Consider the following 144,179-nt stretch of genomic DNA (forward strand, 5'->3'; position numbering starts at 1 on the left):
TTTTCCCAAAATGTTTTATGTAGATTTTTACTGCTGCAAAATAAAGTGTTTTCACCTGGGGATTTCCTCCCCAAAGTAATTATTTTTATTTATCTCCTGCCTTTGTCTACACTGGGGATTCAGAGTGACATGTATCACTCTCCCCTGCATTATTTTATCCTCACAACAACCCAGCGAGGTCGGCTAGGCGAAGAGGACGTGACTGGTCCAAGGGCACAAAGCAAAAGCTGGGGTGGGGATTCAAATAAAGAGCTGATGTATTACATTAGAGAAGGGCAACAAGGATGATTGAGAGACTGGAGCACCTTCCTTATGAGGAGAGGCTGCAGCGTTTGGGACTCTTTAGTTTGGAGAGGAGACATCTGAGGGGGGATATGATTGAAGTCTATACAATTATGCATGGGGTAGAAAATGTTGACAGAGAGAAATTTTTCTCTCTTTCTCACAATACTAGAACCAGGGGGCATCCATTGAAAATGCTGGGGGGAAGAATTAGGACTAATAAAAGGAAACACTTCTTCACGCAGCAACGTGTGATTGGTGTTTGGAATATGCTGCCACAGGAGGTGGTGTTGGCCACTCACCTGGATAGCTTTAAAAGGGGCTTGGACAGATTTATGGAGGAGAAGTCGATTTATGGCTACCAATCTTGATCCTCCTTGAATGCCGATTTGCAAAATGCCTTAACAGACCAGGTGCTTTCGAAGGAACGCTTAGCAGCAGCAGCAGCAGCAGAAGGCCATTGCTTTCACCTCCTGCATGTGAGTTCCCAAAGGCACCTGGTGGGCCACTGCGAGTAACAGAGAGCTGGACTAGATGGACTCTGGTCTGATCCAGCTGGCTTGTTCTTATGTTCTTATGTTCTTATCTTAGATAGTCTTTTTAAAAACCCACAAAGTTTGATTGGACTTGTTATATTAAAAAAACTCCAATTCAGTTTCCATCAGCAGACTGTCCCCATTTCTCCCCTTTGAATGTTTGTGGCTTCTCACTTATTTGCTTTATAATAGCAGGCTGACCAGAGTAATCTCAGACAAGACACAGCGCTGGGCTGTGGAAATCCTATCTTTGCATTCTTTCTACTTATTGAGGTAGAATAGACACATACATGTGATAACAGAAGCTCTTTTCAGTGAACTTTTGTCTTACGCCAGGGGTCATCCAAGAGTCACGTTTGCAAACATCTTCACCGTCCCTCTGGCAAATGTGTTCACAACGTGAACCTTCCCATCTTCGGAAAAGAAGGGAATTTAAGTTGAAGTCATCCTGGTGATGTGAAAAAGGAAGACTCACAAAAATAAGGATCTGAAATCTTCCCCACGCTTCAGGTGCATGTGTACTGGTTAAGAGCAGGTGGACTCTACGCTGGAGAACCGGTTTTGATTCCCCACACCTTCTTGAGCAGTAAACTCTTACCTGGTGAACTGGATTTGTTTCCTCACTCCTCCATGTGAAGCCTGCGGGATGACCTTGGGCCAGTCACAGTTCTCTCAGAACTCTCTCAGCCCCATCTACCTCACAAGGTGTCTGTTGGGGGGAGAGGCAAGGACGTAGGTAAGGGGGGGTTCCCAGGTCCAAAGCTCTGCCCCCCGTTTGTGTTTTTTTGTATTTTTAGTGTTTTTTCAGTTTTTGGCTTTAGGGGAGCGCAGCTTTTAGGCTAGCAGCACCAAAATTTCAGGGATTTTTTGGGACACTCTCCTGATGATACCACCCAGCATTGGTGAGATTTGGTTTAGGGGGTCCAAAGTTATGGACTCCCAAAGGGGGTGCCCCATCCCCCATTGTTTCCAATGGGAGCTAATAGAAGATGAGGGCTACACCTTTGAGGGTCCATAACTTTGGACCCCCTGAACCAAACTTCACCAAACCTGACAGCAGCCCCCCCCCCCCAATTTTCCCAGATTCTCTTTTTAAATCCACCCCCTTTGGCATGGATTTTTAAAAGGGAGAATCTGAGGTCCCCAGTTTAAACATTGAAAGTGATGCTGTTTCAGGGCGTGGGAGAATCCACCCCAAAACAGCATCACTTTCAATGTTGTTTTAAGTGGGGACCCCAGATTCTCCCTTTAAGGTGGTTTTAAAAGGAGAATCTGGGCTTCCTAGTTTAAACACCATTGAAAGTGATGCTGTTTGGGGGTGGATTCCAGCATCACAGCAGCTGCCCGAGGGGGGGTGGGGGGATGAGACGCAAAACTCGGATTTTGCACCAGGCTCCATTTTCCCTCTATGCCTCTGCCCAGAGGGGGGGCAGAAGGGACTGCCGGCTGGAAGCCCAGCCAGTGGGGGGTGGGCAGGGCAGGGGAGTCTGCTGTCCCCGGCCTCAGAGAGCTGCTTTTATAAGCACTGAGGCTGAGGGCGGGGCTTGGGGAGACGTGACCTCATCCCCAGGGGTAGGCAGGGACTTGGCCCCCAACCCCCCCCAAACCCACCCCATAAAAAATCTATACCTACGTCACTGGGAAGAGGAAGGGAAAAGGAGCTTGTAAGCTGTCTTGAATCTCCTTACAGGAAAGAAAGGTGGGGTATAAATGGAAACTCCTCCTCCTCCTCCTCCTTGTCTTCTACCTGCAAAGTACCATATGTAAACGAATATTTAATATTTATGGTTTACAGCCAAAGATATAGCTGCCTTTAAATCCCACAACTAACTAGCTACTATTAAACACTCTCCCCCACCCAAATTCACGAACAGTTTCCAAAAAGTTACCTAGAAAAAGGTCGTTAATAGTGCGACCCTCAACTGAGTTACAGCCTTCCACCTCTATTGACCTCAATGGACTTAGAAAGGTGTAGCTCTCTTTGAGATCACACAATTCATCTGTTGTTCGTTCTCAAGAAACCAAGGATTTGCAAGACTGGGAGTCATGGGCTCTTCCCTTTTCAGATGATTCAAAGCTTTTGTGCAATTGTATGATTTTAGATGATGCAGAGCCATAACAGAGGCCCCTCAATGATGTGGCTGGCCTCCACACGGGCCAGGACCTTTACGGCCCTGGCCCCGGCCTGGTGGAACACTCTTCCTCCAGCTGTCCGGGCCCTGCGGGACCTTGGTGAGTTCCGCAGGGCCTGTAAGACTGAGTTGTTCCGCCGGGCCTTTGGAGTGTCCAGTCGCTGAGTGCCCCCCCCCCCACATGCTTTATGCACTTTACCATCTTAATCCTGGTTCCATCTATGTTACCCTCCTAGAGAGGAGTCTGGCCTCTCTTTCTTCTTCTTTTTGGGGAGATTTTAATGAATTGGGCTATAGGACGCCTGTCACTGTTATAGTAACTGCATGTTTTAATAGATTTTAATGGATTTTAGTACTATATTGATTGTTGTGTGGTCACTATTGTGAACCTCTATTTAATTGTGTATATATCAATGTTGTGCACCGCCCAGAGCTCCTTGGGGATGGGGCAGTTTATAAATCGAAAAAAAATAAAATAAAAATAAATAAACATCCAAATCACAAGATGCCCTAGTCCCACTGTACACAGCATTGTCAGGCCTCACCTGGAGGATTGTGTACAGTTCTGGAGGTTTAAGGTAAAAAAGGAAATGGACAGAATAGAGTGGACGCAGAGGACAGCGAGGAGGATGATCAGAGGCCGGGAGACCAAGCCCTAGGACAGTGATGGCAAACCTTTTAGAGACCGAGTGCTGGGGCGGAGCGAGAGGAAACTGCACCCGAGGCACGTGTGCGCCCTGCACCCCTGCCACGCCCCCCGTCTGCCCCCCCCTGCCCTGGAATGCTCCCTTAACACCCTGAAACACCACCACCACACCTCTGGAATGCCCTTGCCACGCCCCCGCAGGGGCATGCGCCCAGTGTGTTGCACACCCCTCGTCTCCTTGGCATTACACCACTGCCGAGTACCCAAACTGGGGCGACAGTGTGCGTGCCCACAAAGAGGGCTCTGAGTGCCACCTCTGGCATGCATAAGCATTTTATTGTCATTGTGCACGCACAACGAAATTTACAGCAGCATTCCTCGATGCACACAATTTCAGACTCATACCCCATCCTCACTTTCCCCTTCCTCCACCCATCCCTACACAGCCCCAAACACATCAACACGAAGCCGCAGAGTTTAGCATAGCCACAGCTCTAGAGTAGAAGCTGTCTCTAAGCCTCTTTGTCCTAGTTTTGATAGACCTGTATCGTCTGCCGGATGGTAACAGTTCAAAAAGAGAGAGTGCTGGATGAGACGGGTCTCTCAGAATATTTTGGGCTTTCTTTAGGCTTCGGGAATTATAGAGTTCTTCCAAGGAGGGGAGAGGGCAGCCGATAATCCTCTGTGCAGTAGTGATCACCCTTTGGAGCGCTTTCCTATCTGCCACTGTGCAACTGGAGAACCATACACAGATGCAGTAGGTTAAGACACTCTCTATAGCACAGCGGTAAAAGGACACCAGGAGTTTTCCATTCAGTTGTTGTTTCCTTAAAAGTCTCAGATAGTACAGTCTTTGCTGGGCCTTCTTAACCACCGCGGCAGTCTGTACGCCCCAGGTCAGGTCCTCGTTAATCATGACGCCCAGAAATTTAAAACTACCCACCCGCTCTACTTGATCTCCATTTATAGTCAAGGGCTACGCATGCCATAGGTTTGCCACTACTGCCCTAGGAAGGTTGAGAGACTTGGGAATGTTCAGTCTGGAGAAGAGGAGATTGAAGGGGGACATAATTGTTCTTTTCAAGTATTTGAAGGGCTGTCACAGAGGAAGGCAGGGAGATGTTTCTATTGGTGGCAGAGGATAGGACGCACAATAATGGGTTTAAATTATGGGCAGAAAGGTGGCGATTGGTTATTAGGAAAAAAATACAGTAAGAATTGTGCAACAGTGGAATCAGCTACCTACAGAGGTGGAGAGTCCAGGTGCAGAGGTGGTGTTCCCCGTCAGGGGGTATTTGCTGGAGAGTTATATATCACCTTTTAGTCATGCAGAAACAAACAAAAAATCAGTGCAAGGAACCCTTACAGAGAGCAACATGATGGACCACAGTGATAAACGATGATCCACATTACCCTGAAAGGTATTTTACAGCTACGTCAACCTGCATTAAAATTCTAGTTATGACTTTCCATCTCCTCAGAAAGTTGCTGGAGAGACATGGTTGCAGAAACAGTCTGCCTAAATTTAGGATCTGTTTTCAGTCCCCAAAGCAAGCAATTGAAGACAAGAAGTCATGGTACAAAGATTAGAAAGCTGGACTAGGATCTGGAAGGCCCGCGTTCAAATTGCTACTCTTCCATGAAAATTCACAGTGGCCAAACATTCCCACTCTGTTAACGTAACCAACCTCACAGGGTTGAGGCTACCATGGTGGATGGGGAGAATGATGTTGTAAGCCCACTTAGGTCTCCATGGGGAGAAAAAATAAAAAATAAATACATGCCCATCTTGTGTAGCCCATATTCTAATAGTGTGGAATTACATTCAAAAGCATTTTCCCCTGAACATAACACACTTTATAGTGAACATCCTCTTGCTGGGAGAGGATTCTCTTACATAAAGAACAAACAGGCAGCATTTGTTCCTCAGTCTAGTTTCCAGTGATTTGATACCAACTTCATGCGGAATGGCCATTGACATGCAGCTAACATAGCTGATGTCAAGGAAACGGCAGAGACCATGATTGCTCCAAATGTAGCAAGAGATCAAGGGCTTTATATATATCCCCCCCCGCCCCCAACCCTGTATGTCAGGGATACTCATATACGATATATAAGCAAGCAGAAACCTCCCAAAATGGAACAAAAACCTTAAATATACTCTCATTTATCAGATCGGTTGTACTGCCTTACTCCGTGGGGAGACTGTGAAATTTCTCAAAACTAAAAGAAGTATTGAGACATCCATTGTAGAAGAAGAAGAAGAAAAAGAGTTTGGATTTATATCCCCCCTTTCTCTCCTGTAGGAAACTCAAAGGGGCTTACAATCTCCTTGCTTTTCCCCCCTCACAACAAACACCCTGTGAGGTAGGTGGGGCTGAGAGAGCTCTGAGAAGCTGTGGCTAGCCCAAGGTCACCCAGCTGGCGTGTGTGGGAGTGTACAGGCTAATCTTAATTCCCCAGAGAAGCCTCCACAGCTCAGGCGGCAGAGCTGGGAATCAAACCCGGTTCCTCCAGATTAGATACATGAGCTCTTAACCTCCTACGCCACTGCTGTAATCAATACCTAGGGTTTGAAAAACTGGCTGTTGGTGATAGTCATCCTTCACTGACATAGAGAAATGATTTTATTTAGCATTTATGCAGTACTGTCAACAAGATAAATGCAAGTATTTACTAATTTGTCTTCTATATTTCTTTCAAGAAGCTCAGTGTAGCGCAAGGATCTCACAGCCAGCCTGTTGTGTGGCTACAGGCATTGAGGTGAACTCGAGGTAGTGATCAGCTTACAGCGGGGGACGATGACTTCCCTTTGCCCTCAAACACAGCTAAACTTCCTTGACTCCTTCAAAAAGGTAGCCATCTATATTTTCTTTCCAAGAAGAAGAGGAGTTTGGATTTATATCCCCCCTTTCTCTCCTGTAGGAGACTCAAAGGGGCTTACAATCTCCTTGCCTTTCCCCCCTCACAACAAACACCCTGTGAGGCAGGTGGGGCTGAGAGAACTCTGAAAAGCTGTGACTAGCCCAAGGTCACCCAGCTGGCGTGTGTGGGAGTGTACAGGCTAATCTGAATTCCCCAGATAAGCCTCCACAACTCAAGCGGCAGAGCCAGGAATCAAACCCAGTTCCTCCAGATCAGAGTGCACCTGCTCTTAGCCACTATGCCACTGCTGCTCCCCAGCTGCCTTCTGATAGGTGGGGAGCCGTCTGTGGAAGAACTGTGAACGAGTGCTATAAATCCACATGACATACAGGGATTAGAACTTGGGTTTCCTCACATTCAGCCTCAACACTAACTGATATCACTCGTCATGTAGCAGTTGCAAAATGAATACCAACTGAGCCGGGATGTGTCAAATCAAGGAGGTTCCTAAGCAAGGCATCAGAAATCCAATCCAAAATGGCAGCCACAATAATGCTGGAAAAGTTCCAGTACTATAAAACTGTTAAGGTCACCAGAGGCCTAAGATTAAAAGGTAAAGTTTCCCCTTTAGTCGTGTCCGACCCTGGGGTACCACTGCAAGCAGTGATTTCATAGGCAAGCCGTTTTTGTGGGGTAGCTTTCCATTGCTTTCCCTGGCTATTCTTTACCCCCTAGCTATGAGCTTGGACCAGGTACTCATTTACTGACCAAGGAATGGATGGATGGCTGAGTTGACCATGAGCCAGCTGCCAGGATATCTGACCCACAGGGGGCTCGAACTCCTGACCGTGTGAGTGGCAGTGCAAGCACTTAACCACTACGCCACGTGGCTCCTCAGCCTAAGATTAGGAATATGAAAATGGAACAAAGTTGTGGAAGCAGTCAGAAATGCCCATATCGCCAACACAACATGAGTTCTTTCAAATGGCAGGTTCATTTATTCATTCATTCAACTTTTATACCGCCCACCCCCGGAGGGCTCTGATTGTTGTGAAACATGATTGTGAAACATGGGCTCTGATACTGAGACAGGAAACCGTGTCACCTAGTAGTTTTTGTTAACATGGTTCATCAGGGAGCTGTCTATTTCACAAACATGGAGCTACCATATTTTTCTTATTATCACAGCAATACAAATAGAGCTAAGTGTCCGTTCTCGAAGAACAGCCCACCCGCTCACACAAACCTAGCAAAAGCTTTTTAAAACAGCTGTTCATTCCACATCACAGTACAAAACTGTTCATAAGAGTTACCACTATTGTAATCCAATTCTGATTGTAGCCGTGAGAAGACCAGCAATAAAGATTCCTTCATTTAATGACTACAGAATTCAAACACGATTCCAAATTGCACAAAAATGTTTATTTGCATTAATCTAGTACATTTAAAACTTTAGGAACTAGACAGACTTCAAATTGTTTTTGATGAGTCTGATTTTCTTTTCTTTTTTTAAAAAAAGCAAACACTTTTTTCACTCTTAAAAACACGTATGTTAAAAAGACCATGAGAAGTTACCATAAAGGCAGCAGAACTAACCGGAGCGAGTTTAATAGTTTTGACAAAAGCTGAGATCTTTACATACATCTTAGTGGTCATAACAGTACTGCATTTGAACAGCATACATGAACTCACAAAAAGAGAGTATATTAGAGTCAGACACATTAATTTTTTTTTTTTAAAGCTGAGGCATTCAGATGTTCCGGGTCTTTTACAGTCTGTTTTGCGGTTTCATTTTCATGCTACTGAGAAAGTTTAACCCAGGGGTCTGCAACCTGCAGCTCTCCAAATGTTCATGGACTACAATTCCCATCAGCCAGGGGCTGATAGGATTTGTAGTCCATTAACATCTGGAGAGCCGCAGGTTGCAGACCCCTGGGTTAACCAGATGTACCCAGTCCAAAGATTCCAATAACAAGGGAATTTTGCAACTGCACAAGTGGAACCTTTGACAATAATGACAAGAGTGGTATAATTCTACTTCTCCAGAGCCCGACGTGCAAACTGGAACCCAAGTGGGCTTTGGAAGAGACTTTGGTGTTGGGACCGTTTGGTAGACATTAGCTAATATTGTGTGAAAGCAGCGTCCCAATGTCTTGCATTTATCTGAACATTTGTCCCGTCCTGCAAATGTCTTACAAGTTCACCTCATCCTAAAATATGAAACAAACCACTGGCAAGACTAGAAGAAATTATGTACTACCCTCCTCCCCCCAATCCCTATAGTACAGGTCTATTGTTCAGACAGACAAAACATCCAGAGCAAACTCTGAAAAAGGCAACGTTGTTTTAGGTTTTTTTTTAAAATACTGACATGAAAAAGAGCAAGTTAGAAAAAGAATCAATTTCATCTTAATATAAGACATTCACAGTACAGTGGGACACACTACAGTAACTGGACACAAGTCATTACAGTGAGATTTTAAAATCTTGTTATTTAATGTACATGTTCTACAATCAAACCACTATGTCTCATTGTCCCGAATGCTAAAAAGCAGCATGCTTTAAGCTCAGTTTTGCTACTTTGTCCCGGAACTCACGAGAACTATACAGTTGTGGGGTTTTTGGGCTGTATGGTCATGTTCCAGTAGCATTTTCTCCTGAAATTTCACCTGCATCAGCCACAGATGCAGGTGAAACGTCAGGAGAAAATGCTACTGGAACACGGCCATACAGCCCGGAAACCCCACAACGCCCCAGTGATTCCAGCCGGGAAAGTCTTTGACAAACTATACAGTTCTTCAAGCTTCCATCCCTGAAAAGGCCATTTGGGTTGTACAAAGAATTATTAACTATTTAATACTCAAAGCTTTCTTGGCGATGTTGGGAAAGAACGGAAAGAGCAAGGGGCCCACTTTTTTACCAACATCCAATGAGAGTGGTCTGCATGAGCATCTTGAAAAACGTAAGCCTTGACATTTGAGCACCCAAGCGTTAGAAGTGTTTATAAAATCAGCGAGGCTTTCCAAGAGTGATTTCCAAGGGCTCTGGGGGCCTTTGGGATGGTGTTAAGTTCAAGGCCTGCGCCAGGGTTATTCCTGGCTCCAAAGTCTGGTGGAAACTGACTAAAGTTGGCTCCACCTCCGTGAATGCCCCAGCCCGCCACCAGCTTTAGGTCAGCATGGTTCTTCCAGGTCAGTTACCATGGATCTCTGTGGCATCCACCCTCCTCCCAGTTTACCCTCCCCATCGGCGTATGTGCCAATTGTGCCGGCCTGGTGGGAAAATGCACTGGCGCGGCCCCCGCATCAGAATTGGGCTGTCTGGCTATCAATGTTAATTGCTAGTCGCTTGTTGTTTTAGTGCCAGATTTCCAGAGCGCTTTTACCATATCTATTATTGATTTTAGAAGCCGCTTCATGGGTTAGCACTACTTATATTGTTAAAGTGAAACCAAGCCTGTTCGGTTTCTTGTGGAAAGTAACATGTCTTCAGGTTAAAGCTTGGCAGAGCTCATTCTGAAAACCATAATTGGGCCTTTCCCCACTTTTCCTGCTGCTGCCGTCGCTGCGCGCTGCTCTCAGCGCGTGGCATCCCTGGCGGCGTCTGGGCGTCCCCACGACCCCGCGTGAAGTCATCAAAAGGCGCTGTTTTTGCCAGCACCAGGGATGCCGCGCGCTGAGGAGGCGCGAGAGCGGCAGCGTCGAGGCGGCTGCGCTGTTGCCGCCCCTGACGTGGGGAGTGCAGTGGGACCCTGCGCTACTTGCGGAGAGTAGCACGGGGCTTAAGGTAAGTGGGGAAAGGGCCATTGTTTATCTCACAGTTTCAATAAAAACCTTTGCAAGAGGTATATCTGTCAGAACATAGTATGGAATGTAGCCATTTCTTTCAACGTCTCACTGTTGTTTCAACTGAGCAACAGCGGCTATAATTTCATTTACATATGTATTTTTTGCGGCTATAATTTCATTTACATATGTATTTTTTAAAAAAATTCACTTACAAAACAGTTGAGTTGTTTTTAATAAAAGTCACATTACTTACAAGTGGTGGGAAAACGCTACATTTTTCTATCCATGATTTGAATCACCATGTATGAATACTGTTTACGATCATAAACAGTTTATGAAAAAAGTGGTAGAAAGCAACTTGAAAAAAAAAGAATTAAGTATCTGCTACTGCATCAACTTCCACAATTCAAAACTGTCAAAGTTTAAAGTTGCAAAAAAACCCTAAATCCATTAAATACATTTTTAAAAATTTTGTAAACATCAGGCAGTTAGCCATTTTTTTTACACTGTTTTCCCTGTAATGTGCAACGGACTAATAGTAATGCAGTGTATGGGTCTTTAGCCACAAATTCAAAATTGGGCATGCTCAAAAGTCCATCAACTTGAAAGGGCTGAAGTGTTTAATACTTGTGAGTTGTATTGCAACCACTGATCACTGACAGCGGGTGCAATATAAAAGGGATGCCCCACTGAAATGAACCGAAGCTGTGTACCAGACTCCTGTTTGTTTCAGTAGGGACTTCCACAGGAAAAAATGTTGTCATGCATCTAGCACTGGATCTGTGAATAGCAATTCCAGAACTTGTTTTAGTTCACAGTAAAGTGTGTTCATAAAACTATCAGTGCATTTATCCCCTCTGTGCAATGTATTCCCCCATTTCTCTAGAACCTTTTTTTACAGAAATAATACTGAGTTGGAAGCTTAGTGCAGGTTGCAGCTCTATTGTGTATCATAAGTGACGGATGATATCCGCAGGGCTTCGGTAAAGATACTTCCAGATAGCGTAATAATGAATTGCAGCAGCTGTGGCAACAAACAGATGCCAGATGGCATGGGCAAATGGGATGATCCCGTCACTCTTGAAGAAGACGACTCCCATACAATAAATTAAGCCTCCCCACGCGACTTCTTGGAGTCCATCAGTATTGTTCTGCGGATTAATAAAAAGAGAACAAAGGTTACTCTGTGCCCTCCTACATGCAACTATTTTAACAGTCAGAGTACTGGAGACACATTAATTCTGATATGAATGCATGTGCAAATAAGCAGTAGTTAATAGCAGTGATCGGAATTTAGGCCAGCAGGCCATTGCTTTCGCATCCTGCAGGTGAGCGCCCAAAGGCACCTGGTGGGCCACTGCGAGTAGCAGAGTGTTGGACTAGATGGACTCTGGTCTGATCCAGCAGGCTTGTTCTTATGTTCTAATTGATCTACATTAGGAAAACTGGCCATACAATTTAATCTGTTTATGAATGCACAACTTACTCTGCGGCTGTTTCCTTCACAGAAGGATTTTCCCCACGGTTTTTTATATGCATGGAGATTCTCCTCCTACAAAGTTTCCCTAGCTGATCCGATCCACCATTTTGTCTGCCCTCCCTCCTCATTGTTTTCATGCAACCTCCATTCTGGGCGGTTGCCTGCCGCCCTTTCCCTCCCTGCTGTTTGTTGCCTAGAGTTAGTTTCCTAGACCATTTCAATTTCTTGTCAATGTCACTGGATCTACTGCTTCAGGGATAGACCTTCAGAATGAAAAGGGAAAAAAGCTCTTTCGTTCCTTAAAGGAGCAGCAGTGGCGTAGGAGGTTAAGAGCTCGTGTATCTAATCTGGAGGAACCGGGTTTGATTCCCAGCTCTGCCACCTGAGCTGTGGAGGCTTATCTGGGGAATTCAGATTAGCTTGTGCATTCCAACACACGCCAGCTAGGTGACCTTGGGCTAGTCACAGCTTCTTGGAGCTCTCTCAGCCCCACCTACCTCACAGGGTGTTTGTTGTGAGGGGGAAAGGGCAAGGAGATTGTCAGCCCCTTTGAGTCTCCTGCAGGAGAGAAAGGGGGGATATAAATCCAAACTCCTCCTCCTCCTCCTCAATGGTGGCCGGCAGAGTGGGAGGAACTGTTGTGGTCTGGGCAGGAAAAGGGGTGAGAAAACGCCAAGAAAGCAAAGCACATGCTGATCTTCTTCGTTTTTCTTGCAAAGGGAAAGAAAAACTTGTACTTCCACAGTTTTTGAAAACTGTGGGGATCTTAGGGTGGGGTGATCGCCGAAGAGGGGGAAGCATGTGCATAACCAAGAATCAAACCTGAAGGAAATGTACCTTCAATGAAAAGGAGACCATGAGTACACAAATGGCCCTATACTCTTTTGAGCAGTGGTTCTCAACCTTCCTAATGCCGCGACCCTTTAATACAGTTCCTCATGTTGTGGTGACCCCCAACCCTAACATTTATCCATTTTACAGATGGAGAACACTGATGCAGAGAGTCTTAGGCGACCCCTGTGAAAGGGTCATTTGACCCCCAAAGGGGTCGCGACCCACAGGTTGAGAACCACTGCTTTTGAGAATATTACACTTTTGAGGACACTCATGTTTGGTAAGAAAGGTGTGATTATTTTTTAATAATTAATCCCTCCAATTGCAGACTCCCAGTGTATTGTTCATGAGAACCCTCTAATCTCCAGAAACAAAATTTGTGGGGAGGGCTACAGAGGAAGTGTGAAATTGATCCAAGCAGGGTCTTTCATCATCCTGAATAACTTTTCTTAACCATAGGGCTGAATACAAGCCATTTTGGTGCAGGAACATGAGACAAGAGCTGCTGAATGAGATTAACATCTTCTAGTCCAGGGGTCGGCAACCTTTAGCACCCAAAGAGCCATTTGGCCCCGCCTCCCCAAGTCCCGCCCCCGCCCTCCCCAAGCCCTGCCTTCAACCAAGCGGGCAGGATAGACAGCAGTGGCAAGGCCAACGACGGCAAGTTGCACTTGGAATGCGGCGAGTGCGCTTCCTTCCTTCCTTCCTTCCTTCCTTCCTTCCTTCCTTCCTTCCTTCCTTCCTCCCTCCCTCCCTCCCTCCCTCCCTCCCTCCCTCCCTCTGGCATCCTTTCTCTCCTTCGCAGGTACCAGATGAGGGAAGGAGGGGAAAGGTCGCCGGAGGGAGGGAGGGAGGAAGGAGGGGGTGGGGAAGGAGGAACGCTCACCACATTCCAAGTGCAACTTGCCGTTGTTGGCGTCGCTGCTGCGGAGCCGCAGTACGAGGACGAAAGAGCCGCATGCAGCTCCGGAGCTGCAGGTTGCCGACCCCTGTTCTAGTCCATCACGGTGTTTCCAGCGGTGACAGAAATTCTAGGAAGTCCATCGGGGAGGGCATGAACACAAATGCCACCTTGGTTGGCCCTCATCAACTAGTATTCAGTGGTATGTTTCTCCTGAATATGGAGATTCTATTTGATCATTGTGGCTAAACAGTCACAAACACAGATAAAGTTCCCAGGAATTTGTCTGATTCAGGGCGCTGAAGATACCTAGCTCTATATATCCTTCTGCAAATCCCCTAATGATGTAGTAGAGGGCCTAAATAGCCTGGCTGCTATGGTTACTGGCTAAAAGTAAACAAATTAAAACTTAACCCCCAAAAGACACACGTAATGCTGGCTGAGAAGGAGGCGGTCTCCGAGGACATACCGTATATACTCGTGTATAAGTCGACCCACATATAAGTCGAGGCACCTAATTTTACCACAAAAAACTGGGAAAGCTTATTGACTCGCGTATAAGTCGAGGGTGGGAAATGCAGCAGCTACTGGTAAATTTCAAAAATAAACATAGATACCAATAAAATTACATTAATTGAGGCATCAGTAGGTTGACATGGATGTCCAGAAAGCATATGTTTGTATCCACAGGATGTGTTTTTGCAGATCCTACTAAAAACCTTCGCCCAATTGTGTTCCCAAGAAGAATATCTCTTCCCACTGAGAATTTGTCTGCCCTACCATGTGATTTTTTTCTACTCTTTTCTCTACTGCTCTGCATCTTTGGGGCATTTATACTACCTTCAGCTACCATTGTATGTTGTAGTATTGTTGATTTGAGGGATATATACCGTATATGCTCGTGTATAAGTCGACCCACATATAAGTCGAGGCTCCTAATTCTACCACAAAAAACTGGGAAAACTATTGACTCGCGTATAAGTCGAGGGTGGGAAATGCAGCAGCTACTGGTAAATTTCAAAAATAAACATAGATACCAATAAAATTACATTAATTGAGGCATCAGTAGGTTAAATGTTTTTGAATATTTATTTCAAAGAAAAACAGTAAACTAGCTCTGTAAGTGGAAAAGAGGGTCAACAAGAAGAATATGGTATCAACAATAACTTTAAAAGTACAAAAACCTTAGCTTTTTTGTAAGGAAGGGTTTTAAACAATGGATCATACAATAAAAACTGGAATGAACACGCCTGTTCACTGTGACTCAAAACTACCCTGCTTTTTAAAAGAATAGCTCATTATTTTTAGTGTACATATTTTTAAAATTGCACATGACAGGTGTCATTTTAGAAGGGACATTCACACAACCTGTCAGGGGAGGAATGTTTATGTTAGCAGCACCAACATTTCAGAGTATCTTTAGGAGAGCCTCCTGATGATACCACCCAGGTTTGGTGAAGTTTCGTTCAGGGGGTCCAAAGTTATGGACCCTCAAAAGGGTAGCCCCATCTACTATTAGCTTCCATTGGAAACAATGGGGGATGGGAGCACCCATTTTGGGGATCTTTGGACACCCTAACCCAAACATCACCAAACCTGGCTGGTATCAGCAAGAGATTATCCTGATGATACCACCCAGGTTTAGTGAAGTTTGGTTCAAGGGGTCCAAAGTTATGGACCCTCAAAATGTAACCCCATCTACTATTAGCTTCCATTGGAAACAATGGGGGATGGGGGCACCCACTTTGGGGGTCCATAATTTTGGACCCCCTGAACCAAACTTTACCAACCTTGGTTGGTATCATCAAGAATGTCACCTGATGATATCCTGAAATTTTGGTGCTGCTAGCCTAAAAACTGCGCCCCCTGGCGGCTGACAAAGTAAAAACCCTAAAATATTTTTTAAAATACAGCTGACTCCTGTATAAGTCGAGGGGAGCTTTTTCAGCACAAAAAATGTGCTGAAAAACTTGACTTATACACGAGTATATATGGAGTCCAGTTGATCCTTGCTGATGCCGTTAAAAGCCTTGGAATTATATTGGATCCAATTTTATTGCTGGAGAAGCCAGGTGCAAAAACTCTTTTAACTAATTCAGTCTAGCTCGTACAATGGCCTCTTACCTCAATACAGTTAATCTGGACACCTGAATCTACACATTAATCCTGATGTGTAATGAACCTCAGTGCAATGAACAATGATGTGCAAATACACATTAATTAGTGCAATGAACCACACATAGATCTCCCCTCAAAATCAATTTGGAGACTCCAGCTGGTACAAAATGCTGTCTCTCAAGTATTATCACATTCTGAAGACACTTCCTTGACTGTCCATCAGCTGCTTGGCTCATAGATTATTGATTATCACATACAAAACCCTTCATGGCCTTGGTCCCTCTTATCTACGGGACCACGTCTCTCCCTGTAGTTCTGCCACAATAGCTTTGGTCATGTCAACAGGGTTTTCTGCAAGCGCAAAAAACACTTGTCTGTACACATGCTTTCTTTGTTATGTCCCACTTTATGGAATGGCCTGCCTGAGAAAAACAGAAGAGTTTGGATTTATATCCTGTCTTTCTCTCCTGTAAGGAGACCAAAGCCGGCCTACAAACTCCTTTCCCTTCCTCTCCTCTCCCCACAAAAGATCCCTTGTGAGGTAGGTGGGGCTGAGAGTTCTGCAAGAACTGTGATTAGCCCAAGGTCGCCCAGCAGCCTTCATGTGGAGAAGCAGAGAAATAAACTGAGTTCTCCAGATAAGAGTCCACCGATGACGTGGAGAAGAGGGGAATCAAACCCGTTCTCCATTAGAGTCTACCACTCAACCACTACACGGTGCTGACTTCCACATTCCTGGCTTTCTGCAAACTATGCAAAACTGAATTATTCAAGAGGACTTTTCTGTACAGGTAACAGGATTGCATTGTGCAAAATGACTCACAAACTTACTTGGATAAATGATTAGGCACTGCGGTCCGTGCTGCTGTGTATAGATTATTGTAAGGACCCAATTATGTAATTTTTGCATCACTTAATATGGCATGTTAATACTTATGATATGCTTCAGTTCGATCTTTTAGACTTCTGGTGGAAGGTTTATTCCAGCAGCACTGAAGGTGTTTAATGCCAAGGTGGTCCAGTACCTATTGTATGGTATCCCTGTCTGGATCCAAGCTTGGCACAAGAACCTGGAGCGTATCCAATCAAACTTCCTATATAAGATATTTGGCACCCCACATTGTGTCCCTTATGGTGTGCTGTCTGGAATCAGGGCAACATTTATTAGAAACTAGGACATGGGCTGTAACATTTAAGTTTTGGCTGCGTCTATGCTTCTGCACAGATCCAAAAGGTTTATCTTTGCTAGAAATGAGGGAACTTCAGCTTTCGAAGTGGTGGCTCCATATTGAAAAAAAAAAATCTTCTCCTTGGGTTTCTCATGGGAGTCTCTTCATATGCTTACAGCCACGGAAATTTACCATCGTCTAAAGATCAGACTGTACGACCAGGAATACCAATCTCTCCTGAGTGCTGCGCAAAGCTCCTGTTCCCCTCTATACTTTGGGATCACCCCCCCGAAATCTAGCCCTGCTGTATATTTAGAACAGCTTGTTAATTATAAGTGCAGATGGGTCATGACCAGAGCAAGGTGCAACTCATTCCCCTCTGTCTATCTTCAAGGTCATTTCCTTAACATCCCACAAAGTGAGCGTTGCTGTCGGTACTGTCCCAACGCTATAGACTCAATCCCTCAAATCCTGCTTTACTGTTCGAGGTATAATGATATTAGAACTGATCTGGGAGCTTTACTACCTCTAGAATTTATGTTTCTCTCAGACAAACTAAAAATGTCTAAGCTATTGAACAGCCCTAATGTAGAAATTTCTGAAGCAGTTGCTACATTTTTAATCTATGTTCTACATGATATGGAGAAGTATAACAATGATCCTGTTTTTGTACTTGGAATGTATGGTACTTCTGGTTTATGCCTAATAAAGGTTTTTGGATTGGATTGGATTGGAGACTTCTGGGTAGCTGCAGACTTCTACAATTCTAAGGCACTGTTCACAGAATGTCCCCTTTTGTTGACTGTATTGAGTCACTCTGTGTAATCCACCTGGAGTCCCCGTGAGAAAGGTGGACTATAAATAATGTAAACAAATCCCTAAAGCTATCTAAGCCAGTTGCATCAGTACTTCTTATGGTAGCAAAATAAAGTTAATTAAGCACAGTGCAGAAACTACTACTTTTCTCTGTCTGGAATTTCTAACCAAATTTATATGAAGCTGGTCTTGGGAGTGTGTGCGTGTTGGCTCCTAATGTGATGAGCCTTATACTTACTGACACTTAATCTCATTTTCCACTTAAACGGCCTTTCTTGGACCAGTTCATAATCTGCATGATTTGATGTCATTTGCAAACTTGGTGACCTCACTTTTCACTCTGCAACATTTCCAAATCCATCAAGCAGTGAAAAAAAAAGGTAAAGTTTCTCCTTCAGTCGTGTCTGACCCTGGGGTACCACTGCAAGCAGTGATTTCATAGGCAAGCCGTTTTTGTGGGGTAGTTTGCCATTGCTTTCCCCAGCTATTCTTTACCCCCTAGCTATGAGCTAGGTACTCATTCACTGACCAAGAAATGAATGGATGGCTGAGTTGACCATGAGCCAGCTGCCAGGATATCTGACCCACAGGGGGCTCAAACTCCTGACCGTGTGAGTGGCAGTGCAAGCACTTGACCACTACGCCACGCGGCTCCTGCCACGCGGCTCCTATCAAGCAGTAATAAACCCAATACAGACCTTTAGGGGACTCCACGGTGTTGTTTCCACACCACTGCAAGAAATACTTGTGTGTATTCCCAACTCCTGTTTCCCATTTTTAAACCATTTACTAAATCCGTAAAATGACAACTTTTCTTATTCTGTGACTGCTAAATTTACTGAGGAGTGTCTGAGAGGTTCTGTCAAAAGCTTTTAACAGTGGACTCATGATGTTCACTGGATTACCCTCAGCTAATTAATTGATGGGCTTTTGGCTACTCCCAAAATATTCCTATGTATTTGTTTCAACAGGCAACTTTCAAGCATTAGAAGCCAACTTCCAGCTGATGAGAGGCCAGCTGGGAGGCAGGCAACAGAAATGTAGTGATGTTCTAATGCTTTGATAAACATGTGTAAATCAATACAAGAGTTTTGACTGCAGACGATTTCAGCCAGAAAAATCAGCAATAGCAGAACACATGATAAACCAACATGGACACAGAATATTATTTGAAAACACAGACATTCTGGACCACTTTGACAACCACTACGTCAGACTACACAGAGAAGCCACTGAAATCCACAAGCACATGGACAATTTCAACAAAAAGGAAGAAACCATGAAAATGAACAGAACTTGGCTGCCAGTGTTGAAAAACACTAGAGTCAAGACAGTGACTAATCAGCTCCAAACAAACACAGGATGACGATAGACAGTATACAATCAAAGGGAACAAAGGCCAGGCTACTTCTATTCAGATACCCTCACCTTTTGACCTTGCTATCTTCATTGTTACTCACATGCAAATGGGTGGATCCCACTCAACACATGTAAATCTAGCTTGCTAATTGCACCCTTTACTTGTTAACAGACAATGGTTCTTTCCCCCACCCTGGACATTCCAACAGGTATATATACTCCACTTGCTTTCCTACTATCAGATCCTCTGAAGATGCCAGCCACAGATGCAGGCGAAATGTCAGGAGAGAATGCTGCTAGAACACGACCATACAGCCCGGAAACCACACAGCACCCCTATACAAGAGTTGTTTAAATACAAACACACACACACATACACATATATTCTTGGAATGATAATAAATCTGATGTTTAGAACTCAATTTCTCTGCCAAGTGTTCTTTACTTACCATGGATGTAACTACCAGAGCAGGGGAAAAGCCCATTGCTAAATAGAAAAAGAGTTCCACAATTTTATACCTACAAAAATAAAGACACATGTTAAGTGTGAAAAAAAATTAAAAAACAAAACAAAACAATGCTTCCCCACCAAAATGCATATTTTTATATGATTTCCAGGTTTCCCATTTCTTGGGAAAGGTGCAAGAAATTTAAGTTTTTCTTTCCCACTAATATTATTAAGTGCTGCCTGAATTATATATCCAGAGAAATAGGTGAAATGCTATTTTTATTTCCAAAATTCCCATGATATTCCTAGAACAAACAAAGCAACACACAGCCTGAATAGCCAAGCAGATATTGTGCTGTTCTCAAAAGCAAATAATATGATGTTTCAGGTTTTTTTCTAATTAGACAAAAGGGAAACTGTTTAGGTTTCAAGATTTATACTCTTATCTCTTGCCTGCCTCCATCTTCCTTCAGGTCGATTGTTAATTAGTCTGGTGACGTTATTATGACCCTGGTGAAGGATAATCCTGAATTTCAATTCAAAATCTTAGCTTAACGACTAATATCAGCAATGTTAACAGATAGAAAGCACCAAGTACAAACCATTAAGAAAAAGAAGACGAAAAAGAGTTTGGATTTATACCCCACCTTTTCCTTCTGTAAGGAGTATCAAAGCGGCTTACAAACTCCTTTCCTTCCTCTCCCCGCAGCAGACACCTTTTGAGGTAGGTGGGGCTGAGAGAGTTTGGAGAGAACTGTGACTAGCAGGCTTCATGTGCAGGAGGGGGAAAACCAAATCCAGTTCACCAGATAAGATTCTGCCACTTATTTGGAGGAATGGGGAATCAAACCCGGTTCTCCAGATTAGAGTCCACCGTTCTTAACCACTATACCACGCTGTTGATGTTTCTTACTTTTCATGGTAGAGAAATACATAAAGAGTTCCTCCGGCAGCCATAAGCCAGATAAACCAACGCATATGGGATGCCAGAGGCCCAAGCTCACGAAGATTTAACCTGAAAAAAAAAATTAAAGTGATAAGCAACAATAAAAATTATAAGCAGATGGAATATTAAAGGCAATTTACCGTATATACTCAACTGGTGTATAAGTCGAGGCACCTACTTTTGCCACCAAAACCTGGGAAAACTTATTGTGTATAAGTCCAGGGTGGCAACTCCAAAGCAGGTGGGGGCAGGGAAGAGCCAGGGTGCCCACTCCCCACCGGATCGCTCCCCCCCCCGCCTCCTGGATCCCCACAGCAGCCCCAGCCCTTGGCTGCTCTGGCATTTCTCTTGCTTACAAGCAAGGAAACACTTAAGCAATCTTTGGAGCATTGCCCTTTTAAGAAAATCATAGAGACACACTGCCCGAGCGGCAGATTCCCTGAAGCCAAGCCTCAGAGCCTGCGGGGAAAGGAAAAGATGAGTGAGTGAGTGAGTGAGTGAGTGAGTGAGTGAGTGAGTGAGTGAGTGAGTGAGTGGGATGACGGGTGGCGGCAGGTGGCTCGCGTATACGTCGAGATGGGCTTTTTTGGCAAAAAAAATGAGCTGAAAAAGTCGACTTATACGCGAGTATATATGGTAAGTTCTGCATTTGCTGACATAAAACATTATATTTCTCTAAAGAAATTTGCCCTAGTTATAGTCAGACAAGGATCCAGATCTTACCAGCTCTGATCTCTCTCTCTCTCTCTCACTCACACACACACACACACACACACACACACACACACACACACACACACACACACACACACACACACACACACACACACACACACACACACACGGCCCTTATTGGATCAGAACAATTGTGTTACCATTAGACTTAAGTTGTTAAATGGAAAAAGGATTTAACCTCCTTTTGTTAAATGGAAAAAGGATTTAACTTCGTTGCTTCTTAACCTTGGAAGATTAGGCCATATGCAATTAATCACCAATCAATATAGTGGATGCTGTACAGATAACATGCTACTGTAAATTTTATCTATTAAAAAGTTTGTACTGCAGTTCTCACCATGGTGCATAGGATGCTGCAATAAAGATATAGATCATCATTCTATCACACATATGAAAACAGTGCTCCATGGTCCTAAAATGGAAAGGCAAACAAAAGGAAAGAAATCATTGTGGAAAATGACAGGTTATCAGAAAATTAAGCTCCATTTCAAAATAAGACTACTCTTGTAAAATGAATGCCCCACACCTTGCCTATAACCAATGCATAATCTCTTAACTATGACACTATTAAGCTTGGAAAGAGTTCCTCAATTGTAACTTTTTAATATTCAGAATAGGCTACAAAAATATTCACTGTTGTTTGCAATACAGAATTACAAACTATAAACTGGAAAGGCAGGGAACCCCAATATACATGCTGCATTTAGTAAGGCTATGGCAGTGGTGGTGAACCTATGGCACTCCAATTGGCCATGCTGACAGGGGCTGATGGGAATTGTAGTCCATGAACATCTGGAGTGCCATAGGTTCGCCACCACAGGGCTATGGGATGTCTTCCCTTTTTCTGAAAGAGAATTCCTATGCATATTCACAGATAAGAATAGAGTCAAAGGGCAAATAAACATGCACATGGCAGAGGGTGTAAACACAAGAAGCATGCCACCGGAAAACCAGTTATGGAGATCCTCTCCTTGTACTCTTACAACCATAAGCCTGATAAAGAAACCATGCGTGAATCCAGATTTGGCCAAGCAAAAAATGCATCTCGCTGTTCAATTTAACGCCACTAGCAAATTAGCATTGACTACCCTTTATACTGGTTTGTATATTTATTTATTTATTGAACTTATAGGCTGCCTCATCCCCGAAGGGCTCGAGGCGGCTCATAATACGGCTGTTCTACCGAACAGCAATCAACAGCATAAAATCAACAACATAAAACACTGAACCCATTAAAACCTATGCAGCGATTACAAACAGCAAAGAGCTATAAATTAAGACAACCAAGGTTTTTATAAAACAGAAGTTGTTTAAAAACAGGCGCTCGATCTAAGGCTAAAAAGAAAAGGAGGGAGTAGGCCGGGCCCGTGATGGAATCCATAAATCAGGCCAAACCGTAATAAAAGATGGAAACTGGCAGCCTCAGTTATTATAGTCGCTGCATATTAAAAACTTAAATATTCTAAACCTCCAAAACAACATCAGCAGTATCTTATTTGGAAATGAAAGTTTGGGCAGCCTAATCCAAAAGGAGGTGGGGGCAGTAGAGCAGCAGCTGAGGACAGGGGCGCTGAGCTGCCTTCAAAGAAGCAATTATTTGCATGGGCACTGGGAGTGCAGAAAAAACCTTTTCTCCTCCAGGAAAGTTCACAGTAGAAATGACTTACACCACCATTTTTGGGGGTGGGTGGGCAGGTTTGCACCGTGCACCACAGGGAAGGGGTTTTACTGGCCTGAAAGTGGAAATGACTCCCTGTATGTCAGCGTGGGGATTTGTGGTGGTGGCCCTGCCGCACGACCCACCTTCCGGGCTGGGACACCGTGCTGGCGTCCAGGCCAATTGGCATGATACTGCTGGCGCAGATGCCAGCCAACCCTTCTGCCGCCTCCGATAAGGCCTCAGTCCCCACCCTCTCCATCTGATTACACAGCAAGTCACTTTAATTTTTGTTTATCACTGGAAGTTTAGAATGCATTCAAAATGTTTAAAATGTCTCAGTTCAAAAACTGCTCTGCAGCACATTCAGTTCATACTTTGTGTCTTCTTTAGGTTCCATTTAAAAATCTAAGGCAGTGGTGGCGAACCTTTGGCACTCCAGATGTTATGTACTACAATTCCCATCAGCCCCTGCCAGAATGGCCAATTGACCATGCTGGCAGGGGCTGATGGGAATTGTAGTCCATAACATGTGGAGTGCCAAAGGTTCGCCACCACGGATCTAAGGGATATGTTAGATCAGTGGTTCTCAACCTTCCTAATGCCGTGACCCTTTAATACAGTTCCTCATGTTGTGGTGACCTCCAACCCTAACATTTATCCATTTTACATATGGAGAACACTGATGCAGAGAGTCTTAGGTGACCCCCGTGAAAGGGTCGTCCGACCCCCAAAGGGGTCACGACCCACAGGTTGAGAACCGCTGTGTTAGACTAAATTGCACTGCACAGCCAAAGATGTTTTTCTTTGAGCCGTATTCTGTATCTCCCGGGTGTCTTAGTATACAATTGCCAAGTATACAATTACCAAGACTCAGGAGAAGGCTGACAAGGTCAACTTTTTGGATAACTGCAGCAAAGTTTGAGATGGTGCCACTCTAGTGAGCACTATAATTTCAATCACTACTTGATTGGTTGCAAGTTAGAGGCAACTGCAAGATGTGGGAAACACAGACCTACGACTCCTCCTGATGATGAACCAGCATGCTAACACCTGTTAGTGCAACCTAAGTGGAAATATACCCCACGAAGTCAATTGGCTTAGAAGAAGAAGAAGAAGAAGAAGAAGAAGAAGAAGAAGAAGAAGAAGAAGAAGAAGAAGAAGAAGAAGAAGAGGAGGAGGAGGAGGAGTTTGGATTTATATCCCTCCTTTCTCTCCTGTAGGAGACTCAAAGGGGCTTACAATCTCCTTGCCCTTCCCCCCTCACAACAAACACCCTGTGAGGCGGGTGGGGCTGAGAGAGCTCTGAAAAGCTGTGACTAGCCCAAGGTCACCCAGCTGGCGTGTGTGGGAGTGCACAGACTAATCTGAATTCCCCAGATAAGCCTCCACAGCTCAAGCGGCAAAGTGGGGAATCAAACCCGGTTCCTCCAGATTAGAATGAACCTGCTCTTAACCACTACACCACTACTGCTCCTAGAGGGAAAACTGCACTTTCAGGCATCAGTTCCACAGGTTAGCCACCTGTTCAAAAAACCCCGCCAGAAATATCATGCAGTGCACAGCTATAATTTAAATGAAAGCTTGGTTTATACCTCAGATGACTCTTTTTCCAGGAAATTATATGGAACACTGTGGATACTATGAAGAGTGCACAAAGGCCAACTCCGTAGATCCATGCAGTTATCTTTTCCCATCGGTCATCAGAGAGACGATGGAGCAGCGTGCTACCCACAATTGCTGGAACAATGAGGAACTAGAAGGGAACAAAAGAGAAACAGATTATTTGCTATGTTCCCTTTCCACATTTCATGCCTTCTGTAATTTGGCTTCTGGTGCCTAAAACAATATTCTCTCTAACCTGAAAATGCTTTGTAAAAAACTGCAGGTGATTATCTAATGTATAACGTTTTCATTATCTCTATAAAAATTATCTCTATAAAAGTTCATGCACGCTTCAGGGACCCAGTTAGCTATTTGTTTGTTGCTATCACGCCTGAATAAAATACCTTCCTGATCAAGAAACGGTCATCCTATTTGCTGTATGATCCTGTCTTGTCCGTGACTGTGCCTAGGACAGAGGTAACATAGTAACCTTTTCTATTTGTTGCTATTGTTAGTCTGATTGTTGTTTTATCTAAGCCAAAAAACCGTAATGAAATGAAATTTTAAAAATGACTACTGTAAATACTTCAGACATACTAATGCATACATGATACCTTTACTTTAAAACTCTTGTATTTAAGAATAGTGAATATACATAAGAACATAAGAACTAGCCTGCTGGATCAGACCAGAGTCCATCTAGTCCAGCACTCTGCTACTCGCAGTGGCCCACCAGGTGCCTTTGGGAGCTCACGTGCAGGATGTGAAAGCAATGTCCTTCTGCTGCTGCTGCTCCTGAGCACCTGGTCTGCTAAGGCATTTGCAATCTGAGATCGAGGATCAAGATTGGTAGCCATAGATCAACTTCTCCTCCATAAATCTGTCCAAGCCCTTTTTAAAGTTATCCAGGTTAGTGGCCATCACCACCTCCCTGTGGCAGCATATTCCAAACACCAATCACACATTGTGTGAAGAAGTGTTTCCTTTTATTAGTCCTAATTCTTCCCCCCAACATTTTCAATGAATGCCCCCTGGTTCTAGTATTGTGAGAAAGAGAGAGAAATTTCTCTCTGTCAACATTTTCTACCCCATGCATAATTTTATAGACTTCAATCATATCCCCCCTCAGATGTCTCCTCTCCAAATTAAAGAGTCCCAAACGCTGCAGCCTCTCCTCATAAGGAAGGTGCTCCAATCCTTCAATCATCCTCGTTGCCCTTCTCTGCACTTTTTCTATCTCTCCGATATCTTTTGAGATGTGGCGACCAGAACTGAACACAGTACTCCAAGTGCGGTCGCACCACTGCTTTATATAAGGGCATGACAATCCTGGCAGTTTTATTATCAACTCCTTTCCTAATTCTCCCCAGCATACAGTTTGCCTTTTTCACAGCTGCCATGCATTGAGTTGACATTCCCATGGAACTATCAACTAAGATGCCCAAACCCCTTTCCTGGTCTGTGACTGATAGCACTGACTCTTGTAGTGTGTATGTAAAGTTTGGATTTTTTGCCCCTATGTGCATCACTTTGCATTTTGCTACATTGAACTGCATTTGCCATTTCTTAGCCCAATCACCTGAGCCCTCCAGGGGAGGGCGGTATAAAAATGCAATAATTAATTAATTAATTAATTAATTAATTAATCAATCAATCAAGGTCCGCTTGGAGCTCTTCCCAATCCTTTGTGGTTCTCACCACCCTACATAATTTGGTATCATCTGCAAACTTGGCCACCACGCCACCCACCCCTACTTCTAGGTCATTACTCCCAGGGACATAAATTATCCTGCAAGCAATTTTCACAGTTAATAGTGGCTGTGGTATCTTAAAATTAGTTAAAAACATCTAGGAACACTGCACTTCCATGGGCAAGATTTATAACTAAAGACGGGAGCATTTCAGAAACAGAAGCGAAAGGTGACATTCTATGGAGGAAAGTTTTAGAATGAAATTGGAACTTAGAAGACTAGAATATTCACGAATTCACCAGGGAAAGTTACTAGATAATTAGTCACTTAATTCTGTCCCACTTTTAAAAAATAAATGCTGTGATTACTACAGCTATGATTTTTATTTAGGAAACAATTACAAAATATCGATACTGCTGAAATTCACTATGCCAAGGCTCATCGAGGGCTCTTTGACACAGATGCGTTTATTTCACAGATAGGTTAGTTGCTGGCATTGGAACTAATCCTTCTTGTATCCTCTGTTATCTTATTGTTTAAACATTAAGGCATAAACAGCATAGACAAGTCATGTCCATACCAGGAAAGAGTGAATTCTTCCTTCTTCATTCCATCATCATTTGTTTCATAATCTGTACACAGACATTTATTTCATTGCCAAGGTACTCAAGGTACCCTATTTCTCTCCCTAGTTTTTCTTCAGGCACATATGAGTTTCACTTCCAGAACACGTATCAGAATACTATTTCACTAATTGACCTTACATTTTTTATGTGCTTGGCTGAATGAACTCTAGTTGCTGACCGTTCCTGAAACTGTATATATTTTCCAATATATATTTTTCTTTTTTGTCCATGGAGCAAAAAAACAAAAGACATTTTGCACTAGTGGGTGGACAGATTAATCTGGCAATGAAAATCAGAAGCTGAGAATTTTATGAGTCTCTGGCTGAAACATTTTGAAAGTGTCTTCAGTTGCTGTGTGATCTATTGACTACATTTCTCAAGCTTCTCCGCTTCCCTGAATGTCCTCCTGGGTGCCATTTTCTGAGCTTGCAGTTCCCTCTCATCTGTTTATTTGCAGCATTTTGCGGTTTGTTCTTTTCTTGTGGGGGGTCAATCTTGGAAGCATCAAGTATATGAGAACTTTCCATTGGTTACTCACCATTGGTTACTCTACTGAACGGATAGGGGGACATCTTATCTGGGTGTTTCCCAACCGGATCTCAGGGAGGCAGGACTTAAAGTTGTCACTTCCTGTGGTCTGAGTGGATGTCACCTTAGATCTTCAGTAGACACCTGTCAAAGCAGTAAAGCACTCCCCCAGGAACAATATGGGAAGTATCCAGCAGGAAGCAACAAAACAACACAACAAGAACTCTAATGTTGTAAACGAGAATTGGATAGATTGTTGTCGGTAACTAATCTAGGGAGGCCCTAGAGGAGTAGGATGGATCATGTATGTGGTCTGTTCAGTGAAGGATGTATCGGATGTTGTTAGAAGTAATGTTTTGGCAGATAGGTTTGATGTGGCAGGAGAGTGTGGACCGAATTGGGGGCTAATGCTGATCCCGGGAGGGCCAAGATGTCCCCCTATCCATCCAGTAGAAGGACCCTTCACGGTGAGTAACCAATGGACCGCTCTACTGGAGGAGGGGGACATCTTTTCTGGGACCTCCCAGAGCAGTGTCCCAAATGGGTGAGTCAGGATCAGTCCCCAATAATGTGTTCTAGCACCCTCCTGCCAAAGACAGCCTCGGAGGCTGCAATGGAGTGAATTTTGTAATGTCTCACAAATGAAGAGACCGATGACCAGGTGGCTGCTTGGCAGTTGTCTGATACGGAGGCCTGACTTCTGAGCGCCGCACTGGCTGCGGCACTGCGTGTAGAATGGGCTATGATCCCATGCGGAACTGGCTGATTAGAAGCCTTGTATGCCTCGATGATACAAGCTTTAATGGTGCGGCTGATAGCAGCTTTGGACATCTGATGACCGAGGTTAGGTTGCGAAATGTTGATGAACAATTTGTTGGGACTTCCGAATGGGTTCTGTCCTTATAAGGAACGCTTTCAAAGACCTGTGTACGTCCAGATTGTGCCAAAGTCTCTCCTTTAGATGAGAGGGGTTAGGACAGAAATTAGGCACCACTATGTCCTGATTGATATGAAAAAGTGAATGGACTTTGGGTATGATAGTGGGAACTGGTTTTAGAACTACCCGATCTTTGTGAAAAATACATCTGTCCTTGTCCACTGATAGGGTGTGCAGTTCGGAAACACGTCTGGCCGAAGTGATAGCAAGCAGGAGCAGGAATTTCATTCGCAACCACTTAAGGTGAATCGTTTGGACCGGTTCAAATGGGGATTTTGGGGCAGGAGAGTGCCAGGTAAAGTCGCCAGGTAGGGAAGCGGTGAACTGCGGGTGGTTGCAATTGAGTTACACCTTTCAGAAAGCGAACGACGGCAGGGTGACGTGACAGAGGTACTCCTTTAATTGGGGGGCACACGGTAGAGAGTGCCACGATTTGTCTCCTAAGCGTGGAACTACGAAGTCCTTGATCAAAGCCTTCCTGCAGGAAGTTGAGGATTTGAGGTACACTTGGTTGCTCAGGGTCAACAGCTTTCCTTCTGCACCATCTGATGAAAATTTTCCACGAACAGTTATATATGTTATTGGTTGACTTCCTACGTGAGGCTTGAAGGGTATTTGTCACCTGATCAGAATAACCTCTCTTCTTTAGCAGTCTCCGTTCAACAGCCAGGCCGTTAACTTGAACCATTGAGGGCTGGGATGGAATATGGGGCCCTGAATCAGCATGTCTGTAGGCATCGGCAGAGTGATGCCCTCAGAGGTTGCGAGGTCGAGAATGGATGATAGCCATGGACGACGTGGTCAGTAGGGTGCTACCAGAATTACTAGGGCCTTCTCCGACATGATCTTCTGGATGACCTTGGGTAGAATTGGTGTTGGAAGGAATGCATAAAGAAGAGTCTTGGGCCAGGGTGTTGTCAGGGCATTCACTCCGGGGGCTTCTGGGTGGTGAAACCTCGACATGAAGGCTGAGGTCTGCCGATTGGTCACTGAAGCAAACAGGTCCATTTGTGGTTGTCCAAATCATTGCATAATTGCCTGGAATGTGGACCGATTGAGTTGAGAAGAGAGAGAATGCTGCTAGAACACGGCCATACAGCCCGGAAACCACACAGCACCCAAGTGATTCCGGCCGTGAAAGCCTTCGACAATACATACTCTCTATAAGTTATTACCCCAGAAACCCATTTGTTAATCTGCATGCCCACACATTAGTAATGTGTTACATAAACGTGGAAAAGAACTCCCTACTTCTTGTAAAGCTGAAGCAGCTTCTTTCTGACCCAGGTAAGCAACTGTTTACAAGGCTGGGTTTACTTTTTAGAAACAGTGACTTGCAAAGGTCACTTCTGTACTACACAAATTTATTTGAATTTCAGAACTAGGATTCTGTACTATTTACCGTATATACTCGCGTATAAGTCGACCTGAATATAAGTCGAGGCACCTAAATTTACCACAAAAAACTGGGAAACTTATTGACTCGAGTATAAGTCTAGGGTGGGAAATGCAGCAGCTACTGGTAAATTTCCAAAAATAAAAATAGATACCAATAAAATTCATGAAGGTATCTCACTGGTTGTAAGAAAAGTTGACTAAAAGCAATCTTCATGATCAAAGGACGAACAGGATGAAGGCAAGAAGGGAGTGCCTGGCTGCTTCATGCCAAAGACTCTGAGTACTCACAAGGCCTCCCTCAAAAATGGCTCACTAGAATTTTAAAAATGTCATTAAGAAGGCAGTTTTTAGAGGAAGCAGATACTGTTTGCTAGCACCACCTTGTGAACAGCGTACACTTTTATCCTTGCATGTTCAGGGACATATGCTATTCAAAGGTAAGATTTAACTATTAGGAAGATCTACAGTGTCTCTTTGTCTCCTACCACACTTGCTAAATAGCACAGTGAAAGTGCACAGCGATCCGCCACCGGATCGCCACTGCCGCCATGCCTCCCAAGGACGACAAGAATAAGGACGCGGGCAAGTCGGCCAAGGACCCCGTCAACAAGTCCGGCGGCAAGGAGAGAATGCTGCTAGAACACAGCCATACAGCCCGGAAACCATACAGCACCCAAGTTATAGAGAGTAATTTGGGAAACTGTTTCAACATGGAGTAGATGCTTCGCCGCTGCTGTTTTGTTGAGAAAAAGCTGTCAATGTTCTAAAAATAAATCTTTCCAAAGTGGTAGAATAATCTTTTAGTAATCATTACTCTAGTAAGGATCAGATTTCACAAAATTTTAGGGAATCTTCCGTTGCGAAATACAGACCAGACTGATGAAAGACTGAATAAGTAAATAAAATCAGTTGGGTTTTTAGACTGAATGCTCCCATAATGTGTACTTTGGTCAGCAATGTCATTCCTACACTGATGGTTCTTCCCAGTATTACTAGCTTTTGTCTAGTCATGGTTTAAACACAATAAAATCTAACACAGCTGGGAATTACAGCAATTTGAATGCCACATAGATTGTACTGCCAGTAAGTCAATTTACTTACCGCATGAGTATAACAGTTAGCAGCATGCTCATAGCAAGTGGGTTTATAACGGCTGTTTGCTGGAGCTGGATGGTTCATGAATCTGTTGAGACAATTGAAATCCAGTTTCCATGAATGGATACTTAAAATGATATAATGAATACATTTATTCAGTGGCTTAGTATTTGATATTCTTGTTGTTGATCATAGTTACACTGAAATATTCCTGAATGGGAATCTGGACAAAGAGTCCTCATTAAATTAGCCTAAGAAGAAAAAGAGCTCAGTATGTAAAGATGCCAAGAATTCCACCAACATTAGCAAATCTCTTTAGCACCACTATGAACCCATATTTCTTTTACATTTAAACACAATTATGAAAAAATGGTCAGCAATGCCAAGGCTAACTTGTATAATCTGCATCTTCTTCACTCTTTCTTTGTGTAAAGGGCTACATTTTATTTATAGCGAGTAAAGAAAGTCAACCCTTACAGACTACAGATGTAAGTCGAGCTGTGATATATCAAAATATACAGACATGAATTAAAATAGAAAGGAAGCCCAATTAGTTAAAGCACAGTAGTTCTTCAGGTCAGGGCAACATGATCAGGCTGAAGAATATGTCATTCTAAGCCATTATAAGACTATGCATACTAAAATTAGCAATACTTAAATCTTGCTAATGTCAACAGCCCTAAACACACAACTAACTTCCTTATAACCAAAGATTAAATACACACACACACACACACACACACACACATCTATACAAACACACGCACACACCCCCATACACATATATATGCCTTTGTTGGTATGCCCACATTGTCCTACCGTGGTGGAAACATTGGAGCATATTGTATGTTACTGTCCAAAATATAACTCACAAAGGGAAGCTCTATTACCATCGATCATGGGTAAAGCCTCTCCCAAAGTTTGCATGGTAAAACTATTTAATAGCAACGATCCTCTGATTTTAAGGAGAACAGCTCACTACTTGTTGCAGGTCATGTTGCTAAGAGTGAATTAACAGCATACGTTATACCTTTTCTTGTTGTAATTTTGTGTAGCACAAATATGCCTAATAAAGGTCTTTGTATTGTATAAGTACACACCCTTTTGCTCATTTCTATGTTGTTAAATCTGCCACGTAATAAGGTGGCGGGGAAGACTATGAATCGAGCAAGTCTAAGTGCTCTTCTTTGATTGGGATTTGTTAAAAAAATGTAGACAATAAGCCATCCTATTCTGTTGGAACGGAATTAGAAAATATAAGGGTGAGAATGTTTTCCTGGCAGTCATGGTTAGATCAGCAAACTCTTTCCAGTAATTTTGTTTTTTAGTAATTTGAAAGATTCCAAACATGAAAGAGAGTAAAGAGAATCAAGAGATACTCCAAGCGATTCAATCTTTCTCTCAATTAAGTTAAACCAAGGATGAGCCTACATATCAAAGAGAAATAAACCAAGGAATTATCAGTGTATTGTTAAAGACTTTCATGGCCGGAATCACTGGGGTGTTGTGACGTTTCCGGGCTGTATGGCCGTGTTCTGGTAGCATTCTCTCCTGATGTTTTACCTGCATCTGTGGCTGGCATCTTCCGCTGAAGATGCCAGCCACAGATGCAGGCGAAATGTCAGGAGAAAATGCTACTGGAACACGGCCATACAGCCCGGAAACCTCACAACACCCCAAGGAATTATCATTTTGTGAAAAATGCAAACGTAACCAAAACTTAAAAGTTCTTAACGAGGCCTTATAAACTAATGAATTTTGGCCAAGTTCCAAGCAGCTAGCCGCAAAGGGAACACAATTCTGAAGTCCCATAATGTTGCGAAAGAATTTTGATTGAAACGAATTCAAGGAATTATCGACAGTTTGAATCCAAATTGGAGCTCTATACAATAGTTGCGTTTCTGTCTGCGTTAAACATTTTTAATGCTGCTGGGCCTTTTCTATGGAAAAAAAACCCCTTCAATTGCAGAGCAACTGTTAGAAACCACTGCAACAGTGGTTTTTTGTGGGGCGCCCAGGAAAGATTATAAGAGAAAAGAAGTCCAAGATATTTATATCGGTTAACCTGCTCAACAGGCACATTATTTATAGACCAGTTATACTTTTTTGGATGGTGTGCAAAGACTTGGTCTTATCATCTATAAATATAAAAATGGAACCATGCGTTTGTTGCTTCGATAATAACCCCGCACCTGCTGGCCCAAACACTCTGAAAATTTCACAGACACTTACTCATTCCCCCGACTGTGTTCTTACGTACCTCCCGCTGTCAGACAACACACCTGAGCCAGGTAAAACATCGTTTTCCTGGCACACCAGGCCATGAAGCTGCCTGTGTGTAACTGTCACCCTTAAAATGTTCGTGCCCTTAGAATGTTCACTCAGATGGCCAGATATGAGCAGTGAAAACAGTACATAGGCAATGACTCGAGTGGAAGTGAAACACATACACACGTTGCCGTGTGAGACATCAGGTGGGGTTCCCCCCCCTCACACGCAGGTACCATTCACTCTCTGTGCCTCACCTACTGCTACCACACAACACACCTACTCTCATACACATTCAGCGGAGGGAGAGGGAAGGGACAGAGGGGGAGGCATGCAAAGGAAGAGAAGTTAGGGAGGGGACAGAGAGTGAGGGGTGGCATGCAAGGGAGGGGAGGCAGCGGGCCCAGCATCTGGATATGACCCACCCACCCTAGCAGAGGGAGACGGAAGGGAGGGAGGGGGAGGGGTGGCATGTAAGGGAAGAGAGGGTGGGAGAGGGAAGGGACGGAGGGGGAAGCATGCAAGGGAACAGAAGTTAGGGAGGGGAGAGAGTGAGGGGTGGCATGCAAGGGAGGAGAGGGATGGGGCCCAGCATCTGGATATGACCCACCCACTCTAGCAAAGGGAAAGGGGAGGTAGGTAGGGGGAGGGGTGCCATGCAAGGGAAGAGAAGTGAGGGAGGATGCGGTTACATACATCAATGACATTGCACAGTATCAGCCTGCACGTTTCCATGAGCACGTACTGCTGGCCTCTGCAATTGATTTGCTGCTACTGTCCCTTTCCCATTTCACCACAATAAGCCACAGCAACGCGTGGCCGGGCCCCGCTAGTAATTGATAACTAACTAATCCCTGCCACCTCCTGAGACTGAGAAATTATGTACGTGTACACTGGCCAAAAAATAATAGAGGCTGGACTACATTTAAACTCCCATACCAGTTAGTTCTTGCCAAAAAAAGACCCTGTTCTTCTACAAGATGCACAGATAATAGAATGCAATGTTATAATACAAGTTTTTAAATTAACCATGTTGCAGCAAGCAAGCTGTTATTCCTAGAAAAGTTTGGAAAGATTTCTCCAAACTAGTGAAGTGCAAGGTTTGAGGGACCTCGATCTTTCCTTCCCTTTCTGAAAACATGATCCTAACTTTTGGGGGTGGCTCATAAAGGTGAAGAAAATTTGTTGAAGCCTGAGCGAAGAAGCTAATTCAGAAGTAATTTTTTTAAATTCTGGCTTATGAAGATCATAGCCCTTGACAGTGTAAATGTTTTCAAGTAGAAAATTTAGTCTTATTGTTATGTTAAGTTTAATTTATTGCATGACACTGTGCCTCCAGATGCACTATATGGAACAGAAAATAATTCACATCAAGAGAGAATATTTGAACACATTTTTCTGGTTGGATTATCTGTACAACTGGATAACCGAAAAGAGTACATGAGCTTTGCAGCATTCAGCCATTAAAAATGCTCACAAAAATCATATTAACACAGTACAGATAAGTTAATATTTGTGCTTCACCAGGATAATTTGTTTCAGTCTATCCGAAATTTGCACAGGAATCAACAAACACTCCAACCAGCCCAAACGTTGAGTGGTGGGGGTGAAGGAAACAGAAGGAGGGAAAATGAAGACCACCATTAAAGAGGGAGCCAGAAAACAAACAAGGAAACAGAAGGGGCATGACAGGGGCGCAGGACACGGAGGACTGCACAAGTCCTCAAAGATCCCCTTCCTTGTCGTGAATACAGCAGAAGTGTGAGGATGTGATTTTTGGAACAAAACTAAGCACATGGAGAATGGGCACTCAATCCACCTGTGTCTGTTGCTACTGTGTTTCCCTGAAAATAAGACAGTGTCTTATATCAATTTTTGCTCCCAAAGATGCGCTATGTCTTATTTTCAGGGGATGTCTTATTTTTCTGTGTTCTGTTCGACAGACATGCTTCCAAACAAAAACTTTGCGACGTCTTTCTTTTGGGGGATGCCTTATATTTCACACTTTAGCAAAACCTCTACTACGTCTTATTTTCCGGGGATGTCTTATATTCGGGGAAACAGAGAGAGATAGACCTGTTTCTCCAGTGTTAGAACTACAATTCCCATCAGCCTCTGTCAGCATGGCCAATTGGCCATGCTGGTAGGGGCTGATGGGAATTGTAGTTCCTGAACATCTGGAGAGCCGCAGGTTCCCTACCCCTGGTATAGTATATCTCAGAAAAAGATGCTGGTCGGGTTGTATGTTCCTCCACTACGTAACTCAACATACTGGACTTTCTTTGTTGTCAAATACTCCACCTGTGCCTACTGGTTTGCAAAAGGCAAGTATTGGTGATAATCATTCAACGAACTATAAAAGTTCTTGTATCACAGTAACAAGTTCAATAATGCACAAAATGGTTTTGACAAAGGCAGCACGTTAAAATGAATAAAAATTCTCACATTCGTTCGGAACTACATTCTAATGTGGAAGCATACAATTTTCTCGACTGCTGCACTTCAACTGACGATACAGACATTTTTTTCTGAGACAGGAAAATACTCACAGTGTGCCCCCATCCCAGCAAAAATGGTACCTCTCTAAAATAGTCTTATAGAACTGGAGGCCGGCTGAAACAGAGATAGACTGCAAGAAAGCAAGTCATGATTTGCAGGAGGGAGATAAAACCACTAACCCATAGGTGTCAAACTCGCGGCCCTTCAAATGTTATGGACTACAGTTCCCATCATCCCCTGCCAGCATCATGCTAGCAGGGGATGATGGGAAGTGTAGAAGAAGAAGAAGAAGAAGAGTTCGGATTTATATCCCTCCTTTCTCTCCTGTAGGAGACTCAAAGGGGCTTACAATCTCCTTGCCCTTCCCCCCTCACAACAAACAACAACAACAAAACCTTTATTAGGCATAAGTTAAAATCTCTACAGACAATAATTCTGTACATAAGTACACCTGTGCACTAGCCAATATACCACTGGTAATCAATATTAACCCTCCAGTTGTTTTATAATGTGACTGTGCAGACTTACACACAACACACCGAGTCTACCCTGGCAGAATCTAGTTTCAATGTGAGTATACTTCTTCAGTGTGAGTATACACAGTCAACATATTTCCTTGATATTATGACAGATGACATAGGCCCCTTCCGCTCAGCAAATGTATAATGGGTTGCAGTCAGGATAAAGGAACCGTTTTGCGGTTTTTGCATTCACATGCATTTGTGCAGGCAGCGACCCGAGTCCATGGAAATAATCCGGGTTGCTGTTGTGCCTTTGCACAGAAACATGACTTTTTCAATTACTTCCCACCTATACGCAGCTACATAGGCATGCACAAATGAACTCCCACAGCATAGCTATGCTGATGTCCCACTATAAGACCATCTGCACCTGTGCAGATACGCAGATGTAAGTTGCAAAATGAAAAAAAAGGAAAAGGGGGGCAATAAAGCGCCTCCTGCCGAGCCTTGCGGTCACGAGTAACTGCAACCCGGGACATTGGAAGACTCACTACTTAAGTGATTTTTTAAACCCCGGGTTGGGGTAAATAACACAGGACAGGCTCGTTTTGGGGGCGGGATCTGTGCAAAGTCCCCCCCCCCCAAAACGGGTTTTTCAGCGTCCTATACCCGTTTTTACTGGTTCGTGTGGAAGGGCCCTCAGTGAAGACATCAACTCAATGTCCAGCAGCTATGAAAGAGGAAAATTCTACAGTACAGATAAGAGACAGAGAATAAAAAGGCCAGTATGATTTTGCCACTGAATACCAGCTGCCCCACTGTCTACCAATCTTGATCCTCCTTGATCTGAGATTGCAAATGTCTTAGCAGACCAGGTGCTCGGGAGCAGCAGCAGCAGCAAGCCATTGCTTTCACATCCTGCATATGAGCTCCCAAAGGCATCTTGTGGGCCACTGTGAGTAGCAGAGTGCTGGACTAGATGGACTCTGGTCTGATCCAGAAGGCTCTTCCTTATGTTCTTATGTCTTTGTGCCTTGCTTGTGGGCTTGGGAGCCACTGTGGAGTGGGGATGCTGGATAAAATGCAACTTTAATCTAACCCAGGGTGGTCTTTTGATGCTCACCTGCTAATTACACTACAAGAAAACATTTTGCTGGCCACTGTCGCATTCTCTAACGGTCCGTATATTCAAGTTTTTTTTCTGTATCCTTCCATTTTTACATTTTGGTTTCAGTTCTCCACGGAAGCTGGCTGATTTATAGAGCAAGCCTGCTAATTTCACAACGTGCAGCATCTTGAAATCAAGGCTGCAAAATTTTGAAAAACGCCTCAGTTAAAGGCTTGGAAAAAATAATGCACTGAAAGTTTTTTTCTCAAGCTCGCCCCCAAAAGTCACTTTTTAACTTTGCCTTTGTTTGCAGCTGCCCTTTAAGAATTCTGAGACTCAAAGAGAAATTCCTTGTCCTCTGAAGCTTCTTTTCATTTGCTGTAGTGAATGAAATCTGCTACTGTGTCTCAGCGCTTGAGAAATGTGAGCTGCCCCCCACCTACCCCCGGACTTATCTGGTATATATTCACTTCCTCTACGCTGAGAGAAGCCATCCCAGCTAGGTCACCGCTGGCCTGAATATCTAATACGCTCTCTAGCTACTTCATTCATGTTTGACAAAGGATGAGCCGATTTAAAATCTTTGGAGTAGGATACTAGAACCTGTGAATTTTCCAGGTTTCGCCAAAGTGTTCCTAAGCAATGCATTGTCGAAGGCTTTCATGGCTGGAATTACTGGGGTGCTGTGTGGTTTCCGGGCTGTATGGCCGTGTTCTAGCAGCATTCTCTCCTGACGTTTCGCCTGCATCTGTGGCTGGCATCTTCAGAGGATCTATCCTTCAGATCCTCTGAAGATGCCAGCCACAGATGCAGCCGAAACGTCAGGAGAGAATGCTGCTAGAACACGGCCATACTGTTCCTAAGCAGTCTTCCCAGAAGTACAGAGCATTTCAAAGGTACATTTGTGTTCGTGGGTTTCCCAGAGACACCTGGTTGACCAGCATGGGAACAGACTGCTGGACTTCATGGATCTTGGTCTGATCCAGCATGACTTTTCTTACGTTCATATAAACTGGTCACAAGAACATCAGTCCAATACATCTATCATCTGCTTCATGAACGGACTTCATATTTCATATTATACCTCCTTGCTGAAAACCAGCAGTTCAGCACTCATCTGCGTGAGAAAGATAAATGTGTTCTTCACAGGTTGTTCAAAGGAAGGACAACAAAACTGGGAGAGAAAAAAGGAAAACAGCCAACATGTTGCTTGTGTCTATGAATGCAGGGGCAATCCATGTACTGAGAAGGTCTTACCATGCTTCTAACTAAACATGGCTATTCATTCATGTTTCTACTCCTCCTTTGTCAAGAATATACATTTCCCAAGATTGGAATACTGTAATAGGAGCAGAGAAGAAATATACTAGAATAAATACATCATGCAGGCTTCTAATACGACATATTCAGCATCAGATGCAAATATTTATCCTAAAAGCTCAGTTATATTGTCTATAAACTACTTCATTTCTGATCTGAGCAGATCCATCTTCAGTAGGATTCTGGTTCTATATAAATTTTTTTCAACTATTTATTAATTTACTTTCCTCTCTTGCCCCTCTTTTCCAAGTTCTACACTGGAAACAGCCAACAAGAACAGGTTAACACTGCCCTATGGAACAGTCAGTCATTGAGGAGGGAAAAATGCTAAAAATCCCGTTACCACTATATATAAACAGGAAGTTCAGTTCCCTATGAATGAGGGGGAGGACGGTTTATAAACCAAATAAATAAATAAATAAATAAATAAATGATATATGATCCAGATATATGAACTTTCACCCAGTTCAAAAGAAAAAAAGTCCTTTTTACCATGATCTAGTTCCTTTCTAAAAGTAAAAGTACAACCACCCCTCCTCTTATTATTCAACACAGGTCCACCCTCTTTCCCCAGAAACTGAAAAAGAAATTAGCCAATACTTCTGAATGCTGTGTAATTTTAAGAGGCTCTCAAAACAGAAACGGTGTACAATGTCAGATACTGAAAAATCCAACATCTCAACAACCGGAAAGTCCCACATCAATTCTTGCCAGTGGGGTAAGGAAACGAATGTACGCATACAAAAAAAAAAAATGGAGCACCACCCAGTAGAATAAATCAGAATAGTTAAATTAGCACCAAGTTCAAGATTTTAATTATCAAAGGTCTCAACAGGCAAAATAATTCCACATCTGAGCCAGGACAATACCGTATATACTCGTGTATAAGTCGAGTTTTTCAGCACATTTTTTTGGTGCTGAAAAAGCCCCCCTTGACTTATACACGAGTCAGGTGTTATTTGAAAAAATATTTTAGGGTTCTTACTTTGTCAGCAGCCAGGGGACGCAGTTTTTAGGTTTGTGGCACCAAAATTTCAGGGTATCATCAGGTGACACTCCCGATGATACCAGCCAAGTTTGGTAAAATTTGGTTCAGGGGGTCCAAAGTGGGTGCCCCATCCCCCATTGTTTCCAATGGGAGCTAATTGTAGATGGGGTACATTTTGAGGGTCCATAACTTTGGCCCCTTTTAACCAAACTTCACTAAACCTGGGTGGTATCATCAGGATAATCTCTTCCTGATACTAGCCAGGTTTGGTGATATTTGGTTTAGGGAGTCCAAAGTTATGGATCTCCAAAGTGGGTTCTCTCATCCCCCATTGTTTCCAATGGAAGCTAATAGTAGACGGGGCTACCCTTTTGAGGGTCCATAACTTTGGACCCCTTGAACCAAACTTCACCAAACCTGGGTGGTATCATCAGGAGGCTCTCCTAAAGATACTCTGAAATATTGGTACTGCTAACATAAACATTCCTCCCCTGACAGGTTGTGTGAATGTCCCTTCTAAAATGACACCTGCCATGTGAAATTTTAAAAATATGTACACTAAAAATAATGAGCTATTCTTTTAAAAAGCAGGGTAGTTTTGAGTCACAGTGAACAGGCGTGTTCATTCCAGTTTTTATTGTATGATCCATTGTTTAAAACCCTTCCTTACAAAAAAGCTAAGGTTTTTGTACTTTTAAAGTTATTGTTGATACCATATTCTTCTTGTTGACCCTCTTTTCCACTTACAGAGCTAGTTTACTGTTTTTCTTTGAAATAAATATTCAAAAACATTTAACCTACTGATGCCTCAATTAATGTAATTTTATTGGTATCTATGTTTATTTTTGAAATTTACCAGTAGCTGCTGCATTTCCCACCCTCGACTTATACGCGAGTCAATAGTTTTCCCAGTTTTTTGTGGTAGAATTAGGAGCCTCGACTTATTTGTGGGTCGACTTATACACGAGTATATACGGTATATATCCCTCAAATCAACAATACTACAATATACAATGGTAGCTGAAGGTAGTATAAATGCCCCAAAGATGCAGAGCAGTAGAGAAAAGAGTAGAAAAAAATCACATGGTAGAGCAGATAAATTCTCAGTGGGAAGAGATATTCTTCTTGGGAACACAATTGGGCGAAGGTTTTTAGTAGGATCTGCGAAAACACATCCTGTGGATACAAATATATGCTTTCTGGACATCCATGTTGAAATTTTGTGAACTGTGTTCCTGCAATCACATGTCTAAGTCAGTGTGGGAATATTCCCACATACTTATTTTTCTTAAGAGAGGGGTGCCAAACCCACTGGAAATTTACCTGCAACAGCAAAGATGCACTTCTGCAACAGGCAACATAACAAGAATCAATCAATGGCTACGCAGCAAGATTAAGTATTAAAGGTCAGATAAAAGCTGATAACACCCAATGCATTCCAAGATAAAATAAGTTGTTCATCAAGGCAAAATTGATGTAAAAGAGGTTCCTATTCACAAGCATGGTTGACTAGAGCTTCCAAAAAGGGTGCTTTTCCACACCAGTCTGGACAAGACTTGTTCAAATAATACATCTGAAAACAGCTCCATCAGTTTTCATACAGCAGCCCCAGACTTCAGCACTTATCAGGGGGCATCCATTGAAAATGCTGGGGGGAAGAATTAGGACTAATAAAAGGAAACACTTCTTCACGCAACGTGTGATTGGTGTTTGGAATATGCTGCCACAGGAGGCAATGGTGGCCGCTAACCTGGATAGCTTTAAAAGGGGCTTGGACAGATTTATGGAGGAGAAGTCGATTTATGGCTACCAATCTTGCAATCTGAGATTGCAAATGCCTTAACAGTCCAGGTGCTCGGGAGCAACAGCCGCAGAAGGCCATTGCTTTCACATCCTGCATGTGAGCTCCCAATGGCACCTGGTGGGCCACTGGGAGTAGCAGAGAGCTGGACTAGATGGACTCTGGTCTGATCCAGCTGGCTTGTTCTTATGTTATGTTCATATTCAACCGTTTCTTTGGACCTACACTGTTACAAGGAGAAACCACCTTTCCATTCATAGGTGTCAAACTCGTGGCCCTCCAGATGTTATGGACTACCGTTCCCATCATCCCCTGCAAGCATCATGCTGGCAGGGGATGATGGGAACGATAGTCCATAACATCTGGAGGGAAGATGGAAAGTTGTCCCACTATTAAAACAACCAATCCAAGTGGCCAAGAGTTTTGGAATAATTCCCAAGAGATGGGAACTGTACTTTTCATGTGAAGCTGAATCAATCATGTAAAAATAAAAAAACCTTGAGGATTAATAATTTGATAATGATTAAGATTTAGGAGACCCACCAGGGAAGGTGTTTTAGAGTTGGTGAATAGAAGACAGTGACTTAAGCAAATTTGTGATGGTTTCTCTGATAATATTAGAATGTTACATTGGAATCCGTTTTGGAATGATTATATTAACATCATCTTGAGTAGATGTTTGTTATGTTTCATATCTTTTTATATCTGTCAAATATGCTGTGAACATTAATAAAAAACAGTATACATAAAAAAAGAGTTTTGGAATAATTCCCTGGGAGTAGGCCAAAAGTTTTATTCATTCTTAAGATACAAAATGCAATGTGGAAAAGCAGAAGGCAAGGAGTGACATAGTAGGAGGGCTGATTTGGAGTAAAAGCCAATGTAGATATGCTGTTTAGAACCCGGGCTGTCCTATAATCAGGAGTTCACCAGTCTTATTACGATCCAAGATCAGCAACCACCCACAAAAAACAACGTGATGAATCAATCCTACAACACATACAGTCAATAAAATATTCCTCCAAACAAACCGTTGTACCAAATCAATCTTATTACGATCCAACATCAGCAACCATACACCAAAAACAGCGTGACAAATCAATCTTATAAAGCATAGTCAACATAGTATACTAAACTAAACTAAAGCACAGTAAACTAAAATATTGCTCCATATAAAATATAAATGGATGATATCATTATTACAAAATGAGCCAATTCTCGCCTTGTTTTGCACAAAATGTTGCCTTTACTATTGCAATTCTGCTTTACCTACTCTGGAATAATTACCACTCCACATTGCTACTGGCATAACCATAACCCTGAAATCCACCCACCTAGAGAAACACACATTCACACTTCAACTACCAACAAAAAACACCCTATGGCTGTGGTTCCCAACCTGGGGTATGTGTACCTCCAGGGGTACACGCCAAAACATTTGGGGGTATGCATAACATTACGTTTGCTAATGCAGGGGTGCAATTTTAGGGGAATGGGTTGCCAAGGGTTACAGGTATTCCTAAGAGAGGGGTGGCAAGTCCATTACACATTTACCCACAAAAGCAAAGGGAATATCATCATGCACAGAAACGAATGGCTACTGAGGTTAACTAAATTAAATAATCTTTAGGAAAAAAAAAACCCTGTAGCTCCTAGATCCGCAAATCTCCATCCCTGCTCTAATGAGAATCCCCAGAAATGCACTTTCAAAATAGAGAAGGAAACCCAATTTTTTTTTCAAAAAAATGCATCAGTTGCATCGAATGCAAAATATAAAGGGGGGGGGGGCGGGAACCACGCAATCGCCCTTAAAGTGATCCTGACCATGCCATTCGGGAACTTTGCAGGGGATCTAGGCTTGCAACTCTGGGGATCCCCCCACCCCACCCCAAAAAAGAGAGAGTCAGCGTCGCCCATTCACCTCCTGAATCTCTCTTGCAGCCGCCGCATGGGAGTCTGCTTCGCCCGCCTCTTCTCAAGCTGGGGGTCGGCACGGGGGGCTCCGCGCGGCTCCTGAGGCAGCCAGGGCCGGAGTCCGGGCCCGCATTGGCTTCCCGGCCCCGAGCGGAGGGGACCGGGCCGGGGAGCGACGGACGAGCGCCCTCCGCTATCCCCAACCGGGCGCCCGGCTCCTCCGCCCCCTGCAGTGTCAGCCGAGGCCTGGCCAAGGAGCTCCGCCCACAGGAGCCACCCGTTGGGCGGGAAGAAGGGAGAACAATGGGCGGGAAATGGAGGCTGAGGTGAAAGAGGGGTGGGCGGGAGAGGACGGGGCGGGTGAAAGCAGGACAGCGAGGGAGGGAAGAGCTGTGGTGGCTCAAATCCAGTGGAGGGGAGGATGAGTCATGGAGGCACCGGCTGGCTTCTTCTCTGCTCCTCTTCCTCGAGGAGAATTGGTCTCCAAGCTTGGCTGAGAGGGAAACGGAGGAGTCCTTTGGCTCCAAGGAGTCCCCAAGCTAGGAAGGATGCATGCAGACGCTTTGGATAGGAGGTGGCTGGCGAGCACTCAGGGCAAGCTGGCAGGGCCGTCCCGGTCCCACGAAGGCTTTATTGCAGTTCAAGACTTATTATTTTTGCAGTCCTGCGTTGGAACCAGTGGGCTGAGACTGGAGAAACTTAACACAAGAGGGTTCTGGGAAGGATGCATATGAAATGGCTGGCGAGCGCCCGGGCAAGCTGGCAGTGCCATCCCACGAAGTCTTATTGCAGTTTAAAAACTTATCATTATTGCAGTCTTTTGCATTGGAATCAGTGGGCTGAGACTGGAGTAACTTTGCACAAGGGGGCACTGGGGGTTCTGGTTCAGTGATAGGAGGGGAGGCTCCTGTGTAAAGCTACCTTAAATTTATGGGGGCGGGGGGGGGGAGGCAGGACAGAAATCCCTTAAAAGCAATACTTAGGAAGGAATACTCACAAAGGAAAATAATGAAAGATTCACAGTCAGGATCTCCTGTGGCAGGGTATTTTCACTTCAAAGATATAAAGTGAGGGTGCTTATTTGAATGGATGTAATGGCCCAAACTAGGCTGATCTCAGATGGTAAACAGGATCGGCCCTGGTTAGTATTTGGATGGGAGACCACCAAGGAATTCCAGGGGCACTATGCAGAGGAAAGCAGCGGTAGACCAACTCTGTTAGTCTCTTGCCTTGTCACGCAGGGGTCTTCAAACTACGGCCCTTCAGATGTTCATGGACTACAATTCCCATCAGCTCCTGCCAGCATGGCCAAGTGGTAGGGCTCATGGGAATTGTAGTCTATGAACATCTGGAGGGCCATAGTTTGAAGACCAGTGCCCTACAGGGTGGCCATAGGTTTTACAGCTATTTACACTCATAGTGAAAGAAAGGACAACTTTCCTCCTACAAAGATTCTCTCATCTGCCAGTCTCTCAGAAGCTGCTATTAGACCTGCGGGGAGAAAAAGATGGCTGCTGTACCTGCTGCTTTCCCCCCCTCCAGTTATGCTCCTAGTACCTTTGTGGATGGCAAACAGAAGGAAATGTTTGCCAGCTTTTAGAACTGACCCCAAGGGTAGATGTCAAGCTGGTCTAGCTATCAGGATAGAGAAGAATCTGAAGATAGCTTTAACCCAGCTCCCATCCCTTCAAAATTTTGTCCAGCGGGTTTCTCTCTTAAGAAAATAAGTATGTGGGAATATTCTCTGAATGGACCTTTTCCGCTTTCCTTTCAGCACCATTGCGAAGTCTCGCGGGAAGACGCTTGACAGTGGGATTTCGTGATCCCATTCACAAAAGTTGTAATTGTATCTTCCTTTTGTATTGATGTTTCTTTATTGGTGTTCGGTAAGGGACTTGCCCCCTTACCTGCCCCCTTTACCTGCCCCTTTGCCCCTTTGATGGATGGGTATAAAAGTTCTTGCGCTTGGTTACAAGAGCAGACTAGCAAGGATGGAGCTAGCAGAGCAATTGAGAATACTAAAGACAACAAAGCAACAGCTTCAGGAGGAATGCCAGAAGCCATAGATCTGCAGATGAGATGAAAACTCTTCTGCTAAGCTGTGGCATGTCAGTAGGGACAGCTTCAGTCTCTACTGTCCCGAGGAGCCCAAACCCAAAGGACGAGGTTCAACTCAAGGAATTAGAGCTGAAAAAGTTGAGGCTGCAGGCAGAGAAGGGGATAGAGATCCAGAAACTGAGCATGCAGGGAGAGCAGTGGAAGGAGGAGAGGGAAAGCCGCAGGCTGGAGAGAGAGGAAAAACTGTTCGAGAGGAAGGAGAAGATGAAGGTGCAGCAGCAGAGCACATCCAGAAGGTGTCAAGTGTAGGAGGGGGGAAACAAATGTGCTGCTGTTCTTAAATTAATTGATTATTTTAATGAATTGTTTTAATGAGATTGTTATTATGCATTTTATGGATTGTTGGTGTACAGCACAGGTGTCAAACTCGCGGCCCTCCAGATGTTATGGGCTACAGTTCCCATAAGTAGCAGCAAATCAATTGCAGTAGTCTACTGCATCATGCTGACAGGGGATGATGGGAACTGTAGTCCATAACATCTGGAGGGCTGCGAGTTTGGCACCTGTGATGTACAGTATGTTGTGAGCCGCCTCGAGACCTTCGGGGATGAGGCGACCTATAAATCCAACCAATAAATAAAAATAAATAAATAAATAAAAATGTTACCAGATAGGAGTCCGCTGCCCATGTGGAAGAGTGGGGAATCAAACATGGGCCTCTAGAGTCCACTGCTCTTAACCACTACACCACGCTGGCTCTAAACTGCCCTCACCAAATCTTGTGCTGAGCAGAGAAGTGTTTTACAAAATGTTCAGTGTTGGTATCCCTTCTCAGTGGGTACACACAAGGGTGAATGGGGGCACAAAAAGAATTATACCTCAGGGGAAAAAAGTTAGGCAGATTTGCTGTTATTTGTCCAGTTACGCATCAAAGGCTTCTTTTGTATTTTTTTTTACAAGCATCTCAGTCACTTTGCATTATGTATGCCCTTTTTATTATCTAAAGAGATGCAAATCTGGCCGAATGACAGGTTTATATGAAAGGGGGGGGGAGGGGTTTAGGTTCTAATAGCTGCTTCCATTTCACAGATGGCTCAGGCCAAATAACTGGAAGTCCAAACAAGAAGAAAGAGAAATGGTTAATGCTACAGGATGTTGGCTGTGACAAAGACTCTACTAAAAACAGGAAACAAAAAAACAAACAGAGCTTGTGACAGCAACACATGCTCATACATTTCATACAAATCCTACAATAATCTGGGTCCTGCATGTTCCCTAAAGCCAGAACTTTACGTGCACATTCACTGATAGCCATCAGACAACCCTAACCCTCACCCCAAAACAGCCTTTTGCATCAGAAAGAATATCTTCAACAGGGAAGCCCGCAAGAACATGATGAACTGATTTAGATAACCACTTTTAATGATTTTAATGACCACCGGAACAGAACATTACTGCTAATTAAACTTGCCAAGATGTACTCTTTAGCTTGATATGCTACCTGCTACCTTGGATACTCACATTTCAGGATCTCCCGTGGTCTCAAGCGGCTCCTTAATAGTCAAAGACTTCCTTTTTCTACTCCATAAGCCGTTGGCCATTTTAACAGAAGAGCAAGACTATAGTGCTGGACTCTTTCTCAAGCGATGGAAGATCAGTTAAATGGGTGGAATCCTTTCCTTCTCCTGGTGTAGGTTGATTGGACTTGTTCAGTCTTCAGAAATGAGAGTGAAAACAAATTATGAGTTTAGGCATGCACAAGAACTGGTCTGCCCACCAGAAATGTATGGAGTAAGAAATGATGAAACTTGCCAGAGGATGTGACTCCTCTGGCAACAAGCAGTCTGGGGGAAAGGTCGAAAGCACTTAAGGACAGATCTTTTGCAATATAAGTAGGCTGGATAATAACACAGTGAGCAAAGGTGATCCCTAATGGCTGACTTTTTCTTTCTCAAGCTCAGCTGTATCAACAGGGTTATCAGTTTTGAAAGCAGCTGGGGAAAAAAAGGCTTTCTTCAACTCAGTTTAGCCTGGAAGAGCCCTCCCCCCCTTAACTTGGCCAATTTGGTCACCTGGATCTACACCCTGCTAACATTGAAACTAGACTACTGTAATGTATTCTACATAGGTCTCCCCTCAAAGTCACTTTGGAGACTTCAATGGGTGCAGAATGCTGCAGCTGGATTATTATCAGGAAGTAAGCAAGAGCATGCATGTGATTCCAATTTTTATTTATTTATTTATTTATATATCAGATTTAATGTACCACCCCATCCCCAAAGGGCTCTGGGTGGTGTACAACCAGTGGTGGGATTCAAATAATTTAACAACCGGTTCCGGTGGTGGGAATTCATGTGGAGGAGTGGGGAATTGAACCCAGTTCTCCAGATTAGAGTCCACCACTCTTAACCATTGCACCAGGCTGGCTCTCTGTATTGATCTAAACTATCCAATCAGCCTCGAATCTTCAAAGAAAACCTGTGTTCTACAATGACTAGTTCAATGGCTACTTCTGCTGACTCCACTGCATACATTACTGCAAGTTGGGTTGCCAATTTCCAGCAAAGGTCTGAAGCTCTCAAGAACTGCAGAGATTGGTTTCACCGGAAAAATGGCCTTTCGAAGGGAGGACTCTCTCGTCTCACACCCATGCTGAACTTGTGCTGGCTTTGAGAGTGCTTGTACTAGAAGTGAAACCATACTGAGAAGATTAGCATCTCTGCTGAGTTCTCATCCCCAAACTCTACCCTCATGGCTCATGGATTTCCTCTACTGGAGCTGGCAGCTCTAGCTGCAGGTCAGTGGAACTCCCGAGCGTTTTACAACATCAAGCAATTGAGCAGAGAACCCCTGGAAGGTGCCACTATATTAAAATTTGGGATTTCCTCCCTAATCCAAAGCAAGCAACAAATTAATCAGTAGTGGATTGCACACAGAACAAATATAACATATTTGAGATATTATAAAATATGTTTTGGGGAAGAACTTTGCACAGCAATCTTCTCCAAAATGAGTTCAGCCCGTTATATTCCTCTCAACCTGGGTTTTTTAAAAATTGCTAAACTAGCGATATTCCCCCTCCCCCCCCAACCTGGGCTGAAGACAATTCCTGCCTGCTGAGCTAATGCCAGCAAGCAGGGAACAGTTTATTTCTCCAGCCCAAATGTCTTACTTTCATTTCCACTGCACACACCTGCCATTTTGGGTGCTGCAGCAGATTCTTTGTAGAGATCCCCCACGGAGGTTTCCCCTGTTTGCAATGCAGCTCATCTGTTTTTCCACTTTATTTCACTTTAAAAAGTAGATGTATAAAGTTTGTTTAGCCTAGCAATCCTGTGCACGTGTCATTTTTCCCTTTTTTGTTTGTTGTGAGGGGGCTGTCTGCGAAGCTATGGCAACTCAAATATTCATTCATTCATTCATTCATTCATTCATTCATTCATTCATTCATTCATTCATTCATTCATTCATTCATTTATTGTTTAGTCTTATATATCGCCCTATCCCCAAAAAACTCTGGGTGGTTCACAACAAAATCAAATCATAGTACAACTAAACACAAACAAAATTAAACAATTAAACCATACAAATAAATTACCAATCCCTTTTTTAAAAACAGCGGTTAATACAGATTTAAAATCAAATTCAAATTCAAATGTCAGATTTCAAAATTCAAAGGCACCCAGCAAGCCCATTGTTAAAAACCCTCTCCAACGGGAAGACTGCTAGCTCCGTCAATAGGGTATAAAATATAGGCAGAGACGAGAAATACACATATATTGCAGCTTTGCTTATCATGTCCTCTAAAGGACAGATGATGTCATTGTTAAATACTGTAGTGATTGAAAAAAATGTGCACATGTTTAAATTAACACTGCGAAAAATGTACTATAACCAAACTTTGTAAACATGTTGTGGAATAAATTCTGGAAGGACAAAATCTACACAGAAATCACTGCTAGTGCAGGGAAAATTACTGTTTAGAGACTACAGTGCGTGATGACAACCTGTGTAAGAAAGGCCTATGACCGTGTCAAAAATATTATACACCTTGACCGGAGCCCCCCTAGATTTTGAGACTTCAACCTGCCAAGCTGGAACTGCCCATGCACACCAAGTTGATACAGGAAGGTTGCATTTGACCTATCAAGTCTTTAAACGATGCCACAAGATGCTGTCCTGTCTTACGCACATTTGTGGTAGGCATACATGAGTTTTGACAGAATTAATTCCCAGCAGCTTTTCCGGGCTCACAGATAGAATAAAAGAGGGCCAACAGCTTGGCACAGAAACCCAGTTGCTACAAAATCAATGTTCAGAAGTAAGTATGTTCTTTCTGTTGTGCATCTTAGGCTGCCAGCCTTCAAAGGACATGGCAGAATTACCTGACTGACGTAAGGATTACACATTCGTTTCGGGAAAAGACAAGAACCATCAGTGACTCGGCTTGTTGCAAACAATAAAGCTTTATGATCCGTCAGATTTTTTTTTTAAATCTGCCACAATTTTGGGATATGTTTAACATTGTATGATTCATTTGTACTGCCTGGACTTTTTTTAATTGAACTTCAAAGTGGTTTCCTTGAGGAATTAGGAATTTTAAATGACAATTGGGGGTTTGCAAAGGTAGTATGAACATATTTTGTTCACAAACTGCCAATGAAACCTACCGTGTTTCCCCGAAAATAAGACAGTGTCTTATATTAATTTTTGCTCCCAAAGATGCGCTATGTCTTATTTTCAGGGGATGTCTTATTTTTTCCGCTCCACAGCTGCATGCTCTGGTGTTCTGTTCGTTGGGCGTGCTTCCAAACAAAAACTTGGCTACATCTTACTTTCGGGGGATGCCTTATATTTTGCACTTCAGCAAAACCTCGACTATGTCTTATTTTCAGGGGATGTCTTATATTCGGGGAAACAGGGTATAACTGTGTACTTGATGGATGTGCAATTCAGATATGGGGGAAGTGTGGAAGGTGGCTGAGGATGACGTGGCAAAGGACGTTCCGCTCCACTTCCAAAGGGGCTTCCGGTGATGCAGGAAGGAGGATAATCTGAAAACTTTCTTGCCCCCTGAATTGTCCCATAGCCCAAACAGGCTCCACCCCTGGGAACACCCCAGCCTACCCCACCTCTGCACAAGCATCCATTTGGATGCTAGCTTTGCTCTGCGGCAGCACCAGCTTCCCGATTTTGCCGCCACGGAGATGTGAGGCGCCCGACCACTGGACCCTTTGCCCTCCCTGCTGCCAGCAGTGCCTCGTGTGCTGGCAGAGGGGGCAAATGCATTAGTGGGACCCGGCACTGTTCCCAAAGCCCATTCATCCTCCCCCATCCGGATTGGGCTGCCCACCTTATATAGAATTTCAGTGGGATTCCAATCCTCCTATGAAATATACTGTCCAGGGGGCATACATTGAACCAGGGGGCATACATTGAAAATGCTGGGGGGAAGATTTGGACTAATAAAAGGAAACACTTCTTCACGCAATGTGTGATTGGTGTTTGGAATATGCTGCCACAGGAGGTGGTGATGGCCACTAACCTGGATAGCTTTAAAAAGGGCTTGGACAGATTTATGTAGGAGAAGTCGATGTATGGCTACCAATCTTGATCCTCTTTGATCTGAGATTGCAAATGCCTTAACAGATCAGGTGATCGGGAGCAACAGCCGCAGAAGGCCATTGCTTTCACATCCTGCATGTGAGCTCCCAAAGGCACCTGGTGGGCCACTGTGAGTAGCAGAGTGCTGGACTAGATGGACTCTGGTCTGATCCAGCTGGCTTGTTCTTATGTTCTTATGTTCTCCGAAACATTTTTATGAGCAAATAGCTGCCACACCTCCTTTGATTTGGATCATGGCAATGGCGCGGGAGAACTGGTGGAGAGTCACCTTTTCCCCGAAACCAGACAAAACTGCACGTCTGAGAGCTGCTATTTATCATGCCAGGGAAAACATACCAGCAACCTGTACATTTACTGTGGTTAGGCTAGAAAGCTGGGCTGGTGGGAAAGTGTTAAATCCCCTTTTTGTGCTTCAGTGCCCTAATCTGAATTGAGTCTCCACTAAAGCTATTTACTTATGAAAAATACTGTGATCCATTAATGGGGTGCCTTCAAACTTTCCAGACCCAGGAATGACATCTCCCCTGACTTGTTTGGAAGAAAGGCAGGTTTATAAATATTTTATATAAATAACTCGCTGGTCTCTAAGGTGCTCCTGGACTCAAATCTAACTTCTAAGTAGAAATGTTTTGGATTGTACCCACAATATGGGGCTATCAAGAAGAGACTTTTTGATAGAGTTTCAACAGATGCTAGAGGAAGCTAATAAAACCTGTTCCCCGATCTCTCTGGGAATACCTGTGGATAGATTAATTGTAGCCCGGTACCTTTATCTCCTGGTTGAGGCCCGGTGGCGTAGAGCAATCACCTTAGCTAGGTGTAATGCCCTGCCTTCTTCCTTTAGCCTTGGACGCCACCTTGGAATCCCACATAAAGAAAGGAAATGCCCGTGTGGCATGGGTTCTGTGGAAACAGTATCTCATATGCTGTTGAATTGTCCTTTTTATGAGATAGGTAGAAAGAAGCACATAATCCCCTTCCTGCATGGAAGTGAAGGCATTACAGATAAACAGAAGGTTATATATCTTTTAAACAGCCACAACTACGAGCTGTTGGAAGCGGTGGCTAAATTTTTAAATGGTGTTATTTTAATTCGTCAGAAGTTGTAAAGGCTGTTATTATCTTGCAATGTTAATGTTAAACTACTTATATGCCATTAAAGGTATTCGAAATCGAATCGAATGAATGATTGTACCCACAATCCTCACAACCCTTCACTTCAGGGGACAGCATAGATTTCTCTTCCTCTAAGCTGGTATTGGTGTACACCCTTTAGTACATAACAATTTCAAATGGGGACACTATTCTCACTCTGAAGATCACTGACTGAAATCCCGCCTCCACCCCTGCAACTATCACATCGTGTTAGACTCTTCTCACCTGGTGTGTGCTGTCTTTGTAAATTGCCTGTTTAATCTCACAAAAGGAACTGGTTGTACTTATAGAATAGCTGCTACTTAAATGCATTTAGCAGTGTTTACACTCCAAATAGTGATCTATCTCCCATTCAAAGATTTAACCTTTAGAAAGGAAGAGGATAAAACAAAAAGTATGGCAAATCTAGCACATACCTAACTATACAAACAATTTTTGAAGGGGAAACCCACAATGGACCTAAGGCACTTGTACACTGTTAACATGAACAGTCAATGTATACTTCTGCTTTTGTGACATCAGTGCAAACCTATTTGCATGCCTAGCAACCAACATACAGCATGCTAATAGGCAAAGGTTTGCTTATTTGTTAAGCTTGGAAGCAAAGGTCAGTAAGTGATTTAGGCAGACAATGATAAAGTATCACCTGAACAGCTCCAGTCCGAAAATATAACTGAGCACCATGGTGTCGTGACTAAGGCCCCTTCCGTACATGCAGAATAATGCACTTTCAATCCACTTTCACAATTGTTTCCAAGTGGATTTTGCTATTCCTCACAGTAAAGTCCAGCTGCAAAATGCCTAAGAGCAGCGGGCTCTAATCTGGAGAATCAGGTTCAATTCCCCACTCCTCTGTATGAAGTCTGCTGGGAGACCTTGGGCTAGACGCAGTTATCTCAGAACTCTCTCCGCCAGAGGCGTACCAGGTGAAAATGGTGCCTGGGGCATGACTGGCTTCCCGCACCCCCTGCCCAGTTCCCCGTGCCCTCCATGCCCCACTTACAGCAGCAGGCGGCTCAGCTTCAGGAGGGCAGGAGCCGGCCTGCAGTTGTGGCACACAGCTTGGCCGGCTCCACTCAGCTTGGCACTGAGGAGTAAGTGGGGAGGGGGTGGCCAGCCTCTAAGAGGGGCCCTGATGCCACCTCACTCTACCCCTCAGGCACTCTACCCCTCACCGCCCACTACCAAGGCCCCTCCCTGCCCATAGTGTAACCCCCATGCTCAGAATGGGTTGACCCAGAAAGGGGTGGAGACCCAAAGCAGCACGAGGCTGCAGAGCTCATGTAATTGGAGGAGACAAGGCTACCAGACTCAGACCTTGATTTGTATAAGCCCTTAATACCTTGTTAAGGTAACTGCAATGTTGTTGGGAACTACTGGGAAAGTAGTTGTTTATTTTTGCTATGTTGTAAATATTGGAGTTTATTGTTTCAGGGTTTCTTTTTGTGTTTGTAATGGGGGAGAGTTCTCCTGGAAACCTTCATCATGTTGAATCCTGTTCATCAAGCCCTTGGAGTCTTCAGGAGCCAACCCACTTGCAGGAAGAATTGGACTTGGCAGTATCAGTAGACTGTAAATATAAGGACTTGAAAATGCAACCTGAACAGGACCTTGAAGTGTGATGTTAAATGTTGATGTTTGATGTTATATGTTAAGAAAGTAAACCATTTTGTTTTTAAAATTTGTTGTTGCAAACTCATTCCAAGTTCTGCCCCACAGAACCCACAGATAGAGGTTACAATAGCACCTTGCAGCGGCCTGAGGGGAACCCTGGCGTGGCCTGAGGAAGGCTGGGAGGACAGCCAGTGAGCGGGGGAGGCAGGGGCCACAGGAGGTCCATCACCACGCCAATGGATGACCCGGTTGCAGGGGCCTTAGCAGTGGGTGGGACACAGGTGGGCAGCTGGGGGCAGGGGATGCAGCGGGGGGGGGAGGAGGGAGGTGTGGGGAGCAATTTTTCACCCCCACATGACTGAATGTGCTGCACCCAGGGACATGGAATACTACATGCCCCGTGGCCGGTACGCCCCTGCTCTCAGCCCACTCAGAGGCAAGAAATGACAAACCACCTCCAAATGCTTTTTAAAAACCCTATGAGGTTGCCATAAGTTAGCTGCGACCAGTGGTGGGATCCAAAACTTTTAGTAACAGGTTCCCATGGTGGTGGGATTCAAACTGTGGCGTAGCGCCAATGGGGCTGGGCAGGACACGATGGGGGCGTGGCCGGGCATTCCTGGGTGGGGCTGTGGCAAGGACGCAGCCACTGCGCCGCTCCTTGGGCAGGAAATGAATGCACGCAGGCGCAGGCTGCCACGCACGCCGGTGCACTTCCTGCTAGACTGCTTCAAGTTCTGCGCACTACTGCTGAGGAGCGGAGGAGGGGCGTAACTAAGGCAAAAATCACGTGGCAAAATCACCCATTAGTAACCCCCTCTCAGCACACACAAATAATTAGTAACCTACTCTCGGGAACCTGTGAGAACCTGCTGGATCCCACCTCTGGCTGCGACTTGATGGCACTTTCAACCGCCGTACCACTGCAAGATTTGGGGAAGCAGGGCACTGTTCAGTTTGGAGGATGAGGTGGGTGGAGGTTTGTTACACAGATGAACTGCAGCTGCATAGGCCCCAAAAGAAGAGGATAAAAAAACAGCTGAGCGAAGAGGACAGATGAGGAAGGGGACAGAAGTAAGGATCCCATGAAATAGAAAGAAGGTGGCAAAATAAACTTGGGGTCTCCTAGGAGGACTTCATTATATTGCAAAATCCTTGAGTTTGTTGGGGACCGACATAAGGACAATGGGATTTGTGTGCCTCCCCGATACACAGAAGTTCTTTACTGTTTGTGGCCACAGCAGTTGGGGAGAAGAAGACCCTTCCACTCTTCACAGCAGGCACCTTTTGAGAAGGTAGGGCTGAGAGAATTTTCAGAGAGAACTAGCCAGGGCCAGAGGTGTAGCTAGGGAAAATTGAGCCTGGGGCAAAATCTGGATTTGCGCCCCCCCAGGCAGCCCCCCTCCCCCCATGACCAAAGACCACCCTTCCCCACTACAGCCAAAGAATGATTTTTTGCACCAAGTCATCTCAAAGCCACCATCACATTATAGAACATTTCCCAACTCACAAATCTGAACACAGCAATGGGCCATGGCACACAGCAGAGATTAACAAAATTTGACAACATTTTCAAAATGTTTAACAACTGTTGTAACACTTAAAAGTATTTTAAGTGCCATACGACTTAAAATGCTTTCAAAATGTTTTGTTTCAATAATGTTTTATTACCCTCCACTCATTCCTTTGCATTTCTCCCAAGCATTGCCAAAATAATAGCCAATTTGGATTAATATCAAACCTGACCAAGTAAGACACAGTACAAGTCTGAATTTCCATCTCTTTCTCTGAATGCCTATTTCAGACTTGTATCTACAAGAATTCCAAACACTGCAGATTTGTCCTTTAATTGCTAAGGGTGCAGCCCAAAGTAACCCTGGATGACCAAAAGGTTCTTCCCAGAGGGGCTTATGTATTCTTTTGAATTTATATGGTGAGCATTCATCCCCCTGGGTAGCCAAGGCCAGAAGCTGCTGTGGGCTGCTTGGGCACAAACTCAGAATCTACTTTCTTGACTTGCTCTTGAAAAATCTGTCTTGAGTGCTGAAACTGTGCAAAACTTCCACATTCAGGGGCATTAAACCTCTGAATATCAGTGCTAAGAGGCAACATCAGACTTTGGCCTCTATGCCTTTTTGTTGAACCTCAGAGAGTTTACTGTGGGGAGTTTACTCCAAGCATTCCAACACATCACTCTCTACAATCCCAGATGCACAGCTATGTGTTTGTGTCCCCTGCTCCTTCTTCTAGGCTCCTTTGTTTACAATTTAGACATCACAAACACTGAAGATATAGCTATTATTAAAACATGCAACATTGTGCAGAACTAGGGTTGTCTGCTCCAGATTGGGAAATACCTGGAGATTTTCAAGATGAAACCTGAGGAAGGGGGGTTCAGAGAGAGGACAGATTTCAGTGGAGTGCAAGGCAGAATCTACCATACAAAGTTGCCATTTTCTCCTGGTGAACTGATCTCTGTACCTGGAAATCATTTGTAATTCCAGGAGATCTATAGCCACCACCTGGAGGCTGGAACCCTTAGCTAACTATTCATTTCATTATCTGTAGTGAAAAACCACATTTTGCAGTTACTTTGAGAGAGACACGATATTATAAAATTATATGCCAAAAACTATACCAAAACAAAATAGCCACAGGCAACTAAAATAGCAAGGGGGAAGACTGGAAGGTTTAAAGATAGATCTTTTTCAAGTGGAATCAAGTATGCAAATTATGCTGCTTGTGTGCTGTTTGTATAATTCAGTTTTATAGTGCTAAACCATTACCTATGAAGGGATTATTTTCATATTCAATGCACTAAAGATCTCATACAAATGCAATTTACAGATATAATACTGTGCTTATGCTGGAAGAAAACAGGTAAAAGCCACAAACTAGCTTTTGTTTTTATTAGCCCCCTAGTGAAGCCCCCTGTAAAACTGAAAGAACTAAAAGAACACCTTTCATTTTCTTTTAAAACTTACTAATGCAAGTTTCAGAAGGGTATGCATGATCTCTTCTCCACTCTCCTGGCTCGTCTGGCTCTATCCCAGCCTTTTTTCACTCCCCCTCCCTCCCTCCCTCCCTCCCTCCCTCATGAAACAAAATCAAAACTGAAAGTGAATGAGAGTGAGGGAGAGCAGCCGAGCGATCAAGACAAGCAGGCAAGGAGGGGGAGGAAGCGACGACGACGGAACAGGCAAGGAGAAGGGGAGAACGGCCGGAGATCAGGCAGAGGAGGGGAGGCGCTGGGATGGTTTTGCGCCCCCCACGTGACTCCCACGGGGTGCGCCCGGGTCAAGTGTCCCCAGATGTCCCCGTGGGAGCTTCACCACTGGCCAGGGCCCGGCCACGCATTGCTGTGGCTTATTGTGGTGAAATGGGAAAGGAACAGTAGCAGCAAATCAATTGCAGAGGCCAGCAGTACGTGCTCATGCAAACACGCAGCCTGATACTGTGTGATGTCATTGATGTGTGTGCCCGCATTCCTTGGGGGGGGCGGGGAATGGAAAGGCACCCCTCCCACACATCTAGGCTGGCCCAAGGTCATCCAGCAGGCTTCATGTGGAGGAGTGGGGAAACAAATATGGCTCACCAGTCTGCCGCTACTGTGCAGGAGTGGGGAATCAGTTCTTCAGATTAGACTCCGCTGCTTTTAACACCACGCAGCCCCCCCCCCCCCGTTGTTTTCATATCTTCAGACAACCCTGTGGAGCAAACCTAGGTGTAGCCACCTTAGTAGCAGTTCCATATGTTGGTTTGCAGATGCAAAAACAGCAGAGGAGAGAAACCAAAGCTGCTTTTTCTAAGTGCTGTAGACAAAAGCGTAAAAGAGCCAGGGTGTGTCTGGGAGGCACAAAACCCCCCGTCACATGGGTGATGCAAAGTCCTTATGTGGTTTCTTAATGAGCGTAAGAACTCTGTAATGTGTAGCTGGAACAGCTACAGCCTGATGGCCGAATTTCCATACACATCACCAGCATTTGCTGGGCATTTTTTGCGTCTGTTGTATAACCCGTCAACATTCAAGTCATTTTTAAAGACAACACAGAACGCTCAGCTGAGTCATTTCCTGACCTGCACCTTTGTTTCTGCTTCACTTGATTTATCCTTTGTTCTTGAAGGAACTTTTGAAGCTACATTTGAAAGACTTGGAAACACTCCTCAGAGTTTTCACTGGTTATAAAAAAAAAGTATTTGGGAAAGAAAGATGAGACACCAGAAGCGCAGGTTTGGCTTGGTAACTTGATCAAGCAAGAAAGTCTGTGCTTTAGAGAGGGACAGTGAATACCTGTCCTTGCCTAAATTGCTGTAATACCCCTTGTGCTGTCAAGGGCTATAGATCAGTGATGGTGAACCTTTTCGAGACCGAGTGCCCAAACTGCAACCCAAAACCCACTTATTTATCGCAAAGTGCCAACACGGCAATTTAACCTGAATACTGAGGTTTTAGTTTAGAAAAAATGGTTGGCTCCAAAGCGCACGGTACTCGGGAGTAAGTTTCATGGCTTTGCTTTGAAGCAACCGTTCAATGCTTTGAATGGGTGAATCACGAACCTAGGAGGGTTTACTCAGAAGGAAGCCCCATTGCCAACAACCGAACTTACTCCCAGGTAAAGGATCGCACTTTAGTTCTTCACATGAAAATCAGTGTGGTTTAACAGGACTTAATAGGGTTACCTACATGGTGTGCCCAGTGGCCCAGGCCAGTCTAGATGTGGGGGGGGGGCATTTTTCGCCCCCCCACATGACAAACTCTGTGCGTGTGCCCACAGAGAGGGCTCTGAGTGCCACCTCTGGCACGCGTGCCATAGGTTCGCCACCACTGCTATAGATGGTCGAGATCAGGGGTGGCCAAATTTGATTGACGTAAGAGGATCCCAGGCCTCCTATAAAATCTATAAAATCCTCCTATAGAATAAACTTCAGATGGAGGGCCACAAGACATGAACGCAAACATTTTGAGTGTTACATGGACGTTTTGTTACAAACCTTTCATACAAATTTTAAGAAACGTGCATACATAATTATTCATGTATGAGATGTTTTTAACGTTAAATTGCTAATGATACTTCTTTGTCTAAAACTCTAAATATCTGGTTAAACATGGAGAAAAATATGTTAATTCAAAAGTTGCATTGCGAGAAAATATGAGAGGTTTCCCCGCCACTGCCACTATGCTAAGAAACTGGGGTGTGTGTGTGTGTGTGTGTGTGTGTGTGTGTGTGTGTGTGTGTGTGTGTGTAAAGAGTGTTTATTCCTGCAGCAGAATCCACTCCCCAAATATCACATGGTTTGAAAACCTATTTAAAAAACATATCTGATACAACTCAAAAATGACCACAACACCCTTGTCCTCTCACCCCATGTACACGAGCTGGTTATCGTTATTTGGCAATGATTGGTGTTTTGTACATGTTCAGGGGCCCTCTTATCCTACAAGTCCCTGACTGTGCCAGATCCAAAATAAGACCAGAGCTATTACTCCCATGCAGAGGTGGGATTCAGCAGGTTCTCACCAGTTCCTGAGAGTGGGTTACTAATTTTTTGTGTGTGCCGAGAGGGGGTTACTAATTGGGTCCGCTTTTCCATCTCCACGCCCTCGCCTCCCCGAGAGGCATCCTGCCTTTGAACGTGAAGGTTCCATATAGCAATTGCGACTAATAATGTAACTCCCTGAACTGGGTTAATCCCTTTCAGGTACTGCAATTTGTTGATTCTCAGCCTTTCGCACCTTTTATCTCACCAGCCTCTATCAAAGAACCTGTGTGTTTCACCATTGCTGTGTTCAGATTTGTGAGTTGGGGCATTTTCTATAATGTGATGATGATTTAGAAATGACCTGGTGCAAAAAATTGGGGGGGGGGGTCGTGGTGGGGTGGCTGCCCATGGGGGCGGCATCCAACTCAGGTTTTGCCCAGGGCTCAGGTTTGCCTAGGTATGCCTCTGCCCCCTTTGCTGAGGGGGGGGGGGGCTGGCGAGGGAACCTGTTACTAAAATTTTTGGATCCCACCACTGCTCGCATGCATAGCCGAGAGTTCGGATTGAGAGCTGATCTGCTAAAATTGATGGAAGTTTATTTTATTTCGCAGGTAAGCATGCCCTGGGTCACCCTAGCCATGCCTGTCAACCTAATTCAGGCACGTACCTGGAGAAAATGTTTCATGCATCTTGCCTCTCAATAAAGTCTGGTATGGTTGTGCACTGTTAAAAAGAACGCTTTTCATCATTCAGGCAACAAATGGACCTGCTTTTAAAAATAAAAAAGGTAAGCGAGCGGCCCATCTGGCGCAAGGAGAGAAAGGCCTGGCTGAAGAGTGAGCCGACTTTCGGTTTACTCCCATGCATAGCCGAGAGTTCGGATTGAGAGCTGATCTGCTAAAATTTAGGAAGAGTTTGTTTGTTTTATTTCGCAGGTAAGCGTGCCTACAAGCGTGTCTGCAGTTCGACCCAAATCGTCCGGTGGCGAGCGCATGGCCAAGACAAAGGAGGGCAAGCTCTTTTAAGCCTTGCTTCGCCCCTCCCTTCCTCCGGTGACACTAGCCCTTGCCAGGCATGGCTCCCTTCCTCCTTCCGCCCTCGCTTTGGCGGCATCTGCTGGTTTCGCCTTCCTGCACCCCGAGCAGCAACCACGGCCCAGATTAATTCCCAGCCGTCTTTGTTGTGCACTTGTAACCTCTAACTGTGGGTTCTGTGGGGCAGAACTTGGAATGAGTTTGCAACAATAAATTTTAAAAAAACAAAATGGTTTCCTTTCTTAACATATAACATCAAACACCAACATTTAACATCACACTTCAAGGTCCTGTTCAGGTTACATTTTCAAGTCCTTATATTTACAGTCTACTGATACTGCCAAGTCCAATTCTTCTTTGCAAGTGGGTTGGCTCCTGAAGACTCCAAGGGCTTGATGAACAGGATTCAACATGATGAAGGTTTCCAGGAGAACTCTCACCCATTACAGCCACAAAAAGAAACCCTGAAGCAATAAACTCCAACATTTACAACATAGCAAAAATAAACAACTACCTTCCCAGTAGTTCCCAACAACATTGCAGTTACCTTAACAAGGTATTAAGGGCTTATACAAATCAAGGTCCGGGTCTGGTAGCCTTGTCTCCTCCAAACTACATGAGCGCTGCAGCCTCGTGCTGCTTTGAGTCTCCACCCCTTTCTGGGTCAACCCATTCTGAGCATGGGGGTTACACATGGGGGTTACCAATTGGCCATGCTGGTAGGGGCTGATGGGAATTGTAGTTCCTGAACATCTGGAGAGCCGCCGGTTCCCTACCCCTGCCCTAGAGTCACTCCCTACCCCAGGTTTTATCATTCCACCATATCAAAACAAAAGGGAGGTGCAACAGAAAATAGTCACATGGACTACTGTCAGCTATCAGTTCTCAGTACAGGGCAACTAAAAAAAAAATCCCCTACTTAACACTCAAGGGGCCTACCCAACTTCCATTTACTCCTCATAATCGAAACGTGGTCTTCATAAACATCACGTGCAAAACAATCATGATGCACACAGTCTTTAGACGATACTCATGTCTTAACAATCTAACGAAACCTAGACACAACTTGTGCCTTAACAATCTAATAGAAACTCTTATCTCCAAGTGATAAAACTATCAAGCAGGGGCTGATCTGGTTCTGGTTTCTGACCAGATCTCATTATCTTCATGGGCCAGTGGAGTTCAGTGCTCCTATGGACATGAAACACTCCTATGGACATGTCCCTTATCAGTGTACTAACTTAGTGCTCCTATGAACATGTCCCTTATCAGTGTACTAACTTAGTGCTCCTATGGACATGTCCCTTATCAGTATACTTACTCCAATTTCTATCAGAACAGCAATTTCAACACACCTATCTCAGGTTCACATCAGTTCAGGCTTTATCATTGGCTGCCAATCTCTTAGAGAATTAAAGATATATGCACCTAGAATTCTAAGATTGGGTAGGGGGCAGGCTCTCTGGCCAGACCCTCAAGTTTCCTTTACCTGAAAGAGGTGAGAGGTAGAAGCTAAGTATTGTCAAAGGCTTTCATGGCTGGATTCAACTGGTTCTGGTGGGTTTTCCGGGCTGTGTGGCTGTGGTCTGGTGGATCTTGTTCCTAACGTTTCGCCTGCATCTGTGGCTGGCATCTTCAGAGGTGTATCACAGAGGGAAATCTGTGGCTTCCCTCTGTGATACACCTCTGAAGATGGGAAAACCCACCAGAACCAGAAGAAGCTAAGATTTCCCTCATGTTTCCTCTGACCATACTAAGCACTTTGTGCAAACTGAGAACTGGAGCTACTATTGGGCTGTTGGATATTTTGGCAGTGTTGAGGCCTCAGCAAAAGGCCAGACATCATCACCCTCTGGAGATGGCAGTAATAACAAGAGGGCAAACAGAGTGAAGTTATAAAAGCCACAGACTGGGAATGCAAACATCTTATAGAGTGGGGAAAGCACTTTAAAACTCATCGTCTGCTTGTCTGTTTTCCTCCAAAGTGGGCATGCCATTAGTGGTTCCATTAGTTTTTCTAATGGGTTTTCTGTTGAACAGCATTAAGAAAACAAAAATGGGATGGGGGAAAGATTGAGATGTGATTACTTATCACACAATTATATTATAAACTAGCAATAAAGTTTGTTGTGCAGAAAAATACAACGGGCTCTAGAAAACTGTTGCTGATCTTTTCTTTCATTTTTCATTCTGATCTGGAGGAACTGGGTTTGATTCCCAGCTCTGCCGCTTGAGTTGTGGAGGCTTATCTGGGGAATTCAGATTAGCCTGTACACCCCCACACATGCCAGCTGGGTGACCTTGGGTTAGTCACAGCTTTTCAGAGTTCTCTCAGCCCCACCCACCTCACAGGGTGTTTGTTGTGAGGGAGCAAGGAGATTGTAAGCCCCTTTGAGTCTCCTACAGGAGAGAAAGGGGGGGGTATAAATCCAAACTCCTCCTCCTCCTCCTCCTCCTTCTTCAAACATTAACATTCGACATGTAAAAGTGTTTGCAGGGCGCCAACTCCTCCCTTGGGGTTCTATGGGTGGTGGTCATCCTGGGCTTGTGATATTCCTGGGAATCTGAACCCAATATTCAGGGAGGTCAGAGTCTGGGGAGTTCAGCTGGAACGAGGGGTCACTCTGGGCCCTCCTTAGCTCTGGCAAGCCACTGATTCCACCCTCCCAAGCAGCCATGTTTCTCTGGGAGGGGGAATGATCTCTGTAGTCTGCCAATCAGTTGTAATTCCTGGAAGTCTCCCCATTATTGGAGGTTGGCCACCCCCTCCAGTGGCTTCCAGGGTCCAGAGCTGTTGGTGGGTCACTGAGACACAGGGCTGTGTCCCTTTCTTCAAAAATTAATACAAGACCATGTCTCGTTTTTGGGAAAACACGGTATCTCTGAACGTTATCAGTCCCACCTACCTCATGCAGTGTCTGTGCGGAAAAGGAGTGATGGAAAAGGAGTGATGGAGCCTGTAAGACGCTTTGAGACACCTTACAGTTGAGAAAAGCAAACTCTTCTACTCTTCTTCTAATTTGTGGCCTGAACTCTACACGCCTGTGATTTCAGCCTCAGGCAGATTCTTAATTCCTGGGGAGATGACTCATTAAAATCCACCCAGGGAATTTTAATCACAGATGTGCAAGCCATATGACCAACCAGTATGGAATGTGGCCCTGATTCTTCCTTATACTTAACCTCATAAGGTATAAATTGTTTAGCTAAACGAAGGATCAAATAGACAGAGAAAGGTGAGCAGCAGCTACAAACTCTGTCTGACATCCTTTTGCAACAGCTCCTAAAATGGAAACAAAGTCAAATGAAATATTGATGCAGCCTTGAGTAAGCTAGCAGATACAGTGACACCAACTGAGCGCCTTCACAACCATTGGGAATAAACAGGGCCCTTCAGTTTAGAAAGACAAATCCAAAGAGAATAGAGCTCATCTTGAAAAAGAAGAAGAAGAAGAAGAAGAAGAAGAAGAAGAAGAAGAAGAAGAAGAAGAGTTTGGATTTATATCCCTCCTTTCTCTCCTGTAGGAGATTCAAAGGAGCTTACAATCTCCTTGCCCTTCCCCCCTCACAACAAACACCCTGTGAGGTAGGTGGGGCTGAGAGAGCTCGGAGAAGCTGTGACTAGCCCAAGGTCACCCAGCTGGTGTGTGTGGGAGTGTACAGGCTAATCTGAATTCCCCAGATAAGCCTCCACAGCTCAGGCGGCAGAGCGGGGAATCAAACCCGGTTCCTCCAGATTAGATACACGAGATCTTAACCTCCTGCACCACTGCTGCTCGTGAACAGGCCAGACTAGAGTCAGTGTGATTTAGATTTAGAAAAAAGACAGGAAAAAGGCACAGAGGCAATATGAAGGTGTGTCAAACCTCGGATCTGGAAATCACGGAAACTGTAGATTTGTTCTAAAGCCTTTATTTCAGAGCATAGGTGACATCGTCAAAGAGGAATCTGGTGATTCCCGTGCAAACCTATCACCTATATCCCGTTGCCCCCTCCCACCAAGCCAAACGGTTCCCATTATCCTTTTACAAACTACAAAGCATTTACTACAAAGCATTGTGAGCCTGGGAACAGCTCACACTTCCCTGCGATAAGATCTGTGTCCGGGATGTCCTGGGGTGGCGAGGGGAAGACATCGGACCTTCGCTCAGTATCAAGGAATGGTAAACCCCCTCCCCCTGCTCTGCCTGCCACCCGTCACAGACAGGCTCAGTCCTGAGAAGGTGACAGCTTAAACATGCTTAGCACTTATATAGTCCCAGTCATGGATTCTTCTGGTATGCAGAAAAATATTGCCCAGGGAGGACATGGAGAGCCAGTGTAGTGTAGCGGTTAAGAGCAGGTGGACTCTAATCTGGTGAACTGGGTTTGATTCCTCACTCCTCCACATAAACGACAGAGTCTTATGTGTTGAACCAAATTTGCTTGCTCACTCTTCCTGCTGGGTGACCTTGGGCCAGTCACGGTTCTTCAGAACTGCCTCAGCCCCATCTCCCAAGGTGTTTGTTATGAGGAGAGGAAGGGAAAATGAGTTTGTAAGCCTCTTTGAACCTCCTTACAGGAGAGAAAGGCAAGGGATAAAGCCAAACTCCTCCTCCTCCTTCCATACCTCTGGTAGAAACCTCTTGGTGGTGCCTTGCCCCAAGGACATTCGGCTGGCCTCAATCCCTGGCTCTGGCTTGTTGGAATCCTTTGTCATCTATCACCAGGGCCCTGCAGGATCCAAATCAATTCCACAGGGCCTGCAAAACAGAGATGTTCCACTAGGCCTTTGGTTGAGGCAACCATAAGTCCATTTCATCTTGTCCCCTCCCCCCAACTTTGTCCCCTCTCCTCCCCCACCTGAATAGTAACTGATTTCATGATGAGATGGGGATGGCTAGATTGTTAGGCTGTACTGGGGTACTCTGGGGATTTTATTTATTTATTTATTTATTTTTTCAATTTATATACCGCCCGATACCTAATTGGTTGCCATGGTGGATGATACGTATCTTGTATTTTTAGTGGTTTAGTGGTTTAAATATTGTCATTGTTCTAAATTTATTTTACAAGTAATTTATGTATTTTAAGCTATGTTTGTAAGCTGCGCTGAACCGGGCTACGGCCAAGAAATGTAATAAAATAAATAAAAAATAAAATTCTGAAATGACTCTGTGAACACTGAACATGCCAGTAGGGCGTAGTGCTTAAGTGTCTCGCATTAATATCTGGAACACCCAGGTCCAAATCCACACTTGTGTTGTAAAGGTTCACTGGCTGCCCTTGGGTCAGCCACACTCACTTAGCCTAACCTACCTCATAGGGTTATTGTGAGGACAAAATGGAGGAGGGGAAGACAATGTAAACTACTTGGGGAGAAAAGAAGGGGACAGACAGACAGACGGATAGATGGATAGATGGATGGATGGGTGGATAGATGGATGGATGGATAGATGGATAGATGGATAGATGGATGGATGGATGGATGGATGGATGGATGGATGGATGGATGGATGGATGGATAGATAGATGGATGGACAGATAGATGGATAGATGGATAGATGGATGGATGGATGGATAGATGGATAGATGGATAGATGGATAGATGGATGGATGGATAGATGGATAGATGGATGGACAGATGAATGGATGGATGGATGGATGGATGGATGGATGGATGGATGGATGGATGGATGGATGGATGGATGGATGGATGGATGGATGATAGATGGATAGATGGATGGATGGATAGATGGATAGATGGATAGATGGATAGATGGATGGATGGATGGATAGATGGATAGATGGATGGATGGATGGATAGATGGATGGATGGATGGGTGGATAGATGGATAGATGGATGGATGGATGGATGGATGGATAGATGGATGGATGGATGGATGGATAGATGGATGGATGGATGGATGGATAGATGGATGGATGATAGATGGATAGATGGATGGATAGATGGGTGGATAGATGGATAGATGGATGGATGGATGGATGGATGGATGGATGGATGGATGGATGGATGGATGGATGGATGGATGGATGGATAGATGGATAGAGGGTTAGATGGATAGATGGATGGATGGATGGATGGATAGATGGATAGATGGATAGAGGATAGAGGATGGATGGATGGATGGATGGATGGATAGATGGATAGATGGATAGATGGATGGATAGATGAATGGATGGATAGATGGATGGATGATAGCTGGATAGATGGATAGCTGGATAGCTGGATAGATGGATGGATGGATGGATGGATAGATGGATAGATGGATAGATGGATGGATGGATAGATGATTGATGGATGGATGGATAGATGGATGGATGGATGGATGGATAGATGATAGATGGATAGATAGATAGATAGATAGATAGATAGATAGATAGATAGATAGATAGATAGATAGATAGATAGATAGATAGATAGATAGATAGATAGATAGATAGATAGATAGATAGATAGATAGATAGATAGATAGATAGATAAGGTCTCTCCAGGAGCATTGCAATACTGAGGGCTGTTAAACATCAGTTAGCGAGAAGGGAAAAAAATTAAACTGAGTCAGGAATTGGCCGAAATGAACAGTGTCCTGAAGAGGGCATAGTGCAGTATTTTGGAAGAGGAATCTAGAGTTGGGGAATACAGTGGTGGGATCCAAAAATTTTAGTAACAGGTTCCCATGGTGGTGGGATTCAAACAGTGGCGTAGCGCCAATGGGGATGGGCGGGGCACGGCGGGGGCTGGGCATTCCGGGGGCGGCATTGCTGGGCGGGGCTGTGGCAAGTACGCAGCCGCTGCGCCGGTCCTTGGGCGGGAAACGAATGCATGCATGCTGGTGCACCTCCTGCTAGACTGCTTCAAGTTTATTTATATATTTATTTGTTGAATTTATAGACCGCCTCACCCCCGAAGGGGGTTCTGCGCTACTACTATTCTGCGCGCTACTACTGAGGAGCGGAGGAGGGGCATAACTAAGGCAAAAGTCACGTGGCAAAATCACCAGTTAGTAACCCCCTTTCGGCACACACAAATAATTAGTAACCTACTCTCGGGAACCTGTGAGAACCTGCTGGATCCCACCTCTGGGAAATACACATCCTGATGTGTAAATTTCCCAAGCCCAGTTCTCCACAGCTGTTATACACCTTTCAGGGCTCTGTCTACTTTGAAGCTAAAACAATTCTGGTGAGAAGATTAGGTACAAAAGTATTTCCTGCAGTTTTAGTTCATTGTACCTTCCAAAAGAAGAGTTGGATTTATACACTGTCTCAATCGTAAGGAGTCTCAAAGTGGTTTACACACTCCTTTCCCTTCCTCTCCCCATGACAGATGCCTTGTGAGCTCATTGGGGCGGAAAGAGTTCTGAGAGAACTGTGACTAGCCCAAGGTCACCCAGCCACCTTTAGGTGTAGGAGTGGGGAAACAAATCCAATTCACCAGATTAGAGTTCACCACTCAGGTGAAGGAGGGGGAATCAAACCTCCAGATGGTTCTCCAGATGAAAGTCCACCATTCTTAACCACTATGCTATGCTTCCTCTCTTCAGGACACTTTCAGTTGTAAGGAAGCCCCCAATTGTCAGGACTGCTACATCCCACTGTGAGCCCCCAGACAAAGATTGCATCTGGGCACCAACCTACATGCAAATTCATCCCATGACTTATCTGGCTACATGGGTCCCCATTGCCCTTGGAATATTGTCATCTTAGTAAGAACATAAGAAAAACCATGCTGGATCAGGACCATCACGTGCAGTAGTCTATTCACATAGTAGCCAACCTGGTGCGTCCCCTTCTTGGCAACCCTATAAACCACTTATCTTGGAAAAGCAGGCAAAACTATATTCTGTTCCACAGAAAGATGATAGTTAGGTCAGTTCAGGTGGAGCAGTTAGAAGAGAAGAAAAGAAGCAAGCCTTTATTGGCATAGACAACAGTACAACAGTAATAAAAAACAGATTAAAAAGCATGTACAATACAGGTCGAAGGAAATCTTCTGGCGTTTAGTAATTTTCAGGAGAAAGTCTGCCACTATCATACAGAGAGAAGGATCAGGGTTGTCCAACAAGTAGTGTAATCTAATTAAATCGGGGAGATGGGGTAAATGTAAAGGAGTAAGATTCACATACTTGGATCTGATTTCCTTGAATCTGAGACAGTGTAGTAATTGGTGAGCCAGAGATTCAACTGAGCCATCGTTACATGGGCACAATTTTTTAGCCTTTTCTTGCTTATTAAATCTGCCATGTAACAAGGCAGAAGGCATAACATTAAACCTGGCGAGCATTATGGCTCTCCTTTGAACAGGGTTTATTAAGCAATACTGGTATAGGTGGAGAAGTTGAGAAAGTTGTACCCTTCCACATTAGAATATAGCCCCGAATGAATATGAGAATTATCATTCACTTTAATGCACCACCTTTGTCAAAACCATTATTTGGTGCATTATTGAACATCGTACTTCAGGGGCGTACCGGCCACGGGGACATTGGGAGTCAAATGTCCTCCCCCACCCCAAGCCTTACCTTCCAACCCTGTCCCCACCCCAGGTTTCACCTTGCCACTCTGCCCCACCAGAACCTCACCTTTCCATCCTCCCCCACCCCAACCCTCCCCTTTTCAACTCTCCCACCATCCCAAGTTACTCCGTTCCATCCTCTTCTACCCCAAGCGATTCCTCCCTACCTTCCCCCTATCCTCATCAAGATGAAAGGTAGAGGGAGCGAGAGAGGGCAGCTCCAGAGCCGCCCATGGGGGGGGGGTGTCACCCGTGAGGGGGCAGAAAACTCAGGTTTTGCCCCCGGGCTCCATTTTCCCTAGATACGCCTCTGTGGTACTTTGATACAAGAGCATTTAGGCCAAAATGTATTTTTACTTGCATATATTTTCTAATAGATGGGGGTGGGGGGAGAGCAGGGCTAGGTAGAGCATTTTACAACAACAGGTGGAGCATTTTACAACAAAAAAACGAACAGCATGCTTTGTTCTGTGACAGAATCTACTGTCATCTTTATGTGGAACAGAGCATAGTATAGGGCAGCGATGGTGAACCTATGGCACGGGTGCCAGAGGTGGCACTCAGAGCCCTCTCTGTGGGCACTCGCAAACAGAGTCACCTCTCCCCACACACATCTAAGCTGGCCTGGGCTGCTGGGCTCGATTATTAGCATTAAACCTAGGACCTAGTTTTGGGGAAGCAGTGTAGATAACCCTGTTAAACGCTGTTAAACTGATTTTCATGCGAAGAACTAAAGCGCGATTCTTTACCTGGGAGTAAGCTCGGTTGCTGGCAATGGGGCTTGCTTCTGAGAAAGCCCTCCTAGGGTTGTGATTCACCCGTTGGAAGAGTTCCACCATTGCTTCAAAGCAAAGCCACCGACTACCACCAAGCTTACTCCTGAGTAACGCATGCCTCGAAACATTTTTTCTAAACTAAAACCTCAGTATTCAGGTTAAATTGCTGTGTTGGCACTTTGCGATAAATAAGTGGGTTTTGGGTTGCAATTTGGGCACTCCGTCTTGAAAAGGTTCGCCATCACTGGTATAGGGAAAGTGTGTCTAACCCCAACCCCAATTCCTTCCCCAAACTCTCCCATATGAAGCAAGAACAGAGAAGTTAAATGCTCCTTTCCCCCTTCTATAATGTTCAGGTTTGGGGCTCGCATCTTGTTCAGCAAACAGGGCTATGGTGCCCTTCCAGTGCCTTGCTACAATGGCCAGCAAGCCGTGAGGAAAATGTGTGGCAATGAGCAGTTGGATCACTTAATGGCATGGAGGTAAATAACTTCATCTGCTAAATGACATCCCATTAAGCCTCTGTTAAAGGGACAGGGCATGTGATTTCCCTCCAAGAAGTTGGCAAACCTATGTAGTACTAGACTTTTCCAGGATAGGTGTGCAGGAAATTACTTAGTCATTATGTACTTTTTAAATACAGGGAGAGGAGCATTCCTTGAACTACTTATTGTAGATTATTTCCGTAGCTCGAGGGACACTCATAAGTTCAGGCTGGGCTTGCACTGCAACTCCAAAAATACTTACTAAACAGAAAGTTCCACTGAACACACTGGGACTGAATTCTGTGTAAACACATTCCAGATCTTTATCCCCAGCTCTATTGTTTGGGACCACAGCAGGACACAATGCCACTCAGCCAGTGCACGTGGCATTCATTTGGTAAGCACTGTTTATACACTGTGTCACGTTCCATCACAGGTTAGCTGGACTCAAACTGACTTCTGAAACGAGGGTGCCAACTTCTAGGGGGTGGCTGGAGATCTGCTAATACAACTATCTCAGGTGACAGAGATCACCTGTTGACCTGGAGAAAACAACAACTTGGGAAGGTGGACTCTATGGTATCATACCTTGTTGAAGACCCTCTCCTTCCAAAATCTCAGGCTACACTGACAAAATTTCCAGGTACTTTCCAGTTTGAAGCCCAGGTACTTTCCAGTTTGAAGCCCAGGTAACGTGTCATTGGTGTTTGGAATATGCTGCCACAGGAGGTGGTGATAGCCACTAACCTGGATAGCTTTAAAAATGGCTTGGACAGATTTATGGAGGAGAAGTCGATCTATGGCTACCAATCTTGATCCTCCTTGATCTCAGATTGCAAATGCCTTAGCAGACCAGGTGTCAGGAGCAGCAGCAGCAGAAGGCCATTGCTTTCACATCCTGCACGTGAGCTCCCAAAGGCACCTGGTGGGCCACTGCGAGTAGCAGAGTGCTGGACTAGATGGACTCTGGTCTGATCCAGCAGGCTAGTTCTTATGTTCTTATGTTCTTTCTTACTTTCTCCAGGTACTTTCCAGCCCAGTTTGGAGCCCAGGTACTTTGAAGAAGAGTTTGAATTTATATCCCCCCCCCCTTCTCTCCTGCAAGGAGACTCACAGGGGCTTACAAACTCCTTTCCCTTCCCCCCTCACAACAAACACCCTGTGAGGTAGGTGGGGCTGAGAGAGCTCAGAAGAACTGCAATAGCCCAAGGTCACCCAGCTGACATGTGTTGAAGTGTATAGGCTAATCTGAATTCCCCAGAGAAGCCTCCACAACTCAGGCAGCAGAGCTGGGATTCAAACCCTGTTCCTCCAGATTAGAATGCACCTGCTCTTAACCACTGCGCCACCGCTGCTCCTGCTACTCCCCATCTATCTGGTGCGGAATCTTACAGGTTCTGTCCCAAGCTGGCCTGAGAGGGTTGGTCTTACTGCTGGACTCATCAGTGGGGTGGCCTATAGATGTGGCTCAGTCACAGAGTACTACCTCCTCTATGTGCTGTGGAGGGTCTGGCCAGCCTGGGGAGCATCCCAGCCAAGCTTCCCTGTATGGTACCAAGATCAGCTTTTGCAAGCAATTCTGCAGGAAAGCAAAAAAAGCTTAGCAGGTTTCTTTAGGGATCATGTGGTTACACATGCACACAGTAACCAAAACAGCAGAACACACACTCAGTCCTAGGATATAAGCAATGTTGAGGGGGTAGGTTGGGAATAGCAGAGGAATTGGGGGAATTTTTAGGGGTGGTACTGTACCAGATCTTGATAAAAACATAAGAACATAAGAACAAGCCAGCTGGATCAGACCAGAGTCCATCTAGTCCAGCACTCTGCTACTCGCAGTGGCCCACCAGGTGCCTTTGGGAGCTCACATGCAGGAGGTGAAAGCAATGGCCTTCTGCGGCTGTTGCTCCCCAGCACCTGGTCTGTTAAGGCATTTGCAATCTCAGATCAAAGAGGATCAAGATTGGTAGCCATAAATCAACTTCATAAATCTGTCCAAGCCCCTTTTAAAGCTATCCATGTTAGTGGCCATCACCACCTCCTGTGGCAGCATATTCCAAACACCAATCACACGTTGCGTGAAGAAGTGTTTCCTTTTATTAGTCCTTATTCTTCCCCCCAGCATTTTCAATGTATGCCCCCTGGTAGAGTATTGTGAGAAAGAGAGAAAAATTTCTCTCTGTCAACATTTTCTACCCCATGCGTAATTTTATAGACTTCAATCATATCCCCCCTCAGCCGCCTCCTCTCCAAACTAAAGAGTCCCAAACGCTGCAGCCTCTCCTCATAGGGAAGGTGCTCCAGTCCCTCAATCATCCTTGTTGCCCTTCTCTGCACTTTTTCTATCTCCTCAATATCCTTTTTGAGATGCGGCGACCAGAACTGGACACAGTACTCCAAGTGCGGCCGCACCACTGCTTTATATAAGGGCATGACAATCTTTGATGTGGGTTTGATGTGGGTTTGGGTTCGTGAAGCAGAGTCCAGCGACCTGCACTGGACTCTAAGGAAGCAGGGTAGAAAGCCGGTGGCATGCAGCAGCAACTGAACCATTTGCTGGCTCAGAAATACCGGACAGAGTAGCGTGGCCAGACCAGCGGCCCAGACTATTAACTTGACTCTGTTCGTTGCTGGGGTCTGGATACTGGTGAGGGGCCTCTGTGCTCTATGCTATTTTCCTTTCCCTCCAGTCTGCTTCATAACTTAAATAACAGAGGCATCTCTGGTCTCCACCAGATGACTTGCTATCTCCCATCCAGCCTTGGGAGTTATTTTCGCTTTCCCACACTTTTCCCGCTTTTGCCTTATGTGGTAAGGGGCAGGTTGGGGGTTGGATTCAGAGGGTTTAATACTCTGGGGTTTTTGAATGTGGGATCAGAACTGTCTTTCGCAAAGCAAGGCACTTGTCGTCCAATTCAATAAAGGCTTCTGATTCATGAAATCCAGGGCTGGACATTGAGTGGATTCATAGGTCTGACACAGACACCCTGGACACTGAGTATTGGGCAAGGATCTATTTTATAGGGGAGATTGGACCCTCTAGCTTTGTTAAGACAGCTTAATCTCCCAGAGCAAAGAGGAGTCCTGCCTTTCCGGAGAAAGACAAGAGACAAACGTCAACCTTGATGTATTGGGTTATTTATCTAATGGGTTGAGACATTAACTTGATGGGCCAAGCTTGGGAATGCCTGAAAGAGGGAAGGTAGCTGATTGAATTACAGCTATAGAACAGTGACAATGCAAATAAGGCACCTATTAGTGAGAGGTTCATCAGAGGAAGAATTCTTGAGTTAATACAATGCTGGCAGGAGCACTTGGAACAAAAACATCAACAAGTTGTTTGTCTTTACAGCATGCATGATCCAGGGCTGAAGATGGGAAGGCTCTCCAGGGCAGGGATATTGTGTTCACTTAATCCCTTCAGAAAGGGTGTGAGAAAGGCATTATGCGTGGCTGATTTGGTGACTGCAAATCCAGACAAGCTCTTACTGTGTCTTTGTGGGTACACTAGCCAAATGCAGAGAATGGGCTCCCCATTTTGGCACTGCACTGCTAGGCACCCCAGGAGTTTGCATGATGGGTAGAGACACAGGGTTCCCTTCACCCTCCATGGGTCTGTCTGGCAATACCAATGATGTTATTTGATCTCAACCAGTCAGTTAAATTCTTGTCAAAATTCTTGGCATACAGTTTCCCTACTAGAGACAATAAGCTTATAGGTCTATAACTTTCAGGTTGTTTCAATGAACCTTTTTTGTGGATTGGAATAATAATTGAGATGTAGAACAGTTAGTAAAGTAAAAATTGATGTAAACAATGATTTATTAATAGTGGGGATAATAGATGATGGAAGAGTAAATAAAACCTTGGGACCAATGTATAAAATAATGATCAGAGCAGCACACGCAGTGTTAGCGTTGGGCTGGAAAGATAACAAGAAATGGGCAGTCTCAAAATGGTTAGAATATATTTGGGAACAAATACAGCTAGACATTTTTGAGAGACTGGCAAAAAATACACTATGGCAAGAGAAATTAGAAGATATTATGAAATTAGGGACATTGTATGAGAAATGGATGGAAGAAGCCGGATTTAACGAAGAACTATGGAACAAGAGAATAAGAAGAATGAACCTTCTGCTGCTTGCTTGAATAACCAATGAAAAGAAGGGGGGAGGGAGAAAAAAAAGGAAAAATGTATAGTTTGAATAAACATATTGAATGTAACAAATATAACAATATTCTATACAATAAAAATTATACATAAAAAGGAATAATAATTGAGGGCAGCTGGTCATTAGGTATCATGCCATGCGGGTTAATTAAGTGCCCAGTGGCAGGGCCCACCAGTTGGGGTGTTCTGTGAAAACTTCGACAAGAATTCTGTCGGGTCCCAAAGCTTTATTTTTCTTCAGTTGCTTAAAAAGTTGGAGTAAGACCTCAGATTCCACTTGTGACCCTACAGGGATGTCCATAAGAGAAGGAGATGCCCAATCAGTTTGAACGATGTTAGGTTCAGAGGACAGGGAAGAATAACGTTCCACCCAAACCTGAGGAGAAAACCAGCCAACTGGGAAAGTTCTTTGAATAACCAGTTACTAGTGACCAAAATAGTTTTGCGTTATGAGATTTTAGTGAATCTTGAAGTAAAGTCCAGTTATTAGTATAGTAGGTTTGTTTTTGGTTAGAAACTGATAATTGGTACTCCCTTTTCTTCTGCAGAAAGAAAGCCGAAAGAAGAGGGTCATTCTCTAGACGAAAATCCTTACACGCATCACGAAATTGCTGCAACGATGTTGTAATGTGATAATGATCAATTAACGATGTTGTAATGCAATAATGGTCAATTTTTAAAAAAGCCTGGTAAAAGGGTAGGGTTTCCTGGTTGAAGCCAGCAACACCCAGTAGCATTTTGGGAATGGGGATTGGTGCATTGGCATCACACCAGTGTTCTGAACCTACTTATTGGAAAACCCGGAAGTGACATCATGCAACGCACTGAGAACAGAACTGAGCAGCGGTGGCGTAGGAGGTTAAGAGCTCGTGTATCTAATCTGGAGGAACCGGGTTTGATTCCCAGCTCTGCCGTGTGAGCTGTGGAGGCTTATCTGGGGAATTCAGATTAGCCTGTGCACTCCCACACACGCCAGCTGGGTGACCTTGGGCTAGTCACAGCTTCTCGGAGCTCTCTCAGCCCCACCTACCTCACAGGGTGTTTGTTGTGAGGGGGGAAGGGCAAGGAGATTGTAAGCCCCTTTGAGTCTCCTACAGGAGAGAAAGGGGGGATATAAATCCAAACTCCTCCTCCTCCTCCTCCTCCTCCTCTTCTTCTTCTTCTTCTTCTTCTTCTTCTTCTTCTTCTTCTTCTTCTTCTTCTTCTTCTAAAAGCACATTGGCAATTTATTTCCTCTTTGTCTTCGTCAAACTATTTATTCCCCTGGCATTTTGGCATCTATTTGCTACTGCGTTTCCCCGAAAATAAGACAGTGTCTTATATTAACTTTTGCTCCCAAAGATGTGCTATGTCTTATTTTCAGGGGATGTCTTATATTTCTGTGTTCTGTTCATCAGGCATGCTTCCAAACAAAAACTTTGCTACATCTTACTTTCGGGGGATGCTTTATATTTCGCACTTCAGCAAAACCTCTACTACGTCTTATTTTCCGGGGATGTCTTATTTTCGGGGAAACAGGGTAGGTCTAAAGATGTGTTTGTGCATGCGTGTGTGGTGGGATGGGGTGCCTTTAGTAGCCCTTTTTCCTATATTGTGGGATGGTTGGACAACTGCAGGACTGTTGATGTAACACCATGTTGAATCTCTGTGGGTGGTGTGCTGTATCAGCAACTGAGCAGCAATAGGAAAACTACCCAGGGCTTATACCCCAAGTGGAAGATACCAAGATCTGATGGGGGGAGAAAAAGAGGGCTTTGTAAATCATGGTTGCGGACCATATGATGTTAGTTGTTACTACAGTTGTCTCTGAGGCCCCTTCCGCACACGCAAAATAATGCGTTTTCAAACCACTTTTCACAACTGTTTGCAAGTGGATTTTGCCATTCCGCACAGCTTCAAAGAGCACTGAAAGCAGTTTGAAAGTGCCTTATTCTGCATGTGCGGAATGATCCTGACACTGAAGGATTTTACGATGGTAAGAACATGCAAGGTACTTCAAGCAAGTAGTCTGAGACATGTCCCAACAGAGTCAATTCAGGGGAGGCAGACAGAGCCAAAACCTAATTTGGTATTGAAACTTTCTCTCTCTTGTACCTCCTCTCGGATGTTCAAATGGCACCGTTCCAGTTCCCAATTGCAAAGCTGCCAAAACAGAAAGGTCAGCTGAGGACTTGTTTTTGTATAGAAGTCATTTATTTGTCCCTTTCACAAATAAAGATCTTTGAAGTTTAACCCTTTATCCTAAAACAGGAGCCAGCTTACATGCTAACTCCTTCCCATCCATCCACACATTATGTAGGTATGGAGCCCACATTAATTCTCCTCTGTCATCTGGTATGGGGAAAAGCCTCAGTGAGAAAATCGCAGAGTGGCTGAAACAGAGCAGCAGTGGCGTAGGAGGTTAAGAGCTCGTGTATCTAATCTGGAGGAACCGGGTTTGATTCCCAGCTCTGCCACCTGAGTTGTGGAGGCTTATCTGGGGAATTCAGATTAGCCTGTACACTCCCACACACGCCAGCTGGGTGGCCTTGGGCTAGTCACAGCTTCTCGGAGCTCTCTCAGCCCCACCTACCTCACAGGGTGTTTGTTGTGAGGGGGGGCAGGGCAAGGAGATTGTAAGCCCCCTTGAGTCTCCTACAGGAGAGAAAGGGGGGATATAAATCCAAACTCCTCCTCCTCCTCCTCCTCCTCCTCCTCCTCCTCCTCCTCCTCCTCCTCCTCCTCTTCTTCTTCTTCTTCTTCTTCTTCTTCTTCTTCTTCTTCTTCTTCTTCTTCTTCTTCTTCTTCTTCTTCTTCTTCTTCTTCTTCTTCTTCTTCTTCTTCATACAAAGACAAGTCAGGGAACCCCTCACTGAAGGTACTCAAAATTTCTCATGGCCTCCCAGGGGCTCCGCATAGTGGAAGCTGGAGAATGCGTATGATGGGGAATGGTTTTTAAGCCAGTTGAAATCTTTCCAAAGTGGTAAGCCGGAGTACTGCAGTCAAAGCTCTGCTCTCAACCTGAGTTGGATTGTGATGGAAGTCAGTTTCAGGTAGCTGGCTCAAGGTTGACCCAGCATTCCACCTTCCAAGACCTGTAAAATGAGTACCCAGCTTGCTGGGGGTGAAGTGTAGACAACTGGGGAAGCAATGGCAAACCACCCTGTAAACACAGCCTGCCTAGTAAACATTGGGATGTGATGTATTGTTGAAGGCTTTCATGGCCAGATTCAACTGGTTGTGGTGGGTTTTCCGGGCTGTGTGTCTGTGGTCTGGTGGATCTTGTTCCTAACGTTTCGCCTGCATCTGTGGCTGGCGTCTTCAGAGGTGTATCACAGAGAAAAGTCTGTTTCACACTGTGTCTGAGAAGGGAAAGTTTAGTGTGGTATATTGTCCATGTCCCAGGGTGGGGAACCAATCATTAAGTGTTTGGGTGGAACTTTCTATGCAAAGGTGTGGTTGACTGTATTGTATTGTGGGTGGGGTTATCAGTCCATTTTTAAAGCAAAGCCTGGCTCCCAGTACATTCCACAGGTATATATACTCCACTTCCTTTACTACCATCAGATCCTTTGAAGATGCCAGCCACAGATGCAGGTGAAATGTCAGGAGAGAATGCTGCTAGAACACGGCCATACAGCCCGGAAACCACACAACACCTCAGTGATTCCAGCCATGAAAGCCTTCGACAATACATTGAAGATCCTATGAACGTTTATGTAGAAGAAAGCGACACTGAATCCCCACTGAAAATTTAATCTAGATACAACCAAGTTTCAAAAGAATCAGCACCTTTTCATCCAGGTTCCATCATCCTCACTGCAGCATGTTTCTAGTGAAGACATCTAGGCCTGCCCCTTTTTTGGGGGGTGGGGTGGGTGCCTGCTGTCAGGGGTGCGATTGTTAAGCTAGCAGCACCAGAATTTCAGAGTATCTTTAGGAGACCCTCCTGATGATGCCACCCAGGTTTGGTGAAGTTTGGTTCATGAGGATCAAAGTTATGGACCCTCAAATGTGTAGCCCCCATCTCCTATTAGCTCCCATTGGAGTGTTCCCCCCCCCCCCCCAAAGGTGCATATACAAGCCAGTCTGGGAAAATCCCGTGATAAGGGGGGGGCGGGGAGGAGCGCCAGAAATGGGACTGATCTGTGTTCCACAGTTCGGCTGTGAGGAGATCTCGAGGGAACCTGGATATTTCGGGTGACTATCCCAGGATTAATCGCCAGTGAGGATATCACCTGGATTCAATGAAGTCTAATCCTCCACCAAGACCATGGGAGGAATCTGCGAGTCAAAAGTATTCGATGTGGCATTCCAACAATGAATACAATAAAAAGAATCTTGTGGCATGTTAAAGAGGTAAAAGTTTTTTACACTAAGATCAGTTTTCATGGAGTAGGATCCATTTTGCCAAACATCCATATTATTATCCTTGCCAAGCGAGTTCCACCCTGCCGTTCAGCTGTGCTTCTAATCACATCCCAAGATGCAATTAAGTAAATTAGCTGGACAAATTAGTATTTATGCTACAGTATACCAAACAAGAGAGACTGTGCAAATGAATACACAAGGGGAAGGCGTCTCACTGTTTTGAAATCACTCACAGGCGGGCCGGAAGAAGCTCTTTATTGTGATAGCACTCTTTTTCTAGAAGGCTGAAAAACTGATTGCCCGTGCAGTATTTTAAAATGAAGAAAGGAAGACAGGAATGTGGAGAAGGGGGAAAAAGTAGGACCAGTGAGATGAAAAACTATGATTAAAAAAAAACAACCCTTAACGATGTTGTCCTAGAAAATACTTGATTACTCTTCCTAATCTCTGTTTCAAATTCATACATTTTAACACGGAATGGAACATGCTGGTTCAAGACGGAGTGGGATGAAGGAATGAGTGTAGGATTTGACTTGTCATTTACAACACGCGAAAGGTTACCTACAGTCGCCAATGACCAGACAATGTGCTTGATCTATGTTAAGGAAAGTCTTGCTGTTAGAATTCTTTGGAGGCAACTCCTGTCACTGGTTAATTGGTAATGGCAGCTGCTTTAAAGATCCTCCCCCCCCCCCCCCCGGTTTAAAATTAAGATGGCTACATGCTTTATGTTGTAGTATGCATGATCTTCCCAGCAACCTTTGAAAACTTTATTTGTGAGATAACCAGTTTGACAACCCCATCCACCGGGGTGGGGGGCAGGGGGGCAAAAAGGGAGGGGCATGACCTTATGGGAGTGGCATGACCTTATGCCAGTGCATTTGCCCTCCCCAGGCACTTACCCTGGAGGGGAGGGCATTTGCATCAGTGGCCGAATCCCCACCGCTATAGAACCCAGAAGTTTGTGCTGCGGCCAGCACGCCGGGGGGTGGGGAGGGGTTGGGTTCTCAGAGGCAGAGCTAACATTAGTTGTCTCCCACCCAAAATTGAGGGCTGGGAGCGATCTTATTGTGGCATAAATCCGGCATGTCCTATGGGGCTTTTGGGGGATCGGGGTGGGGGATCGGGGCTTTCCCCTACTCCCTGCCATTTTGATGGGGTTGGCTGTTATTTGTTGTTATTTTGTTACTTTTGTCTGAAAAACTCCAAATGAAAATATTTGTAAAAAAAAATATTCAAACATTAAATCAGAGGGAGTGTTTTTTTTTAAAAAAAAGATGTCCAAATGGAATATCAGCAAAACTAATAAAGTCAGTTTCAGAGGTTAGCACGTGATCTGAAGCAGAACAGAGTCCACTTTCCAAAGCCTTCGTTTTCTCCAGGGGAATTGATCATGCTCATTTGGACATCGGTTGTTATCATGGGAGAATCCCCAGGCGCTACCTGGAGGTTGCTAAACCTGCAGCTAAAGCTTACAGCATATCAAAGTTGCTCAATTAAATTTATAACATGAAGAGAAGTTTGAAATCATAGAATCATAGAGCTGGCAGGGGCCATACAGGCCATCTGGTCCAGTGGTTCTCAACCTGTGGGTCGCGACCCCTTTGGGGGTCAAATGACCCTTTCACAGGGGTCGCCTAAGACTCTCTGCATCAGTGTTCTCCTTCTGTAAAATGGATACATGTTAGGGTTGGGGGTCACCACAACATGAGGAACTGTATTAAAGGGTCTTGGCATTAGGAAGGTTGAGAACCACTGATCTAGTCAATGCTCAATATAGAATCAGCTGAGAGCATCCCAGACCACTGTTTGTCCAGTCACTGTTTGTCCAGGAGCAGCAGTGGCGTAGGAGGTTAAGAGCTCATGTATCTAATCTGGAGGAACCGGGTTTGATTCCCCGCTCTGCCGCCTGAGCTGTGGAGGCTTATCTGGGGAATTCAGATTAGCCTGTACACTCCCACACACGCCAGCTGGGTGACCTTGGGCTAGTCACAGCTTTTCAGAGTTCTCTCAGCCCCACCTACCTCACAGGGTGTTTGTTGTGAGGGGGGAAGGGCAAGGAGATTGTAAGCCCCTTTGAGTCTCCTGCAGGAGAGAAAGGGGGGATATAAATCCAAACTACTACTCCTCCTCCTCCTCCTTCTCCTCCTCCTCCTCTTCCTCTTCCTCTTCCTCCTCCTCCTCCTCCTCTTCTTCTTCTTCTTCTTCTTCTTCTTCTTCTTCAAGACTGCCAGTGTGGGGGAGCTCACCACCTCCCTAGGCAGCTGATTCCACTGTTGCACAACCCTTGCTGTAAACAATCAATTGGAACTTTTCTGCCCATAATTTATACTGATTATTGTGAGTCCTATCCTCTGCTGCCAACAGGAACAGTTTCCTACCCTCCTCTTAAAGTGACAGCCGCACAATTGGCTTTCTGTTTGCCTGGAGCAAACCTGTGTTTGGGCATCCCTGCTTGCAACAGGATAGTCACAACGACTCCGTATGACCATTATTTGCACATCTTTGGAAACTGAAGTAAAATAATCCCTATGCAAATGTTACTCTCAGCCAGAACTCAATGTTTTGTAACACCAATAACCCCAACCATGCTTAGGGCATTGAGAGAAACAGCAATTCAATCTGCTAAACCAGATAACCCTCTTGGGCTTGACCTTGGAAGAAAAATCCGCTGTTTCGATTCTTTTCTTGGAGCATGAAGGGGATGCTTCCAGTGCCAACAGCAGCCCCAGATATGCTAGCTTCTGGGGAAATGTTACTAACCTTATCAAAATTCCTTTAGCTTCCCTTGAAATTCCTGAGATATTTTGCCTGAGAGGGAACCTTGAGATTCCACTGGGCATAACACCCCTCCCAAACGGAGACATGCCGGCCAGCACCCTGTTTCCCAATCTGGCAGTCTGGTAAAATCAATGATGTGTCAGGAAAGTCTGAAGAGGCCAAGAGGGCCGACCCCAGACATGTGTCTCTTAAGATGGTACAATTTCTCCTATATTTATAGATCTCACGAAGGAAGAGCCTTGAAATGTATTGGGAAGTTCAAACGATGCTTACAAATGCACAAGGAAATTTTACATTACACTTTTATAATGGCACCTTTTGCTTTTGCCTTTGATTTCTTGACACAGTGTCAGATCCCCAGAAACTGAAACAAACTCCATGTAGAGAACAGAGGTTTATTCAAGATCTGGAGGACAGCTTGGAAAAGCCAGGACGGGTTTTTCCTGCACAGTGATCAGTAATATGTTTTCAATCGAGAAACTGGTGAAGATTAATATTGGGATAAATAATGATTTAATGTTCATGGGTGTAATGGAGGATAGAAGGGTAGATAAAAAAATATAGCTATATGTATAAAATAATGATCAAAGCAGCACATGCAACCATAGCTTTAGGCTGGAAAGAAAAGAAAAAAATGGACAATCCAGAAATGGTTGGACTATATCTGGGAACAAGTGACACTGGACATTTTCGATATAATAACAAAAAATAAACTGTGGCAAGATAAACAGGGCGAAATTTTGAAGATATGGACAAGATATGCGGACCGGATGAAAGAAGCTGGAGTCAATGAGGAGATAGGGGAGAAGAGATTACAAAGAATGAATTTACTGCTGTTTGTTTGATAAAACTATGAAGAAAATACAGGGGGGGAGGGGAAAAAGGGGAAAATGTATTGTTTGAAATCGAATGAAGAAGAAGAAGAAGAGTTTGGATTTATATCCCCCTTTCTCTCCTGCAGGAGACTCAAAGGGGCTTACAATCTCCTTTCCCTTCCCCCCTCACAACAAACACCCTGTGAGGTGGGTGGGGCTGAGAGAGCTCCGAGAAGCTATGACTAGCCCAAGGTCACCCAGCTGGCGTGTGTGGGAGTGTACAGGCTAATCTGAATTCCCCAGATAAGCCTCCACAGCTCAGGCGGCAGAGCGGGGAATCAAACCCGGTTCCTCCAGATTAGATACATGATGTCCCTCCCCCCTCCAAATGACATCCTCTCCAGGAGCCTCCCTGAAATTTTTCAACCCTGAATTGAAGAAGAAGAGTCTGGATTCATACCCCCACCTTTCTCTCCTGTAAAGAGACTTAGGGGAGCTTACAAACTTCTCTCCCTCTCCCTGCAACAGACACCTTGGGAGGTAGGTGGGGCTGAGAGAGTTGTGAGAGAACTGAGGTGACCTTCCATTTCCCACCTTCCACTGACCATCTGCCAAGGATTTTATTAACATCCTGTTCATCTATATATACGTGGAACCTATCAACAGAAGTTGAGTTTTTTAAAAGCATCAGACATTGGTATCCTTCTATACCAGTGATGGCGAACCTTTTTGAGACCGAGTGCCCAAATTGCAACCCAAACCCCACTTATTTATCGCAAAGTGTCAACCCAGCAATTTAACCTGAATGCTGAGGTTTTAGTTTAGAAAAAACCGGTTGGCTCCCTCTTCCTTTGCCCCACCCGCTTGAGCAGGGGGCAGCCTGCTCTAGCCTCCAGGAAGTTCTGCGTACACTGCTCTGTGCTTCTCTAGCATCTCTGCCTCCTCTGCACCCCTCCCCCTCGGGCAGCAGCCACCTGGAGCACAGGCACCAGGCCCGCCAGCCGAGTCCTCCCTGCTCACCGCGGTGCGCACACGTTGAGCTCAGTGGCCCAGGCCAGCCTAGATGTGTGTGTGGGGGGGCACTCTGTGCGTGCCCACAGAGAGGGCTCCGAGTGCCACCTCTGGCACCCGTGCCATAGATTCGCCATCACTGCCATATATGATTAAACAAAAATTATCACTTACTGACCCTTTAAAAGGCTAAAGCATGGCAGCGATATTAATACAAAACACAATAATTCACAAACCATTATTTTTATTAACAACATATGAGATAACCCTTTATACAGCCAGCTGTGTAAGGCATAGCAATATCCAAGCAAGAGTGCAAAGCAAAATAAACCCCCGGGGAGCCAAATACCTAACAGACTACCATCAGGGGCGGAGCGAGGAGGAACTGTGCCCAGGGCACGTTTGTGCCCTACGCCCCATCACGCCCCCCGTCCCATCACGCCCCTGGAATGCCCTGAAATGCCCCCACCACACCCACATCCACGTCCTGGCACGCCCCAGGGGCAAGACACTTGGGCACCACACCACTGACTACCATACACTATTCTAATTAACAACATGATATAACCCTTTATACACAGAACCATAAGCAAAATTAGGTGCTTGCTGTGTAAGGTTTAGCAACAGCCAAGCAAGAATACGAAGCAGACAGCATTCTGGACTCTTTCACTAGCTTTTCAATTTATTTATTTGTTTGTTTGTCTGTCTGTCTGTCTGTTTATTTATTTGTTTATTGTTTAGTTTTATATACAGTCCTATCCCCGAAGGGCTCTGGGCGGTGTACAACAAAGTTAAATCATAATACATCTAAATACAATCAAAACCAAACAATTAGATCCCAATATAAATAAATTACTAAATCCCCATTAAAACAGTGGTTAATACAAAGTTTAAAATCGAAATCGGGCGCCCAGCAAATCCATTTTAAAACCCTCCCTAAGTGGGAAGACTGCTGCCTCAGTCAATAAAAGATGTAAACAGAAACAAAGTGGGGGGGGGGCCACCATCAACAGCTGGTTACTCCAAAGGCCCGGTGGAACAGCTCAGTCTTACAGGCCCTGCGGAATTCACCAAGGCCCCGCAGGGTCCAGACAGCTGGAGGAAGAGTGTTCCACCAGGCAGGGGCTAGGGCCGTAAAGGTCCTGGCCCGCGTGGAGGCCAGCCGTATCATTGAGGGGCCGGGGACCACCAGCAAATTGGCCTCTGCTGAGCGCAGAGGCCGAGTAGGGACAGCATGTATTTCATCAGTTCTGGATTGCAGAAGCTAAATGCTTTTTCTCAAGAGGGCATGAAGGTTTTTCTTAGAGGCAGTCCCTTCTACAGGCAAACTGCTCTATAGTTACAGCATTAAGTTATAATTTGCTACTACACTAAGTAATTACTGAGTCTTATATGAGCCATATTAACTCACCAAGGGGACAAAATGTTTTTGCTCTGTCAATTTGTCCCTCAGCGTGATTCTCCAAGAATGCCCGATTCACTCAGGTGACACCCAGTGAAATGTGACAGACTTTTAAAGAAATCTTGACACTTTGAACCAGGTGTTACTCATTAACTCCTATGAAATTATTAGACCAATGCTTATTACCAATGTTCAGATTTTTTGCTGCAATAATAGAAAGCATCTGTTACCAAACAAACAAACCCCAGTTATAGCCTAAACCCAAATTAGGACCTCTAGGTGTAAAGGACTGGAGCTATAAATGAATCTTACTTCCTTTTGAGCTACAATTTGTTGAGCATCTATGGCATTAAATGCCTGTGGTTTAGTATCCATAAGACTAAAGATCTTGTCTTTTTCAGGATGACCCATTTCTATAAAATGTGAGACAAGGGAAGCATCAAATAGTGTTTAATTCTTCAATGATATTCTACCACCTGGGTCTTAATTGTCCTCACTCATGCCTATATATATTAACTGGCATCAGTGGCATATCTGCCTGTGGACATGGGATAACCCATGTCCCCAGGCGCAACTAATCTGGTCACATGGGGGCGCAAAATTGCCCCCTCACATGACCAGATGCCCCCCCAGTCTTTGCCCTCCCTTAGCCCAGGGCGAGGGAAGTAGCACGGCAGCAGCAGGAGCTCCAGCTGCGGCCACTTCTCTTCTTTCTGAGCAGGCCACTATTGGGAACTTCCTGGAAATGTTTCGTCAAAATTCAGTCCTGATATGTTAATTAGTTCTCTCTCTCTCTCTCTCTGTGTGTGTGTGTGTGTGTGTGTGTGCGCATGTGTGTGCACGAAGTGCCATTAAGTCTCAGCTGACTGAAGGGAACCAGTAGGGTTTTCACAACAAGAGACTGAGGTGGTTTGCCATATCCTTCCTCTGCATAGTGACCTTGCTATTCCTTGGTGGTCTCCATCCAAGTATTAGGCAGGAATGACCTTGCTTAGCTTCTGAGATAGGATAAGATCAGGCTAGCCTGGGCCATCTAGGTCAGGGCAATTATTTCTATACCTCATGTCTTGGAGGTGACACAGGAGCACCCCTGCTGGCAGAGGAGGCAGAGGCACGTGTGACTGGCCATTCCTCAGCTCTGCAGTGGTGAAATCTAGAAGTCCAGGCCAGTATGGAGCTGCGCTGGCATCTGAATGGACACGCCATGGGGACAGGTGGCCCGGGGCATTTCCAGGGGTGGAGCCAATGTTAGTTGGCTTCCACCACAGGCTTCCAGGCAGTTGCACCTTGGCCTTAAACTTATGCTACCTTAATGGAACAGGTCCATTAAGCCCTAGTGGTTTTTCTGATGGTAGGTTGTTTTTAGGGGTTTCCTGCCTCCCCCACCACTGGAAGGACCTCTGGAGGTGGCAGGATGGTAGCGCAGCAGCGCTTTCCCTGACCAACTTGAGCTGAGGATCAGGGTGTCATTCATGCAGAGAAACCAGCGATGAGTCTTTTGCTATGGAAAACACAATAGACTCCTTCATATCTGCTCCATCAATACAGAGCTATAAATCCACAAAGCATCGTTTCACTAGGATTAGTCCCATCGGATGCTTGGGAGACAGCCTACAAAAACAGCCAGGGAAAAGCTAGGCACACCCTCTGTTTATATATCATCTCATTATTAAGGGCACAGGTGAAAAAATGAATGAGTAATGACAGTTACTGCACCAATCAGCAGCAAAAACGATAGCTCATCCCAAGCTGGTATATTCAGTTGTCTTATAAACATTATGCATCCTCTCTTCCTGTGGGCTAATCCACATGTCACTGTTACCTCTGAGTATGGCTGCCATTTGTACAGTGTCAGTGGACAAATGCCTGTGGATGTTTCACTATCTTTGATGGTGCTCAGTTGAATGGTAGGAGGAAGACGGTTGAGGATATGACAGTTCGGCAAAAGAACTCGGTGACGCACCAACATCACTTCAGGCTGAAACCTGGAACTGATATCTTCTACACTCTAGGAAAAAACCCCCCCATCTCTATGATTTTTACCATAGTTTAACAGATAGGGAAAAATCCTAGAGCATTGGTGACTTTTAAGGTTGCTAGTACCTCACCCACAGTTCCTTTTCCCCATTACCACTCCAAGTGGCACCACAAGAAAAATATATATAAAAAATGGCTATTATGCCAAAAGCTTGACATCACTTCAGAGAAAAACACAGAGTTCACATCAAGCCTCTGTAAGAACCATCAGTAAAACCATAGTTTTCAGTGACTCCTAGGAAGGACTAATATCCTTTCTGAGAAAAACCTGAAAGTGACATCTGTCTTTTCTTGACAGCAGCAAAAACGATAGTTCACAATACAGTATACAGCTTTAGATTCCTAGAAAGGTGTGATGTCACTTCTGGGTTTTCCCCAGCAGTGATGTTACTCTACTGTCCTAAAGCCCCATGTATCATTCGTATCCCGCTGGTTGCCACACTGTGCCTTGCAACCCTAATGACATCACTTCCAGATCCCAGCTGGCTGTGATGTTGGAACACTCTCCCTCCAGCTGTCCGGGCCCTGCGGGATCTTGGTGAATTCCGCAGGGCCTGTAAGACCGAGTTGTTCTGCCAGGCCTTTGGAGCAACCAGCCACTGAGTATGGCGCCCATGCTCGATTACATCAAGATTATCCTCCCATGGAGGAGTCCGGTTGCTCCCTAGGGAAGGGTTTTAAAGGAAAGGATTCACCGGGTGCCTTTTATTATGATATCACCGCTGTTTTAATGAAATTTAGTATGTTTTAATGTTGGAGTTTTTATGGGCTGTTGTTTTAATTGTATGGTTTGCCCCCTAACTTGTTTGCATTAATTTTGTTGTACACCGCCCGGAGCCCCTCGGGGATAGGGCGGTATAAAAATCGAAATAATAAATAAATAAATAAATAAATAAAAACATCTCTTCTCTACCTCTGGCCTCTAAAAGTCTCCTGGGGGGTCAAGGCATGTCCCTGGCAACCCTACCTCTGAGAAAATTGAAAAAAAAAACCCCAGAATACATAAACCAATGTGATTGGAGGACCCCCTGTTTCTATGGATCAAGTTTCAGGGCTAATTCTATATCTATTTATTTATAGATTACATGGGATTTAATACATTCTAAAGGATTGGAGGATATTTCTAGTCTAGAAATATTCTAGAGGATATTTACAGTAAAATTGCCACATGCCAAGAAGGATGTTTTCTTGTAGATGATAGTGAGACAAATGCTTAATCTTGGATAAACATTAGAGGGAAAAGTTCTCATTTGTGAGTACGTTTTCACAGAGCCTTTCAGGTTTGCATTTGTCACCCCTGATGGACACGCACTATTGTGTAGTTCAGTTGTCAGTTCAGTTGCTGTTGCCATAACCCTTCTGGATGCAGGACGAAGCCTGATGGCAAAGGTAGGCCAGGAGAATTCAGTACTGGACATCAGTACTGGAGGGCAAGGCTATATAGTTAATTTATTTTGACTCAGATCATTATGTTAAGATGCAATTTTAAGTTTAGGGTAAAGTCTAGAATTGGGAAAATAAATCAAGGGAATACGCAACAATGGCAAAACTAACAAGCTTGGTCAATGAAAGACCTAATCATGAATTTCAAGATAAATGGAAAATATACTTCTCATATTACCCATAAATGTAAAAGAAACAATTAAATGAAATGTAAATAGTGGAAATGCTCTCTCTCTCTCTCTCTCTCTCTCTCTGTATACACACACATATATATATATCTGTGTGTACAGAATCATTAGTACATGCTAGTATTGTGATATTTGCATTGGAGATAGAAGTTTGTAACTAGATCAATTTTATAATTTTGGAAAAATATTTACAATATAATATTTACAACATAATAATAATAATAGAATAGAATAGAATCTAGAATAGAATAACAATTATATTTATATTTAGAACTGTAATAAGTTTCATTCTCAGTTCCTATTCTTTTCTTTGATTACAATGTTTTTACAATGTTGTTATGTTTTTATGAATAATTATATTAAAAAGAAGTTTAGGGTAAAGAGAGAAGGGGAGATGATGGCAAAAGAAGCAAGGAGAGCGGAGTCTCCTTCTTTGGAGGTTTTTAAACAGAGGCTGGATGAGCATATGTTGAGAGTGCTTTGATTGTGTGTTCCTGCATTGCAGGGGGTTGGACTTGATGACCCTTGTGGTCTCTTCCAACTCTATGGCTCATTCCGCACATGCAGAATAATGCACTTTCAAACTGCTTTCAGTGCTCTTTGAAGCTGTGCGGAGTGGCAAAATCCACTTGCAAACAGTTGTGAAAGTGGTTTGAAAACGCATTATTTTGCGTGTGCAGAAGGGGCCTATTTATGATTCTATGATTGTATGACTGGACAGGTCAGAATGAGGAAACCTTGACTAGTTGAAGGTAGAATTAATTACAAGTAGTGAACATGCAAAGAATTGTGGAACAAAGGATTAATTTGGATCTTCCCTTTCAACTCTCCCCCTTAAGGAGCTTTTAAACTCTCATGTGTTTGAAGAGGTAAATCCTCCTCTCCCCCCCCCCCTCACATGACCCTTAGTTGCTCTCAAAATTGCATTCTTTTTGAAATGCACTCAGTCCTTATCAGGCCATTTTAAAGGGTTATTATGGGGGAGGATTTATTAACATTTTTTTACATACTCTGAGAGTCCCGTCCCCCCCTTGACTGTGGATGGCTTCCTTGTGCTGCTTTTGTGAGTTGCATGAGTACTAGAGTATTTCTAGAATTAATACTGTAGTACCTACCTTTGGTCCATTTTGGTTCCCCACCCCCATCTAGGTGTAAGGAACCCAGCTGCAAATCAGACTGGGTCTTTTGCCTGCCTGGCCGCAGCTCTGTGGCCACAAGACCAGAGAAAAGTCTGGAAGGGTTTGCAACTTCTATAACTCAACAGTGCCCTCTAGGTTGCAACCTCCGCGATGGCTTTCTGGCATTACCTCACTTTTGCTCAACAAATGACCCCTAGAACCAATCCAGATACCTCAGACTCTATAAAGCAGGGGTGTCAAACTTATTCATTATGAGGGCCATATATGACATAAAAGTCACTTGGCTGGACGGGGCCATGTATACAATAAAATGTAATGCCAGGTACTGGAGAAACAAACTTTATAGGAGCAGCAGTGGCGTAGGAGGTTAAGAGCCCGTGTATCTAATCTGGAGGAACCGGGTTTGATTCCCAGCTCTGCCGCCTGAGCTGTGGAGGCTTATCTGGGGAATTCAGATTAGCCTGTACACTCCCACACACGCCAGCTGGGTGACCTTGGGCTAGTCACAGCTTCTCGGAGTTCTCTCAGCCCCACCTACCTCACAGGGTGTTTGTTGTGAGGGGGGAAGGGCAAGGAGATTGTAAGCCCCTTTGAGTCTCCTGCAGGAGAGAAAGGGGGGATATAAATCCAAACTCTTCTTCTTCTTCTTCTTATAGAAAACACAGGCAAGGTCAATTAATGATATTATTCTTTTACTTAAAATACGAATACGCTTAAAACAATAACACTCTCACATATTTTCTTTCATTTAACAATCTCAGATGATTGACACTGCTTGCTCTGAACTACTGCATCAACAACTGGAGTCAAAGTCTGTACTGAAGGAATTTTGAGTTTGCTGTTCAGGTGCGTCTCTGTAAGCGGAGAATGTACTTTTGATTTATTAACTTTCATTAAGAGAACAGCTGCTTTCACACAGATACATTGCCCAAACACAGACAACGTTTTAGCAGCAAAAGCCTAAAGTTGGGGGTAATTTGGACTTCAAAATTGGAAAAATAGGCTAATGTCAACTTCAGAAAATTTATTCTTCAGCATGGCGGGAGCATGGCATCAAGCAGAAAAGCACGGGGTGGGGGTGGGGGTGGGGGATGGCAAAACGCTTTTGTTTTCCCTAGGTAACCAAGTAGAGGCACCCAGGGCCAGGAGGCATTAACTCAGTCTTCTGGCCTGGAGTCCATCCTGCATTCCTGTCTTTTGGCACCTTCTTTAGTGTGGGATAGAGCAAGGGAAAGCAGGGGGGGGGGGGGGGGTGGGAATTGATATATTGGGGTTGTTTGAATGTTCCAGGAGAACTAGCTTTTCCCCTCGAGCCTCTGTTATCTGGAAATAAAGACTTCTAAACCTTCAAGTTGCAGAGTCAGATTTGAATCACAGATCCAGGGCTTGACCGTTGCAGATCAATTATTTCCATCTAGAGCTACTCTGGAATGTCATGGACATCCAGAGAAAATGGACGGCAGAACATTTCAAAATCACTGTCTAGGTTTCTCAGTTCTGAATTTCCCCCCAGTACTTCTCTATGGATATATGACCGCTAAACAGATATTTCCTGGTGGGAAAGTATGCCAGAACTTCAACTCAAAGGCACAAATGCTGTCACAAAACTCTGTCACAACTTTCTTTCAACTCTGTATCTTTGAGTTGAGCCCATTCAGGTGTTCTGCAATATCCACCCTAATAGCAAGATCTTGAAGCCATTCATTATTCAGGGACAGCCTTTCATTTCGTTTTCAGCAACTCGGGAGCAGCAGTGGCGTAGTGGCTAAGAGCAGGTGCACTCTGATCTGGAGGAACTGGGTTTGATTCCCAGCTCTGCCACTTGAGTTGTGGAGGCTTATCTGGGGAATTCAGATTAGCCTGTGCACTCCTACACACGCCAGCTGGGTGACCTTGGCCTAGTCACAGCATCTAAAAGCTCTCTCGGCCCCACCCACCCCACAGGGTGTTTGTTGTGAGGGGGGAACGGCAAGGAGATTGTAAACCCCTTTGAGTCTCCTATAGGAGAGAAACTCCTCCTCCTCCTCCAGTATTTCACTTTGGAGTTCATAGAAGCATTTTTGTACAGTTCCATAACCTATCGTACTTCACAACCTATTGTACATCACATCCAGTCACCCTTTCCTTTATAAGACTGTTAAATTGCCTGTGACTGAGGTTATAAAATTAACAGGGTTTTTTTTATAACCACACTCATCATATTATCCATCTTCAGTGTTTTGCTGCATAGCGTGTCTTGCTGCAAAATGCAATGAAAATTGAAAAACTGTAGCTATGCAGCCAAAATCAGTCACCTGATGTGGTAAGTGTGATTATAAAGAACCGTTAACTGTCCTTATGACAGCATAAAAATGGTTACCTGTGCCTTCGGACAGCATTTGTGTCTTTGCTCCAGCTTTATACGGCTGGATCTACCTCAGAAGATCCATCATTTGCACTTCAGAGATGGAGTCGGCAGCATAAAGGTGGACCAAGCTGGAACCAGCCCACAGTTCAACGCTAGACTCGGTCAAGTTCAGTTTTAAACTGGGCTTCGGGGATGGAGCCTGCCGTGTAAAGCAGGACTGTCTTGAGGCATTGAACTGTGGGTTTAGAAGGGCCTGGGTCTAGCATTATAATGCTGGCACCACCTCCAAAAGTCCACTGTGATTTTGGGTGTTGCAGAGGCCAAACTGCACCCAGTGCGCATTTATATTTTCTGCCCCCAGCGCCCCCCCCCCGGTGGCGCCCCCCTCCCCCTTTCCTACACTTACCTTAGTTCCTTTCCTTTTTGAGAACTTTTTCAGGCTGCAAAAGGCCTTTTGCAGCCTGTTCTCAGTAAAAATGGCCTGATGGGAACTATACTTCCCAGGAGACCTTGTGAGCCCCAAGGTCTTCTGGGAACTGTAGTTCCTCAAGCTGTTTTTACTGTGAACAGGCCTTTTGCAGCCTGAAAAAGTTCTCAAAAAGGAAAGGAACTAAGGTAAGTGTGGGAAGGGGGGGCGCCGCGGGGGGCAGTGCCGTGGGGGGAGGGAAAAAGGGGAGGCGCCTGGGGGCAATTTTCTGCGCCCCCAGGTGTGCGCCTGGTGCAAGGCGCACCCCCCATCCCCTTGTAGCTTCGCCACTGGGGTGTTGAGCTTCATAGTTGGAGCCAGCAGTCTGAATCTGGCCAAGACAAGGATGCAGTTCAATGCTGGGCTTGGCTGAATCCAGTTTTAAACCATGGGCTTTGGAGGTGGAGTTTAAAGCTGGACGGGGTCCAAACCCAGTGTTGAACTGTGGGCTTGACCTGCCCTGGGTGCAGCATTGAGCAGCATGTGCTGCCTCCAAAGTCCACATGGTTTTCAGAGGCACAGCACCAACCAACTTCCCTCTTTCCCTGACTCCCCTTTTCCCCTTTCAGGAGGTTCCCTCCCTCCTGGGAGCTCCCTGCTCCAGCCAACTAGTGGCTGACAAGCTGACAAAGATCAGTTCTCTGGGGGAAAAAAGGCTGATTTGGAGGGTGGGTTCTGTGGCATTATACTGTGCTGAAGTCCCTTCTGTGAGCAGCAGTGGCGTAGTGGCTAAGAGCAGTGGCTAAGAACAGGTGCATTCTGATCTGGAGGAACTGGGTTTGATTCCCCGCTCTGCCGCCTGAGCTGTGGAGGCTTATCTGGGGCATTCAGATTAGCCTGTACACTCCCACACACGCCAGCTGGGTGACCTTGGGCTAGTCACAGCTTCTCGGAGCTCTCTCAGCCCCACCTACCTCACAGGGTGTTTGTTGTGAGGGGTGAAGGGCAAGGAGATTGGGAGCCCCTTTGAGTCTCCTGCAGGAGAGAAAGGGGGGATATAAATCCAAACTCTTCTTCTTCTTCTTCCCTAAACCCTGTCCTCCCAAGGCTCCAACCCCTCCCCCCCAAAAAAAATCTCCAGGAATTTCTCAAACTGGACTTAGAAACCCTAAACAGGGAGGAGTGGGGTAGCTTTACTAGCAGCATTGCCAAGTTGTGATGTAAAAATTACCTGCTCAGATTTCAAGGTTCAGGGTGACTCAGTACACGGAGCAATATTGGATTCTGCCTTTTCAGAGGTGGAGAACAGAGAGTTTTGGTGAGTCAGAGGTCGATACATCACTGGATTCTTGTAGGTCAATACTTTAAAAAAAAAAAACCTCCCCTAGTTTAAAATGCCTTGTTTATTCAAGATAATACCTAGCAGAGGCAAAAAAAAGTACAGAAAGGGCAGGATAATATTTCTAAGTCCCCAGATGCAGCCTACTGGAACGGCTTAAAACAATGTTAATATGAAATATCTTGTGCAGCATTCTAGAGTTTTAAACTTCCAGCTATCCCTTTAATATCAGTTTGAACTGCAACCGATTTTCAGGGGATGTTATAGAACAGTGATGGCGAACCTTTTTGAGACCAAGTGCCCAAATTGCAACCCAAACCCCACTTATTTACCGCAAAGTGCCAACCCAGCAATTTAACCTGAATGCTGAGGTTTTAGTTTAGAAAAAACTGGTTGGCTCCCTCTTCCTTTGCCCCACCTGCTCGAGCAGGGGCCAGCCTGCTCTAGCCTCCAGCAAGTCCCACATACACCGCTCTGTGCCTCTCTAGCATCTCTGCCTCCTCTGCACCCCCCCCCCTCGGGCAGCAGCCACCAGGCTCGCCAGCCAAGTCCTCCATGCTCACCGCAGTGCTTGCACATCGTGCTCAGTGGTCCAGGCCAGCCTAGATGTGTGTGTGTGTGTGTGTGGGGGGGTGATTTTCTGCCCCCCCATAACGAACTCTGTGTGTGCGTGCCCACAGAGAGGGCTCCGAGTGCCACCTCTGGCACCCGTGCCGTAGGTTTGCCATCACTGTTATAGAACATCACTCCATGAACACCTGTTCATTTCCACTTTTAAACCTCTATTAAAGAGAGAGGACCACCCCCTTCTATCTAGCTGGCATTCCTAGGGCTTTTGTGCACTTCCTGCTTTCTGTGTGACTGTTTGCGTCATAGTGGGATTTTTCTTCTTTAAGTTTGTTTGTTTAAACAGGGATCATCCTGCTGTGAAGCGTCCCTGCCGAGCCACCATTTTGTTAGCCCTCCTCTTCCTTGTGTAGGCGCAGAACAAAGAAAGCAGAAAAGAGGGGAAAAGAATGTAGACAGAAGGAAAAGAGAAAGTAGAGAAAGAGAAAGAGAAAAGGGGTTTGGACTTAACAAGAAAGGTTATTTCTTCTTTCCCTCCATTATTTTTTCCTATAATGGAGAGATGGCAACCATAATGCAGCTGACCAAAGAAATTATGCAGGCCTTAAACCTATTCTTTTCTATTGCTAACATAGCCTAATAGCTCCAAAAATGTCCCATTGTTCACAATTATACAAAATGTGCAAACTAAACTGTTTTTGAGATCCTGTTGTACCCAAATCTAAAGATATTTCTCTCAAAGTTGTCCCTCTTCACCGAGAAAGGAACATTCACAGGAAAGCCTTATGAGAAAGTTCTCAGGCTCTTTGTCTGGACGAAAAGGAGAAAGGCAAACCTTGAAACATACATGACAAAGAGGAACAAGGAGTTTTGGTTTAGTATAACGTCAAAGAGTGAAATACCTGACATCTTCCAATGGGATCTTGGACAAACCCCCAAAGGAGAAACTGTAGGGAACAGGGAAAATCTCCACCTTTTGTGTGATTGATTGATGATGTGGGCATTTTGGGGTGTATTCTTTGCTGCCATTTTGATATTGCTTGTCATTAATACTATAAAAGTGAGAACACACCTCCATTTTAGTGTGGCTCCCCTTGATATTGTCTCGCCCTGATTTTATTCTGTATCGGCTTGAGCTTCTTTGAGCTTATTTAGTTTAATTCGTTACTCCGTTGTAACACTTGGTCACTTTGTGCAACCTTCCTTTTGGGAGGTTGCCAACCATCTTTTTTTGGTTGGGGGAGGTCTGTGGTCCAGCTTCACATGCTAGACTATAAACCTCATGTCAATTTCAAGGATCTATTGCTCAAGTGATGGACCCAAAGTGTTTAAATAAATGGGGGGGGGGGGAAATGGAACCTTTGGATTACTCTGAAATGCTGGCCCAGAGATTCGAAGAAACTGCAGTTGGGTTGGTCGGGTAAGGGGGGGGGAGGAGTGATAAAACCCAAAGAATGCGAAATGCATGCTGCTCCCTTTGCCCTCCCTGAGAAAAGTAGTGGGGGAGGAGTCACGATTTGCCAGGTTTCCGAAACTGCAGAGATTCTCTAATCTGAGTGCGCAGTGAGTTTTGAAGACAGGGGAAAGTGTGTGTGAAGTGAGAATCTAATATGAAGGGAATGTCTGCTCAGTCCGAAGAAGACCACAAGTGGATGAATAGCGTTAGTTTCAAAGCTTTGTTCTAGAACAGGGGTCTGCAACCTGTGGTTCTCCAGATGTTCATGGACTATAAATTCCACCAGCCCCTGTCAACATGGCCAATTGGCCATGCTGGCAGGTGCTGATGGGATTTGTAGTCCATGAACATCTGGAGAGCCGCAGATTGCAGACCCCTGTTCTAGAACAAACTACGGCCATATCATTTTAGAGAAGGCCCAGAAATTACCAATTCCATAACAGTGTAACCTATAAGGGGCTGTCTCTAAACTGTAAATTCTGCCATTACAGGTAGACAAGTTACCTTATAGTTTACAACTCTTGTGGAAGTACTGGCAGATAGCACAAATGACCATCAACATTTCACATCATATATTGAAACAAAACAGTTCCCTTCCAAATCTCCCCTGAGAGCCAGCATAGGGTAGAGCAGTGGATTCTATTGTCTAATCAGGATAATCGGATTGATTTCCCCATTCTTCCCCAGGAAGCCAGCTAAGTGATCTTGGGCTTGTCACAGCTCTCTCTAAGCACAGAAAATAGTGCTACTAAACAGGGGTGGAGCAAGGGGGTACTGCACCCAGGGCGCGCATGTGCCCTGTGCCCCTGCTGCGGCGGCACCTGCCCAGCCCCAGAACGCCCCTGGAATGCCCCCACCCTGGGGCACACCCGAGGCATCTCACCCCCCAGTCCCGTGGGCACTACGCCACTGCTACTGGATGGGCATATAGCACTAACACCCAAGGAAGAGAACAAAGTCCATACCATGTGGCTAACATGTCACAATGCAGAACCCTAACAGCTACCCTATCTCTACACTCACGGCCAACAGTGAGTTTGTGTGGAGGTGTCAGGACCAAGTCCTGAATGGTACAATGTTTTTGAATGTAATCTATTTGATGTATGATCTTATGGTAATGTATGGTGACTGATATGCAAAGGGGGTTCTTTTTTGCAGTTTTCTTGCATGAAGTCAGACTGCTCGGAGGGCTTGGGGCTTTCTTGGGGACAAGAGGCAATGAGGTGGCCCTTTTCCCCGCAGTGCAGGCATAGTCCCAAATGGTGCCTCCTCTCATAGGTTGTCTCCTCGCCTTCTCTCATTCTCCAGCTGGTGCTGGGCTTGCAACTCTCGGGGTGGCCTGGGGGCTCACGGCTGCTCCCTGACCTTCTTTGATGGGCATGGTGCACTTCCTTTGGTCGCCCCTCAGCATCCCCAGCCAAGCATCAGGATGTCTGGGTCCCCCGACACCAAGGCCCACTGCAGTACTTCAGGGTCCAGGCCATCTTTGAAAATGTGGATGAAGATCCGCTCCAGTCAATTGCGTACGCGGCTTGCCAGCCGTCGAAACTCGGCCCCATAGTTGGCCATGATCATTTCCCTTGACTCTGTTGGCAGACTTGGGCCTTGTCTTCAAGGAAGGGGTCCTCAAAGCACCACCGCAGGGCCATCATGAATTGGTTGAAATCCAGCAGCTCCAGAGCACCGAACAGCCCTACCAACCAGTCCACTGCTCCCCCTTCCAGGAGTGCCCTGACCTCATATATCTGCTCGGCATTGTTCTCGAACTAATCACGCATTGCTCTCATGTAGGGCCCCACTTACACCAAGAAAAGAGAAGAAGTGTTTGGATTTATATCCCCCTTTCTCTCCTGTAAGGAGACTCAAAGGGGCTTACAAACTTCTTTCCCTCCCCCCCACGCACAACAAATACCCTGTGAGGTAGGTGGGGCTGAGAGAACTTGGAAGAACTGTGCCTACCACGAGGTCACCCAGCTAGAGGCATATCTAGGCAAACTGGAGCCCGGAGACAAAACCTGAGTTTGATGCCCCCCCACCCATGGATTGGCTTCCAGTCGCTGCTAATTTTGTCCTCACACCAACCCTATGAGGTAGGTTGTTAGCCTGAGAAACGGCTCCAAGCCAGTGCAAGTGGGTATTAAGCATGTAAATCTTTCACAAATCACCCCCAGCAAAACATTTATTTATTTATTTATTATTACATTTTTATTATTACATTATTATTATTACATTATTATTATTACATTTTTATACCACCCTCCCCCGGTACCAAACAAATGTCAGCATCATCTCTCACAAAACATCTCCAGTGGAATCCACCCCCAAACAGCATCACTTTCAATGGTGTTTAAACTAGGGAGCCCAGATTCTTCTTTTAAATCCACCTTAAAGGGAGAAGCTGGTGTCCCCAGTTAAGATTATCCCCCACCCTGAAACAGCATCATTTTCAATGTTTAAACTGGGAACCTCACATTCTCTCTTTATGTCCATGCCGAAGGGGGTGGATTTAAAAGGAGAATCTGGGGAAATTTGGAGGGTGCCTGCTGTCAGGGGTGCAATTGTTAAGCTAGCAGCACCAAAATTTCAGAGTATCTTTAGGAGACTCTCCTGGTGATACCAACCAGGTTTGGTGAAGTTTGGTTCAGGGGGTCCAAAGTTATGTACCCTCAAAGGTGTAGCCCCATCTCCTATTAGCTCCCATTGGAAACAATGGGAGATGGGGGCACCCCTTTTGGGAGTCCATAACTTTGGATCCCCTGAACCCTGAACCAAACCTCACTAAACCTGGGTCTCCTCACTAAACCTCACTAAACCTGGGAAGTATCATCAGGAGGGCTCCTGAAAGATCTCTGAAATTTTGGTGCTGCTAGCTGCTAGCCTAAAATTTTGGTGCTGCTAGCCTAAAAACTGCACCCCCTGAAAAAATACTAAAAATACAAAACACACACAAACAAACCTGAAATTTTGGAGCCCTTCACTAGGGGGCACCTGGGGACATAGAGTTCCCCATGTAAATACGCCACTGCACCCAGCTGGCATGTGTTGGAATGCACAGGCTAATTTAGTTCCCCAAATAAGCCTCCACAGCTCAAGTGTCAGGGCGGGGAATCAAACCTGGTTCTCCAGATTAGCAGCCAAACACCTGACTGAGCCCAGCATGGCACTTATGCCTAGTTGCCCTTGGAGAAGATATGAGGAGTTTGGATTTCTACCCCACTTCTCTCAATTTTCAAGGAATCTCAAAGCGGCTTACATACAAACACCTTCCCTTTCTCTCCCCGCAACAGACACCTTAAGATATAAGTGGGGGTGAGAGAGTTCTAGCCCAAGGTCACTCAGCAAGCTACATGTGGAGGAAGAAAAAAAAAGACTTAGCTTTTATACCTCACTTTTCTCTACCTTTTACAGGAATCTCAAAACAGCTTAAAACTCCTCCTCTTCCTCTCCCCACGACAGGCACCTTGTGAGGTTGGTGGGGCTGAGGAAAGTCCGGAGAGAACTGTGACTGGCCCAAGATCACCCACCAGGCTGCATGTGGAGGCGTGGGAAAACAACTCCAGTTCACTGAAAAAGACTCTGCTGCTCATGTGGAGGAGTGGGGAAACAAACCTGGTTTAACAGATTAGAGTCCATGAGTCTTAATCACTACACCACGCTGCCTCATTGCTGCATGTGTCTCTGTTTTGTCTGCCTCCCCACGGCCCCAAGGAACCACCAGACCTTCCCATGGTTTGCAGTTCGATAAAGTCAATGCAGTGGACTGACTTGATGTCTGGAGGGTGAGAGTGTGGGGCAGCAGGAGATGGGAAAGGTGCTGGTAGGAGAGGTGGGCAGCTGCCTCAGGTCCTGGGTGCTGTGCCAGGAGACTCAGAGCCCTCATTGAAGCCCTGGGGTCATGGGGTCTACAGTTTGCAAACCCCACCCTCTCCTGCACGTAGGCACCGGTGAAGCAGGATCAGCTGGAGACCTGCTACAAGGGGAGGGGTGTCATCTCCTGGGGTCACTAGTGCAAGGGAGGTGGGTGCACACCACAGAGCTATGCTGTGCTCCATAGCGTCTGATTGGCTTCCGGTTGCCACTTCCATAGTTGCATTGGCCTAACGTGGAGGCTGACATAACTGGGGGCATTCCCAGAGGTGAAGCCAAAATCAGTCAGCTCCCACTGAAATTTGGCCTCAGGAACACCGGCAGCAGAGAAGACAGACTTATGCCATTTACCCCTGTGGAGAACTTTCTGACAGCCAGGCATTTTCTGGCTTCTTCTGCTTCCCTGCACCACCTCTGGAACTCCTCTGTAGGCAGTGGTGTAGTGCCAATGGGATAGGGTGGGTGCAATGCCCCGGGCGGAGCAGTGGCGGAGGCGTGGCCGGGCCATTGATGGGGTGTTCTGGGGGCGTTCCGGGGCAGGTGCTGCAGCGACAGGGGCACAGGGCACGCACGAACCCTGAGTGCAGTTTCCCGTCACTCTGCCCCTGTCTGGAGGTGGCTGGGTGGCACGGCCACAGTGCTGTCCCTGGCCACCTCCAGGAACTACACTGGGCTGCCAGAGACTTAGGTAATGCTCAAGGGGGAACAGCACACAAAATTATGATATTTTGCAACTGTGGCAGTGCCATAGCATGCCTGTACATTGTACCATCATCGCAACCAGCAAAATACCGTCAGGTCCAGGGGCGTAACATCCATTGGGCAGTTTGGGCCATTGCCCAGGGCATCGGAATTTTGAGTCACATGGGGGCATGTGAGCAATCCGTTTTTATTTTTTGTTGCTTTTTCACATTTTGGCCTGCAAGGGGTGCATTTATGGACGTATCAGCACCAAAATTTCAGGGTATCATCAGGAGATGGTCCTGATGATACCCCCCAGGTCTGGTGCAGTTTGGGTCAGGGGGACCAAAGTTATGGACCCTCAAAGGGGGTGCTCCCATCCCCCATTCTTTCCAATGGGAGCTAAGGAGACGGGGGCTACCCTTTTGAGGGTCCATAACCTTGGCCCCCCTGAACCAAACTGCACCAAACTTGAGGGGTAGCATCAGGACAGTCTCCAGATGATACCCTGAAATTTTGGTGCCAATATGTTTAAAAATGCACCCCCTGCAGGCACCAATGACCTGGTGCAAAAGAAAATTTTTTTGGTCCTGGTGGGGTGGCCACCCATGGGGGGCATCCAACTCAGGTTTTGCCCAGGGCTCCAGTTTGCCTCGTTACGCCCCTGGTCAGGTCTGCAGCATGCAACTATGTATATACTCATTGTCAGTAGGGTTTTCAAGGGCCTAACCAATAAGTGACATATCTCAGTGACCTTTCGCTATCTGCACAGTGATGTGTCTGGACAAAGTCCACTGAACTGATTCACAGATCTGAGCTTCAATGGATTATCTCCCATGGCTGTTTGCATATCAGCAGCAAGATAATCAACAAACAGATGAGATAAACATGCACAGCTTCCTTCTCCCTTACAAAACACCTTTCATGTTGATGCATGTTTGTCGTGTTACTTAGACAAGTAGCATTTTGTCCTGGAGCCATTTAAAGCAAGGCATGCTGACGAGCATTTATATGTTCACTAGCTGTTGTGGGTTTTTTTGGGCTGTGTGATCATGATCTGGTAGTTTTTGCTCCTAATATTTTGCCCATATCTATGGCTGGTGTATATATTTGGCGATTTTGCTTTGCTCTGAGCAGCTCTGTTGGCACTGGCTTGGCTGAGTAGGAGAAGGAAAGAATAAATGTGTGGAACTGGAAGGGCCTGACAGATCTGCCTTTTCAACCACATTCAAAGGAAGGACCTACATCTGTATTTCCATGTGTTAAGTGTGGGTTGGTACTTCCTTCTTGCGAATCTTTCCTAAATCAATACTAGCTCTATGTAAAGAGAACAAGCACTCTGATATCCTGCCATGCAGTCACATGCATATATTCTGTTACCATCTTCCCAAATTGTAGGTATTCAGTTCAACCACAACCCCAATTTATCCTACTTATTTGCTCTTGAACTACCTTCCCACAAAAGCGTTTTCATCATGGCCAGATTGAATTCCTTTCCATCGTCTGTTCTTTCTGGACGATTTCTTGATGCTCCATATTACAAATGCCTCTGTGTATGTGGGGGAAATATGCCAGAATCTACCTGTCACATGCTGTTAGAATGCCAGCTTCATACTGATCTGCGAGAGAAATTAATCACTGCGCTAACACAAATTAAAACAAACAGCCCAAAGTAAAAAAGAAGCAACCTTCCTTACTCTTACCAGATAAGGCCCCAGTTTTTACCAGCTCGGTTACCAAATTTCTCTCACTGGTATGAAAAAGTCAAGGCTTCTCAAAATTTGGAACAAAATGGCTGAACTGTTTAACTCCTATTTTATATTTTTTTGATTTTATTGTTCAACAAATTTTAATTCGTTTCCATATGCCAATAAAGGTACCTGAATTCTGAATTCTGTTGAAGCCACAGCATATTCTATCATTGTATGCAAACATCTGAGGGGGGAGGGGCACTAATCCCATAATGCTATTGGAGGGCAGATGGGACAGAACATCTGAGACAATGCCAAGTTCTAAAACCACACAGAAAGAACTACAATTGGAACAAAATAGAAGCTCTTTCTAGAGTTCCTTCTTTCCAAAACATCCGTGCAAATCTTATGTTAGTCAGTAATGTAGGCGCAGAAGAAGCAGAAGTAGTAGAAAGTCAGAGCAAGTAGTAGAAAGTCAGAGCAAGTGGAAGAAAGTCAGAGAGAGACAGATAAAAGGGTTTTGGATTTAACAAAAAGACTATTTCCTCTTTCCCTCCATTCTTTTTCCTATAATGGAGAGATGGCATCCATAATGCAGCTGACTTGACCAAAGAAATCATGCAGGCCTTAAACCTATTCTTTTCTATTGCTAGCTTAGCATAATAACTCCAAAAATGCCCCTTTGTTCACAATTATGCAAAATGTGCAAACTAAATTGTTTCTGAGATCCTGCTATACCAAAAAGATACCTTAGAAAGTTGCCCTCTTCCTGAGAACAATAGGAAAAGCCTATGAGAAAGTTCAAGCTCCTTGTCTGAGAAATAGGGCAACTTGAAGAGCATACTCGATGCAAGAAGAACAAGGGGTTTTTTTTGGTTCATGTGGTAACGTCAAAGAGTGTAATGCTGACATCTTCCAATGGGGATTTTGGACAACCCCAAAGGGCTGTGGGAACAGGGAAAATCTCCACCTTTTGTATGATTGATTGATGATGTGGGCACTTTGGGGTGTATTCTTTACTGCCATTTTGATGTAGCTTGTCATTAATACTATAAAAGTGAGAACACTCCGCCATTTTAAGGGTGTTCTTCTGACCCCTGACTTCTTGTCTTTGCCCGCAGTTGGCCGAATAAAAATCTCTAATTTTATTCTGTATCGGCTTGAGCTTCTTTGAGCTTCTTTATTTTAATTTGTTACTCCGTTGTAACAGTAAGCACCTCCTGCCAACAGCATTCCCACCAAGATCTTGGCTGGGAACGGCAACAAAACTCCATCTATATCAGAGAAGCTTGCTATTTGCTTGTCCGCGGCAGGTAGATGCCTAATCTCAAGACATCGAGGAGAGAGAGAGGACAATGGCTAGGCAATGATCTCCATACTGATGAGCTTGGAATTTCCCCATGACTCTAAGGAAGTGACATCACAGCCTCCTCAGTTCCACCCTTCCCAGGCACTGCCCAGAAGTTTTCCAGCATTTATCAAGGCAATGCTGGTGACACAAGCTCAAGGTCATGTCCTTCCTTGAAAGTCTGCACTCCCTTTCAGGTGTTTTAAGGAGGTTCAGCCAATCATCTGAAAATCACTTATATTATTAAGAACACAAAAAGCAGACTTGCTGTAGATGTCTCAAGTGAGTGAGTCAAACCAGCCACTTGTTGGCCTAGTGCACAGCGAAAGGACTAGGTGCCAACTCGCCCTTGCTAGAAAGTTCAGGAGGTAACTGCTTGCAGTATAAGAAAATAAAAACACTCAGACAGTAGATTTCGTTCCAACAGGAATACTTTATCTTTTCTTTCTCAAAGGAACAAAATAACAATGTTTTTCTTTCTCAAAGTGTAAACTTTATCAACTTGTTCATGCTCATAACCTGGTGCTTGCTTCATGGTCTCTTGCAAATCTGCATTTAAATAAGCTGTTTCAAAATCAAAGTGCCTCATTTTAAAGTCTCTTTGCTCGGCCAGAGCAATCACTAATCTCATGGATTCTGCCTTTGCAGTGGGTGCATAAGTCTGATCATAACTATCAAACTTTGTTTGCGAAAAGCCTTGTGCGACTAATCTTGCTTTATATTTGCAAGTCCCATCGTGGGCATAGGTTTCATGCCTGTGATACCCATCTTGCACCTCATGATGCGGCCTCATCAGTAGGGTTTCATCCAACAATGTTAAACACTTTTTAAGTTCACCAAGGATTCAAACTCATTGTCCATAGCCTGATTCCATTTTTCCTGTTCCTCAGGTGGACATTTCAACATATCATGGAAACCTTGTGGTTCTGTCCCTAATTATGGCACGCTCTGCCCTTCTTGTACCTATAAGAAACCTTTTTTTTGGTGGCATGCCTTTATTTGCCTCTTTCTGATTCTGCAAGTGGTATAGCTATTTCTCCAGTTTGCTTCCAGCCCCTTCCTCTCCCTGGCTTCCTTCCTGATCACTATTACTGTCCTGTTTTGCCGGTAAGGCTTGGAGCAGACGTAGGGTGGCTTTGAACATTAGGAGTGGGGGTTGTGTGCTGTCACTAGGTACTTGTGTCATGTGCTTACTGGTGGTAAGAACACTTCCTATTTTTGATGCACATGTTCCTCAACCTGTATGTTTTTCAAAGTTTGCAACGTGAGATAGTAATTCTTCCATGAACCCAATGAAAATTCTATAGCCTTTGGTATTCTGCTATATCCCTACAAAACACAGTTCTCTGCCATTTCTTTTGTCCTTTTTTCCGTTGCATGTCTGGGAAATTGAGGACATTAGCAAAACTCCCAAATATTCTCAAGGTGTTTCAGGGAAGCGCCTTTTGCCAAAACATTCCCTAAAAAATGGTGTTTCATTGATACTTGAACTCCACAACCTGTTTATATATTTACATGTGTGGCAGCTAAGACAGCCTCTCCCCAGAAATGGAAATGGAACCTTGGCATCATTTATCATGCAATCCCGCATTTGCTTGAAAGAATGCCTAGTCTCCTCTCAGCCACGCCATTTTCAGCCGGGAGCTGAATGGATTTGGTTCTCCTGCTGGCTAATACCTTTCTGTGTCAGCCATGTTTAGGGCTAACTTTGTTCCCCATGAACTCTCACGCCTCTTGCTTCAGATTGCAGGCAAGCCACTTTGTGAGGGAACCTCCGTTCAATCCATTGAGACCCATTCCTTAAACCTTGCCACAAAAGGCTTCATCCTTAGATTTCAACAGCAAGCAGTAAGAATATCTGCTATAATCATCAATCAGCAGAAATATATATCGTGCGCACCCCCCTTCGCTTGATTGGAAAAGGACCAGCTAAGTCTGCATGGACTTGAGCTCAAAATTGCATTCTTTCCATTTGGTCTGCTTCAGCTCTTTTTTGGGGATTGGATAGATTTTCACCTTAACCCCACTACAGACTTGAAACAGTCTAGGAATGCTTTTGCAAAGGCTTTTATTGGAATCCAAATCACATACTTTTGCCAACTGCTGCTGATGGTGGCAAACCTGTGCATAGTCCTAGGGACTCTGTAGAAGATAGTGCACACAATCATCATGCATGAGGGCTTATTAGCTAGACTTGAAACATTCACACATTTTCATGGCTTTGCCCTTTATCAGTCATAACATACATTTTATCTGCAGAGTGTACCTTTTGCAAACACTCCTATGTCATTCTGCCATACTGTTACAACCCTGCCCTATCAAGCCGATATAGTTTTGTACCCTTGTTCAGTACTAAACTTGGGACGCTTTTTTTAGCAAACAAAAATCCAGTCCAGGAACACACAACACATTTCTGCAACTTTTTTACCTGGAAGGCATGGTATGTGAGGCAGTTCCTTCCAGCGTAACAGCAGCTGGTGCTCCATCGGCCACCTTGACATGCTTCACACTTGCCTTGGACTCCTCAGTCAATAGGTGATGGAGCATTTCTACGACGTGCTCATGAGCAGGCTAGAGTCCAAAAGAGCCAGATGGAGTTGGTTTCTCTGGACATCGGTTCTCCTTAATGCCGTCAAGTAGTGCCTCCTTCTTTCCTCTTCCCGTTGTCCTTTTTTTAGCTGGCCCCTTCTTCTTCCCCTTCTGTGGGCATTCTGGGAGAAGATGATTGACAGTAAGAGCCACAAGCGGAAACAACGCCGAACTGCATATGACCTTGAATGACAAAGTTCGGGGAAAGCTGGGCTTTCACTTTTGCCTCTGGAAACAGCAGGAAACTTCTCTCTGGCCGTGGCACAAGGCAAAACTCTCTTTGTTTCTCTGAAGCTCCAGAAGCCCGTGGCAGCCTGCCATGGAAGTCTAGAGTCAAATCATCTTCCCTTTATGCTCTGCAATACTATAGACAAAATTGTCCCAGCTGTCAGTCTAGGGAAGATAGTGGCCAATATGGGGTCCCTATGAACTGTTCAGTGAAAGTCATGCCTCTGTCTTCCAGCCCGACTAAATAGTGTAAGCAGCTGTTGGACACAATGGTTGGCCACATTTTCACCTCCTTTCAGCTTCAAATTTATATAAATGTCTAGGTCGGAGATTTCAATCTTTGGAACCAGCAGTCTGAGTCTTGGTGCACAGGTCCTCTCAACAATCCTTCCAGCAGTCGAGAAGCCTTCTCAGCAGTGCCCCAAGTAGATGAGAATTAGCTGGGAGTTTTTCCACAGCCAACATTGAAATGGATGCCTTGAGCTTTGGCATCTGCCCTCTGCTCCTGCTGCCAAGCTGCCTGGGTTGGTGGGGTCTCAGAGCTACAGCCCATAAATCCTCACGTATGAGAAAGCTCTGCATTTTCACACTCCATTGCTGAGTAGTTCCCTGCAGTCAGCGGCTCAAAAGGCAAACTGCACATAGGATGGACTGTCATCAGGAGTCACACTGCCTCTCGACACTCTCTGGCTTCAGTGGTTAGGATACAGTCTGGGCCCGCAACCAAATTGTTGGCCTAGTGCACAGCGAAAGGACTTAGGGGTGCCAACTTCGCCCTTGCTAGAAAGTTCAGGAGGTATAACTGCTTGCAGTATGTAAGAAAATGGAAAACACTCAGACAGTAAGATTTCGTTCCAACAGGAATACTTTCATCTTTTTTCTTTTCTCAGCTAGATTCAACATAAATAACAATGTTTTTTTACTCATCAACCTATCCAATCTCTCACTCTAAACAGAACAATCTTGGAGCCCCAGACTCTGGAAGGCGAAGATACTGGATGGAGTATGCAGTTCTTCTTATATAGTTTTGTCCAGCAAATCATTAGCTAGATGATCTCATCACCTCCTGGCCTGTGACCTTTTCATTTCTGCTGACTGTTACATGCCAATCATTCCAGACCCAGACAGAGAGGCTCCGACCTTTACAATTCTGCTGACTGGTACATTCCAGGCATTCCAGACCAGCATATGACCACCTTGCAATTTTCAATATCCTGACACCACTATGGCGAACAAACATAATATTCTTTCAAGTAAGCTAGTGAAATGTTGACTTGACTTTAGCTCTAGGTATCACCCTCACATTTGTGGTAATATAGGGGGCTCAATACCTGCACCAGTGATGAACCGCTGCCCAGGCTCCATTAGAGTGGCAATGATGTTGGCCCGTTGCAATGCCCTTCCATCAGCCACATCAACAGGGAGATTCACTAAAACCCCTTACCGCCAAAGGCTATGCATATGCAACGGGAATTGTGTTGACTCTATAGACCATATTTTACTTTATTGTCCACTTTACATAGGACCCAGAGTCAAATACTTGTCAGCTCTGCTTCTCAAAAAAGAGTATGCATCTGACTTGCAAGATAAGAAGAAGAAGAACAAGAAGAGTTTGGATTTATATTCCCCCTTTCTCTCCTGCAGGAGACTCAAAGGGGCTTACAATCTCCTTGCCCTTCCCCCCTCACAACGAACACCCTGTGAAGTGGGTGGGGCTGAGAGAGCTCCGAGAAGCTGTGACTCGCCCAAGGTCACCCAGCTGGCGTGTGTGGGAGTGTGTGGAGTGTACAGCTCGAAGCTTTTACGTCTGAATTCCCAGATAAGCCTCCACAGCTCCAGGGCGCTGGCAGAGCTGAGAATCAAACCCGGTTCCTCCAGATTAGATACATGAGCTCTTAACCTCCTACGCCACTGCTGCTCCTTTCTGTTGGACAGCCCCAGTAGTGATGCAAACGATGCAGTCACCAAATTTTTGGATTTGTATATAAAACAGCGCTTTAGGAGCAAATCCTGAACATCAGCCTTCTCTACCTGTACATTTATTTTAGTTTCCCTCTACTTGGTTAAGTGGATCTGTGTATATAATGTTGTTATGCCAATAAAGGTTCTTTGTTGTTGTTGTTGTTAACTTGACAATGCTACTATTAGATGGTTGACTGACTGAACTAAAAGGGTGCTCATCAATGGCTCATCTTCATCCTGGAGAGAAGTGACTAGTGGGGTGCCACAGGGTTCTGTCCTGGGCCCAGTGCTATTCAATATTTTTTAAAATCAATGATGGAATAGAGGGCATGCTAACCAAATTTGCAGATGACACCAACATAAGAAGGGTAGCTAATACCCCAGAGGCAGAGGCAGAATTCAAAATGACCTGGACCGAGTAGAGAGCTGGGCCAAAACAAACAAAATGAATTTCAACAGAGATAAATGTAAGATACTACACTTAGGCAGAAAAAAATGAAATGCACAGATATAGGATGGGTGACACCTGGCTTGACAATACTACATGCAAAAGGGATCTGGGAGTTTTAGTAGACCACAAACTGAACATGAGCCAGCAGTGTGAGGTGGTGGCCAAGAAAGCCAATGAGATTCTGGGCTGTATCAACAGGAGTATAGTGTCAAGATGGAGGGATGTAATTGTACCTCTCTCTTCAGCATTGGTTAGACCTCACCTGGAATATTGTGTACAGTTCTGGGCACTGCAATTCAAGAAGGATATTGGCAAGCTGGAATGAGTCCAGAGGAGGGCAACCAAAATGGTCAAAGGCCTGGAATTCATGCCCTACGTGGAGAGACTAAGGGAGCTGGGTAAGTTTAGTTTGGTGAAGAGAAGGTTAAGAGGTGACAGTAAGGGCTGCTAGACAGTGGAATGCACTACCTCGGAGTATGGTGGAGTCTCCTTCTTTGGAGGTTTTTAAATAGAGGCTGGATGGCCATCTGTCAGGAGTGCTTTGATTATGTGTTCCTTCATTGCAGGGGGTTGGAATTGATGGCCCTTGTGGTCTCTTCCAACTCTATGGCCGTTTCCGCACGGGCATTTAATGGCGGCCTGGAGACGGCAAAAACGCCATCTCCAGGCCGCCATTCGCACAGCCGTGCCGCCCGCCCGGCCCGAAGCCGGCGTTTCCCCAGTGCGCTCGGAAACGCACTTGTTGGGAAGGCTTCCCGGCGCTTCCCCCCCCACTCCCTCCCTGTACCTACCTTGTCCCTGGGCCTCCGGCGCGTCGCCGAGGCCTGGGGACACGCCTCCCTGCCCTGTGCCGCTGGAGCAGGCGCGCAGGGCCAGGGGGGCGTGTCCCCAGGCCTTGGCGACGCGCCGGAGGCCCGGGGACACGCCGGGTCGGCCGGGTGCCGGCGCTCCGCGGCGCTGGCTGCCCGGCTCTTTCTAGGACCATCCGTCCTAGTGTCCTCGGGTCAGCGTCAAGTACACCGACCCGGCCGCTTCCGCATTTGTGTGGAAACGGCCTATGATTCTATGAAACAAACAATGCCAGCTTCAGCGTCCATTCCAATCAGAGCCAAAGTAATGAAGACTCACATCTTGCACCTTGAGATGAACTAGGTCTTCCCTCATTAATGGAGTTCAACCCACTCTAATTACTAGGGCTTGAGTTTGTGCATTGCTGCAAGGTGAATTGATAATTGCTAAGCCTGGGATTCCATGGTGAAAATGAATGCTTTTTACTATTTTCACCTACCGAGAGAACTTTAAATGACTATCTTGAATGCAGATCAAATAAGAATAAGCATAAGCATTTTATTGTCACTGTGCACGCACAACGAAATTTACAGCAGCATTCCTCGATGCACACAATTTCAGACTCATACCCCATCCTCACTTTCCCCTTCCTCCACCCATCCCTACACAGCCCCAAACACATCAACACGAAGCCGTGGAGTTTAGCATAGTCACAGCTCTAGAGTAGAAGCTGTCTCTAAGCCTCTTTGTTCTAGTTTTGATAGACCTGTATCGTCTGCCGGATGGTAACAGTTCAAAAAGAGAGTGTGCTGGATGAGACGGGTCTCTCAGAATATTTTGGGCTTTCTTTAGGCTTCAGGAATTATAGAGTTCTTCCAAGGAGGGGAGAGGGCAGCCGATAATCCTCTGTGCAGTAGTGATCACCCATGCCTTGTTGAGTTAAAAACACTTGTTTAGAATATTTTAATCTTACTCTTCTTCCAAGGAGTTTCAAGTAGACATCATTCTACGGAGCCCTTCGGGGATCGGGCGGTATACAAATTAAATAAATAAATAAATAAATAAATAATAATAATAATAATAATAATAATAATAATAATAATAATAATAATAATAATAATAATAATAATAATAATAATAATAATAATAATTCCCCCTTCTTCCATTAAACCCACACAACATCCCTGTGAGGTAGGCTAAGGTGAGAGACAATCATGAGTCCAAATTACCCACTGAGGTATTTTCCCATGACAAGTGGGGTTTTGAACCTGGATCTAGGTATAGCCGTATACTCCAGCATTATACTGTCACAAATCTAGCCAGAAATGTAAAGGAGCAACTGCTGGCCTTGACTAAAAAGATCATAGAGGCCACATTCAAGGCTGGTCTCCTTTCTCAGCTCAGCATGCCAAAGGGAGAGTCCAGAGGCCCAGAACAGAACAGCCTTGGAGATCAGTTAAGAGTAACAGAGTAACGTGGCCTTAGAAGTAGTATAATTTCAATAGATATACATTTGGGCCCAGATGCAAAAAGAATCTAATAGCAAGAACATCAAATTGAACACAGGGCCTTTCCCCACTTACCTTAAGCCCCGCGCTACTTGAGGAGAGTAGCACGGGGTCCCCCGGCACTCCCCACGACAGGGGTGGCGACAGTGCAGCTGCCCTGACGCTGCCGCTGTCGTGCCCCCTCAGCGCGCGGCATCCCAGGCGCTCTTCTTAAGGGCGCCTTTTGATGACCCCGCGCAGAGCAGTGCGCGGCATAGGGGGGATGGAAAAGAGTGGGGAAAGGCCCACAGTGACAATATAGTTCAAATATGAGTTGTATTGGTTGGGGTCACATAAACATGAAAAAATGAAAATCACTGTTTTTGAGATTTTGGGTTATAATTAAAAGTAGTAAGAATGTGTTTACATAGTATTTATAAGTGCTTTGCAAGTTACATAACAATAAATAACATTGTTTGAAAGCTACATAATAATAATATGTAATAATTTGTTTACTTTGTGATTAGCCTGCCTTTTTTTGTACTAAGTGGTCTACAAAATATAGAAAACAATTCAACCAGTCAGCTATCTGTCAAACAGCCCCAACCAACGAGTTGACCGCTTGGCTGTGGTGCCACGGCTGCACCAACCCACTGCTCCCATGGAGACTTCTCAGCAGCATGGGGAGGGTTAAAATGCAGAAAGCCCCCCCACTGCTAATGTTGGTCACTCTCCCGGACTGCCCCTGCTATTTTGGTGGTGGGGGCACAGGGACACTGGTGCTGCGTCTAGTGCACCGTTCCACCACCAGGGAGGCCCGTGGCAGCTGCCCACCTGCAAATTCATCTCTCCATGGGGCAAGTGCCCTGGGGAGCACAAATCTGCTGGTGCGGCCCTGTGCTACTCCCACCGGTGGATTAGCCCACCCCTTTGGATGGGGCTGTAAGATAGCTAACAGATAACTTTGTATGATGTTTGACATTATAATGTAATCAGTCAAGAATGTGAGCCATGTCAGGTGAGACAGCCCATTAGTGATGGAAGATGGTTTTGAAAACCTGTAAATATAAGAGTTTGCTGTCTTTTCATTATCTACTTAAAATCAATGCATAGTATGACCACAATCTTTTCAGAAAGTTAAATGTTAAAGATGTTTGAATAAAGATTTACAATGGAAGCAAGAATTCCTTAGTATTTTTACTTGTTTACTATTCCTCAACTAATGTTGAGGTTTCTTGCCAGGAGATTAATGATCTGCTAGTTAACTAGATCTCTGAAATTTCAAGTAGTAGTAGTAGTAGTAGTAGTAGTAGTAGTAGTAGTAGTAGTAGTAGTAGTAGTAGTAGTAGTGATATTTGATTATTGCATATAGCCACAAGCCACTACACTGCCAGCGACATACATATAAATTCATAAATATACACATACATATAAAATGTAAAAATGGATATATACATCGTAAAATCAAGATTTCAAAATCAGCATTAAAATACTGATTAAAATTGTTCAGAAGGGATGTTACACTCATTGACTACAAATCTGTGTTTTTCAGTCGCTGAAGCAAAGATTGACACATTGTAAGTAATAAAAAGATCAATATCAGATAAAAGAAAAAACCCAATGACTCTGGCTCATTCCGCACATGCAGAATAATGCACTTTCAAACTGCTTTCAATGCTCTTTGAAGCTGTGCGGAATGGCAAAATCCACTTGCAAACAGTTGTGAAAGTGGTTTGAAAACGCATTATTTTGCGTGTGCGGAAGGGGCCTCTGAATCTGAGAAATCACTAAAATCTTATGAAGACATTTGGTCCTAGGCCCTCAGTAAAGGAGACAGAAAAGGACATAATGCATTAAGTCCCCAGGAACTGACATTCCTCAAATACAAAAAAGGAGAGCCATTGGAATTTAGGAATATTGAACAGCAAGAAATGCGATGGGCGTAATTTGAAAGCGAACTGACGGAAAGGCTATTCTTTGACTTGTTGAGGTAATATTGACCAAATGAGAAGCTCTGATATGGTCATTTTATTGTTTTAAACCAAAGTGAAAATTTAGAGTGTAAATACAAGCCTATTTCTCATAGCATTAAACTTATACATTCCTGTTATGAATAGTGAAACCAGCTATAGGGGCCTCTAAGATACCATCCAGTATAGAATTTCAACAGAAAATGTAATTGAAGTAAACTGTTTTATCAAAGTAAACTGTATATGCCGACATCTGAATCAAGCTTGATCAGAGTCATCCAGAATAATACCACACTAGCTATGTTAATGTAATATATTTAGCCTGAGAAGGTAGGAACAAATGAAAGAAAAAATAACAGCACCCAGAGCATGTACCAAGTATGTTTTCTTCATTCTGAAGTCACCACAATTAGCCCTAACAAACTTCAGAACAGGGGAAATGCTTCCAAGATAAACAATATGACTTCTTAGGCTTAATTCTAGTCTCTTCTATTTCAGCAATGAAACAGTAGATATGTGAGAAACGGCTTCCTTCTTTTTCAGATCAATAATACTGACTTGTATCTGAAGAATGGCTATGACACTTTGATTCACTCTCAGTGGACTACAATTCTTTTCGAAATATATTTTGGTTTATATCTCCAATACTGTAAACAAAGGTTGAAAAAAAAAGCAATTTTACAGAGGCAGTGACTAGGTCAGATAGACTTTGTGAGTAGCCAGATCCCTCCCCCGGTAGAGGGTGCCTTAAAAGCCACAGGAGCCAAAGACGGGCATAAAAGCAATATACTGCTACACACAAAATGGATGCCTCTCAGATAATTTTGGGATCCATCTTGCGTGTCAAGCTTGGGCTGGAAGATGGTTGGCTGTTTTCTTTTTTCCCTGGCGGCAAGTATACCTAGCTGGACCGTGGAGCCAGCTAATCTCCATTGTCTCATGCTAAGGTGTGTTCATTGGTTCTCCGAGCAGACCGTTACTTGCCCTGATTTGCACCCATTCCAGCAATCATCTGCACCCATCTCAGCAATGAATCAGTATGCGAGAGAATAGCCCAAATTCCTATCTTTTTGTTTCTCCTATCTTTTTGTTTAAAACTTGGAAAAGCAATCAATTCTTTGTCTCTAGCCTCCTACCAGCTTACCTCAAACTGCCCTGAGTCCCATTTTTGGGTATAAACATTGGTCTTTTGTAGTGTGTGTGTTTGGGATCTGTTCACACCCCCTACTTTTGTGTGAACCTTTCTTTTTACCCATACCTGAAGCCCTACCCAACTTCCACCCTTTTCCTCTTAGACAGCCTTTGTATGCTTTGTGATTGGTGTTTGTAATATGCTGCCACAGGAGGTGGTGATGGCCACTAACCTGGATAGCTTTAAAAGGGGCTTGGACAGATTTATGGAGGAGAAGTCGATTTATGGCTACCAATCTTGATCTGAGATTGCAAATGCCTTAACAGACCAGGTGCTCAGGAGCAACAGCCGCAGAAGGTCCTTGCTTTCACATCCTGCATGTGGGCTCCCAAAGGCACCTGGTGGGCCACTGCGAGTAGCAGAGAGATGGACTAGATGGACTCTGGTCTGATCCAGCTGGCTTGTTCTTATGTTCTTATGTGTGTGTACTCATTGCTTAAACAAACCCCAGTTGTAATTGTTTAGCCACTTGTTCATTTCAGAGTTCTCACCTGGACAATTCCAGTACACCCAGGTTATAGATTTCAGTTACCCTCTTTTCAGTCTGGGCCTCTAGCTAATTTCCCCAACTAAAAGTAGAGACTGTCTATTCAGGGTAACAGCCTGTCACAATATATTTCCTTATGCCAGCACCTGAACTGTGCCCTATTCTTGACACGTTACTTTAGGATAGTATTGAAGAAAGCTGTATACAGAATAAGAAAGTCTTGTGTGCTTAGTACCTGGGGAAGCTTTTTCAGCTTCAGTTGAAAGCTAATCAAATAAAAACAATAAATTTGTTAATTGCCATTGGACAGGAATTCTTGTCTGAGCAACTGGAACTATCCACTAGGACCGAGTTTCAGTGTAGGCTGCATTGCTATAAACAGCATAAAGATAGTTCTTAACTGCAGACATTCCTGGCTAAATCAACCAAACCTTTGAAAGGGAAGCTATCGACCAACCAGGCATAACCCAATCATATCAGTTCTTTGCGAGACACTTCCATTTGTCCTGGGATTTACTGCTCATTGTCTTAGGACTAAACACCCTGCAATGAGATCCTTAAAGCCCAATTCACAAGCCCCCAGGGATGGCACCACCAACAGGCCACGCTGCCATTCCAGAGGGCTTTCTGGCATTGCGGGGAGGCAATAAAAACAAAACAAAGCAAACATACACACACCTTGGTCATCTGAAAGCCACAGGGCTAAATGGAGTTATGCCACCCTTTTGGGTGGTGTAAGTCTGAGGCCCTGGCTGTTGTGTTCCTGGCTCCAAACAATTCTTTCCAAGAAGGAGAAACCATTCTTCCTGTAATTGAAATGTCATTTAATAAGGAACTATACACTAGTCAACAGACACGGTCTGTTTATGACACTTAGCGACACATTTGCTTGGGAGAGAGCTTGTCCCCAGAACTGACCCCTTCTTGAGGTGATATCTGCACATCACAGGCCATCTGCAGCTTTTAATAGATAGGAAGTTGAATTTGATCTGCGGCACACAGCTGGCACCCCCAAGGATGACTTGGGGAAGCTGCTGCCATTTAACCTCAGGATTTCTGTTGCTTCAAAAATGCTGCAGGGACCCAATCCTGGTTGGGACATCAGCATAGGGAGCCTCTACACCTGATTATCTACTTGTTCCCTATAGTTGGTGTGGAGAAATAGCTTTCCCCTCCCCCGCCCTTCCTATCTTCCCCTTTTGTCCCCAACCAGGCACCATGGAGCGGGTGGGCAGAAGTTGCAGTGAGCCTGGTAACAGCATCAGGGGGAGCCAAAAAAGTGTGGGAAGATAAAACCAGCCAGAACCCTGTGGGTGGGTTCTTCTTGTCTTGCTGGGCTCTGGGAAGAGGGAGGCTCTGCCTGGGGGAGAGGGCAGCGGCCTTTTCCCTGCAGGCCGTGTGCTAGGCCCAGTGATGGGAACTTCCTCATAGACAATACCTGCTTAAGCCGAGGACCTACCCTGCTGTGCAATGACTAGTAGGCAGGGTAAGGAAACAACAACTGAATGGAAAACTCCTGGTGTCCTTTTACCGCTGTGCTGTAGAGAGTGTCTTAACCTACTGCATCTGTGTATGGTTCTCCAGTTGCACAGTGGCAGATAGGAAGGCGCTCCAAAGGGTGATCATTACTGCACAGAGGATTATCGGCTGCCCTCTCCCCTCCTTGGAAGAACTCTATAATTCCCGAAGCCTAAAGAAAGCCCAAAATATTCTGAGAGACCCGTCTCATCCAGCACACTCTCTTTTTGAACTGTTACCATCCGGCAGACGATACAGGTCTATCAAAACTAGAACAAAGAGGTTTAGAGACAGCTTCTACTCTAGAGCTGTGGCGATGCTGAACTCCGTGGCTTCGTGTTGATGTGTTTGGGGCGGTGTAGGGATGGGTGGAGGAAGGGGAAAGTGAGGATGGGGTATGAGTCTGAAATTGTGTGCATCGAGGAATGCTGCTGTAAATTTCATTGTGCGTGCACAATGACAATAAAATGCTTATGCTTATGTGATAGTGACAGGGCCAGAGGGCTTGCGGTTTGCCTTTCTTTTATTTGTGTTCCTTGCTGTATTTGGGTGCCATGCCAGAAAAGTTCTCTTAAACTGTTATTAAAACTTAACTTCGTTTAATCTTTACCGGTAGTGGACCATTCTCTGTACTGCGTATGCTCCCCCCGGTTCGGACACGCTAGTGGAAGAGGAAACTGGGAAGTCCTGGCCCTTCCCAGTGGGCAGTCCTCAAACTGGCCAGGTGGTGGCAGCGTACCCTGGGAATGAGATAGCCCTCTCCAGGGAAAAAGTGATAACTCTGGGAGAGGGCTGAGAGCGAAATAGGGCCTGCAAACCATAGGCAAGCCCGTTTCACCACAGTTGGCAACTGTGTTTGTGCTGAGGATACTAGTTTCATATGAAAGCTTCAGCAGACGTGCATTCCTAAGACTTCAGTGGCAACTCACCTAGGAGCAGTGGTGGGATCCAAAAATTTTAGTAACAGGTTCCCATGGTGATGGGATTCAAACTGTGGCGTAGCGCCAATGGGGCTGGGCGTGGCACAGCGGGGGCGTGACTGGGCATTCCAGGGGCGTGGCATTCCTGGGCAGGGCTGTGGCAAGGACGCAGCCGCTGTGCCGGTCCTTGGGCAGGAAACAAATGCACGCAGGCACAGGCTGCCACGCACGCCGGTGCACCTCCTGCTAGACTGCTTCAAGTTCTGCGCGCTACTGCTGAGAAGAGGGGCGTAACTAAGGCAAAAATCACGTGGCAAAATCACCAGTTAGGAACCCCCTCTCGGCACACACAAATAATTAGTAACCTACTCTCGGGAACCTGTGAGAACCTGCTGGATCCCACCTCTGCCTAGGAGTTATAGCTCATAGTTTAAAAGGACATTTAGTGGAATGTTTGGAAAGGGGAAGTATTGTGTCTTTATTTGACCATTTACAAATTCCCTGAAGTAAAAAGCAATGTAGCAGTGGTACAGCTCTTAGGGTAAAAACAAAAGTAATGTATTACTTATGCAAGGACCTGGTTCTGGTTATGTCATTTTCATGTCATTTCCCCACCTTGAAATGGCCTTAGTGATCTGCCATTTGCCCACACCGAGTACCTATATATGCTTCTCTACAAGCCAAACAGTGGCTGTTTCAAGTCAGGAAAACAGGTGAGGGAACAACATAAACAGTGTAACACTCCCCTTCCCAGTCCTCCTGCATGCTTAATAACTGAATTAAAACAACAACACCTATTGTGCATTCTGTGAATGGAACTCACAATCTTGTGTCTGGTTTAGCTCTTATAATGTATCCAACCCAGACACCAATCTTAATTTCAGCAACAGTTTCCCTATTTGGGTAGCACTAGACAATGCAGAAGAGACAGCACTGCCTTGGAAAGGGGTACCATTGAATTTAGGTCTCCCCTTCAATAACCAGTGAATGTCTTCCTGTAAGACAATGCCATCATGGTGTCAGTTTATCTTTTAGAGCAGTGGTTCCCAAAATTTTTTCACACACGTACCTCTTGGCAACCCATTTCTCTAAAATTGTACCCCCATATCAGCAAACCCATTATGCATTTTTTTTGCATACCCTCCAAATGCTCTTGCACATACTCCTGGGGGTACACATACCCCAGGTTGGGAACCACTGTATTACAGCAGGATGATGTCACAGGTGGGGTGGATAAGACATGGGCAGAATTTTTGGTAGCTGCCATATGCATGTGGTAGATGGGTACACTTCACTTGTGTTTGGGTGACTTGGCCCGGGCTGCAAGTCCACGACCATGATATGACATTTATGACATTTTGGAAATAATATGGCATTTTGGAATGTCATTTATGACATTTTGGAAACAATGGAAACTATGTTACAAATTTGTACCAAATTAGAAAATGAAAAGTTTGACCCTGCTTCTCAAACATCTAGTTCTGCCCTACCTTTAAGTGGGCACAGGCTAGTTGTGAAGATCAAATTAGGTTACTTGATGTACTCCATCCTACATTCCTTGCATTCTCCTAGTCTAGGCCAACACTCCACTAGAAAGAAGAAGAAACCAGATATTGCATGGTATAGGGCAGTGATGGTGAACCTTTTTGAGACCGAGTGCCCAAACTGCAACCCAAAACCCACTTATTTATTGCAAAGTGCCAACACGGCAATTTAACCTAAATACTCAGGTTTTAGTTTAGAAAACCGGTTGGCTCTGAGGCGTGCATTATTCAGGAGTTAGCTTTGTGGTAATCGGTGGCTTTGCTTTGAAGCAATCATGCAACACTTTGAATGGGTGAATTATGACCCTAGGAAGGTTTACTCAGAAGCAAGCCCCATTGCCAGCAACTGAGCTTACGCCCAGGTAAAGGATCACTCTTTAGTTCTTCCCATGAAAATCAGTAGGGTTTAACAGCACTTAACAGGGTTACCTACATGTTGTGCCCAGCAGCTCAGGCCAGTCTAGATGTGTGGGGCCCCCCGATTTTACACCCCCCCACAAGACAAACTCTGTGCGCATGCCCACAGAGAGGGCTCTAAGTGCCACCACTGGCACGCGTGCCATAGGTTCGCCACCACTGGCATAGGGAAATCAGCAACTAGATACTCCCTCTGCTGATGTGAGTCCATCTAGCCAACTGGAGAAGTTGGCTGGAGAAACGGGAATTGTGCAGGTGGCAAGGCAACAGCTGTGCCAACTTCCCCGCAGCATGAATCTGTTTTAAGTCATGCTGTTGTATTTGTCTTTTAGAGTTTGATGGTGTTTAGACATTGGAGAGAGGGAGTTTAACATATTGAATGGAAACAGGAGATTAGTTTCTAGAACCCAAGACACCTAGTGGCTGTGGTGGGATTTCTGGGCTGGATGGCTGTGGTCTGATGGTTTTGGCTTGTAACGTTTCAACCACATCTATGGCTGGTATCTATGGCTGGCATACTGTGACAATACTCTGACGATGCCAGCCATAGAGACCATGTTAGAAGCAAAACTACCAGACCATGACCACAAAGCCTGGACAATCCAAAACAGCCAGTTGATTCCAGCTGTGAAAGTCTTCAGCAAGACACCTTGAGCTGGTTTTTGCCTAGCAATCCTATGCATGAGATAAGGTGAAAACAGCAGGTATCTAATTGGGGAGCCACTTTAGGACTTCAGGGTGCTGTGATCTGGTAATGCCTCCACTCTCTTTTGTTTTTCACACACCCCTCCAACAGCTGCTCAGGTTGTGCATCAGCAGCCCTTAAGCAAAGAACAACAGTTCTCTCAGCTCCAAAAGGAAATTTGTCCTGTGAAATCTGTCCTCAAATGCCCATCACTTGCAGATGAGTGTGTGAAATAATGCCCTTTGGGGGGTACTATTTTCTGCATTTTATATTCCATTGACAAGGCCAGTCTGGGAACAAGAGACACTACCAAGAGAATCAGTCTTAAGAGAGTACTGCTTGCTTTGCTGCTGTTGCTGCACATATCTTAAACTATGGTAGTCTTTAATATCCTCTGTATTTGTGATCCATAATTCTTGCCCATCTCTTCTCTGAGCGGCTATTAAATCAATAGTTACTGACAGGCTGACAGAACAAACAGGTTCTGGCGATTGTTCTGCACTGACTTCTTTCGGATCTTTTGTTTCTCTCTCTCTCTAATAGTCTTAATTTCCAATTTCTTTCTTGAGTCAATTTTTCTGATATGAGGCTTACTTCTTTTAGTAATGCTTTTTGAGGTTTGTTTTCCAAGCATTTTGGCATCAGCTATCTGACAAAGATAGAAGCCATATGGAGAGGGGGGGGGGGAAATAAATTGAATTTGGTTTAGGCAATGATTAGGACTCAATCCATACCATGACTTCATATGGAACTGAAGAGGAAGCCACTCACTCCGTAACAAACTGCCAATTTCAGCTTACCTTCCTTAGGTTATCCTTATGCAAATGAGACGTAAACATGGCGGATGAGACAAGCCGTCTCCGGAAAGCAGGAGCAATTGAAGGCTGTCTTAGACAACGGTAGTCCTCTTTCCTGGTGGACCTGAAGAATTTTGATAAGCACGGACAAGTTCTTTATCCCAGTGGGGACCTGGGTTTCCTTGCTGCATCACCACGAGCCGGATTGGAGGCTGAGGTTCCGTTGCAATCTCAGGAGCATATTCTTTACTGGGATCTCTCCCCCTACAGTCATACAGCACACAAGAAATTAGGAAAACCAAAAGCAGGATGACATAGCTAGCTACAAGGATGACCAGGTTCAAGGTAACAGGGTCAATTTCCAAAAAATCCATTGGCTCTCATAATATTTAGCAGAATCTCAATGCATGAAGTCGTATATATACATATATACATTCACTCATGCACTTGCAAGCTGTAGCTAGCTGATGGAATAGATGTGTTGGCTTTGCGGTAAAAATACTTTAATCCTCTGCACTCTAGAAGCAATGGATTTCCCCCCCTCTGAACTGCATGACTAAAGCTGATCAGTTTAATAACTTAAGCGCCTTCTTTTAATACCATGTTGCTAGCAGCAGTGGAAACTAAATTTGAATGTTTCAGAGCAGCCCAGTATCCATCTTTCTCCATAAATGTGAAGTGTACGTGATCCGCTTCCTTGTCCTCGGCCTTGAGGAAGTGTACAGCAAAGGTGACCTTTGTTCTCATGGTTTTCATGGTCTCTCCAAAAGTCAGGATTTACTCTACTGATCACTGAGCAGAATCTGGAATGCAGCAGCAGACCAAAACTGGAGCTGGCAAGGTCTGGATCAGACAGGGTCTGGAGTGTAAGAGTTGTCAGTAGGTTTGCCATCCTCTAGGTGGCACTAGGAGATTTTCTGCTATTATAGCTAACCTCCAGACAACCTATATTAGTTCCTCTAGAGCAGGGGTAGGGAACCTGCGGCTCTCCAGATGTTCAGGAACTACAATTCCCATCAGCCTCTGTCAGCATGGCCAATTGGCCATGCTGGTAGGGGCTGATGGGGAATCATGGAACTCCTGAATTTATCTGGAAAACCGTCATGAGGTTCTACTCGCTTCCAGCCTATATTAGTTCTCTCTAGAGCAGGGTAGGGAACCTGCAGCTCTGGGTGATATTCAGGAACTACAATTCCCATCAGCCCCTCTGTCAGCATGGCCAATTGGCCATGCTGGTAAGAACTATGGTTCTCAACCTTCCTAATGCCGCTACCCTTTAATACAGTTCCTCATGTTGTGGTGACCCCAGCCATAAAATTATTTTCGTTGCTACTTCATAAAATGTGTTTTCCGATGGTCTTAGGCGACCACTGTGAAAGGGTCGTTTGACCCCCAAAGGGGTTGCGACCCACAGGTTGAGAACCGCTGCTCTAGAGAAAATGGCTGCTTTGGAGAGTCTGAGGTTCCCCCTTTCCCCAACACCTGCTCTCCTCAGGCTCTACTCCCCAAACATTTCCTAACCCACAGTGGGCAGCCCTGACTGTCAGGGTCCAGAAGGAAAGGGTTGTGGCCTTGAAAATTGGTCCAGCAAGGATGCCTGTTGAAGCCCCAGTTTAAGATATTCTGGGAGGCCAGCTGTATTGCCAATAGGTGCTGGTGTCCCTGAGGCAGCCTGGACCCCACCCAGGATCCTGCAAGAATCACCCTCAGTGCCCTACTCTAGGTCTGTAGTGAGATTCCCTCTTGTACCCTATTAGAGATTCTGCACTAGACAGTTTTTTAGGCTTTGACTGTGAAAATAATGGCCCTTTCTGCACAAACCTTTTACAATGTTTTGAGGCAGGAAATAAAATGTTTCCTCCATGAAGTTCTGCACTGTTTTTGCCCCAAACATTTTATTTCCAGCCTCGAAACGTTTTACATCAATCCCCTTTTCAAACGGTTCTCTGGCTAAAATGTTTTGCAAACGTCTTTAGTTGCTGTGCAATCTATTGACTTTGGCTCATTCCGCACATGCAGAATAATGCACTTTCAAACTGCTTTCAGTGCTCTTTGAAGCTGTGCGGAATGGCAAAATCCACTTGCAAACAGTTGTGAAAGTGGTTTCAAAACGCATTATTTTGCATGTGCGGAAGGGGCCTATGTTTCTTATGCTCTGCTTCCCTGAACTTCCTCCTTGGAATGTTTTCTGAGCTCACTCAGTTTCCCCTCGTCTGCTTATTTGCAGCATTACTCTGCTTGTACTTTTAGGGGGTTTTTTTTGGGGGGGGGACACTCTTCAAAACATCCAGCGTATGAGGAGTATAGAATGCAGCATAAGGTTGTGAAGCATAGAAGCATCGATTCAACACAGGACTAAAAGTGCAGACATACATCATTGTAAAGGGGGGGGGGGCTAATTTTTTAAAAGAAATGTTTTAGGGGATTTGTGCAGAAAGGACCAATGATTAACCACGGAACTCTCCAGGGCTTACTGCGCTATCTCTAATTCTGATAACCAAGCTACCAGGGAGTGAGTTATGTTGAACCACTAGCAAGCAACCCCAACAGAACGCCTGCATAAACTGTTCTCTTTTATTGAAAAAAAAATCCTTTTATTGAGCAAGACGGAAAAAACAAAGGTGTGAAAGAACACCACCACCACCACCAACAGAACGTTTATTAGGCATGAATACCAGAAAAGTCACAGCAGGTGTAACCCCCATGCCCAGAATGGGTTGGCCCATTTCAAAATGGGTTGACCCAGTAAGGGGTGGAGACTCGGAGCAGCAGAGAGGCTGAAAGAGCTCTTTTGCAGAAGAACAAGGCTACCAGACTCGGACCTTGATTTCTATAAGCCCTTAACACCTTGTTAAGGTAATTTCAATATTGTTGGGAACTACTGGGAAGGTAGTTCATCATCATCAATTTTATTGAAAGCCATAGGCCATTACAGTATTACAATATTGTTACATTACAATACTGGGAAGGTAGTTGTTGTTTTGCTGTGTTGTAAATGTTGGAGTTTATTGTTTCAGGGTTTCTTTTGTGGTTGTAATGGGTGAGAGTTCTCCTGGAGACCTTCATCATGTTGCAACCTGTTCATCAAGCCCTTGGAGTCTTCAGGAGCCAGCCAACTTGCAAAGAAGATTTGGACTTGGCAATATCAGTAGACTGTAAATAGAAGGACTTGAAATGCAACCTGAACAGGACCTTGAATTGTAACGTTAAATGTTGATGTTTTAAAAGTGTTAATTGTACAGAAAAGTAAACCATTTTGTTGTTTAAAAATTGTTGTTGCAACTCATTCCAAGTACTGCCCCACAGAACCCACAAGCTGAGGTTACACAGGGAAACACAAACAAATCAAGACCAAATCAAGACCAAATAAACAGCAGGGAAACACAAACAAATCAAGACCAAATAAGTTAGACACCTCCTACCATCAGGACCTGCAATAGAAACTGGACTATTTTCCCTAGCACCATAGGATGAAGAAGAAGAAGAAAAGGAGGAGGAGGAGGAGGAGGAGGAGGAGTTGGCATTTGGATTTATATCCCCCTTTTTCTCCTGTAGGAGGCTCAAAGGGGCTGACAATCTCCTTGCCCTTCCCCCCTCACAACAAACACCCTGTGAAAGTGGGGCTGAGAGAGCTCCGAGAAGCTGTGACTAGCCCAAGGTCACCCAGCTGGCGTGTGTGGGAGTGTACAGGCTAATCTGAATTCCCAAGATAGGCCTCTACAGCTCAGGCGGCAGAGCTGGGAATCAAACCTGGTTCCTCCAGATTAGATACACAAGCTCTTAACCTCCTACGCCACTGCTACTCCTTGCTATTGGATCATTACTATTCAGTAGTTTAACAATACTTGCTTTTGGAGAACAAAATTTCAACCAATTATTGCAAGTCCTGCCCTCTGATGTCAGCAGCAACAGCTCCCTGGCCTCCTTTAAGTGACAGCCTTTCAAATACAAAGAAATAATATCTTCCCCTTTGTCCTCCTCTTCTCCAGACTGAACGTTTCGAAGTCCCTCAGACTTTCCTTGTAGGGCTTGGTCTCCAGGCCCCTGATCATCCTTGTCAATCTCCTTGTCAAACCCGCTCTATTCTTTCCACTTCCTTTTTGAAGTGAAGCCTCCAGGACTGCACCTGGTATTCCAGGTGTGGCCTGGCCGCTGCGATATATGGTGGAACTATGACATCCTGTGATTTGAATGCTATGTTTCTGTTGATACACCCAGTGGTGGGATTCAAACATTTTAACAACAGGTTCCAATGGTGGTGGGGTCAATGGGGCCGGGTGAGGCATGACGCGGTGGGGGCGTGGCCTGGGCGTTCCAGAGCTGGGTGGACAGTGCTGCGGCAGGGGCTCAGGGTCTGCACGCCCCAGGTGCAGTTTCCCCTTGCTGGGGGGGGGGGATTTTGCATCCCCCACATGATGAGATTTGTTGTACCCAGGGACTGGGATTACCCCCTTGTCCCTAGTGGAGTTTATCATTAACAACCGGTTCTCCGAACTGAGAAAATTGTAATAACCGGTTCTACCGAATAGGTGCGAATAGGCTGCATCCCACCTCTGGATACACCCTATGATTACATTAGCCTTTTTTTTGCCACTGCATCACACGGACTGCTCATATTTAGCTTATGGTCTGTCCTTACCTCAAGATCTTGTTCACACATACTGCTACTCTGCAGTTTATCCCCCTTCTAGTATGAGTGTTTTTTTGTTTTTGTGACCCAGATGGAGAATTTCGCACTTGTCCTTGTTGAATTGCATTTTCTTCACCTTTCTAGTGTGTTCAGACTTTGTTGATTTCTATGGTTATCTTCTGCTGTGTTCGCTGCTCTCACCCAGGTGTCATCTGCAGATTTAATGAGCAGTCCCTCCATCCACCTAATCCAGATCATTCATAAAAAATATTCAAAAGTACTGGTACTGGGCCCAGAACCAAGCCCTGTGGTAACCCCCTGGTCATCTCCCTCCATTCAGATGAAATGCCATTGATAACTGATCTTTGAGTACGGTTCTTCAACCAGTTCCCTGTCTACTTAACTATCCTGTAGTTCATAGTCCACCAGTTTACCCATCAGAACATCATGAGGAACCCTGTTAAAAGCTTTACTGAAATCCAGGTAAACAACATTGACATTCCCTCGATTCAGTAAGCTTGTCACTCAATCAAAGAAGGAAACTAGGTTGGTCTGTCAGGACCTGTGGGTCAAATCCATTTTCACTTTCCTGAACCATCAAGTTGTCCTTCAGACACTCACAAATTAATTCATTTAAAATTTGCTCCATTCTCTTCCTGGGACAAAGGTCAGACCAGGGGCAGAGCAAGGGGAAACTGTGCCTGAGGCACGCACGCACCCTGTGCCCTTGCCGTTGCACCCTGGAAAGCCCCTCCAAAGCCCCTCCACAGCCTGGCCATGCCTCCGCCGCTGCTCCGCCCGGGGCATCACGCCTCCTGTCCCGTTGGCGCTACGCCACTGGGTCAGACTGACAGGTTTGTTCTTTCCTGGGTCTTCTCTCATTCTGTTCTTAAAAACTGGGGTCACATTTGCCCTCTTCCAGTCTTGTGGCACATCTCCATTTTCCAAGAGGTCTGGAAGATGATGGATCAATACTCTGCAAGATCTCTAGGAAGTTCTTTGAGCACTCTTGGGTGCATGCCATCTGGCCTTGGGGATGGGTAGTCATCCAATGCAGCCAGGTGCTTCTCATCAATCTCTCTGTCCGTGAGAACCTGCAGCTTGGATACTGTGCCTTACCCATTACCATCTCTAGATGAGCCCATTCTCTTCTTCAGGAAAAAAAATGAAGACGGAAAAACAGGCATTGAGCCCTTCTGCTATCTCTCTGTCCTTTGTCAGAGTTTTCACCCAACAGAGGTCTATAGCCTCTTTTACTTTGCATTTGCTCCTGACATATCTGAAGAAGCTTCTCATGTTGTAGCGAGTCTCCTTGGCCAGCTTGTCCTCTCTGATCTACTTCTTTAGAGGTATGTCCTTCCCTCCATTTCTTGAACATTTCCTTTCTCTTCCTTAGCTCTCATCAATAAAATTAAATACTTTTTTTTACATCTTGGCTCTGAGTGCTTTGTGATAGCCAAATCAGAATCCGCGCAGTGGCAAGTAGTTACTCTTGCTCTACAAGCTGTTTCTATAGAAACATAGGGTGAGCATTTTGAATACTGTGGTTGTTATATAAAATCACTTAAAATTCAAATATTGCCCCCTATTTGGAATGAAGGAGCCAACAGAAACAAGTTTCTCAGTGTGAACTGACATAGGTGGTTTCCGTGCAGCCCAAATATAACAGGCTAAGGAAGCTATTTAGAAGAAGAAGAAGAAGAGTTTGGATTTATATCCCCCCTTTCTCTCCTGCAGGAGACTCAAAGGGGCTTACAATCTCCTTGCCCTTCCCCGCTCACAACAAACACCCTGTGAGGTGGGTGGGGCTGAGAGAGCTCTGAGAAGCTGTGACTAGCCCAAGGTCACCCAGCTGGTGTGTGTGAGAGTGTACAGGCTAATCTGAATTCCCCAGATAAGCCTCCACAGCTCAGGTGGCAGAGCTGGGAATCAAACCCGGTTCCTCCAGATTAGATACATGAGCTCTTAACCTCCTACGCCACTGCTTATCCTGTTTTGCGGAAGAACTTTGCACAGGGCTCTTCCCTCAAAATGGGTTCAGCCCACTATATTTCCCTCAACCCGGGTTTTACAAATATCGCTAAACTAGTGATTTTTTTTTTTGGGGGGGGGGGAGAAACCAAAGGAGCCATGGCAACCCAGACTGTTTGCAATTGCTTCCTGGAGGGGTGAAATCTCCAGTGCGAACAGGAGAAACCGGATTCTTTAATAACATGTTACACATATTCTTAGTGTGCTGTGAAGAAACCACCATGGCGTCACTTATTGGAGACATCGGGGAAAATGAAAAGTACCTGGTGATCTTTTCCTGAGAGCTTTCTGAACTGGAGCGTGCGGGTGGGGATTGGCTGTGGCCAGAGGTAAAGAAACTGCTTAGCATGCAAGTTCAATCCCTGCTGCCTCCATTTAAAACATTAGGAATTACTATTCTACGAATTTGCGGAAGGGATTTCACCTGTTTTGCTGAAACTTAATGCAGTTCAATGGGGTGTTTTTAGGATGGCACTTAGGGTTGCCAGTTCCAGGTTGGGAAATATGTGGATATTTAGATGGAGGAGTCTGGAGAGGGCTTTATTAGTGATGGGCATAATGCCATAGAGTCCATCCCCTCTCCAAAGTAGCCAGTTTCTCCAGGGAGACTAATCTCTGTCACCTAGGGATCTCCAGCTACAGCTTGGAGGTTGGCAACCTTAATGGCACTGAATATTAGGACTGGGCATTTGGGCAAACCTGAATGGGAAAACCTCCTGAAAAAAGCCATTTTGGTTTTTCTCAGGTTATTTTTTAGCTGAAAAAGAGCTACAGGAAGAGCTGAATAGGCAAAGCCGAAATTTTGAAGAAGCCGAAAAAGCCAACATAGGGGTTCAGCTTATTTTTTACTTAAAAAAAATTACAGATTTTAAAGCTGATCTCAAAAAGAATAGATATCGTATAGAAATGTTCTTCTCAAGATGTAGATAAACAGTGTTATATCTTGATGCACCACAGGTTATGATGGTACCAAGAAACTACTGAGAAAAAAATATTAATGCAGTCAGTTGAGGTGCAGCAGTTGAGAAAATTGTATGCTTCCACATTAGAATTTAGTCCCAAACAAATAAGAGAATTATTCATATTTATGCTCTGCCTTTGTCAAAACCATTATTTTGTGCATTACTGAACATGGTACTTTGACACAATGTTGTATAATGTGTAATTAAACTCAATGCCAAAATGTATTTTTACTTTCAAATGGAGGCGGGGGGAAGGGGGGGGGGGCTAGGTAGGTACCAGAACCCAGGCAGAGCATTCTACAACAAAGAAGGTCCGGCATGTTGAGTTCTGTGGTGGAGGAATATATAACCCTACTAACATTTTTTTTCTAAAACAGACTATAGAAGAAGAAGAAGACTTTGGATTTATATCCCCCCTTACTCTCCTGCAGGAGACTCAAATGGGCTTACAATCTCCTTACCCTTCCCCGCTCACAACAAACACCCTGTGAGGTTGGTGGGGCTGAGAGAGCGCAGAATATGTATTGTCGAAGGCTTTCACGGCCGGAATCACTGGGGTGCTGTGTGGTTTCCGGGCTGTATGGCCGTGGTCTAGCAGCATTCTCTCCTGACGTTTTGCCTGCAAGATTGCTGGCATCTTCAGAGGATTCGCTTTAGGTCAGATCCTGAAGATGCCAGCCACAGATGCAGGTGAAACGTCAGGAGAGAATGCTGCTAGAGCATGGCCATACAGCCTGGAAACCACACAGCATACCCGAGCGCAGAATAACTGTGAGTAGCCCAAGGTCACCCAGCTGGCGTGTGTGGGAGTGTACAGGCTAATCTGAATTCCCCAGATAAGCCTTCACAGCTCAAGTGGCAGAGCGGGGAATCAAACCCGGCTCCTCCAGTTTAGAATGCCCTTGCTCTTAACCACTACGCCACTGCTGCTCAGTGGTGGGATTCAGCCGGTTTGCACCACTTCAGCAGAACTGGTTGTTAAAATGGTGCTTGTAAACAACCAGTTGTTAAATTATTTGAATCCCACCCCCAGAACCGGTTGTTAAATTATTTGAATCCCACCACTGCTACTGCTCCTATAGCACCTGAGCACTGCTGATCTTGTAACTATGTAAATGAACTGAGGTATGCCAGGAAGAGAGCATAAAAAACGTTTGTCAACATTGGCTGATTTTCACTCCTGCTGAACTTTAATTTTTTAGGCCTCAATGTTAAATGCAAATTTAGTACTGCATTTGGTTTTTCCAAGTCTACTTTGGGAAGCCAGCTAGAGGTGCAGTGGAAGCTTGCAGGCAGGACTTTCCCCAGCTTTAACCCTCCCCCCTCTAAATTTAATGATAAAGCATCAAAATTATTCAGCTCTGGTTTCTGCTTTTACAGACCGAGTCCCATGAACGCAGACTGATCTCAGGCTAGAAGTTTATTGTCGTAACTTAGTATAGTACTTTTTAAAAACAGTAAAATGGCATCAATGTCCTCTAAGCGGTTTAAATGCCTGGTAGTTAATGCACGTGAATTTTTTCCCTTACTCTTTTTGTCATCTGGAGTCCTCTGCTATAGTTGCATGCAGTTTTAATTCCTGCTTGGGGAATGGTTGACTGTGCTGGCTTTCAACAAGAAGGGGGAAATTCAGAAAGGGACAAAGAAAGATAAGAACCAATGTCACAGGCTTCCAGCATAGTTTCTGGAAAGCTTATGGTTTGCATTGGCCTGGAGCTGATGCTCCTTCCACAAAGACCAAAAAAGCCCTGGTAAGACAGGAGAAAAATTGATGTTTTTATATCCCACCTTTAAAGAGTCTTAAAGCAGCTCACAATTGCCTTCTCTTCCTCTCCCCACAACAGACACCTTGGCCCTTTCTGCACGGGCCATAAACGGCGCCCTGGGGACAGCAAAAACGCTGTCCCCAGGGAGCCGTTGGCACAGGTGGCGCTGCAAAAACACAGCAGCGCCGACCTGGCTCCCCTCCCCCTCCCCCTCCCCCAGGGCGGCCTCCTCCCGAGGGAGGCGGTTTTGCAACAGTGCATTCCCAGCTGCTGCCGTATCAACGGCACCGCTGGGAATGCGCCAGCCAAGTCCCTCTTCCACTCACCTCATCACCTTCGCCAGCCCTGCTGGCCTTCTAAGACCCATTCTCGGCTGTCCTCCCGGACCCCTGGAGGTCGGAGGGCAGCGTGGGCATGGTCTTGTGGGAGGGCCAGCAGGGCTTAACGAAGGCTGCTTACTTGAGGTGAGTGGGAGAGGGAGGGGGAAGAGCGGCTTCGTGCGGAGCCGCCTCTCCCGCGCTGACCTCTGCAGGGGCCGCTTGCACGCTCCGGTGCGAACGGCCCCCACCCCTCCAGCGGCAGAATTCCTGCCGGTGGGGGAGCGCCCTTTCTGCAGTGCGTAAAGGGCCCTTGAGAGGTATGTGGGGCTGAGAGAGTTTGGAGAGAACTAATTCAAGGTCACCCAGCAGGCTGCATGCAGAAAAGTGGGGAAACAAATCCAGTTCACCAGAGTTTGCTGCTCATGGGGAGGAGTGGGGAATTAAACCTGGTTCTCAAAATCAAAGTCTGCCACTTCTAACCACCGCACCCGGCTGACTTTAGGGTAAATGAGAGCAGTGCTTCGCAACACTTTTCAGGGAATGCTATTGGGCAAGATTTGTCTCCCTTGCACCAGTCACAATTCTCAGACTGCCACCTGCTAGATGTCCTTGTGGTTAGGGTTGCCCATGTGGCCTTGTGCCTTTTCCATCAAAACAGCCCTGAAAAAAGGCTCAACCCCACCTTACCCCACCCCGACAAAGGAGGAAGGGAAAGAGGGAGGGGCAAGGAGCCAGCCAGCCCTGCAGCTCTTCTGGGCTTTGGATCTGGCTTGCTGAGGCTACAGTCAGCCTCCCCAAGGATGGGCAAGGCTTATGCTGACTAGCAGCAGCCTATCCCAGGCCAGCTGGGAGCAGTTTGCACCAGTTGGGCACAGTCTTCCCAAAGCTGGGTCTAGTAGCTGGCTTCTCTAGGCTAACATGGCTCTTCTTCCCTGGGTTGGAGCATGCAATTGGCCCACTGGAAGTAGGCATGCCTTTGAGGGCACTGGGAAGTTCCATTGGGCGGGAGGGCAGTGAGTGCACCACTGGGAAATTCTCCGTTGGGTATAATGGCCAGTGTGCTGGGAAAGGGCATCATCCCTAAAGACACTTAGCAGGTACTGCAAGTGTAATCTGTTAGCTAGGGTTTTGAATGTCTATGGCAGTGATGGCGAACCTATGGCACAGGTGCCAGAGGTGGCACTCGGAGCCCTCTCTGTGGGCATGCGCATACAGAGTTCGTCATGTGGGGGGCAGAAAATCACCTCCTACAAACACCTAGGCTGGCCTGGGCCACTGAGCATGACATGCACGCACCACGGTGACCAGGGAGGACTCAGCTGGTGGGCCTGGTGCCTGTGCTCCGGGTGGCTGCTGCCCAGGGGGTGTGTGTGCAGAGGAGGCAGAGATGCTAGAGAGGCACAGAGCGGTGCGTGCGGGACTTGCTGGAGGCTAGAGCAGGCTGGCAGGGTGGGGCAGAAGAAGAAGGAGCCAACCATTTTTTCTAAACTAAAACCTCAGCATTCAGGTTAAATTGCCGGGTTGGCACTTTGCGATAAATAAGTGGGGTTTGGGTTGTAATTTGGGCACTCGGTCTCAAAAAGGTTTGCCATCACTGGTCTATGGGCTACATTGTTAGAGTGAGGGACATTGTGAGGGCTTTTATTGTATTTTATCCTTTTAAAAACTGGAATGTTTAAGCCACCTGGAGCTATGGGAAAGGTGGGGTGTAAATATACCAATACAATGTCCATGTGTGTAAAGTGCTATCAAGTCGCAGCTGACTTATGGTGACCTCTGGTGGGTTTTCAAGGCAAGTGATGAAGCAGAGGTGGTTTTCCATAGTCTGTAGAGTCTTTCTTGGAGGCCTTCCTTCCAAGTACCAACCCCTCTTAGCTTCTGAGAGCCAATGAGATCAGGCTATACTGTACCATTCCAGTCCCCTATTAGTACAATAGAAGAATTAATTAAAAAACACACATTTTGCTTAAAGAAAACCATATGTTACTTCAAAAACCATAAACTCTATATGGCTGATCAGTACCAGGACTGTGGGCTCTTCTAGTCATCATCATCAACCTTTTTATTGGCACAAGTTTAAAATACAACAGGGAGGTTGAGGAGAATCAAGTTAAAATAAGTAGGTTCGGACATTTCCAGCAGTTAAAACAATAAATAAATAAATAAACTAAAATCTGTGGCGAATCTGCTGTGCCAGCGCCAGGAATTTGGCAACGTCTAGGGATCTCTGAGGAGACTGATCACAGAGCAGAAAGAAGGATTTAACCTTGTCTGGTGAGTTGGCATAGTTCTCAGTGTATGGGTCTATATATTGTCTTCTAGATGAAGTATATAGTTCGCAATCTAGGAGGATGTGCTCGATTGTTTCGATGGCTTTTTGTGAGCAGGGACACGTTCTTTGTTGGTATGGGATCTGGAGAAATCTGCCGCTCAGGACTGCTGAAGGTAGGGCGTTCAGTCGGGCTAGCATTAAGGTACGTTGGAGATATGGTGAAGATATATTGTAAAAGTACCTTGGTAGCCCTTTACTGAAGGGAAGAGGGTGGGAGCTCTCCGGTAAATTGCCCTTCATGTATTGAGTAGAAAGCAATTGATTTTCAATGTCAAGTAGCCTTAGCGACAGAAGTTTGACTATTTGTGCTTCGTCCATGTTTATGAGGAAGTCTAAAGCGAAGCCTAACGAATTAATTTTTTTCTTGATCAGAAGACTCCAAGTGGAGAGGTAGGAATCCGAAAGCATTCGCTTTGTTAGGCTGTCCTGTTCTGATCGGAAATGGAGACGCAGCCAGTATCGAAGCGAGGAGAGCCATATACGTGTTTCGAGAAGATTTAGACCTAATTCCGAACATAAAGAGAGAGATGGCACGCTGTTCGAAATTCCAAGTAGTTTGCAAAAGAAGCTAGATTGTATAGACTCAAGAGGCTTTAGATTATGATTTAGCCAGATTGGAGCGCCATACAAGGTTTTTGGGATCAGTTTGCCTTCAAAGGCTCTCACTGCTGCTGGGATGCATTGACCCCCTTGGGAGTAGAAGAACCGCCTAATTGCTGCTGCGCACTGATTGGTGGAGAGGAAGATGTGCTTGTACTGCTCGGTCCAATTCAGGTTATATTGGAAATGGATTCCCAAGTAGTTGAAACTTTTGACTTGGTCAATTCTGTTCCCACTGATAGACCATGCTGCTGGTTTCCACGCTTTTGAGAATGTCACGATTTTAGTCTTCTCATAGTTTATTGTAAGTTGATTGCGTTCGCAGTAGTCTGCGAAGGCGTGGAGTAGACGCTTCAGGCCTATCTTGGTACGCGAGAGTAATACCGTGTCATCGGCATATAGAAGGGTGGTCAAGGGAGTCTTGCCAAGGATGGGAGGGTGAGCTCGAGCGGTTGGAAGGGAATTTGGAAGGTCCTGTAGAAACAGGTTGAAGAGTAGAGGGGCAAGGACACAGCCTTGCTTGACACCCTTATTAGAAATTATTTCAGGGGTGCATGAGCCGGTAGGATTGTAACGTATGCTGCAAGTGGTGGCAGTATAAAGTCTTTGGATGAGGAGAAGTAAGCGCTTCTCTATCCTCAGAGCACTTAGTTTGTTCCAAAGAAGTTGCCTGGGGATTGAATCAAAGGCACTCCTCAGGTCGAGGAACGCAGCATACAGTCCAGAGTTCTTGGTTTTTCCATATTTCTCGGCAAGGTGCCTCAGTACCGCACAGTGGTCGTACGTGGAGTGGCCCTTGATGAAACCGATTTGCTCAGGACCAAGTACAGGAATGGCCCATTCCAGAAGTTTCTCGCGGAGGTGATCTGCGTACAGTTTCCCTGGGATAGATAGGAGGCTGATTGGCCTGTAATTGGAAGGTGTATCATAATTTCCTTTCTTAAAAATTGGAACAACAGTGGCCTTGGTCCAATCTTGGGGTAATTGGCCGCTATTATCAATTGATGAGAAAAGTTTCGCCAATATAGGAACCCAGTTTCCGGCATAGTTGGTAAAGATTTCAGGGAATAGGCCATCCTGACCAGGGGCCTTTCCTGGTTTGAGTTTTCTAATAAGGCGGAATACCTCGGTGGAAGTGACTTGAGGCCATCTGGGCAGGTCTTCAAGAGCAAGTAGCTCCACATTGGGTTGATTGGAATCTGGGTCAGAGAAGATTTTATTGTAGTGCTCCCACCATGTTGAAGGGGTGATAGAAGGGGCCGAGGTGTATGCGGTAGAGTTGCGAGAGCTGCCCTTGGAAACAAGGTTCCAAAATTGTTTGGTGTTCTTGGCGTTGATTGTAGCAATCAGAACAGCCCAGTTTTTTTGCACCAATTGCCTCTTCTTTATAATCAGGGCTTTCTGGAACTGGGTTTTGAATTGTTGGTATTCGTCATACGATCTGGCAGTCGCATTTTCTAGGAAAGTACGATGAAGGGCTCTTCTAGTCATTCTAAAACCACCACTTTACACCAGCACGTAAACTTCTGATAGACACTATTCTTGGGCCATCTACTGGTGGGGACTGGGAATGAAGCCATGGTTAAGACTGCAAGAAAGGTGTTCAGCAGGATTAGGTGTGAACCTGAGACCAGGGTTCAACTAAGCTGGGTCTCGTCACATGACCTTTGGCCTTGGCAGGGGACAACTAAGTGGCCTTAAATCTACCACCATTCAGGATACGGTTAATAATGCAGATTGTAGCATTTTTTAATTGGAGACAGAAAACATCTGTTAGGCACAGTATAATCTCTTTTAGAAGAAGAAGAAGAAGAGGAGGAGGAGGAGGAGGAGGAGGAGGGGGGGTTTGGATTTATATCCCCGCCTTTCTCTCCTGCAGGAGACTCAAAGGGGCTGACAATCTCCTTGCCCTTCCTCCCTCACAACAAACACCCTGTGAGGTGGGTGGGGCTGAGAGAGCTCCAAGAAGCTGTGACTAGCCCAAGGTCACCCAGCTGGCGTGTGGGAGTGTACAGGCTAATCTGAATTCCCCAGATAAGCCTCCACAGCTCAGGCGGCAGAGCTGGGAATCAAACCCGGTTCCTCCAGATTAGATGCACGAGCTCTTAACCTCCTACGCCACTGCTGCTTTCCTGCTTTTAATTGAACTTACTAATGTGACAGCGGGCTAGGGTGCTTTCTCAAAGAATATCCACAAGTAGGAACAGCACCAGAGTTTGTTTCAAATGAAGGTGTTCTAGCTTGTTGGCCGCAGTCGGTCACTGGGTGTAGATGGACTGGCTGCAATTTTAACTGGAAAGCTGACGCAAGCCTTCCCCAGTTGCAGAGCTACCCCTGACAACAAAATGGCCATTTAACTTTTTCTCAGGCAGCCGGTAAGTAAGGGCTCCAGCAAGAGTCTCAAGTGTTGGTCAGTTGGTTGGGGAAAGTTCCAACCTTTGCCAGAGGCAAACGCGGGCAATTCTTAGGGATCTATTCCTGGGTAACCATCCCAAGCTGGATTTCTCATTCTTAAGGAAAAGGAGGAGAAGGACAAGGAGGAGGAGGAGGAGTAAGAGGAGAGTTGGGTTTTTATCACACTTTTCTCTATCCCAAGGATTTTTACCACACTTTTCTCTACCCCAAGTAGCTTACAACTCCTTTCCTTCCCCTACCCACAACAGACACCTTGTGAAGTAGGTGAAACAGAGAGATTTCTGAGAGAACTGTGACTAGCCCCAGGTCACCTAGCAGGCTTCATGTGGAGCAGCAGAGAAACAAATCCAGTTCACCAGATAAAAGTCAGCTACTCATGTGTAGGAGTGGGGAATCAAACCTGGCTCTCCAGATTAGAGTCCACCTGGTCTTAACCACTACACCACACTGGCTTGCCTAGTAATTTATTGAACTTGCAAAGAGTAGCAGAAGACCCTCTTGGCATCAGCAAAGGCCAGAGAAGGATAGTTTTGTTCATGGGAAAGTAGTTGGGCGTGCACACTTGGGCTCAAACCTTCTCTGATCCAGCATGATGTAATGGGTTAAGAGCAGCGGATTCTAATCTGTAGAACCGGTTTGATTCCCCACTCCTCCACATGAATAGTGGACTCTTATCAGGTGAACTAGATTTGTTTCTCTGCTGCTCCACATGAAGCCTGCTGGATGACCTTGGGCGAGTCACAGTTCTCTCAGAACTCTTGCAGCCCCATCTACCTCAAAAGGTGTCTGTTGTGGGGAGAGGAAGGGAAGGAGTTGTAAGCCGCTTTGAGACTTGTAAGAAGGCAAGCTGGAAGCTTGCAGTATGAGCTTCTTGGTCCAATCAACTCTTTCTCTCTCAGCCTAACCTATCTCTTCAAAGTTGTACTAAGCCTAAAATAAATCAAGGACAACCATGCCCTAAGCTCCCTAAAGAAAGAAAGACTGGGTGCATAGGCGTAGAAAATATTTAAAAATGCCCCTGCTTCTATAATACATCAATCTTTGTCAAATACAAATATGACATCTCCCCCTTGATGAACTCACACTAAACCTGTCAGTTTCAAATAAACTAGGGAGCAATCCTGCCGGGGGTGGGGTGGGGGAACATTTCCGAAATGACTTCCAGAGATCTTAGTAGAACCTTTGGCCATTCTCGCTGATTATACCAACAGGGCTCGCTGCTGACCGAATGGGTAGGTCATCATTATTAACCAAATAGGTTGATTGGTTTAGCTGCTTTTGCCATCAGAAAGCAGAAGGATTGCTAAGAATAGCTGGAGGATATAGACAACAAAATCCAGCTAAGCTCCCTTCGAAAGACAAGGAGAGCAGCATCAGCGGCCGAAAGGTGTTGGACGCAGGAGAACAGCCAACAAGACAGGTAAAGGATGGGATGAGCTTATCAGACGACAAGGTCCAGTCGCTACGACGGCCAGCTTTGTAGAGATTGGCTTGAGGATAGGAACAATCGCTTTAAGACTCTCTGATCCTCTTGGATAATGATCAGAAAATGTGGCACCTGAACGACATGGGGGTGGGAGGGGCGGGTTGTTTGCAGGCTCAGACAGACTGCAAAATGCCAACGACTGTGGTCTGTGGTAGGAAGGAAGTGGAGTGGTTGACAAAGAGAGTTAAAGGTGGCAATGAATGAAGAATTAAGTGAAAGGAGCGAAACGCCCAATGGGTTCTCTCAGAACTCTCTCAGCCTACACAGAAGCAGGTAATGGCAAACTGCAATAGAATGGCTCTTCCCTTGAAAACTCTACGAGGTCACCATAACTCATCTGTGACTTGACCGTAAAATCTTACACACACACACACACACACGGAGAAATGCAAAATTGGAGCCTATCGTTAGAATCTTTTCTGCCCTGTGGGTACGGGTAATGCCATCCCTGAATGTTTCCTCTGTAGGGACTGAAAACTAACAAACCCAACCAGCCCTACACTGAAACCAAGTTTGTTGGGTGGAATGCCATGAGTCCTGCACACCTATTGGCTGGGGGGTTCTTTGTCAGACATTCCATCCCTTAGGCAATCTATATATATAAAAAGCTAACAGTGACTTTGTTAGTCATGCCCTAACGCCGAAACGGCTGGACGGATCGCCCCCCAATTTTCACATGATGTCCCTCCCTGTTGTGGGCAGGTAATTGGACCTTCAAATCGCCGAAAATTTACACCTGAGCCAGGTAAAACGTCTTTTTCCTGGCGCACCAGGCCATGAAGCTGGCTGTATTTAATTGTCACCCTTAGAATGTTCGTGCAGCATGTCTGTGGCCTGAAGGGTTGGTATGCCCTTATGACCATTATAATATGTGATTCTAGTAGAATACATGTTATATATGTGTACTTTTCATATATTTCACTATCATTTCAGTGTTCATTAAAATATAGAAAAACACATTTTCAGTTATCTGATCAAATTCATCTCTCTTCTTAACCTTTGATCTTTTCATTTCTGTGTTTATTCATGTAGCCCATCTTATATAGCTAGTTATGCCTAACATATGCCTTCTGTCATGTTTCAACCCTTAGTGACATCTTTCTTAGTGATATGATCTTTTCTTGCCTGCATGACCAGTTGGCCTAGACAGAAAACTCTCTTGAATCTCTGGTTATGTAAATCCCTTATTCTTTAATATCAAATACAATTTTAGGCCTATTCTCCTGCCCCACACATGACAGGGGCCCTTCCTGCACAATTCATTTAAAATGTTTTGAGACAGGAAACGAAACGTTTCCTCCTTGGAGTTCCGCGTTGTTTTTACCCCCAAATGCTTTATTTCCAGCCTCAAAACTTTTTAAATGAATCCCCTTTTAAAATGATTCTCTGGTTGAAACATTTTGAAAATGTCTTCAGTTGCTGTGCGATCTATTTCCCACGCTTCTGTGCTTCCCTGAACTTCCTCCTTGGTACCATTTTCTGAGCTCACTAGCCCCCCCTCACCTGTTTCCCCCCCCCCATTTCTCTGTTTGTTCTTTTATTGGGGGGGACAATCTTTGAAACATCAAGTATACAAGGAGTATAGAATGCAGCACAAGGCTGTGAAGCATTGGGGCATCAATTCAGAGACCTGTTGAAGCATCAAGTACATGAGCAGAGAATCATGGCATGAGGCTTTGAAGCACCGAAGCATCGATTCAACACAGAACTTAAAAATGGGGGGAACAATGATTGGCATGAATTGTTTTGAGCGGTGAGCGTAGAAATCCATCATTGTAACGGGGGAGGGGGGATTGAAAATGTTTTAGAAATGTTTTAGGTGATTTTTGCGGAAAGGTCATGGTTGGTATATGCAAGTTGCTCGAGTCATTGGGGAGACAGGCAAACAGGTAGTGGGCTCAGAGGTCATGTTGAGGTCGCCTGCAAGCCAAGAACAGTGAGGATTGGGTAAGAAATCTGCTAAATTTAATCTTCAATCACAACTGCAAGCATCACTGCAGCTGATTCGCATAAACCAAGGCAGGACGGCTTACCCCTGAAAGGATTAAGCAGGTTGCAGGAAATATCAGAGATATGGTTGATTGAAATGAGAAAGATTATTGGAGGGGGGGGAGGGCGCTTAATTCCTGGAACGGAGTGTGCCTCATGAAAACCTGAGATTTGTTCTATTTTTGCCTGATTGTCGTGGCTATATAGAAGCAAAATAGAAGCACATTTGCCGGACTTGACCCAAAAAAAATCACCAAAAATGTCTGTGCATAGAAACAGTGCTACCTTGGCCTCTGAAACATCCCCAAAAAAGGAGCTTAGAGAACCAGAGCAGAGAGGGAAGGACAAGAAACAAACTGATAATCAGCGCCATACTAAGGGCTGTTAGCAACCAGGCAGTGGAATAACTCACCTGTTCCATAAAAAGAGGCAGAACAACAGCCACAAAGCAAAGTTGCACAGCCTGCAGTCACGCCAGGGTCCCCAGCAACTGTGCAGCTGCATCCAGACCTCCCAAACCACTGCATGGTGCAGTGGTTAAGTGGGCTCTAATCTGGAGAATTGGATTTCCCCCCACTTCTCCACATGAATGGCAGGCTCTAAGTGAGCGATGGTGAACCTTTTTGAGATCGAGTGCCCAAACTGCAACCCAAATCCCATTTATTTATCGCAAAGTGCCAACGCAGCAATTTAACCTGAATAACCCCCTCGAGCAGGGGCCAGCCTGCTGCAGCCTCCAGCAAGTCCCACATGTGCTGCTCTGCGCCTCTCTAGCATCTCTGCCCCCCTCTGCCCTCCCCCCGCGCAGCAGTCACCTGGAGCACAGGCACCAGGCCCGCCAGCCAAGTCCTCCCTGCTTGCTGAGGTGCAGGCACATCAAGTTTATTTCCCATGCTTTGTGCATTTGTGTAGAGACATTGAAGGCCATGGTGCATTTCCTCTAGCTGCTTCTTTAAGGTTTTCCCTCTCCTGCTGATGGTTTCTTGATTGGCCATGCTGGCAGGGGCTGATGGGAATTGTAGTCCATAACATCTGGAGCGCCAAAGGTTCACCACCACGGCGGAATAGGATAAATGAAACCAGTTTTTCAGGGGTTTTTTTTTGGGGGGGGGGACACAACTTTTTCAGGTTTTCTGAATCGGGTATTTTTTTTCAACTTTACCAATAATTGTAAAGCCAACCCCTCCCCCATCTGGATTTTACCGATTTCTTTTTTTACATGCTCAAGTCTAGCAATGGGCTGTAATCTGGTGAACCTGGTTTGATTCCCCACTCCTCTATGTGAATGGCAAACTTTAATCTGCAGAATGGGGTTTGTTTCCTTGATTTGATGCATGAAGCCCACTGAGTGACCTTAGACCAGTCACAGTTTGTTCAGAACTGAGCCCTTCGGGGGAGGGTGGTCTATAAACCCAATCAATCAATCAATCAATCAATCAATCAATCAATCAATCAATCAATCTTAGCCCCACCTATCTCACAAGGTGTCTGTTATGGGGAAAGGAAAGGAAGGAATTTGTAAACCAACTTGAGTGTCCTTCAAGTTGATGAAAGAAGGGTATAAATCCTGGATTCTTCTTCATGTTGGAAGTGAAGGACTTTACGCTGTTTCCTGCCTCAACCTACAGAGGGTTTTTTTTACTAGAGAGCTAGTGGCTAGTGGCTAGGGATTTGACACCTTTACTCTATCATGCTGGTTCTATCCCTTTGATGTTAGACTGATACTCTCAGGGACTTCCGTCCTTCCAGCTTCTTCCTCGACCCCTTCTCACACTTCTTCCTACCATGCCTAGAGAAAGGATGGATGCTCCTCGCATCCATCTCCATCCAGCTAGATTAGCATAGCATAGTGACTCTATCTACCTACCTTTCTATCCAGAACGGAGTTCACTAATAAATACTCTTTTTATTAGATTAGAAACTACAACTGACTCCGACTTTCTTTTGTGTAAGCTTGCCGCACATTGGGATCCATCACGCACACGCACGCACACGAGGTAAGGGCTTCTGCTGTGTTCTAGCCGCCTGTGCCGCTCTGCTAACTACGATAAGGGATAATCTCCAACTACCAGGAGCACTTATCCCAACACTTCAGGGAGCCCTGTCCTCTGCTGAGAAGGGAGGGGAGGGTTCCAGGCAAAACAATGAACTAGGAGTCCAATGTGGGGCTCAAAACATTCATCTCCCCAGGAGTTCGGCTGTGAAACTTTCCTAGGATACCATTCCTAGGATTCCTAGGATACCATTGCATGGCAATGGTTATGGGGGTTGCAAAAGCCGTGGCTCATACTGTTCCTGCACCAATGTCATGCTTGGCTTGAGTACAGGAGCTGACATCACTGGCGTGGCACCTGGCATCATCTGAAGGGATCAGGGAACAAGCTATGGGTTCCTGATCCTTGCTTACCCATCACTGCATGGTTGCCCCTTTGGGTCAAGCCTCTGGAGATAGAGTAGCTGTTACGGTTCTGCAATGAGACACATTAGCTACAGAAGATGGACTGTGTTGTCCCCCTTGGGTGTGGTGCTCAGCTCTCACCCAGTGCTAAGTGTCCTTTCTGTGCTTTTCCCCTTCTCCAAAGTGCCATGCCATTTGCCAGAGGCGGAGCTACCGGGGCGGGGGGTGCGCATTGTACCGGGCACACACCTGGGGGGTGGAAAATTGCCCCTGCCCCCTGGCTCCCCCCTGCCCCCCAACACTTACCTTAGTTCAGCCTGAAAGTGTAGGCTGGAAAAGTGGCCTGTTCACTTGAGGCTGAAAATGGCCTGGCGGGAACTACAGTTCCCAGGAGACTTTGCGAGCCCCAAGGTCTCCTGGGAAGTGTAGTTCCCACCAGGCTGTTTTCAGCCTCAAGTGAACAGGCTGCTTTTTCCAGCCTGCACTTTCAGGCTGAATTAAGGGGTGTGTATGTAGGCAGGGCACCGCGGGGGGGGGGGGGGGGGAGAAAACGCAGAGTGCGCACCGGGGGCAGTATGGCCCAGCTATGCCTCTGCCATTTGCTCTAAGACAGGTTAGTGGAGAGTCCAGGAAGCAGGGTCAAACAAGCAAGATAGTCAAATGCCAAGAATCATACACACGAGGATGGAGTAGCCCAAAATCAAGGTTGTCATAAGCTGGTCCAAAGTCAAAGCAGAATCTGGAAACAGAGCAGCGGCACGCATGAAGCATCAGGGAAGCAACACATCACAACCACAGCCTCCAGCAGTGGCGTAGGAGGTTAAGAGCTCGTGTATCTAATCTGGAGGAACCGGGTTTGATTCCCAGCTCTGCCGCCCGAGCTGTGGAGGCTTATCTGGGGAATTGAGATTAGCCTGTGCACTCCCACACACGCCAGCTGGGTGACCTTGGGTTAGTCACAGCTTCTCGGATCTCTCTCAGCCCCACCTACCTCACAGGGTGTTTGTTGTGAGGGGGGAAGGGCAAGGAGATTGTCAGCCCCTTTGAGTCTCCTGCAGGAGAGAAAGGGGGGATATAAATCCAAACTCTTCTTCCTCTTCCACTTGTGCTGCAGCTCATTATATTCGTCTGAGCTGCTTGCTCAGGTAGGCGGCAGCAGAGTGTCAGGACAGCACTAGCCCTTCAACCTCGCTGAGCATCTTTTCCCCTTCAACTCCAATCTCAGCTCTTGCCCGCAGTGCTGTGTCATGTCTGGAGAATCAGAACTGCTGGCACCTTGCCCAGTACTCCCGATAAGCTCTGAGCCTGTAAATCCTTTCTGCTCTGTTGACCCAGCTGGTGGGGCTCTGGGAGACTGGACCAAGTCTCCATCTGACAAGCTGTCAGCAGCATGGGGCATGGCAGTCCCCTTGAGCTGGTGGAGGGCTGGAATACCCACCTACCTAGCTTTAAAAGGGGCTTAGCTTTAAAAGGGGCTTGGACAGATTTATGGAGGAGAAGCCGATCTCTGGCTACCAATCTTGATCCTCCTTGATCTGAGATTGCAAATGCCTTAGCAGACCAGGTGCTTGAGAGCAGCAGCAGCAGGCCATTGCTTTCACCTCCTGCATGTGAGCTCCCAATGGCACCTGGTGGGCCATTGCGAGTAGCAGAGTGCTGGGCTAGATGGACTCTGGTCTGATCCAGCAGGCTAGTTCTTATGTTCTTACTTGCTCTGTTTACTGGCTGTGCACCTGACCATCTGACCATCTGCCAGCCCCCTCCCAGAATTTGTCCACTCCCAGGTCTTGATCGCCGGGGTGTGATGCCAGACGCCCCTTATTATTAATTATTAACTATTTATTGTGGATTGCTGCTGCTATAGTTTTAAGATTTGTATTTTAACTGGGGTTATTCGATTTGTTTTATTATGGTTGTTCTCGTTTTGTTGTACACCGCCCTGAGCCCTTCGGGGGTAGGGCGGTTTATCAAATCGAATTAATAATAATAATAATAATAATAATAATAATAATAACAACAACAACCTCACTTGTTGTGAGGGGGGAAGGGAAAAGAGATTGTAAGCACTTTGAGTTTCCTGCAGGAGAGAAAGGGGGGATATAAATCCAAACTCCTCTTCTTCTTCTTAACTCAGTGTCTTGAGGCTGTGGCTGGATGGTTGCATCAGAGCAGCTGAAATTAAATCCAATGAACACGGAGGTGCTGTGGTTGGGATGAGGCACACCATATCAGGAGTTCCAATTGCCAAATTTGGACAGTGAGGTTTGAACAACTGCTTTTCCCACCAAAAGCCTGGGTGTGATCCTGGAGTCCTCTCTGTCTATGGAGGCCCAGATCACACACACACAGCCAAACTCGCCTTTTCCCATCTTTGTCAAGCCAGGCAGGTGCTCCCCCCCCCCCCAATCTGTCCCACTCAGACTTTGCCACAGTGATCCACATGACAGTCACCTCAGGGTTGAAATACTGTAACTCACTCTACTGTTCTGGAAACTGCAACTGGTCCAGAATGCGGTGGTGAGATTGCTCACCGGGGCTCCAGCGAGGGCACATACGCTACCAGCTGCACTGGTTACCAGATGAATTCTGGATTGTCTTCAAGGTTTTGGTGCTAACCTTTAAGGCTTTGAACAGTTTGGGACGATCATACCTTCAGGACCACATCTCCCCGATTTGCCCACATCTCCATGATTTGCCAACAGCAACCTCTTAGTGATTCCCAGTTGCAAGAATATACAGCAGGCTTCCACTAGAGCTTTTGTGGCCCTGGCTCCTACATGGTGGAATGCATTACCTGTGAACATCTGAGCTCTGTGAGACATCAAACAGTTCGGAAGAGCTTGCAAAACCGAGATGTTTCACTGGGCCTACAGCTGAAGCTGTATGGTACACATAAAGTTATGTTGGTCCCCAGTAATTCAAACCCTCCTTTGGGTTTGAATGTAAGTTATGTATTCCAATTTAAATCACCATCTGGAGAAATTTTCTAGGCTAAAATGTTTTTAGCTGTAATTATTTGTTTGTTTATAGCAGGGGTCCCCAAACTACGGCCCGGGGGCCAAATGTGGCCCCCTGAAGGCATTTATCCGGCCCGCCAGGCATGGCGGCGATGGCTCCATTCATGTGCAGTGGGGGCTCGAGGGAGAGGAGGAACCGGCCCCAACGGCTGTTGATTGCAGTTACATGATGGCACCCCCAAATCTCCATGAATTTTCTGACCCAGAGTTGGAAACCTTACATGTGGCAATGCCTGCTCCGCCCTCCTCTCAGCTACTCCATGTGTTGCTCTCAGCCTTTCTGTTCCACCTCACTCCCATTGGCATCAGCCAGGCTGGCGAATCGCTCGCTGGCTGCTAGGAAGGAAAGAACCCAGGAAGATACCTGATCCTGGGTTAGATGGAATGTTTCATTGGGAAAGTTCCGCTTTTTTTTTTTTACAGGGGAAGGTATTCCGCAGCCTCCACAACAATATTTGGAGC

At 45.2% G+C, this 144,179-nt stretch overlaps 2 protein-coding genes and 1 long non-coding RNA gene across 4 annotated transcripts; all 3 read right to left on the reverse strand.

The window, feature by feature from the left end:
• Positions 1-7,861: 7,861 nt before the first annotated feature.
• Positions 7,862-10,113, reverse strand: LOC125429978. The gene is made up of 2 exons (XR_007244074.1): positions 8,404-10,113; positions 7,862-8,293 (listed from the first exon to the last, which is right to left on the reverse strand). It is a non-coding gene; the product is annotated as an uncharacterized LOC125429978 (long non-coding RNA).
• Positions 10,114-10,463: 350 nt separating this feature from the next.
• MMD (monocyte to macrophage differentiation associated) lies at positions 10,464-46,721 on the reverse strand. Of its 2 annotated transcripts, none has more exons than XM_048490437.1 (7): positions 46,531-46,721; positions 30,599-30,680; positions 24,308-24,468; positions 21,393-21,467; positions 20,288-20,389; positions 19,376-19,445; positions 10,464-11,400 (listed from the first exon to the last, which is right to left on the reverse strand). In XM_048490437.1, exons 1-7 carry the CDS (start codon positions 46,608-46,610, stop codon positions 11,200-11,202), a joined length of 771 nt encoding a protein of 256 aa, XP_048346394.1. In that variant the 5' UTR covers positions 46,611-46,721; the 3' UTR covers positions 10,464-11,199. The 2 variants fall into 2 exon arrangements, with proteins under 2 accessions (XP_048346394.1, XP_048346395.1); XM_048490438.1 differs by lacking the exon at positions 46,531-46,721 and adding an exon at positions 42,959-43,300.
• Positions 46,658-120,257, reverse strand: SMIM36 (small integral membrane protein 36). Its single transcript, XM_048490439.1, has 2 exons — positions 119,775-120,257; positions 46,658-46,723 (listed from the first exon to the last, which is right to left on the reverse strand). The coding sequence occupies exon 1, from the start codon at positions 120,143-120,145 to the stop codon at positions 119,864-119,866; it is 282 nt and encodes a 93-aa protein (XP_048346396.1). The 5' UTR covers positions 120,146-120,257; the 3' UTR covers positions 46,658-46,723; positions 119,775-119,863.
• Positions 120,258-144,179: the final 23,922 nt, after the last annotated feature.

This window comes from Sphaerodactylus townsendi, linkage group LG03, assembly GCF_021028975.2.
Source record: "Sphaerodactylus townsendi isolate TG3544 linkage group LG03, MPM_Stown_v2.3, whole genome shotgun sequence".
NCBI classification, from domain to species: domain Eukaryota; kingdom Metazoa; phylum Chordata; class Lepidosauria; order Squamata; family Sphaerodactylidae; genus Sphaerodactylus; species Sphaerodactylus townsendi.

Coding starts and splice junctions, on each gene's coding strand:
- MMD (XM_048490437.1), bottom strand. CDS start 46,610: ATGGCCAACGGCTTATGGAGTAGAAAAAGGAAGTCTTTGACTATTAAG. Junction 30,681..46,530: donor ACCACGGGAGATCCTGAAAT/GTGAGTATCCAA, acceptor TTGTCTCAACAG/ATTCATGAACCATCCAGCTC. Junction 20,390..21,392: donor GCAGCATCCTATGCACCATG/GTGAGAACTGCA, acceptor TTTTTTTTTCAG/GTTAAATCTTCGTGAGCTTG.
- SMIM36 (XM_048490439.1), bottom strand. CDS start 120,145: ATGGATTTTTTGGAAATTGACCCTGTTACCTTGAACCTGGTCATCCTT.